This window comes from Balearica regulorum, chromosome 23, assembly GCF_011004875.1.
Source record: "Balearica regulorum gibbericeps isolate bBalReg1 chromosome 23, bBalReg1.pri, whole genome shotgun sequence".
Taxonomy (NCBI): Eukaryota; Metazoa; Chordata; class Aves; order Gruiformes; family Gruidae; genus Balearica; species Balearica regulorum.
In genome coordinates, this window is record NC_046206.1 from 752695 (window position 1) to 894350 (window position 141656).

At 51.0% G+C, this 141656-nt stretch overlaps 1 protein-coding gene across 4 annotated transcripts; it reads left to right on the forward strand.

Annotated features, from left to right (window-relative positions):
- Positions 1 to 2361: 2361 nt before the first annotated feature.
- Positions 2362 to 109086, forward strand: NECTIN1 (nectin cell adhesion molecule 1). Of its 4 annotated transcripts, none has more exons than XM_075774788.1 (9): positions 2362 to 3162; positions 49734 to 50084; positions 50770 to 51072; positions 51496 to 51613; positions 55819 to 55970; positions 88886 to 89033; positions 91048 to 91135; positions 91630 to 91740; positions 106429 to 109086. In XM_075774788.1, exons 1-9 carry the CDS (start codon positions 3081 to 3083, stop codon positions 106654 to 106656), a joined length of 1581 nt encoding a protein of 526 aa, XP_075630903.1. In that variant the 5' UTR covers positions 2362 to 3080; the 3' UTR covers positions 106657 to 109086. The 4 variants fall into 4 exon arrangements, with proteins under 4 accessions (XP_075630903.1, XP_075630904.1, XP_075630906.1 ...); XM_075774789.1 differs by having other exon boundaries at positions 2363 to 3162; positions 104936 to 106544; XM_075774791.1 differs by lacking the exon at positions 106429 to 109086 and adding an exon at positions 97307 to 97462 and having other exon boundaries at positions 2363 to 3162.
- Positions 109087 to 141656: the final 32570 nt, after the last annotated feature.

Genomic DNA, 141656 nt, shown 5'->3' on the forward strand with positions numbered 1-141656 from the left:
AGCCAGAACTGTGCCAAATGTGATGGGTTTTGCTTTGCACAGGATCATGAAAATAATACATTTTGGCTCAATAAGTTAGGCCTGATGCACCAGGGCTAATGGTCGACTGCTGCTGCTGCTGCTGGATTTACATTTTTGTCTCAAATGTTTGAGTTGTGTGATTTGGGAGGCCGAGGCCCCAGGCTCTATCAAATCTCCCCACATTCTTGAAGGGAAATCTTAATCACACCCCAGACGTAGCACTGAAATGTCACCTTGCTTAGATCAAGCTACGACTGAGCTTTTCTGTGATTGATTTCAGATTTGAGTTTGCAACAAGGAGGAATGGGGAGAGGTCACGTGTCTGCCATGTCCATTCCGTGCCACCTGCAAGCCCCCAGGAACAGCGTTCCCCTTCCTGGCCCTCACAGTGAACAGCTCAGGCAATTTCAGTGTTTGCCAAACCATCGCTGCTCCCCACGGCCCAGCAGTGCACCAAAGGGTTGCCAAGGGTGAGAGCAGACCTGCCTGGCGTACGGCATAGTCACACCTTTGGCTATTCTCTTTCCTCGCACAGAGGAAAACCTCTAGCTGCTGGGCCCGTGAAGGAAACCCTGAATGTGTGAAGTGAGGGTAACCACCCCGAGACGTCTTTGCCCGGGTTTGCAGAGAGCTGAACACAAGAGTGCTGAGCTAGCCTGCCCCACGCATCTCAGCAGAGGCTAGCTCAGGTGCCGGTGGCAATACATTAAAAGGGAGACGGGAGACTATCACACCGTGAAAAATGTAAGTTGGAACATTGTGTAAGGTGGGGGACCCGATCACAACTTAGGGAGACCTGCCCAGGGGAGCAATGCCTCATTGGAGGTATCTCTTTAATGGAGATGGGACAAGAAATAATGAGATTTTATGGATTAAAGGTGAAACTATCCAGATAAACACTCCAAGGGCAGGAAAACCAACCACTGAAACGACTGTTGCAAGGATGCCAGGAGCTCTCCATCGCTTGCCTGTCCACAAGAACAGAGGCTTGCGCTCCTGAGCTCCGGCCTGCAACTTTACAGAGGAGGCGGGATGCCAAAATCATCGGGGCAAGTTCAGCAGCCTTTGCTCCGCAAGCAGGACATCCAGAGGAATCCCAGTGGTCTTAAAGTCTGTGAATCTATTAATTAAACCTCATTACTACGTAATAACTTTTGTTATTTTGGAACAAACCTTGTATCTAGCTAATCCGCTTTGTTACAGAGCTGCCCATCCTTCCTTCGAAGAGGAATTAACTTCTAAAGGAATTAAAAGGAGGAGGAGACTGCTGAAGGGGTCCTTAGAGGTATCTTTTTATAGCTGCTGGCTGCCCCCCCCTTCCCTTCTCCACTATGTGTGGTATCCTTCCCCACTGATTCTGTCCTTTTCTGCTTGCCAGGCATTGATTTGTTCCTGTGTTGTTCTAATGGAGCTTGAAATCAACATGACTTTGTTGTTGGTTGTTGTCATTGTTGTTCACATCTTTGTTTGGAGTTCAGCATCCTTGCTGAGGCCAGGGCAGCTCAGGAGCCGGCATTAGCAGGCTAAATACCTCCTTAGCAAAAGGTCCACAAAGGCTGTGTCTGTGTCCACATAATAAGGGCCGTTACAAAGCAGAGCAAACCAGTGCCTCCCTCCTCCAGCGCATCAGCCCTTGTGCCGATCCCGAGTCCCCCCGCTTATCAGCGCACACAGAACGTGCCCAGGACAAGCTCCCTCTTTCAGTAGGCCCCGTGAAAACGTTGCGTATCACTCAGGATCTACACGCAAAAGCATTTATGAGCGTAAATCCGGATTCCGTATGACAGCGATGTCTATTGCACAGGCCGGTCATGTCAGGTATTTTTATATGTGGTACCGACAGCCGGGTAGGTAGGCTGCTGTCTGCCAGCAGCCGCGGCCCAGGCGTTCCACCATCTCTAAGGGAACCCAGAAAACAAGCCCCAAGTCCGCGAAACCTGGGTGCTGAGGCACAGCCGACGTGCACCTTAGGAGACCCACAGAGAGGCGCCCCGGGCTCCCAGATCGTCCCCCGCAAGGACGCCGGACGCCCGCCGAACAAAAGACAGCTGCCGACAGCAGCCAGCCGGAGGGGAGAAGAGGCGAGGGGCGAGGCTGGGGCACCCCGGCCACCCGCGCCCCTCCCCGAGCCGAGGCGGGCAGCCCCCCGGAGCCAGGCGCAGCCCCGGCGAGCGGCGATCCCCGCCGTGGCGGGGCGGCTGCCCGAGAGCGGCCCGCGGCGGCGCCGAGGGGGCGGGCGGGCGGGCTGCGGGGCAGGCAAAGAGTTAACGCTGCGCCCTCCTTCCGCTGTGCACTGACATCACGCAGGAGAGGGCGAGCGCCGCCGCCGCCCCGCCCGGGAGTGTGTGTGCGTGTGCGTGTGCGTGTGCGTGTGCGAGCGGGCGGCCGTGCCTTTGCAGCCCGGGCAGCCCGCGCCCCCCGCCCCGCGGCCGGCCCGGCCCCGCGCCCCCCGCCCGGCCATGGAGCGCCGCAGCCGGCCCGCCGCCGCCGCCTGAGCGCCGCCTGAGCAACGCCGGGCTCCCGGCGCCCCGGGAAGCGGAGGGCAGGCAGCGGGCGGGGGCTGCCGAGCCCCGCCGCCGGAGCCACGGGACCGCCGCGCTGCGAGCGGCGGCAGCAGCAGCCCGCGGAGGGCTCTCCCTCGCTTTTCTCTATTTGTTTTTCCTCCCCCCCCTCCCCGTTTCTTTTTTTTCTCCTTTTTTTTAAGTGTGTTTTTCCCCTCCCCTTCTCACTCGCCCAGCTCTGCGGACGTGCTCGCTCCCGGAGGAGAGCACCGGCGCTGCCCCGACGCCCGCGGAGAGGGGCCCCGCGCCCTGCCGACTCCCAGGGCCCCTGTGGATGGGCGAAGCTCTCCTCCGGCCGCCCGTCCTCCCGCCGGCTTGCCTGCTGGGCGCAGCACCTCTTTGTCCTCCCGCACCTACATTTTTAAATTTTTTTTTTAATTTTTTTTTTTTTTTTTTTTTTTTTTTTAAGCAGACCTGAACATCACCGGGGGCGGGGAGGGTGGGGGGCCCAGCGACGCTGCCAGACCGACCCCTGCCCATTTCTTCTAAGGAACTCTCATGGCTTCACAGCTGCAGACAAGTTGCCGTGCATCTTGGTGGACTATCGGAGTTTGCATCCTGGCGGCCGCGCTCCTACCAGGTGAGCCGCTGCCGGCCGGCCCCCCCAGGAGGCGGTGGGCTCCCCCGGGGCGCTGCGGGGCTCGGGGTAGCCCCGGAGGAGGGCTGCGGGGTGCCCAGGGGAAAAGGGGCGCGGGAAGTGCTGCGGAGCGGCGGCGAAGGATGGGCTCGGCTTTTTGGGGTGCGCGCCCGGCTCTGGAGCAGGTGTGGAAGCATCTGCGTGAGGGGGGGAGAGAGTCGGGGCCGGTTTCGTCTCTGGCTTGGAGAGGAACAACACGATCGTTTGTTTTGGAAGCAGCTGCAGGCAGTGGGCTCCGGAGTCCTGGGAGCTGAGGCGGTTTGTTTGCTTTTTGGATCGAGCAACGTCTAGCGAGGCATAGCAGCCAGGCTTCCCGGGGAAGGGAGCCACAGGGCTGGGTAATGAGCACAGATGTTTCGGAAGGAGAGATGGAAGGTTTCAGCTGTCTAGCATCCCCGAAATCCCCACTCCCCTCAACACACACGCTTCTCACGGGCTCTTTTGCGGAGAGGCTGGACTGTTCCCAGGCTCCAGACCTTCCTTTCGCTGCTTTTGCACTTGGGTGCCTGCTGGCATCTGATCCATCCCTTTGGTTCTGATCCACCCCTGGAAAGGAGGAGAGATGGGCAAAGATTTGGATCGACTTCTCCCCGGCTCGTTCGACCTACCCTGGCGGCTGCAGAACAGCCTGTGTGTCCCCACCTCAGGGCTTGGTCCTGCCCTGGGCTCTAGCACAGTTCTTAGAAGCGGAAGAGTGACCCACTTTGTGAAGTGCCCTGGGGGGGACTGTTTTATTCTGCTCCAGTGCAGAATGGGTTAATGCCATCCTGGAGGGCTTTCCACAGTCGGCCGTCTCGGAGACACGGAAGGGGGACCAGCAGTCTGGGTTTACAGCGCTTGTGAGGAACTGGGAAATGCAAATAGAACCGATTTTTGCCTTTTTGAGACTAGGTTCCTGGTGGCTGGGTCTGGAGTGCGTGGCAGTGGGCACATGTGCCACCCCCGGGCTTGTGTCCAGCCTTCTGCAGGGGTAAGAGGCAGCCCGTGCCTGCAGAAGGAGTGGGATCTGCAGCTGGAGGGAAGTTGCGGTGAAGGCAGGGTGGAATTTGCCTCTGCTCCTCCTCTCCTTGGGCTGGGGCAGCATCCTAGAAGAGCAGCCAGGCTGGCTGGGCTGTGACTCTGAGATGTGGCCGCAGTTAGCAAGGTCTGGGCCAAAGGACCGGCCATCAGAGCAAATGCCAGGGCCCAGGGTTCGCTGGTGCTAGCAGAGACGGAGATGATAACATCCAGGGCATGGGAGATCAGCAGAGCACAGTGACTGGGTGGTCCAGCTAAAACGGATGGGGACAGAGGTGAAATGGGAGGGGGTGGTGGTCTAGAAACCAGGGAGACTGTGAGAGGGAAAAGGTTAACAGAGTGATGAGAAACCAGGTCTGGGTATATCTCTGTATTCCCAGGACAAAGGGATCTGCTGTGCATTGCAAAAAGAGGTGACGGAAGGGACAGCCTCGGGCTCCCTGCACTCCTCTGTGCTTCCAGGCAGGTGCCTGGCTGAGCTCTGGCTCCTCACGAGGAGTCTCAGAACTTTCCATGCCATTCTTCACCTGGTCTTCCCTCCTTCTCATCCCTTTACTGGGCAGCCCCATGCAGGAAACCCTCCCCACAACCCCTGGGAAAGACACTGGAGGTGGAGTAATGCTGTGGTGACTGTGCTGGGTAAACCAGAAAGGGTTTATGCTCCCCCAGTCCCTCTAGGAATTGCTTTCACCAAGGAGACACACAGACAGTGACCCTGGGGCAGCCTGGCATCTCACCTTCCCCCGTCAAGAGAGACTTTTTTCCCCACTTATTGTGTTTTTGGCTGTTCTTGAGGCTTTGCTGCCAGCAGTCAGGCAATCTCCTCTCCTGCCACTCTGCAGTAGCCCGGTAGTTTGTCTTGCACTGTCCCGCTGACAGCTCTGCCAGGATAAGCCGGTGGTGCATTTCGTGGTGCCTTGCCAAGCAAGGGGTACGGCCAGCTCTGCAATGTTCCGGGAAGATAATCCTTCCCGACCCGTTCGTGATCACCGAGTACCCTGAAGCCTGTGTGGGCGAGACTCTCGGCTGGACCAGTTTAGCGGTGGATGCACCACATTTGCAGGAATGACTGATCCTATATTGCGTATTCATTCATTCACTCGTTTCGTTCATTTGTGCGCTTTTTTGTACTGTGGATGCGTCCCAGAGCCGCAGGGAAGGCCCAGCACAATACGGTGCTGGGTGCTGTGCGAAGCCACAGCAGTAGGGACCGACAGTCCTGGCTAAACCACAAGCCTGAGTGCCGTACTGAGGCAGGTAGTTCCTCAAGTTCGCAGTGCATTGTGCCAGCATCAGCTGAGGGGATAGGTGTAACAAGCCATACGTAAGCTTTGAATGCAGACAAGCTTGCTTATGAAGGAGAAGGGGCGAGGGGAACTTAGGCTCCTTTATTATAAGTGATTTAGAAGCTGCGCACTTTGTTGGAAAATGTGGTTTGGTACCTAGCACCCAAGAAGGACGAGAGGAAGGCAGGAGACGCTGGAGAACCTTCACGCTCATCTGATCAATGCCGTTTCATTTTGTTCCCATCCACGTATACTCCCTTCCCCTTCTGACAATGTTAGCTTTTTTTTCTGATAAGGAAATAAAAGTTTCCTGCTGTAAAAGCTGTAAGGAGTCCCTTATAAAAATCTGCTTTACAAATTGTCTTTAATGTGATCGGCTCAATCGTCCAGAACGGATTCAATTCGGGGTTCCTGCAGCTTTCCGTGAGAATCTGCCTGCCTGTCCATTTGGAACCATTAACCAGGTATCAACTCAGGCTACGGCATCAGGGCTTCAAGATATCGATATGAACAGGGCTTATTGAAAAGCCGTGGGGTCCTGGGGAGGAGAGATCCTAGGCGGCTGATCTTCAGGGGTTAGGAACACTTGCAGTTAAATTTATGCTTTACAAGTCTTTAACAGTCTGTCTGTTTATCCCTGCCATGAAAGTCGGTACAGCTCGAGATGCAGCCACGCAGAGCAGAGGCATTCATCTCATGCTTGGTCCTGCATCTGCAGATCTGGGCCTCTGTTTCCAAATGCTCCCCTCTGTCTGGGGACAAATTCCTGTCTGCTATCACTGGGCTACCTCTTGGGCTCCGAGTCTTTCTTTGCAAAGTGCTTTGAGATCCTCAGCAGGGGAGAGCTGGAGACGCGTTTGAAGCTTTGACACAGGGTTTTTCCATCACGGCGCTTGACAGCGGTATTGACTGAGCTGTAGTGACCTGGAGGCCTTAGGTCAAACCTAGCTGCAGCCGGAGGGAGGGGTCCTTTTTGGGGAGGTACGACACCTCTCCGGAGTGCTGGAAGTAGTCAAAGCGGGTCACTGCAGGGTCTGGTCCATCTCGTGCTCTACAGAGCTGCTTTAATATCGCAAAGCAGCTTCCAAAAGACAAAGAGTTGCCGGAGTTTTGTTCGGCCTTCGGTTTGAGTTCTTAGTTGTTATTTTTTCTTTCCCCTACCTATCTCCTCCCAAAACTTAGAAACAACAGCATCAAGCTGTTTCAGGAAGCAAAAGTGTGTCTTTTGCTTATATTTTCTCCTTAAACCTCGCTCGTTGCAGTGGAACCGACCTGTCGAGTTTTAACCCGGTGTGAATCGATGAGCTCACGTATGTGTCGGTGCGGGTGAGGCGGCGGGCCGTACTGAGAGCCAGCTCAGCCCACAAGCAGGAGGGTGTCTGCCCCGTGGCCAGAGCCAGGGGACGACCGTGGTTAATGCTGTTTGCTCTCTGAACCGGCAGCGTTAATCAAGCAAGAGCTCCCAGCCCGGCGCACATGGAACCATTTGCAAAGAGACGTACAGAAAAGCAGGGGCATTACCGCATCCAGCAACGCATCTAGCGCGAGGCAAACGCGCGCAGTTAACTGGTGGCTGACAAGATGCCGATGCTGGCGGAGCCTGGCGCATCTCTCCTCACATCGCCCCTCCTCCGGGCTGCAACTGTACCGGCCACAAAGCCGAGTTTACAGGGAGGCACCAGAAGGATCCTTTGGGCACCGCTCACACCTCAGCTGAATCACGAAGGAAACCAGAAGAGCCGGTTGTCGTGACCTGCTTCCCAGGCCTGTGTTTCCACCGGCATCCCTTGCCCTCTGCTAGCGCCGCTAAGGCTGGGGACAGCGGGAGCAGCCCATCATGCGGCGGAGGGAGAGCAGCGAGTGGCCACCACTAGCCAAGGGAAGGCTCTTTCCCACCTCTGGTGCCCTGGGGCGTTACACAGCACCAGCAGCAGACAGGCGTGTGGGGGAGACGGTGGGGCAGCACCAGGAGAAAACGATTTTTTGGAAGAGCAGAAGTCAGGCTGCCTGTGAATGCTGCGGGGATGAGCTGGTAAGTCCTCAGATGGACGATAAGTTGATAAGTCCTCAGATGGATGGCTACAGTCCTCAGGGCCGCTGGGAAAAGGTTTGCGTCTTGCAGTTTCGTTGCTCGAGGTCGCGATGGCTCTTGCTTAGTCCTTTTCGCAGGCCAGCAAGGCGTATCGGTGCAAAAAGCAGAAACAAATGAGAGAGGGACAAAGGTACTCCAATCTGAGCAAGCCCTAGAGATCATCTTGTTTTTCAAATACGTCAGATTAAATCAGGGCAGCTCTGATGCAGGGTGAGTTGGTGCCGCCAGCCGCTGGAGCTGGGACCCAGTTTGCATTTGAGACACCTATTGTGTTAATTACCAGAGCACCGCCATCCCAGCACAGAGAATTCAGAGCGCTGCAGTGAGGGTTCCCGAACCCACATTATTGTTTCAGGTGAAAATTTGTTTAACTAAGGAGTGAAACCTCTCATCGTACATCCCCTTGCTTTCCTCCCGGCTGCTGTTGGGTCGCAGATTTCTCCCCTTCTCTGGGGCTGATGCAGCCGTTCACGCAGGCTGGCATCATAAAAGCTGCGGCAGCTCTCTGCTCTGCAGCAATCCCAAGGCAGTTGAACAGCAGCTACTGGGCATGAGAAGGGGAGAGACCGCTTCAGTCCCTTGCTGTTTTCCCAGCCCAGGAGGACAGGGGGTCCCAGGCCAGGGAGGCTGCTCGTGCCCTGCATGGCACAGGTCTGCAGTGGCTGGGGGCACAGGGAATCTGGCCAGCAGTCTCTCGTCCTTTCAGCATCTCTATGGGGTGCTGGGGATGGATAGGAGGAACTGACCCGACTGGATGAACCATCTCTTCTCTATTCCCCCACCATAAAGCTGTCCCTGCAGGAGGTCTGTAATCCTCCTTTGACATTATTTGGTGTGATGCAGGAGGAAAGCCTTTCTAGGCACTATCCACCCAACTCTGCTTCTCTCCTTCATTCTGCTCCAGGCCTCCCTCACTGGCTCTGAGCCAGTCCGGTTGGAGATTGGTGTACAACACCGCTCTCCATCTTCATTCGACCTACAGGTGGGCAAGGGGGGAAGAGCTTAAGGAGAAGCAGGATCTGTGTGACTCCTCCCTGAAAGAAAACACAGGGATGGGGTTTTCCGTTCCCCGTCCCAGCCTATTTGCCTTTCTAACTGCAGGAAATAGCAAAGTGCCTCCATCTGCTCCCGACCATGCAGGGATGCTGCAGAAGGACCTGCAAATCACATCACTGCCTCGAAGCAGCGGCAGGTACCAGATGGACCACCTGGCTATGAGACAGCAGGTGCTCCCAAGGCTGGTTAGTCAAGAGGACTCTGCCTCCATCTCTCTTCTCAGCAGTTCTCTCTCTACCTGGGAAAACCCAATAACCAGACTGATTTTGAATCTATTTTTCCTTTCCTATGGAAGACCCGTTCCTCCCCCTCCCCGTGCTAGAGCGAGGCATCCGGAGGCATGGGCAGGCGTGACAGAGGGTCCATGCAGCTCGCAGCCAGTGGCTAGCATCCAGCCTTTCTGCTCTGGTGACAGGCGAGAGCAGTTCCCAGCACAAAGGCCCGTCTGTGCGGGAGACGAGGGGGCTGGAGCAGAGTGCCATGTGGCCACCTGAGAGCAAAACCAGCCTTGTTCTCTGTGTGAGGCTGAAGACATGGGATCAGAACAGGCCGCTGCAGAGGAGGGTCTGTAGCCACATCGTGCGGATCTAGGGGGCCGCTGGATTCCAGCTGGCCTTGCAGGTATCTACCTTTTGCACTGAGGATACCACACGTGGCAAAATCAGGTTTCATTTCTTATCCCCTGGCAAGATGGGGATACTGCTTGAGAAGCTGATGCCCTGGACTGAGGGGGAGACTGCTTGAGAAGCTTTTCACTGACCATTTTCACTGTCCCCAGGAACAGCCCAAGGGGGCAGTCTGGGGGCAGAGTTCTGGCTATGGACTCAGGGTCTAATGTTAATGGGTAGAAGAGGCTGGTGGGACTCAAGAGCTCGAGCAGAGGCCTATAATTAGAGGCTTCTGTGCTGAGTGTCCTAACAAAGCCAGGGGTTACAAACAGTCCATGACGGGAAGAAATCATAGACCTAGGGGAGAGTTTAACGTGATGAACAAGGTTTACTTGGAGACACATAGAGAGATCGGGATAGTTCAGGAGAAAGGTCAGAGTTTCCGTCACTGTCTTCTCCAGGTTTCTGTGTAGAGCAGCTTGATACATGACGGTTACGGTGGCCTGTTCGAGGCACTGTGGCACTCAGGGCAGGGGAGAGCGGCGAGGGAGGAATGAACCCTGCCACGTCCTTGAACAGCCCAAACAAATGAGCTAGCTGAGCTCAGAGTCTGGGGACAGGAGAGTTATCAGCACACTGTGAAGTCATAACTCACCCCTCACACAGACCCATGGCCGTGACGGAGAGGCCCCCTGTCCTGAAACATCTCCTCACCCTCCCCCAGGGCTGGGAGCAGAAATAAAGAGACTGTCCCGGTGTCTTGGCGTGCTGCAGCCCTAGCTTTCCTAACCAACTGCTGGAGCTACCGCCGCTGCACCAGAGAGTGACAAGTGCTGCATGCCCGGCAAAGTGAACGCTAGGGCGGCCGGGAGAAGGGTGCGCATTGCTGCCGGCACGTTAAACATCCATACGAAGCCCACGGTCTGGAGTACACTGGTTTCACTGGACAATTCCGCTGCACCGAGCTAGGTCTACTTTTTTCTCAGGGAGAGGCATCTAATAGGCTTTACTCTTTGACTTCTCCTGGGCTAGATCCTGAGACCCCTTGTAGGTAAGCCTAGAGTCACATTCCCACCAGGGCAGTTGTGCCAATGGCCTTCTAGCCAAAACTAGAGGAAATGTTAAGGACGGATGATCAAAGTCGGTTTAGGGGCTGTAAGTACACAGAAGGAAAAGATCACCCCTGTTCCAAAGAGGTTGCAGCGCACGCTATTTCCTTGCTGCTCTTGCCTATGTCACCTTACTCACTTAGCCAAGGCCTGTGTCATTTGAGAAGCGATGTTGTTGTAAGGGCTGGAATAGAAGGCAGCAACCAGTGATTTGGTGGTGTACAGTGGAGATAACTGCACAAGCTGTTCGTTACTAGGCCTGTTCACGCTCTTCCCCTCGTCGGCTGCACCGGCCCAGTGGCTAGGGACCGAGCTGCAGGAAGGGGTATCTTCTGGGTGCGGGGGGGAACCAACACTGTGCCCATTTATGGTCATTAAGGATCAGGGATGTGTTGCATAGCAGCATCCTTGCCATGCTGTAATTTGTATCAGCTGCCAGTTTCTATTGGATACGGGACCCCTCTTGGCTCTACAGGCAGTGCTGCTGGGTGCTGTTAGTCTGTGCATTGCACCCCACAGCTGGACACGCTGCAGCTCTGTATATTTTACTCGGGAAGGATGAGTTCATTTTTGTGTACCAAGGGGCTGAGACCTAGGTGGTAGGTGCTGAAGAATGGGCAGTCTCAGACCAGCCCAGGATCCAAATCTACAGGACACCTACCGTCATGACTTCAAAGCCAAGTGCTGTGCTTGTGTCACATTAGTAAAGCACATGGTGTCTTACGAAAGGCTTTTAAAAAGGCTTCTTCCTTTTCTCTTCAAGGTCATGGTTATGAAAGACACGCATGCGCACCAACACGCAAATCAGCACGCGTGTACCGGAGTGCCACTTCTGTCCTGGTGTTTGCCCCTGCGCAGGCACATCTACCGGCTGCCAGCATTCCCCTTTCCTCGGGCCTGCATTGGGTTTCTGCTGCCTCCTGGGAGAAGCAGGGAGAGGAGAGCGGTGAGAGGGGACCTGCTATTGCTGGTGGCACCTGCGGCAGCCCCGCTTGCTGCCCAGTCCGGGTGGCGCGCAGGCGGGGATGTGAGACCTAGACCCGTAGGGCAGCAGCAATGGCCTCCTTGCTGCGGGGCACGAGGGCTGGGGCAGCCTCTGAGCCGCTGCCGCGCGCTGAAACGGGGTAGAGGGCTCGTGGGGGAACAGGGAGAGGCCGGGGGCTCTGTGGGTGCAACTTCTGTGAAGAGACTTTGCCTAGTGATGGGGCTGAGCTTGCCAACCGTATGTCATATGCTTGGGTTCAGCAGGAACCCAGAGAAAGTGGGGGAGGGCTTACTGGGATCTCCTTGGGGAGGGAGTGATTGCAGTGTGCTCTGATCTTTAGAGGCGGCTCGTTTGAGGATTTGCTTGATGTTCTGATGCCTAATGGGTGTGCTCATGTATCCCTTTGATACAAGCTGAATAGGAGCCTTTTGGGAGGATGACAGCAGTCCTGGTAAGGGGTGGGAGGGATGGGAAGGAGAGAGGCTTGCACAGAGCGCAGCTTGTAAAAGGGGGAATGTTCTCAGTGCCCGAGGACCCTGGAGGGGATGAGGAGCAGGACTGAGTTTGGCAGGAGGAAGGCTGCAGCGGTGGCAGAGGAAGGAGGCAGCGCTCCGGCAGTTTATCTTTGGGTCCCGAGAGCAAGGCTGAGAACTCTCCCCTTGTTACACCTCCTGTTGCCGTGCAGCGTCCTTCAACCTGTGATCAGTCAGCCGTTGACAAGATTTCCTAAATGACTGCCAAAGAAGGAGCCCAGCTCACTCCCCACCCCCCGCATGGAGGAACAATAAAGCATGAGAAAGGCAATTTGGCCTGGCTATCCTGCACAAGCCTAGGCACGGGTTTCCCTGCCACGCAGAACGTCTGGGGCACGCTGCACCACGTGAGGCTCTGCCCTGGCTCCAAGTCCAGGGCCACGTCCTTCAGCCCAGTCCCTTCCCTGCTGTGTTTGGTTACGTGCTCGGGCTCCTGGCCCCACAAACCAGACTGCTGTGTCCCGTGAGGGTGCTGCTGCGTAGGGCCATGTCGTCTCATCTCCTATGGGACATTATCCCAGACAGCAAGTAAGCGGGGACGGTGCAGAAGTCACCCCTCAGCACTCAGAGGAGCTGCTTTGCATTTGCTACTGATTCAGATGGGAACTGAACTAGCAATTTGCCGGTGAAAGAACCTTTATCCCCTGACTCCCCCCCAGTCCTTCTGGGAGTTTGATTTCTCAGTTTACAACAGAAGGATGGTGGTAGGAATGAATTCTCTGGGGCTAATATTTCCAGCTATCGCGCTAGAGAAGGAAAATTCTTTCTTTCTTTCTTGGCATAGCAGGAACAGACTTTCAAAAATGTATCCTGATTTTTAAATACCCTTTTCGCCTGTGGTGTAAATACTAAAACGTGGGTTTTTCCTCTCCCCTCTCTCCCGGAGTTTAAAAATATCGTTAGCCTGGGGAGGTGCATCTTTCAGTGAGATTTATAACGGCTGCTCTCAAGTGATGTGGAAAATGAGCTTCCCTCTGCCCCATCCAGCCTGGCACCTTCCAAGAATTTATTAATTCCTTTATTTGCGTGAGCCTAAGAATACTTAGAGGCTGCATCTCCGCCCAAGCACTCTAATTATTTAAGTTTTGTTTATGGCCAGTCTCTGGGGAGCTGAGTAGGTCCAGGCTGCCAATCCTTCCCTCGTCTGGGTAATTCAGCCCTGCATTACTGCTGTTTGATAACGATCAACAAATCACAGATGCTGCATCTATTGCCCGCTATGTATCACCCCAGCTCGGTAAATTGGCCGAGCCTTCGGAGGCGTTGTGAGAAAGACATGTGTGGCCTCTTGCTGGCAGGGCTGCTGCACATAGGCAGGAAACAGCGAGCAAGATGTAGGCAAGGGTTTGTGAGTCAGCGCAGCTGGGAGCTTGCTGGGCCAGGGACTTTTGCACAGGACCTAGCATGGCAGGGATCCTGACCTAGCTGAAGCATTTAGGTGCTGTCTCAGCTTCGCTTGTACTAGGGCTGAGCAAGAAGCCGGCAGATTCCTACGTGAGCACAAAGCTTTGGCTCAGTCCTGTCCAGCGCCCCGAGTCCTGGTCAGTGCCCCGTGGCATGCCCATGCCGAGCTGCCGCATTGCTTATCCCGTGAGCCCCTGCTCACTTTTGTCTCTGGCAGCTGGTGGGAAGCCCCTGGTAGGCAGGAGCCGGGGATGTCAGGAGGCAGCGAGGAGGAAGCACCCTTCCCGTGCCCCTGGGCTCGGTCAGTGCAGGCCCTGCGTGGCTGGGGATGGAGGCTCCTCCCTCAGCACAGCCAGGCGAGGGTTTGGGCTCTGCTGCCGCCCAGTACTCGCTCCACGATCAAGCTGCGGCTGCCTCTGGTCGTAGCCTGGCTCTCCACCTCCTTCCCGCAGCACCTGCTCCGCCAGCACCCCTTGGTCTCCCTGCCGTGCCCAGCCAGGTCCCTGAGGCTGACTCTCCCATTAACCTGGTCGGCCTAAGGCAGGCCAGAGTTTCGGCAGCGAGGGGCTCTTTTCCCAGCCCTGTGCCAAAGCTTCCCAGCCCCAGTCAGATCCACAGGAATCTGTAGTCTCTGGAGGCTGCGTGGTTGCCAGCGTCTCTGCTCCCGTCACGCTCCATGATAAAGAGAGAGCGAGAGAGATTTTGATTACATTATGACAAGCAACAGAGAGCTGGAGTGAAAGCTGCAGTCTGCCTATTGTAATTCCAATTAGCAGGGGTAACGTGGCCAAAGCCTGACAGCTGTATTGATCCAAACTTTGTATGGGGAGAACCTATAATGCAGTTTTCAAAGGTCCCTGGGGCATGGGGCCGAGCACATGTACAGCTGTGGGGCAGGAGAAGAGAAGAAAGGTCTGTTTATAATGGCGAACATGAACAGGCAACTGCACCTCACCATCTGAAATGCCAGAGCCAGCTTGGTAGCTAAGCTCTCTCTAGCGCTGGATTTGCCTCAAGACCTGTGCTGCAAAATCGCCTTGAATCCCTTAGGACTTCTTTCTACCTGCATGATGAAGCAGGTCTTCTTGGCGTGCATGTGGAATGAGTTTGTCCAGACTCGGTTTCTTCTCTAGACAGCATGTACCCAAGTAAAAGAAACCAGCAGTGATCTCCCTGCTGGGGAACAAAAGCCCAGGGCTGCACGGGAAGGGGGGAGGAAAGAGGAAGGGGGAGTTTCCCTCTTGCACTTCAAGGCAACTCCTCAAGGTCAGAGCTGAGGCACGCTGGCAGAGACTGTGGGCAGGCTGTTTGTGCAGATGCTGTCTCAGCTGTACCCTTTCTGTGGCTAAGGGGAGGGCTCCAGTTTGCAGTTTTGCTGGTATTGATCTGAGACTTTTCACTGGCTCTAAACTCCCTTTGGAAATAAAAGGCTAAAATCATTCTTTTTAGGTGTATAGGTATTTTCTTGTATTCTCGACACCCCAACTTGCTGCCATGCCTGTGGAGTACCTTACGGTACCTCACTGGAAATGGGAATATCTGCTGCCTCACACTGACTTCTACCAGGTGTGAATCAGCTTTTACTTAAAGGGAAAGAATGGCCTGGAGGTGATGGCAAAGGCAGGCTGAGCTCAGAAGGGCTGGCATCATTTCTTGGCTTTGCCACAAGCTCCCTGGAATATCCTCGGCTAGCTCACTTCACCTCTGTGTGCCTTTCCTTGTCCAAAGCTGCCGTTAGCAGTCCCTCTCTTCTCTGCTCACGTTGCCCTGTGTCTGCGGGGCGCCTTGCACAACTGATCTTGCCGACGTTACTCTATACAAGCAGAAGACCATTTGCAAAGCACAGGGAAAGATGACTCCCCTTTTTGTGGTCATTCTTCATAGCAGCCAGGAGCCGGCAGCTCCTTGCCCAATGATTTTAGAAGATGAGAAATTGTTTTGCGTAGATCAATGTACAAATATTCTGTCAGTGCAAACACCGGACCCAGTTTCTTACTGCTCTCTGTGATGTGTGGGTTGAAATCATGGAAGTGGGTGAGCGTGGTCCATTGGCTTCCCTGCCTGGTTTAATTCAAAGGCCTCTGGATTTCTTGCTCCACTAGTTTTGCATTTGGGTCACTTCTGGTTTCCAGTCACTATCTGGCGGGGGGGGGGCATTGCAGGTAGCTGAGAGGTGCGGGCTGGACAGCCCTTCCAGCCCAGGGCAGCTCCCACCCACACCCTGGCTCTTTGCTGGACAATGCACTGGGCAGGACAGGTGACAGGGGTTCACGCTGTGCCCTGTCTTTGGTGGATTTGCTGCAAATGCTGAGTCAGGAAGGATGGCTGCATGCTGGGGACACTAATGTAAGTCTTCAGATACCTGCAACGTGTTTTGCTTTTGCCACTAATTTCCTAGGTGGCTGTGAGCAAGTTCCGTAACACCCGAGTTGCCCCACCGTGGGATGCAGATAACAGAAATACCCTGCCTGTGCCATGGACAAGCACTTGAAAAGCTCTGTGGTCCTTCCGGAGAGGGGGCAGGTAGCAATGCAAACCCAGGCCCTGTGAGCCATCCAACTTGTTTCACGTGTGAGCCATCACATGGTTCTGATTATAGTTGCCTCAGACAGCAGATGGATTTAAACAAGTGTCTATGCTATAAAAGCTTTCTAGTCTATCTCCTGGGTAGATTACGATTTTAGCCATATGCAAGAGTCTCTGGTATTCCAAGGCTGGGGGGGAACTTCCCTAGGAAGACGTGTACCACGACAAGCCACTTCTTTTTGTCCCCAAAGGAGCTGCAAGATGCATTGAAGGAAGGAAAGGAGGTTCATATCCGAGCTCCCTGGAAGCTTGGAGCTGGGACACTGCAGCTGAGTATAAAAGCAAGGAAGCAGCAGGCCTAGCAACCGCATCCCCCTCCCTACCCCTCCCGCCCCGACAAACCAGGCTGGGAGTGTTTCAGACTGGATGAGTTATTACAAAATCCTGGTCAGAAGAGAGCGAGAAATGGAGGGTTTAAAGTTCGATAATTGTTAATTATTACCCCAGCTTCCCATGGGACTTTCTGGGAAAAAGACATGCCTCTCTCTTGCAAAGGTGTTTTGTGGAACATTAGTCTCTGTCCTGGCCACGCTGAGTCCTTCCCTCTGCCTTCTTTCTGCCTCCAGTGGGATTAATAAAGAGCTGCTGGAGAACTTCTTATCTAGCAGCTGAACGATGTTTGTAATACAGGGAGGGGAGGCAGCTTTCATCCGGGAAGGAGAGCAGAGGGAAGAAAAAGGACGGGCTGTCGGGGCAGGGGGAGGGCGTGGGCCAGGCTGGGCTGTGCTGGCACATGGGAAGCGGGCACGGCTGCTCCCGCGCCCGACCTGTTCTGCAGAGAAAAGATGTGGCTTTCCAGGGCTAGTCAGGCTGGGGAAGAAAGGGCTGAACCCAGACACCAGCAGAAAAACAAAAATCTGGGAACCCCCTCTGAAGGAGAAGCAGCAAGAAAAGGGGTGCCGCGGACAACCCCGTCCACACCGCGAGGCTTCGCAGCCTCCCACGAGCTGCCGCCCTGGCACAGGTCACCTCCCTGGCAGGGCGTTGCTGCCCAGCAGCTCCTGCTCCCCTTCTCTCACCAGCAAAAGTGGCCGCATCCAAGCTGGCACGAGTGCTCTTGCCGGGCGGGAGCCCGGAGGCGAAGGGCCACACCTGAGAGGCAGGACGGGCTCTGGCTCTTCTCACGGGTGTGGGCTGGGAGCCGGTTGGGCCGGGCTGGGCCCCCGAGGCCGGTATCTCTGTGAGCGTGCCAGGGCCACGGGAAAGGGAGCAGCCTGGTGCGGGAGGGCTGGCGCGGGGAGAAGCGGTTGCTCTTAGGCAGGAGGGGGTTTGGCTCCCTGCAGCGCTCTGTGCAGCCTCCCAACAACGCTCATCTCACCGTGGGACCGCCCGCCCTCTGTCCCTCTGGCCTCTTCTGGCCCTCGAGCCCTGAAGAACACTGCTTCCCAGGTGGGATGAACGCTCCCCGGGACTCTGGGCAAGAAAAGCAGCTGTCTGGCCCCCACAGATCTGGGGACAGGGCTGCAAAACTCAGCGTCTGGAGCTAAGGAAGTTGTGATAATGGTGGTAACAGCTCCAAAACCGGCTCTGGAGAGTTAATGTTGCTTTGGGTTTTTCAGGAGAAAATGGACCTGAGCAGTTGAGACAGCCTGTGCTAGGAGCTAAAGTTTCTAAAGAAAAAGACACTTATTTTTTCTTTTTTGCAACCATGTTCTTTGGCATCTTTAGCCTGTGTTTCCCCATAGAGAGTCCGTTGCCTTTGCAGGCCCAGACAGCTTTGTAGGCTTTGAAGTGTAGTTTCATGCTTGTTGCTTTCCCCCAAAATGCAACCATTTATGAGGCTGACCACACCAAGCTGTATCGGGTTTGAAGTTCACTCTGCAAATCTGATGAGGAGAGGCCTCTGCCCCTGAGAAACACCCTCTTCTCTCTGGGTGCCTGGGACATGCCTGGCTGCTTCCCTCAAATACTCTTGAGGAGTCATGGGTATCTCCAGGATGGCTTAGATGTTGTTTGTCTGCTCCAAAGCCCCACACCACAGCCCCACGTGGACAGGCTTGGCAGTTAATCCTCAGGGAGATTAATGGCTGAGTTTTTATCTTCACCCACCCCAGTCCTCATCCCCCGTCTGCTCAGATGAATCCGTCTGGGAGACCCAGCAAGGCTGTGCCAGCTGAGCCCTGTGTCCACTCGCTTCACAGATGAAAAAGGTCTGGCCCCCGCGCTCGCCTGCTGTGCAGTCCCCGAGGTTTGCTAAAGGTGATGCTCCGGGGAGATGCTCCGGATGTCTGAGAAAACGTGGCTCTTCCCATAGCCAGGGAAGTCCGGGTCACGGGATGGCGGGTCTCAAGAGGGCTCGTGCCCCTTGGTAGGGGAGCACGCGTGTCCCTCCCTCCTGCGAGGCCACCCCGAAGGCGGCAGCAACTCCACGAATGTCCCACCATGGCCAGAGATGCGAGAGAGGAGTGCGGGGGGGGGGGGGTGACCTCCCTGTCCCCCCAGGTGTGTGGCTGGGGCCTGCTCCTGCCCTGCCCCGCGCCCCTGCGCCGCTCCCCCTCGAACTGGGACCATCTGTGCCTGTCGGCCTGTCGCCATGGCGACGGGGTGGCTTGAGATGGGGTTTCACCAGCGGCGGCTGGGGACGCTGGGAAAAAAATGCAGGCAGCGAAAAGTCTTCCTTTTTTTTCCTGGGCGGAAATGAAGGGGAGAGGGAGGGATCCTGCCAGCGGAGGCTGCGTCCCTTCCTTCTTCCCGATGCCCGCGCACAGCTGTCCTGTCCCCAGGCTCCTCCTGCTCGCCCCCCTTTCCCTCCCCACCTCTCCCTTCCCCTCCAGTTTGAGTCTCCTGTGCGTGCACGCAGCAGCAAGATGGGCCGTGGCTGTGCAGGTGTGCGCTGGGAGGTGTCCTGCCTCTGCCGGCATGGCGGCAGGCAGTGAGCCCACAGGGTGCTGCAAGCAGGGGCTGCGGTGCCTCCCTGAGCAGCTGCATTGGGCTCTGCCTCTTCCCCCAGCCCCGGCGCTGTTCCCGTCTAGCACCCATTGCCAGCACGGGTGCTGCTGGAGCACGCTCACTGACCCAGGGGAGAAGCTGTAGTCACCACAGCAGCGGCCGTCTCCCCACATGCTGTCTGGGCTGGTGGCTCTCGGCCGGCGGCAGCTCAAGCTGAAGCCACCTGTGCAGCGCGGAGCACAAGGACGTTCAGGACGTCTGCTGCTGGGTGGCTTGTGCTCGTGCTCAGCCCAGACAGTGGGAGCAAGAATTTGCTGGGCCGTGGTCGGGCCCCTCCTCTCCCAATGCAAAACTTGTGGTTGCATGGGAACATGGTGGCTGGTGGGCAAGTGTGGGCTAGCAAACAGGCTGAGAGCTGCTGTTGGCAGCGTAGGCACGACCTGGCCTCCTGCTCTGCCTCTGCACCAGCTGAGCCCAGGCTCTGCAAGGAAGCCGGGCAGATCCCCTCGCCCTGCCCGTGTGTGCAACCAAGAGGAGGCCGAGGCGGTTTGGCTGTTGGTTTTAATGCAAAGAGTCACTCGTCAGACCAGGTTACTCCCAGTCTTTCTCACTAAATCAGCCTGGAACGGAGAGACAGCCTGGTGGAAATGGTGCCCTGCTGTTTGTGTACGTATGCCTGCATGTCTGTATATTTCAAGTGGAAATGGCTTTAAAAAAGAAAACAAAAGAGGAAACAATAAATATCTGCTTGCAGACAGTAAGATCTGGGCTAATCTGTGACAGATGAAACTGAAATGAACGCAAAGTGACAGATTGACAGAAAGACAGACATGTTTTTGTGCTAGTTTAGCATCCTGATAGAAACAGAAGATAATTCAGGTTGCAAAGGACCTCAGGAGGTCACCTGCCTACCTAGCGAAGCGGACGGGTGTGCTAAACACCCTCTGTCGAGAACTCGATACCCCTTCACCTCGCGGCAGACGCGCTAGGAGGCTGCTCTCGGTGCTGGGGCTTTGCAGGGCCGTGGCAGACAGGAGCTGTGAGCCCGAGCCCGGGGCGGTTCCTGCACGCTGGTTGCAAACTGATAGTAATGGGGCTGTGAGCAGCGTGGGCCCTGAGAGAGGCAGGGGTCAACAGGCAGCGCGTAAACCAGTAGCAAGCTGGGGGAAGCCTAAACACAGAGCTCCTTCTGGGTACGATACTTGCTGGAAAGGCAGCCTGGGGTTTTCGATGATGAGGCTTTTTGTTTGTTTCTACTAAATCTAGGGAAGCGGGATCGATGAAGCGAGTTATCACTGTATACCTTTGTGTTGGAGTCCCGCTGTGCTGGCTGCAGTCCCGGACGGGAGATTTTCCGATCTGTGGCTTCACCCCCGCACCGGCCGTGTCTCAGGACGTGTCCGCACCCAGAGCAGTAAGGCAATAGGAGGCATTTGGGGTGAGGGCCGAGTCTGCTGCCTTGAAGATTCAAATCTTGGTTTCCCAGTGAGAGCTGTGGGAAACAGAGTATCAGACCTGAGGCTTCCCTGACCTGTTCTGGGAGCCGAGAGGAGAAACCAGGGGATCGGTGTGGCCCCTGTGAGTGCAGAGCTGGCTTAAAGTCACCTTTCCCTTCCCGTTGTATCCCAGATCGGCGTGCAGCCGGACTGAATGTCACCTGTTCCCTTGTGACTAGCGATTTACAAGCACTCATCCTGCTGCTTGTTTGCAGAGCAAATGCCCTTTTCCTGTTGGCTCTGCCCTCCCTGCAGTGGGGAATCAGCATATTCTCGTCTTGAAGCTTCTCCCAGATTTATGAGCTTGCTCTTCACCTTGAGAATAAGGCTCCCTTGCCCTGAGAAAGCTTTGAAACCCAAAACACCAATTGCTGACTTAAACAAACACCGTTGATCCTCCAGCAAGTAAAATTCCTTTCTTTTTCCTTTTCAGGACACACGTTGTTGAGATTTTGTTGTTGTCCTCTCTGTATTTCTCTTTTTCTCTGGAGACATGAGTCCCAAACGGTTCTGTGCAAAATCAATGTGATTTGAAAAGAACTCATCGATAACACTTATGGGGGATATTGCCGCCTTTCCAGAGATCAACAAAAACCCCACAAAGAACTCCTCTCGGTTTCCTCTCCCCTTGAAACGCAAGGTTCTTTAATTGGCTTTTAATCTGGGGAAGACAAGAGCTGTTTGCATTGAATTGGTAATAGGGGATAATATCTTACCCTGAGTGATGGGTTATTTGATCTCTGTGCGTCAGAAACCTGAGCGTATGTCTGTGAAATCAGGCGGGGGGGGAATACCAGGGCTGGCTCAGGGCCCAAATAGGAGCACAGCTGCTTTTTTATTTTCAATAATAATTAGAAATAAGATGGGGAACAATCACCTTTTGTCCTGTTGCTCCAGGGCATCAAATGATACTAGGAACCCCGGGGAAAAGCCTTCAAAGACACGCATGGGGCGTACAAGGGCTGTGAACACTACCTAGCCACTTAATGGGACAAAGTGGAGCCAGTGCTGCAGGCTGCCCCACCTCAGCCTAGCTTTATCGAGGCCTCGAAGGCTGCAAATACCTGCCCGAGCAGATGCAGGGCAAGGAGGGCAGCTCCGCTCCCGGCAGCCCTTCAGCGCTTGCTCAACTCTAAGCACGTGAGGAGCCTGACACAGAGGCAGCTGCATGAGTGCTTCAGGCCATGGGACAGCGCCGGACAGCTGCTGGGGGTGCAGCGGCGAGCTGACCCGCACGCCCGCTGCCCACCGTCACGCCGCTGGTCGGTGCGTGCCGGGCGGTTTGGAAATGACCCCATGCCCATGCTACAGCCCTTCTGTCTGGGAGGAGGAGGAGGAGGAGGAAAGGTGAAGGCTGTACCGTCCAGAGAAATGTGTGACCATTTTTTTAAAAGAGACAAACCTCTGTCACGGTGTGATCAGGGGTTTAACAGGGCTGCAAGAAAACGAGCAGTTTTGGCATGGGGACATAGTTTTCACCTTGGTTCCCACCAGTGCCCTCCACTCGTGCCCTGGCTGTCACTGCACAGGGCCAAGCATTGCAGCCACAGCAGCCTCATTGACCTCTGCGGCTGCAGGCTCACGGTGCTGGCCCAGCACCGCTCAGAGCAGCGGTCCCACCATGGGGTCTGCCTCTTGCACACACTCGCCTCCTCCTGCGTCTCTCAGTGCCATTGTTGGGCCTCTGCTGGCCCCAGTCTGGGCTTTGGAAAGGGGATGAAAGGGGGATAAATCAGGCAGTCACCAGTTTACTCTCCCACAGTGGTATTAGCTCTGCAGGCATCGCAGCAGTTTCGTAGTGAGATCCGAAGTGAAGATCATTGACGTCATTAGCCTATGGACTGGGGCTGTAGTCAGTCCACTCATGCGGTGCAGGGAGGAGCGGTAGGTGCTGGGAGGCATGTGGCCTCGGAGGGCGATGCACCGACAGCGCTGGGTCCCTGAGCGCTGAGCCCAGTGAAACGTGCTCTTAAATGCCTCCTGGCTTCAGGCTGATTCAAACACACATGGGAAACTTGTTGATGTGCACGACACCGTTTGTTCCTGGCTGGTTTTGTTTGTTTTGTTTTGTTTCTTGCTGCAGCTGCCTTTGGAGCAATAAATAGCTGTGGATCTTGCTTGTGGTCTGTGCAAAGTAGTTAATATTTAATCAGAGGTCTGAAGCTGGATTTGTTTGGTTGGCAAAACATAAAAATTGCTTTTTCTGTTTTTAGAGCTAGGTGGATAGGGCCAGACTTTCCAAAAAGCTCATGGTCAGCTTTTAATTAATCCATTATTTTAAGATTGTGGCACATTGGTCAGTGACAGGTTTTCTAAACACCACAGCTCCCAGCAAACCACCTTAATAAATGCCAAAGCATCTGAAAGGACTGGCACCCAGCATGCCCCTGGAGAGAAGTATTATTTATAGAAAAAGTCCTTCTGCCATGCGCTAGCAAAGTGTTATCTGGATCCACTGCCTCGTCTCCTCTTCCTTCTTGTGGTTCTCCTCCAGGTCTGTTCACATGGTTGGATTCTGCTGCCCAGGATACAGGTAGCCGGTGAGAGGGATATCCCTCCCGCAGAAGGATTTAGATTTCTTAGGAAGTCTTCCCTCTGGCTTTGCTGGTGTTAGGGATCCAGAGCTTTTACAACTGTTAGTGTAGAAACCGTGCTGCAAACTCCTCAGGGAGAAGGGTTGAGCTTTGATTTCCCCCATTAGCAATTCTTGCTGCCGGCAGAAACGTTTCCAGCAGGTACGTATGGTTGGAGTCCGTGGCCAGGCTATCTGGAGCATTGCTCCACTTTTCCCCTTCTGACTCCTCCAGGCCAAAGAGAACAGAAGAGGTGCACAGGCTTTTGAGGGGGCTATTGCCAAGCCGGAGGGTGGCAGCTGTAACATTTAGAGAGAAGCATTCGGGAATGCTCCTTGTCCAAAGCCTTGAACCTACTGGAGTAGCAGAGGCAGGATACCGCTCACCAGCTGGTCTGCAGCAGCCTGCCTCTCCTGGTTCCCGTGGAGTTTTTATTGCCCCTTTTGTCCTTTCATTTGGGAAAGACACTGGCACACCAGCCTTAGAAATTTGCCATTCCCCCTCTTCACCTCAAAGTACACAGTCTCTTTCCGGGGAGAGCTGAGTGACCCCTGCCCGAGCTGAGAGCCAGCCAGACCCCACAGCACTGTGTTAGCAGAGAGCTCAATCCCTGCTTGAGGGATCCTGTTGCTCTGCAGAGTGCACCTCCCGAGTTGGATCCCAATTGCTCCCATTCGCAACATTTCCACGTTGACTTTGGATTGCTGTAGGAATTTGGCAATCCATGGAGTTCTCCAGTGTATTTTGCAGTGCCAGGTCTTTGGATTATTATCCCTTCAGACTAAGCAGGGGTATGGCCACTATTTAGCCAGCTGGTGTTTTCATTGTGTAAGGAGGGCATTGCTTATGTGTGAGAAGGACCAAGCACCAGCATGTCAGCTCTATTGCCTGATGATCAGAACATCACGCCTGCTAAAACCCCGCGGCTGGGTCATCGAGTCCAGCAGTCCACCTCCGGGGACTAGTGCCTTGTCAGGTCTTGTTTCTGAGGGTGCAGGCTTTTGTGTGCTGGCCTGTCGGTGGACAGTTATACAAAGGATAGAGACCTTGGTTCTGACCCTGATGATCAAAACACTCTCTGCTGGGGCTGTAGCACAGGGCTGACTGAAGGGCAGCTACCTTTGTGAGCTGCCTGGGGGACAGATCTCTGCCAATCTCACCTTGCACCGCCACGTTTGTCAGTGTCCACGTGGTGTTCAGTGCAGGATCCAGCCCGCAGCCCTTTCTGCACAAGCGCAAGGGGATGCAAGGGTTGCAGGATGGGGTTAATGCTCTGCCAAGGCATCCTTTGTTCTGGGCAGGCTGCTGAGGTTTGGAAATGGAGTGCTAAGAGCTGAACACCACAAAATATATACGTCCGCACTTTATGATGCTGATTTTCAGTTTCAACAGCTGTTCCATTTGGAACGGATGAACATGCACTCCGGCTTAGTAGGAGTCAATTAAAAATAAACCGAGGGAGAAGGATTGGTGTTGGAGCCCAGCGACGCTCATCGGACATAAAAGTTGCATCCTTTCAAGCCTGGATTTTCGCTCCAATTTGCCACAGGCGGCAGGATCTCACTCGGAGCTCTCATTAGCATAGAAATGCTGTTGGTTGCTCTGAATTCCTGGCCCCGTCGCTTTGTTCCTGCTCATGGCAGGAGCAGTGATACAACCGCCTCCCAGCCCCTCCGTCCCCTCCCCCTGCACACCCGGGGCCGGTGCACAGCTGGGCCGGGAGTGGCTGGTCCAGCCGCTGCGCTCCCCTTCCCCCTGATGCTCTTTGTGCCAGAGGCCGGATCCAGGGGCGGTGGATCGCCTTCGCCTCCCGCCGTGTGACACTGCTGACCGGAGCGGGGAGGGGGGCTGTGGTGCCCGGCTACCCCGAGCGGATTAGACAGCAGACAGCAGACATCTGCAGGGAGCGGGGAGGGGGCAGGGAAGGGCTGCTGTCTTTTGTTGTTGCTTTTTTACCTTATGCGGCCAGAACACGGCCATCGGTTGTGGCCATCCTTGGGGTTTTTTCCCGCTGCTTCCCCCGAAGCGAGGAGGAAGGGAAACTGGCTTAGCCCTGCATCTGCACAGGCGAACATCCTGCTGTCTCAGGTGCACAGGAGAGGACCGCTTTGAGCAGGAGAGTTTGATTATAGAAGGGACTCCTGTAATGTCCCTGCTCTTATTCCTGGTCTGACCATGTATTTTTTGGCAGGAAACCTCACATCCTTCTGTCTGTGTTTTTGCCAGCAAGACATCGCAAGCAAGGTAGGGAAGTACAGGGTCATTCAGGGGCTGTAAGATGGGGTGTGTGCCTTCCTAATGGAAAAGACCTGATGGCCCACAGAAGGATCTTAGGTTTCCTCCCCTCCCTATTACTGCTACATGGATGCTCCACTTGAGCCTGTCTCTTTGCTGAGGTGGGAAACATGGACAGGTCCTTGCAGCATCAAACTGTCAGTGTCTCCTCCCCTGCAACAAATACATCTGGGTTACCACCGCTTCTGTCTCATAGACTGCCCGTTCAGGAGGGCAGGGAGAGGGTGGGAGAGAGAAGAGGCCAGGCATCATTTTACAAAGGCTGGCTTGAGCATTGGGCCAAAATGCATCATCTTTAAGTGATGAGTCAGAAATCTGATCCACAGGCAGGGTCAGTTTTCACCGAGGGGTAGTTTGCAAAGGGAGAAGAACAAAGGCAAGTGCTTTGTTTAGAAATTTGGGCAAGAAGTAGTACTGCCAAGGAGGCTCTGGGGGAGGAGGAGAGAGGTTCAGCTGATGTTCCCCTTTGTGGCTTGTCATTTGGGCTGTCCAGGGTAAGACCCATTAAGGAGGCCAGCAATTTGTAAGTCATTTCTGAAAAGAATAGGCTCTCATGAAATGGGGTCTCCAGCTAGGCAGCCCCTTTAGAAAACGTAGGCCAAGGTCCCCTGAACAAGTGCTTTGAGCAGTTGTTGGGTAAGTCGCGGAATGAGCAGAACCCTCTCTCTAGTCCACGTCAGTGAGAAAGGCTTGATTTCACTGGTGAAAGGGTCCTGCAAGACCTTGCTTTGCCATGGAATGGGAATAAGGAGCTAATCATCCAGACTCCTTCATGTCCAAGGAAATAAACAGACACTTTCAGGGTAAGATTCATCCAGCCCAATGTGGATATCTTATGCACACTGGGTGAATTATGCGGCAGAAATTTCTCTTCATTGACTCCGCAGTTAGTGCAGACAGCCAGCTAAGATGAAGATGTCTGCACTGTGCGGCATGAGCTGTGTTTTTCCACGAGGGGGGCTGCTTGTTGTGCAGGCAGAGTTTCTACTCCTCTCACCTTTCTGTCACTGCAACTTTAGGAGCTGTTTCAGTAGCTTGGCATCATTTTCTGGCGATGCTAAACAGCTTTACAGAGTGGAAGACGGCCACTTTCTTGGAGCCTCCTTCTCCCCTTCCCTGTCTCTCTCAATCATTCCTTGTGCCTTCCAACATTTTTTAGTAGACTGTGTGGCAGGACGAGAAAACACAGGGATGGGAAATTAAATCTGGAGAATAAATGAGAGATTTATTAATTTATTAATATGACAGAACTAATTACTGTCTCTCCAGGATTCATCTTCTTGCCTGGGTTCCCACATGCCAGTGACTTGGTCCCAAGAGATGCATTAGTGTGACAGCGAGTCTGAGAAGAGCCTCCTGAGGGGAATGAAGAGCAAAATGTGCAGCCTGGACAGGCAGGGCATGGTGGCATCCCGGCACTGAGCCTGGGTGTGCACAGAAAGCTGAGGGTGAGACAGGGCAGGAATAACTGGACAGAAGCTAAGCCGTTGTCTCCCTTTCGGCTGCTTGTGCTCCCTGGGGGTAATCCCTCTGGGGCAAAAGCAGTGGTGTTGCAGAGGTGAACCCAAGCCGAGGCTGCAAACTGCTGTCCGTACTGCAGGAGTTACTCTCCATTCATCTAAAGGAGGAGTTGCCTCTGAAAGCTGAAGTCTCGTGAGTGCATCTGGCAACAGCTTATGTGGTACTTTCAGCTGCTGGGAGGCCTTGCACTCCTGCTTGCACGTCTGCCCCTGTTAACGTGTGATTTAACACAAGTATGGGCAGAATCCTGCAGTCCTGCGGGATGCTAGAACATGCTGATGAATCCCCTGGCTTCGGCCTCTGGCATTATCAATGAAAAAGCCATTTGTCCTCAATGTGTGTGTTGAAAAATTCTTGGTTCATTTTATTCTTCATCACCTTCAGCGTGTGAAGGCCTGGGACTCTATTTAAAATCTATTTGAACAACAGTCCAAAGGTTTCACAGTGTCTTGGTGAGGTTTCGTAGGCCGTGTATGCAGTCAGTGACTTCTCTGCATCCCTCAAGATCTTTTGCTCTGTTTCTGCCTCTTTGTGAAAAACAAAGGCAGCGGATCGAGATCAGTTTTCAAACAAGCTCACTGCATGCTGCATACTTGGGCTTTATCCTTCCTCGGCAAGCAGTAGCAAACAAGGACGGTGTGGGCTCTTTGCTGAACTGTGGCTAGAAACTACCATCGTGGTGCTTCCAGCTGCTGGACGTCTTTGCATTCATGTTTATTAAGTGCAGATGTTTCAAGGCGGGGTCGCAGGGAAAAGTTTCTGCAGTGATACAGGGTCAAGTGAGCCTCCTCAGCTCTCCCCTTCCCACACACCTGGCTCCCTGTACGCCATTGCTGAGTTTTGCTGCTCTAGATTTGTCAGGTCGCTCTTTCTGGCAGAGAAGAGCAATGCTGTTGTGTGCAGAGGTGCCAGAAGGGCAGAACAAAAGACAGCATGGAGAGCGGGAGAAAAGAAAAAGAAAGAGATAGTGTAAGTCAGGTGCATTTGTGCATGTTTCTGAGCCTGCCGCTCTGCTTCCCCTTCCTCCCGGGAAGACAGAGCCGAGAGACGGAGGGGGAGCTCCACAGCCAGCTCTTTGCCGGCCGCCCTTGACACGTGAGAGGGAAATCACCGTGCTGGCAGGGACCCCACGGCAAGCAGTTCCAGCGCAGCCTCCCCCACATGCCATCCCCAGGAGAAGGCATGGATGCTGCCAGCAGGCCCTGGCACCACAGCTACGCTGAGCGGCTCCAAAGAAAGCCCCAGGCTTTCCTTGGTGCAATGCAGCCCTGGCTGAGAGCGTGCTGAAGCTCAGGACCCTGCCTCTGGAAGGCCAGCTCTGGCTCCCAGAAACGGCCGGAGGGGAGCTGGAGCTCTGCTGCTTGGTACATCAGAGCTAAGCTGCGACACAGGTTGAAGTCAGCAAACAGAGGAGCCCGGCACCTCCTCCTTTTGCGCCAGGATCTCCTGGCTCTGCGAATGCTGATACTACCCAGTATCTCCTTCACTGCAGACATCTGTTTGCAGGAGGCAGTGGTCTGGTGACAATGGGACAATTTTAAATGCCTGTGTGTGATCACAGCTATGGTTGTCAGAGGGGGGTGCTCACCAAGCCACCCTGCACAGCAGTCTGCATCCCAACAGGACAGTGTGAGCTGTAGGAGCTTTTTGAAGTCTCTCCTTCGTGGTATGTAAAATAACTCAGCTGCTAGCAGGCAGAAGGAGTTGAGCCCCACTTCTGCAGATACTGGACCTAGGTCCCGCCTTTCAGCCGAAAGAAAGTGGTTGGTGTTAGCAGCAGGAAAGAATGGACAGTAAGTAACATGCCTTGAAGGGACAGTTCCTCCCTGGTGTGGTGAGCCATGATCAGCTCCTGCCCTGAAGCCCAAGGGCTGAAATGCCGTCTGTGTTCTCCTCCGGAGCTGTGGCTGAGGGCCTCACCGGTGGCCTGCCTTGAGGGGCAGGAGGAACACCACCCCACCTGCCCTTGTGGGAGGGCACCCTAGAAAGAGGCTGGGGCACAGCTCTTATGGCAGAAGCCACTTCCAGCCTCACTCTTCCCTCCTTCGCCGGGCTGGGAAGCAGGAGGGCAGAGCAGGCTGCGCGAGCAGGACGCTAGGACCTGCCAGGGGAGCATCCCTGGGTAGGGCAGCGCTTGGTTTATGGGAGCTCAGGGGATGAGGTGGACATGGCCAGCGGGGACAATGTGCTATTTGCATTGTGCCCAGAGCGAAAGGGGAAGCCTACCTGTGAGTGCAACGTGCCTGTGATCGTAACTGTTGGCCAGCTCCCCCTGCATCTGTCAAACCAGCCCCTTGTTTGGTTGAGGGGTGCCTCCTGTGGAGAGGATCCTCTCCGCACGTGATCCACACCAGGCATGGGTCCTGTGGGGCAAAACAGGCCCACCAGGCACCCCGGGGGCTTTGCCACCAGGGCGGTTGGTACAGATGAAGATGCCATGCCTCCTGCCATGCTCCAGCCCAAGGCAGCTTCTGCACGAACGAGGTCAGGCCAGGAGCGCTGGCCCTGCTCTCCTCCTGCTCTGCCCAGCTGCTTCGTGCTGAGCTGTGTCTCTAGGAAGGTTTCTCATTTATGGGCTGGGTTTCTCTTTTGGCTGCTTTGTTTACAGGGGAATAAATGACACAATCAGGCAGCCTGATCTTATGTGTTGGGAGGGAGGAGAGGATTGATTCAGATCTTCATTGCTGCTGCAATCAGCTTAGCCGTTCCCAGGATGAGAGTCTGTAGAGATCAGCCTTGGTAGGGAGACCGAGACGCTGCTCTGCCTGCAGGGAGGGGAGTTTTTGTGCAAGCATGACCGACCCCAGTGTCATGCTGCTGCTGTAGCCAGATCGCTTTCCCGGTCTTCCAGCCCTCTCCTTTCTTCCCACTGCAGTGCCGTGCTTCTCAAGGGCCATCACTGTGGACAGACACAAGCCAGCTCATAACATCCTCCCCTCCTGTTCTCTGTGCATTTGTGCTGGCTTGCTCCTTGTCCCATGTTTCTGGGTGACATCCCTTCCTATACAGCTCCTGGTGCTCTGCCTCTCCCCATATCTCACATCTAATGCTCTTATTTGCTCATTTGTGCTGTGGTTGGAGGGGTAAAGCAGAGGGAACAGGCACACTGCCTGCCCACCTGCACCTGCCAGCACCTGAACGCACACGGCTGACGAGCTGCCGTGGTAGCCGTAGCCGAACGTGAGATGAAGAAGGCAGGTAGGGAGCGAGCGTGGGAGAAAAGGGCCTGAGTATGAAATATTCCAAGTGGGGAAAATTGGCATGTTTGCTAATGCTATAAAGGAGGAGGCAGCCTTTTCTCAAGCCCTGGGGCAGATAGGGAGGCAATAAAGGAGAAAAAAACCCACTAGAAATGAGAGCTGCCAAGCTGAGGGCCCAAGCAAGCTGAAACCTGCCTGGTGAGGAGGCTTGTTCCAGAGTGGGAAGGGGCAGATTCCCAGTCAGGACTGGCTCTGCACAGTCCCTTTCTCATGATAGTGGAGCCCAAGGTTTCCAGTAAAAACTGGGCTTTCAGTAACTGGAGGGGAACTCTGCCCCCAACCCTTAACCTTGACTTCAGGCTGCTCCAAGCTTGAGGAAGCCTGCGAACCCAGTTTATGTCCAGTTTGAAACGCAAGTCCAACCCAAGAGTTTCTGTCTGCAGGTCACAACTCACAGAGCTTAGCTGGGTCCCATCTGAAGCCACGCTAGGGCTAATTTACAATGACAGTATAAAAGCAGGCTCATTCTAGCACCACGCCAGGACCTTTCACTTGTGCTCAACCATGGAGAGCCCACCAGAATAGGAATGAGAGAGGAAACCTTTTTAGTGGATCCTGCTGCGACAGCTGGATTTTTCCTCTACGGAGGACTCATGCAGTCGCTGAATATCACCCCACCCCCAGGCTCCACTGACCCTTCCCCTGGTTCATATGCAATATTCGCATCTGTCCTCCATCCTCGCACCAGGGCAGCTGCATTTGCCCTTCCCACCTCACTGAGGCTGGAGAAGGGGAGTGCAATGGTTTTTCTGCACTAAGCCATCCCTTGTCATTAGGGCTGGGAGCCAGAGTACGTTCCTCAACAAGCCGGCACAGACCGCCCCCCGACATGCACACCTCTCCCTGCTTTGCACATCCCTGCATTGATGATGGCCCTTGCCTGATAGGTCCCAAGCGACAGGGACTGATCCCATGGCCCTTCTGCTTTCCCGCTGATCTTTCTAACTAAAGCAGCATTTCTGGGGCAAGTCAGAGCAGGCAGCCCAGTTTCTGGTTGGACAGGCTTTTTTGTGCTCTGGGAGAAACGGAGAGGTTGGCTGCAGGCCTCAGCTGGGATGGGAGTTGCACGGTTGTGGCCTGGGAGAGGGGATGTGTTGCAACTTGCTGCCCATCGCTCCCCCTCTTCCTGGTTCCCTCTCAGGGTTTTGAACTTTGGAAATGTCTGCCTGCAGAAAGGGGTGTGAAATGGTGCCAGAGGGAAGCAAAGAAGGAAAAAGGGGAACTGCAGAAACAGGTGATTCTGTCTTACGGGAGTAAACTTGCTGGAGCCTGAGCACTGAGCGCCTGTTGAGGCTGTACAGTTCGGAGGCATAGGAAAGACCAGCCATCCCCCATGAGCTGATGCTCCAGACTCTGGAATTAAATGGCTTGCAGTCTCCTGTCCCCCCCGGGAAATGCCGCCCCAGTGGTGTACCACTCTGGTAGCTGAGGCAGGGCCATGTGAATTCAGGAAGGTCCTCTGAGCTCCCAGGGCCCACACAGAGCTGGATCTCTGCCTTTGGGGTCTAGGCTCCAGTGGTGGACGCCAGCCTCCCCCCTGCCTTGTGGCTGTACTTGCTGAGAGCTCTGTGCAACTTCAAGCCATTTCATAGATAGCTGGACATTTGATGGATAGCTTGCAAGAAAGGCAGAGGAGTATCATGGGTCACCTTGAACAAGTGGCTGAGGGACCTGGTTTCCCTCCATCGTATGAATCAGCCATGAGAGAGGGCAGTGCTTGCATATGATGAGAAGGAATAGCATTGTTTCCCTTTCCCTGCTTCCCTCTCTTCTATTCAGTTCCTTCTCCATTTTAAATGTTTGGAGTTTTTTCCCAAACCCTTTCTCTTTCCATCCCTCTCCTCTCTCTACTATCTTTTTGTCTTTCTGTTTCAACCCCCTTCCTATGTGTCTGCAGGATGCCTCTGCCCAGACACAACAGATGCTGAAGGGCAAGACTGGAACTACTCTAGATGCAATCTCTATTTTGCTCAAGGATCATTAATTACCTTGATGATTAAATACAATTAAAGATTCGTAAGACCTTTCTGATATCAGAGCCTTTAGCAAGGGCAGCTTTTAGGAACCTTCAGCAACAGTAAAACAAAAGCAGGAGATAGACCAGTAAATCAGGGAATCCCAATTAAAATCCGTGCTTAGCTCATTAACCTAATTACACATTGTGTCGTGCTAGCCTCGGCTCCACTGAGGGGGAAGAGAGGCAGCAGTGGGGGCAGGCTGGTTACCCGTGTGTTAACTGTACTAGGTTGTTTATGTTAGATCTCTATTGTCTCTTTGGCTGAGAAAATGGCCTTTGTAGGGGATTTCTAGCTGGGCTGTGGAAGTTCAGAAGCATTTGTGCCAAGCCCTGAAAGGCGGCGTGTGTGCATGTAATACAGCATGTATTTCCTCTTCCCCAAAACGTCCTTTCCACACTTACTCTGTAACCCGCTTGTCAGATGGCAGCTCCAGTGCTGGGCAGGAACCTTCCCACACCCAATTCACCCTCATCCCTTACTCTTGGGGAGGCTCCGGTAGAGCTGGTGGAAGGGGGAGAGCTCCTGAATGGGATGATAATGGAGACCTTTCACTGAGAAAGGGGAACAGGGAAGGGGTCGGTGCTGAGCATGGAGAATTCTTCAGCTGAGGCAGGCTCCTTTGCTGCAGAGTCAAGGCTGAAGCACGCCAGACCTCCATGACGTGCGGGTTGCTCTGCACAGAGCCATCTGCTGTAGTTATCCGCCGTGGCACCAGACTTCCCTGTCCTTTCTCTCCTTCCCCTTTCTCCCAGCACGGACACCAGGTTGCACAAAGGCCTCCCCTTTGCCCATCCTGAGGTCTGGGTCTGAGAGCCTGCTCCCAAAGCCTGGCACAGCCTAGCAGGCAGAGGTACCCCCCACCCCCTCCGGAGCTTATGCCACTTTTTGGGGCGGGAGGAAGAAGGCATGGTGTCTTGGGAGCACGTCTGTCCCACTGAGAAGGGGAAGAGAATGGGAACATTTGCAAGCCCTGTCTCTGCTGAATCCAGGTGACTCATGGATTTGTGGCTTTTCCACATGAAAGTCTGAGGGTTGGATCCTGTGGTGTGCAGCTGCGTTCGGCGTGCTGTGCTGCCTACGTGTCTGTGTTCAAAGGCACGGGGAGGAGGCAGCAGGCCCCAGCATGTCCTGCCCATAACCAGTCGAATTTGGAAAAGCAAGTCAGAGCTCGAAGAGGTCAGGGTGCGGCTTCCCACATGGCAGGGCAAGGGAAGCGGGAGCTTACTGGGGACCCCACGTCCCGTGGGACCCAGCTGTGACTTTCCTAGTACCTGCAGACACAGAGGGAAGGGAAGGAGGCAGGGAGCCAAGAAGGCACACTCTTCTCAGCAGAGCAGCTCCACGTGGAGTCTACGCAGCAGAGCCATTGTAAGCTGGTAGGGCACAGGTTTACCCTGGGGAACACCACTGGATTCCCGGGATTGGCAGGGCTTGAACTGCCCTACCGAGTGCTTGGGAAGGAGGCAGGGGAAGAGCAGAGAGGGCAGTTAGGCATGTGCAAGAGTTTCGATGGAGGCACAGCACAGCTCGCCAAGCAGTATGTCACATACGGACTATTTGATCTCCTGATGGGGAATGCTGCCATAGCCTCAGGGGACTTCACAGAGGGCCAGGGCGACCCAGCTGGCAGGCAAATGGCCATCCCTGCACTGGGAAGAGCTGCTGTTCAGCACTGGCTCCTGTCTTAGTCTCTTGGGAAAGATCTGTTCCTTCCTACCCCTCTGCCCACATATAAACACACCCAAACACCATTCTCTTTCACAGGAGTGTGCTGTGGGCATGTGACGGATACGAGGGGACCAGAAGCCATGGGGAACTCCTGGGAGCTGGGTAGGTCTAGGTAGGCTGGGGACAGATGGACTCGGATAGGCAAATGGAGCCCAGAGATGCAAGCATCGTGACAGAGCGAGTCCCTTTGCACAGCTCAGTCCCACGTCCTCGTTGAGTCTTAGGCTGAACCATGGTGAGGGTGTTTGGCCTGGCACCAGTTTACTTGAGGACAGTGTGTATGAGAACAGCTGTTCAAAAACTTCCACAGCAGGTGCCAACCTGAACCGAGACTGCAGAGGCAGCCAGGAGTCATAAAGGTGATCAGAATCCTTTGAACTTCAAGAAAACAACAAATAGAAAACAGGTTGGGAAGTTCAGGATGTGGCTTGCTTTTTTTTTTTTTTCTTTTTTCTGATTAATTTGTCCGTACTTTGGAAAGAAAAAAAAAAAAAACAAACCCGCTCTCTTAACAAGCTGCATATCAGTTTTGTGGGGTTATTGTGCTAAATCTAAGTCCGCTGCCCAGCAATGGCTGTTTGCGGGCGTGACACATCCCGGAGGACACACTGATCTCCTGAAGCTCTAGGGCTCTGAGAAAGTGGGATCTGCCTCTCTGCAATGATAGGAATGGAAAAGCAACAACTTTAAACCCTGCTGAAGTCACGGTTCCTGGGATTTTGCAGGGCATGTTGTAATCCAGATGGGAGGTTTGCAGTTGCACTGCTCTGGGATCACAGGCGTTGCCCCAAACCAAACAACGGACTCTAGGGTGCAGGAAAGAAGTTATCCCCATTGCCATAAAACTGTAGGGCAGCTCTCACAGAAGAATTTAATCTAGCAGAAGATCAGCAGGCAGCCTTCCTGAGATATCCCAGCCCCACTGGGACAGCAGGGCTTGCTTTACACATTGACCGCTCTTTGGCTGGTGCTCTGCTTCCAGGTAATTAAAATGGCTTAACCCTGCAGCCCAAACAGCTGCCTGCAGATAACTTGTCTTTATGCCCAAGGGACCCTTGCCTCATTGTCTGCTCCAGAGAACCCCTTAACTGCAAGGTATGTTTGGAGGATGCAAGGATTTCATTACACAGTAAGAGAGTGAAGGCAGAAACTCAAATACCTTTTTCTGGGATCAGTCAGGGCAACAGAAAGAAAGGGGGCATGAGAGAAGAGAAGAAATGGGATGTGAAAGAGCAGAGAATTTGTAGATCTTACAATGGGAGAATTTGGAGGCTATTTCTCAGTTATGCCAAGTATATCTGGAGTATTCCCAGAGCAAACAGTGCAATTACTTTAGATTCACACTATGCCAGTGAGTTGTCAGGCCTGAGGTTCAAACTCCCAAAGGGTCCTGTGCAGACTTGCATATAAGCTGTTATGCTTTCCTAAGGGATACAGAAGCTCTGAGAGAAGAGGCCGCCACAATAACTTTTCTGAGGACAACTGTAAACTTCCTCTTCCTCTTGGGCCTCCTGTTGCTTCCCTGTTTGAGTTCCTTCATTTGAGGAGATCCACAGCAAAAACCCCCAGTCCTTTCTTAATGCTTGTTGAGCTTGTATAAGGGTTGAAAATAGCCTTGGGGATAAGACTGGGCTGTCCTTTCAGGTTGCCTTCAGCCCTGGAAAGAGGCAGTTATTTTCCATTTCAGGGGTGTTATTTCTTTGCGATGGGATCTCTCCTGAGGCAGGTGTGTCTCCCCCTAAAAGCAGTCTCCTCATTTCCCTTTGGGGCACATCATTCTTATCCTCTTGTGCTCTGTTTCCTCCATCTCATTGCCCGTGTGTTTTGCTGGGTCTGGGCACAGGGTGGCTTCAGATGCAGAACCCATCACCTTTGCATTCTTGCATGGGTGATTCTAGTGTGGACTGATCTGCTCGCCACATTATTGATCTGTTGAGAGTTCAAGTCCAAAGACCTATTTCCTATGACTGTGACAGATTTGGTGCCGTGACAGCATCAGAAACAGGAGATTCTCAAGTCTGGTGCCTTTCTAGAACTAGGAAGAAACTTAGCTTTTGGTTTAATTAATGATTCTTTTGTTTCATCCAACTTGCGGGTATACTGGCAAGGCACCAGTCTGTGTCTTGCAGCAGTATTCCCCTTACTTAGATCAACCAGACTGCTTAGCACAAGGCGATACTATTTTCCGGTGCCTGAGCTTACTTTCAACGAGCGAGTTAATCTATTTGTGCGTGGCACTGTGCTGTGCCAGGAGGACATCTCCTGCTCTGCTGTGTTCCCACAAGGCGCCAACATGCCTTAAAAATGGTGTTCTTTCTGCCCACCTTTGCCTCCTCTCAGTTTCTACAGACAAGCCTGTGTTGCCAGACACAGCCCTTGAGACCTCTACTCTTAACTGAAGATTGACCCTTTGAACTCTTTAACCCCCACACTAAGAGGAGTTAATGACATTTATCTACATACTTATCTTTTTTTTTCCGCTGCCTACTCTGTTACTCCCCACACTGAAGTATCTGGGTACCTTACTGCCAGTAACGGTTTGTGGCATCCAGATGACTCTTTTTCCATGATAGGAGAATTACTGTTCAAACAAATTAAGAAGCTCCCTTTAATATCTTTTTCCTGGTTTCTTTTTCCTTTCTTTTTTTTTTTTTTTTTTTTTTTTTTTTGCATTCATTTAATATCCATGTAGTTATTTCTGGAAGTCTTTCTCTACTCTGGTCATTTTTTACAAAATTGGAGATGGACTTTTTGTCCTCTTTTCTCTTGCTGTTAGCTATTTATATCCTTCCATCCATCTTCTTAGGTAGTCAAGCATCCAGCTGTGTTATATCTGTCACCTTGGTACCTAAGCAACAAGTAAAGATGTTTCTTAACAGCTGTTAGCTCAAGCAATGGCTGCTCTAGAGCAGGGGTGGCGATCAAGTGACACTCGAGCTGCTGTGCAGCTTGTGAGCAATTCAAGCCCAGCTGCCATGCCCAGAAGTGGTGAAGCACCAAGGGGAGCCCTGGTCAGGCTTGCCTCATCTTTCTGTGGAGCACTGGGACCCCAGGGGAGGTGTTCTTGTCTCCTAGGGATCCATTCTGCACAGCTCCTCCTTCCCTTGCTCCCTCATTTGTATGATGGTCCTCAGCTGTTCTGGGACCTGGCATGGTAGGTCAAGAAAGTCCATCATACCTGACCTACTAGTCTCCCTTCTTCTGCCTCCGGTGTTTTGGCTCCAGAGCCATTTCCCCCATCCTCGGGTGCTTCCCTGACGGGGGACAAGGGCGGCTTCTGTGGGAGCGCTGGCCGCGCAGTGCTGTGGTATTGGGGAGCGTCCGTCCTCGGTCCAGCCCTCAGGGGAGGCGGCAGAAGAGGCTTGCTGCTGTGCGAAGTGGCAGGGTGCTGTCCTGAGGAGGGTAGGGGAGCCGGATGCGGGCTGATGTGGGGGCACCGCTGAGCAGGAGCTCGCGCTTGGCGAGCCAGAGGCTCTCCGCAGCGTGTGGAAGAGCAGCTGCTGCGCGCGGTAGCCAAGCGCTCGCTGACTATGCAGCCAGGTGCTGAGAGATCTTGCCCAGTTGTTTTCAGCTTTTCAAGGGGAAAATATAAAAGTTCTGATGGAAACCTGAAGGACCCTTTCTTTTCTTCATTTTTCCTCCCACCAGGGGAGCTGGCTGACATTTTTTGGGTAGAGTTTGCCTTTAAAAATGTACAACGTTCTGCAGGAACTGTGTCCGTATTGTCGTGTCTGCTAAAATATGTAATAGTCTGGTTTGTGTTATCTCTCCTTCTTTTTTTTCCCCCTAATCTGAAAAGAACACGAGTTCTCTTAAATCGCCTCCCATGTAGTTGTTAGCAAGTGGGAAGTCACAAACAGCAGACGGAGGAGGAGGTGGGCACACCAGGCAGGTGGAGGGTGGGAGAAAATCCGTCTGTCGGGAAGGAGGAAGAGACAGGGAGTCCAGAGGGACAGGCGCTGGAGCAGTCCCATCCCGGGCGACAGCACGCGGCTGTGCGGGTTGGCCCGAGGCCCCCGAGAACTCCTAACCCAGGGACGGGGTGGGATGAGACTCCTGTAGAATGAGTCCAGATGGACTGGAGCTCAGAGTGGGCTGTGGAAAATGAAGGTGGGGAGATTCACAGGCAGGCGGGAGGTGCTTTCTCTTTGGGTGTGAGAGCTGCTGGAAAGGTCAGCTGTGGAGATGACTAAAACACAGAATGGGCTTGCAAATGGGGATATTGGGCGTTTCAGAATGAGGTTTCCTTCTGCTTTGAAACAAACTGGCATTGGAAAATTTCCGTGGAAATGAAATTTCAAAAGAAATCTTTGGTTTGGCTTAATCCAAAATGTCCCATTGGATTACAACCAAAGCATTTCATTCTCTTTGCAGTTCTGGTCAGTGTTTTACCATATACCATTTAAAAGAAATGAGAGTCCAAAAGGAGAAGTGAGAAAAACTAAAACCACGAAAGAGGAAACATTCTGTTCCAAGGTTAGCACAGACCATTTCAACCCTATGAAGGGCTTTTTTTTTTAATTGAATTTTGTCAAAATCAGCACGTTCCAGTGGATAGTTTTGACTTGGACTAAATGGCGCTTTCCATCAGAAAAACATGCCGTGTTGGAAAATTTTCCACTAGCTCTAGTTTTTTTTTCACATGCTTTCCATTTTTGTGGCATTTTTGTCAGTCCCTGGTTTGAACTAGGACGAAGCACACAGAAGTCCCAAGAGAGCAGCTGACCTCCTGGTCTTTGAAGACCAGGATGACTCACTGGAGCTCTCCCCAGTGACACAGAGGAAAATACGACTTCCCTGCTGAGCAGTCTGCTGTTCTCGTCCACATAGCCAGCCTTTTGAACCCAGCTTATTGCTATGTAAGAAGGAAACAGGGAGCCTAGTGCTGATGCAGTTTCAACAAAAGTCAATGAAATAACTATGAAAGTCAATGAAATATGTCAATTAAGGCCAACTGAGCTATTTAACCCTCAATCTCTGGGCCTAGTTTCTCCGGCATGAGGCTGGAAATGGGATGTTGACTCCCAGCTTGCTCCGTCCTGTCGACTGTTAATACATCTTTATGGGGAACGGATTGCTTTTTGGTTCTGGCTTGTCTCTCATGAACCTAGACTTCGGGAACAGTTAGGTTTAGAGCAAATATGTGATTCAAGCCTGCCATAGGGATTTAGGCCTAGTAGCTACCCGCAGCTGCTGTCACAGTTGTTGGTATCCCAGCCTTCCTGCTCAGCCATCCCCCGATTGGGGCAACAAGTGAAACATGCTGAGAGAGGCACCAAACAGCAGCAACCCGGTGTAGATGCTTGCTGTTGCATCCATCAGACTCTGGGTGATGCGTGGCTGAAATGCCTCCTGGGATCTGTGTGAAGGGACATCTTTGTACCTGGGCATAAGAGGCCCAGTGAGTCACTCAGCACTGCGTGTCGTTCCACCTCCTGAGCGACATTTCTCATCGAATTCCCCTGAGTGTTATATCACAACCCAGCTCCTCCCTGGGGCTACCTGGAAGCACAAAGCCACCTTGTTTGAGGAGGGGATAATAAGGCGTGGAGAAGCCCTTAGTTTCTCTTCCTGGAAGTTTGCTTGCCACCCTCGTCGCACTGCAATCACTAAGTATATACAGCTCCTAAGTCTAAGTCCCCACTTACCCCTGTCTGCCCCACCGGAAAGAGCAAGCTTTGCTCCCGTTGAGAGGTGTCCAGTGAGAAATGCTGTGTGGTCCCTATTTTGTAAACTCCTCTCTGTAGGACAAATCATCATCTTTCTGCAGAAGTCCCTTTGAATTCCTGCTCCTTCTGACTTGCCCTCTGCTCTGGGCTCAATGCTATCTGTCTTTACAGTGCAGTGAGCCCTTGCTGACTGCCCTCACTCTTCTGGGCAGGTAAGAGTGGATATCACCGTGTCGGTCTTCCTTACCATCCCCAGAAAAGCCAAGCCATTGCCAGACAAGGCAGGGAGCGTGACCCCCTGTGGGAGGCCTCCGTGCCAGGCTCTGACCCTCACTCATTGCCTTCCTCCTCCCCCTTCAGATGTTCACGATTGGGGCTAGCACAGGCCGCCTGTAATGGGTGGTCTTGTCACTTGTTTACAGTCCTGAGCCTTACAAGCTCAGCAGGCTCCTCTGAGCCCCCGCCTGTGCAGCCGTTTTGAAGCTCAGCAATCATTCCCGAGACAGCCTGGATGGAGGCTGTGACCTTAATAGATACGAGAGCTGCATCTCCATCCAGCATGGAGTCAATCTCTCTGCCAGCCGCCCTCCGCTCAACCCCACCAGCTGCCACGAGGCCTGGAGTAAAAGGGACTCCCATGCACCCAAATCTGCCCTATTCAGGTCTCTCTCCTCCATGAGGTGGCATTGCTACTGAGCTGTAGCAGGCCATGCCAGATCTAAACGGGGCTAGGAGGATCACAGCAGCCACTGATCTGGCAAGAGAGATGGAGTGCAAGCCAGCTCCTCGGAGCAGTCGGGACTGGAACTGTGGAGCTGGCTTTGCTCAGAGGTTGAAAGGGACGCTCACTGTCAGGCCCAGCCTCATGATTTCTGCCACGCTCTTAACACCAAATGTCATAGATTTGGTTGCAGACAGTTTGCTCGTTGTTGAGAAAAACATGAGCCACATTTTGGGAACCTTTAGTCTAGCTGTTGACATGGATAATGTTTAGGTTTGCTTCCAGGCTCTGTCAACAGAATAGGTTTTCCACTTCATCTCCCTATGCCTCGGTTTCCTCAGCCATAAAAATGAGGGTGACCTTTTCTATTTGCCTGAGTGATGGGTGGAACTGTGAGGCCTTACCACAAATGCCTCCATACCTGCTTCTTTAGGTGAGAATTGTCACCTTAATATGCAGATACCCACATCTAAACCAAGCCATTCAAGTGAGATTGCCAGTGATTGCCTAGGTGGCCTTGGGCACATCTCTTTGTCATTCACCACCTCTGATTTCCCCATCCCTGAAAGCAGGGGTAATAATACTTTCCTGCCTCTCAGGGTGTTGGAGGATTAATTAGTTACTGTTTGAAAAGCCTTTTGAAGATGCAAAGCTTTCCATAAATATGCAGACTTATTCCTACAGATGGGGCCCAGGTAGGACTGAAGCTTGATGTCCGTCACTCTGCAGTGATCATAAATCCAGGATGAGGTGAAATTTGTAAAATTAGTTCCCTGCACAGGGACTTGATGATAAGAAAGCTGAGCACCAGCAGGCTGGAAATCAGGCAGGGCACTGAGTTTTGGTTATACGTACACACTGTTCTTCACAGCCTGTTGTTCATCGGCAGGAATCGTTAAACAACTCGGATGAAGTTGGGAGGTCTGAGTCTCTTCCACTTTCCTTCAGAAATATCTCTAGGGCAAGATAAAACATATTACAAGAGAAATCACAGGCAGTCGGCCAGTGAAGAGTGTCTGTCCATTGCATCTGTCGGGGGCCATGTTTGCATTCATGTTGTTTGCAAAGATTTTTTCCTAGTTGTCAGCTCCGACACGTCATGAGCCACCAGAACATATATCACATTTTTCTGGTCACAAAAAATTCTGTTTCTATCTTCAGACAAATTATAGTAGAACAGAGCGTGGCATTCTCACTTGCAGTAGTAGAAAACATTTCTCTTTAACATAAGGAGATAGTGAAATATCAGCAATGCGTTATATACCGAGAGGGAGGAAAGACAAGAGGAAAGCAAGACCATGGTCAGAAAGCTGTAATCGGTTAGCATGCATTTAAACTATAGGAAAGTAAGAGTTTTGATCTTCTCCACAAAAACTGCAGGCCTGGCCAATACCAGCATGGTTTGGCAGGTGTGCATTTTTCACCATGTCTTGGACAGAAGACCAGCGTTTGTATCTTTTGGTAATTTCCTGTGACCCGGCATCTACCCCTCTGATAAAAGAGGCTTGATTTGAGTGAAGATAGAGAGAATCAGGGGGTGGCGAGGCTGGTGGGGGCAGTCACATTAGGGCTGCCAGCTATTAACCCCGGTGCTGAAGTCACGCCTGAGTCAGCAGAGTTTCGGCTTTGTCGCGTTCCCATTGTGGAGGCGAGTGAGTCATCACCGTCCGAGCCCTGAGAGCTCCCTGGGCTGTCAGCCCAGGGAGGGAAGGAAGGATCTGATGTTCTCTCTTTCTGTGCCATCAAGTTTATTTTTGTTTTTATTAAATCTCTTCAGTCTCAAGTTCCTTCATTTCGGAAATGAGACTCTCTGGGTTACTATCTTGATCCCCTCTTCACAGCTCTTCATTAAATGCCTCCTCCTTAGCACCTGGAGAGCTCTAATGGTGAGAATATTTAGCCCTGAACTAGGGCTCCTTGATCAACATCCACGGTGACGCGGAAGTCCAAGAAAGAGGCAAGGCAGAGAAAATAGTCATGCACATTTGGGGACTAAGCCCATCAAGATAAGGTCTCAGGACAGTCTCAGCTTAATTAGCTTTCCGCTGCTCAATGCTTCAGCTTCTTTCCCCTCCTCCACACTTGATTTTCCAGCTGTGCTGTTCTTTTCTGCCCTTGCTTCCCCACCCAACCACCAAATAAGCATTGGCTCTGAACATGGTCCCCTTTCTCAATCTTCCCTCTTGTTTACAAGTCAGAGTTGGTAAGCAAGAAGACCCTGGCTTTTTCCTTGCTGGCAGGCAATGAGATGACTCTTGAGAGAAGGGTCTTTGATATGTTGTTCTTTATCCACCCTTGTCTTTGCCTGGCCAGCTGCCTGCTTTTTCTAGTGCCAAATTATGATCCTAGACATGTTCACTGGTGCCTTCCAGAGGAACTAGTGGCTAGGGATGGGAAGAGGCAAGCGAGTGGTCTGGGGTGTGGTGATGATGTTGGAGAAACACAAGAGGGGTGGGCAAGTTTGTAAGGCTAAAATAGCGGGAGGGCAAGTCAGAGAAAAAAGCATCGTACACCAAGTTGAGAGGCAATCCTCTCCCAGCTTATGGAGACGGGTAGCAGGGGCAGAAAGGAGATGTGACTTAGCTATAAGTTGTGCAAGGCCACAGGGGGAAAGGAGATGAGAGTCTTCTGAAGCCAGGCACTGGACAGGTATGAGTAAGAGCACACAGTGGGAAAAGAGCTGAGGAAGGAGCTGGAGTAAAGTCCAGAGCAAAAGGCCTGGAGGGGAGAGGCTGCATCGACAGGAAAGTGGGCCAAGTACTGAGCACTGGTGCACGTCAGGTAGAGGCAAGGGGCAGTTTGGTTTGCTGCTCAGGTGTGTGGGAACTGGCAGCTCTTGCAGAAGGATTAGCTGACATGCTTACGGGGCGAGGCCGGGCAACAGGAGCTGGCTCCTCTGCGGTGACTGAGGAGCCTTTGTGCTTTGTTGCTGAGCATGGGGTTTCATAGCTTTATTGCAGGAAAGGCCTTTCCCAGTGCTGCGTCAGCTCTTTCAGCAGGAGCCCTGCTCTGCCAGCCTTCCTGCTTTTGCCATGGGGCACGTTCCTCTCCCCTTGACTTGGTGGGGGGTGAGGCAAAGCAGCTGTGTGAAAGTCAGGAAAGGTACAGCAAAGAGTGAAAGCTGGGAGCAAAGGTAGGCATGGTTATTCTCTTCCCACTCCTGGTTTGCCACCCTTTTCCTAGAGAACTAAAAAGTTGGCTGCAGCTGAGGCTGTTTGCAAGGTTGAAGCACAGATGGCAAGATCTAGTGGTCTTGTCTAGTGTTCATCTCTGCTTTTCGCTGTCTGCCTGATCTGTGGCTGGTCTCACCCTGGTGTCTGCTTTTCTTTCATCTATTTCTATGAAGAACACCTAGCACAAACATGACCTTGCTCTCGTTTAGGGCCTTTGTGTGAATCCCAGTGGTGGCTCAATGAATAGACTTCCCAAACCTTAACAGAGAACAAGTGGAGCATCGATGGATCAGGCCCTTTTCATTCAAGTGGATCCTGAGGCTGCTTTGTGCTCTATTTATCTAAAGAGGAAATACTGCATAGGCAGGAGAAGGCAACCCTGCTTTATCCCAAAGGCATATCCACTCTCCTGTCCCAGCAGACAGCCAATGAAGTGCTGGCTAGAGACCTCAGTCAATACAAGGTATTGACTGGTCCGCAGATAATAACATCTCTGCTGTTGCTACTGTGTGCTGGTTCTGGATATGAACCAGTGACCTAGAGCAAAAGGCCCTGTGTTTCCCGTTTGCAAGCCAAAGCCAAGCCTGTTCTTTCTTTTTTGAGAGGGATTTGGATGAGAGCCAGATGGGCCATTGTACACACTGCCATGTCCCGTCAGCTCCCGTACAGCTCCCAGCTCTCAGCTGGGAGAAGGGACGCTTGGGCTTGCAGTTTCTCTTGCTGTGCCCCCACCCAATCACAATGTTATCTCAGGCCTTTCACTTTCATGTGCAGCTATGATCTTGCCACACCTCTTACTCTCTCATCTTCTTTCTAAGGCCCCCTCCCCTTGTGTTGGAAACTCAGTCTTCCTCTTCTAATTCCTCTGGCATCGAAGCTCCACACTGAAGTGGGGCAGAACTGAATCGGTGCATGACAGAGAGACCTCCAGTGAAAGTCTGCCGCTGCAGGAAGTGCATGTTGGTGAGTCACTGGAGACCACTCCTTCACTGCAGTCCGCTGCAAGCCATTGACTAAGTGGGGTGAGGCAGGTGCTGTGCTCTTTTGGAAGAGTAGCAGAGTACTGATTTGAATGCCTGGCAATCAATACAAAGTCTCTCTGGAAAGAGGGAAGGTATTAACCCCAACATCTTGGCCAAGTGCCAGCTCAAACCTTCGGTTCTTGCCACCTGAAATTCCCTTGCTGGGATTTAGGAATCTTCTTTTCCATTTCCCACCCTGCCTACCACACCTGTGGCATTCCTTTGGGTTGTTGGAGCTGGTTGTGTTCTGCCCCACAAGGGCTGCATTTCAGACCTTGACTTCCACTTAAAAACAGGGAAGATTTGAGAGATTAATTCAGAAGTACCAGCAGAAAAATTTATAAATGCCACCAGCTAGAAAGTTTTGAGCTCCTATTCCATCCCATTTTTCCCCTCATGGAACGTTCTTGGAGATCTCTTCCAAAGTCTCTGTGAGGCATACGAGACCACGTACAGGACATCATTGCCCATAGTCAAGGTGCAGCGCAAGGGGCTGTCTCAAAGTCAGGTGCTTTGTGAAGGGTCTTTTGTAGGTTGCAGCATGATGCATTGTTTTGTCCTTTTGATGCATTGTTTTGTCCTTTTGTAAGCTACTGTGACCTTGTCCACATCCCCTTCAGTTTAGTTCTAAAAGTGATGCAAAAACTATTAGGACTGATGCCTCTGACATTTGCATCAGCCATGATATTGCCACACCAAAGGGTGGCTCATCACACTTCTGCCAAGGGCTGTTTCAATGCCCTTGGGGTGAGATAAGTATCAGGGAACAGGAGGGAGAGAAATTGGTGAGAAGCTCAGCAGAGGCAAGGTTGTGCAAAGCAGTGTGGAGTTCACATGGTTCTTGACAAAGAGGCATTGATTGGAAGCTCGCTGTTGTGACAGAGCTCACTAGTGCCCGGAGATCATTTCCAGAGCTTTCTATACGGGGGAGCAAGAACCAGATTTGCAAGTGTGGGAGCCTCAATGTAACAGCACCTCCCAGGCTTTTAGACGAGAGGGTTTTCAGGTTCGAGAGCCACCAGCTGCCACTGGTGCTCCCTAGTCTGCTCCCTCCCCAGCGCCCCTCACACCCAGGGAGTCCAGACCTTCCTTCCCAGCCCACTGCCTGTGCCGCAGGGCATCGTGAGTTCTGCGTAGTGCCCCCAAGGCCTTGCATGACCTAGTAAATATCTGGGTTTGGGATCGTGGGGAAAGGCTTCAACACAAACCACTTCAGAGGCCAAGGTGGAGGAGTAGGATCTCAGAGGCCTCCACTAATGAGGTCTTGGCACCAACATGTCTTTGGCACGCAGCTGGGCCTTTTTTACTGCTTTTGGTCCTCACAAAAAATAACACCAAAAAACTAATGAGTAAAACGCAACTCGGCAAGCTTCAACCTATACAGCTAATCCTTCCTCGTGTGCTGGCTGTCCTCTGGGAGGTGTCAGAGTGGATTGGTGGGCACTGGGAGTTCTGGCATAGGAACTGCAAATGGCAGGATGTATCCCAAGCCTTTTCTCTGCCATACCGACCACACACATCATTCAGCAAAGAAAAAACAAGGCGAAGCCCAGCACTGCACATGCACACACACATCCTGCTTAATATGTTCAAGCCTCTCCAGAGCCTGATTAGTGATTTTATTTTCTCCTCCTCTCCTGGCCTTGCACGCTCATTGCCGTCAATTATCTATGCATTTGCCCTGATGAATTATTGAGTGTGTAACAGGGTGAGGGAAGACCCCCATCCCATCCTTGCAAACAAATGCTCCCCAGAGCATGACAGCAGCCAGTTTGTCCTCTGGCTTCTGATTTAGGATGAGGAGCATGGGAAAGCTGATCCAGCAACCTGCAAAACCCCTTTACTCCATCTGTTCCCCTTCCTCACGGTTCGTGATGGGGTGTGGGTGCTATTGCTGTGGTATGGAGCAGAGCAATGGGTGCATTATTTTCCTGATGAGAGGCTTGGAGGAGCGGAACATAAAGAGTTTACCCTGTCTTGCAAAAGAGCCATGAGTTAGTCACCTGGAAAGGAAGCACGATTTCCGCACAATGTTTGGGGTTTTTTGGGGTAGTTTTTGTTTGGTTTGTTTTGTTATTTCTTCTGCTGTTTTTTTTCCCCTTTTCCCCTGAAGCCTCTAGAAAGTTTGGAATGTGTTTTTGTTAGAGCTGCTACAGGTAGAGGCCTGAATCCCAGCATTGGCAGCGTTTTGTTGTTGGCAAGCAGTCCTCAACTGGCACCGGCTTTTTCCCTAGCCAAAAGTATGACTCTTTGCAGCTGGGCAGAGGAGGGTTCTGCAGGACAGTTCTGGGGTTTGGTTCAGGGTCAGGTTTGTCAGCACCTAAGTCTGCTTTTTCTCCAGTTTGTGTCCAAGTACGGTCTGCACTGATGCATGGATCCCATGGCAGGTGTAGGGTAGAAGAGGGAGGGTAGAACTGAGAACTGTTACTACCACTCAAGGTCAAGAAAAATCACTGGATTTTTAAAAGGGTCATTCATTAATTTGCAGAGAAATCATAGTGTAAAGAAAGGGCATAGTAACGATGAAGTGAGGGATTGGATTGGTCTCTCTCTTGTGATATATACCAAATTCTCTGCCAGGTTGGCTAACAATATCTTTATTTAAGGGGCACGTCTTAGGTGCCCATCCTTGGGCAGTGGTGGCCTTCAGCCTGGCATAGTCTCCTGCGTGCCATGCTCCTTGTCCACATACCTCACTAGGGAGAGACCGGGCTGTCCTCCCAGCTGCCCCGCAAGGGTGACTCCGAGGAGAAGCCGGTGGCTTTCCGTCCTCTCCTCTCCTCTCCTCTCCTCTCCTCTCCTCTCCTCTCCTCTCCTCTCCTCTCCTCTCCTCTCCTCTCCTCTCCTCTCCTCTCCTCTCCTCTCCTCTCCTCTCCCCTCCCCTCTGGGGTTCGCTCATCTCTCGCTTTTCTGGCACTGCGAGGAGGCACTGGGCCACGACTTGCTGCTGTCGTGAACGGGCCCTCTTTTATTGGGATGTGGAAAGCCTGGTTCAAAGGGAACCGCTGAGGCCTGTGGGGGTCAGGGAGCTTGTGTGGGAGCAGAGCCAGCTGTGCCATCGCCCCAGCCCCGGGCAGGCTCTGCTTGGGGGCATGGGCCCTTCATGAAAGAGGTGGGGACCGGTGCTGATGAATCCGCTCTCCTCCAGCCTTGGGAGAACGAGGGAGTGCTGAGCACACCTACAGCCAGGCAGCCGTGAGATGGGCGGCAGGTTGTTCCCAGGGCCTTTGCTACGTGATTGCTTTTGCTCTCCGGCAAGCTCCCACACGCTTTGCGAGGCTCTAAAGACTTCAGAGCCAGACTGCTTGGCAAAGCTGTTGCTCACCTCTGCAGGTGTGGGCAATTCTGCAAGAGGCGCTCTCACCTCCGGGGTAGAAGGAGCAGCATATGCTGCAAACCATGTTGGAGACATCACCCCCCTCCCCATCCACCCATTTTTTCCTCAAGTCCCAGCATAGCGTTATCTAAACCCAGCCCTGCTCTGCACCCGGTGCCCACATTTCATCAGGAAGGCTGCGGGGTCCCACAGGGCACGGGACAGACTGGTGTCAGAAAAGTCTTGTCACTGTGTCTTGCTGCCTGGACATCCTTCTCCAGCAGGCCAGTGCCTCTGATTGGCATGGAGAAACGTGGTCCAGCTGTGATTTTATCAGAGCAGGAACATCCCTTTCCTCTGGTTTCTGGAGGGACGTGCATGGCAAAAATGGCCCTGGCTACACTGGGAGGGGGAATGAGCAACCCTGCCGGCTCAGCTGACGGCCTCTGAGGACTGGATGGCTTCATGCATGCAGGCACATGAGGGCACCAGTGCTTTGCTGTGGCTGTGAGCAGTGCTGAAGAACATTCCTCGGCATCCAGCCGCAATGCTAGGGTGTGGGGCAAACCGGCGCTTGACTCAGGGAAGGGGGCAAGTTCACACAAAGCTCTAGAGACTTGAGTTTCGGTCTTAACTGCTGATGACTGTGGTCAGCTGATGGCGTCTCATGGTTGGGCTGGATTGTTGAGGCTTGTCCTCAGGGTCATAGGCTTGACGTGGAGGGAAGGAGAAGGAGAGAAAGAAGAGGCTTAGATGAGATGTGGGGACTGAGATCAGGCTGAGTACAGCAGGCATGGAGTGAGAGGAGGGTGCCCAGAGGATGGTAGAGGTGGTGTTTGTGATTGAGAAGACTTCTGTCTGCCTGCACTTGTGTGTATGTGAAGCCGCAGGAAGGAGACTCTTGCTCAGGTTCACGTGTAGAAGTCACAGGGCACATCTGCCAGGGGTCTGTGGACGCTAAGACTGAGGAGTTCGTTTTGGCCTTGCACGAGGAGCCCGTTCATCCTCTGGAAGCACAGCGTGAGGGAGACGTTTCAGAAATGCTCTGTCCTCCCCTCAGTTAGAAGATGCTGTCCTGTTTCTCTTGCTATGCATTTTTTTTTCTTTCCCCAGCCTCTCTCTTTCATTACCCTTTCATGTTCCTCACTCTTTGTACATCTTTCTTTTCTTATTACCTCTTTCTTTCCTTTACTCTCAGTCTCCCAGAATACATCCAATTTCAGATTCTGCCAGAAGCAGTGAGCAAAACCTGCTTTTCTTGTTCTTACCACCTTGCTTCTCTATTGTATTTATCATATAAATACTGGATGTATAATTACCAGAGCATTATCTCTAAACATACAGATTAGGGAAAGACACAGTGGCAGCCGAAGATTAATTTCAGGGTCAGTCTGGTGGGAGACATTTTTCTGCAGCTGTCAGGAGAGGAATCAACAGAGACAGAATAGCAGTCATGAACACCAGCCACCACTTTTCCTAAGCACCTTTCATCGTTACTCCACAGAGTCAAGATGGAAGGTTCCTAAATGCAGCCACTTGTGGGGTTAAAACAAGGCCCCGGAAACAATCTAGATCATGCAGGTAGATGATGCAAGGTGTATGGGCACGGCTATAAATCTATTCTTATATGGGAACTATTGCTTCTCTGAAATCAGGGCTGAGTCTTTGCAGCTCATTTAATTACTGATGTATTTCCAGTAGGATTAAATGGATGTCTGAGTGTGTGTTAGCATATGTTAGGATATGCTATGCTGATAAATATCTGTGCCTTTGTATGCCTCCAGATAGGCATGTTCTGTATATTTACAATAACTGATTTAGTGTCATACAAAGTTGAAGACAAAAGGAAGGAGAGTATTATTGATCCAGCCTTGTGCCTTTTGGGGATCGTGAACCCTAGGTTTGCTGCAGAGCATTAGGGCTGGTCATAGTGAAGAGCGAACACCAGCTGTGGGAGAGAATGAATCTGCAGGTGGATGCAGGTAGTTGCAGAAGGTACTGAGTGACTGTAGCCATAGACTGTTCCTGCATCAGCCATGCCAAGAAGCAAATGGAATAAATAAAGGAGTTCATGGGCCTGATGTCCAAGAATCATTCTTTTTCTCTCTTTCTCTGTCTGAGAAGTACACATATTCATGTCTTTCCACTTTATTGCAGGGCTGCAAGCTCAGACTGTCTTAGTCAATGACACAGTCTCGGGGTTTATCGGGACAGACGTGGTCCTGCACTGCAGCTTCACCAATCCACTCCCCAATGTGAAGATCACACAGGTCACGTGGCAGAAAGCCACCAACGGCTCCAAGCAGAATGTGGCCATCTACAACCCTGCCATGGGGGTCTCCATCCTCTCTCCATACAAAGAGCGGGTGACTTTCCGGAATCCTTCCTTCAAAGATGGCACCATTCAGCTCTCTCGGCTAGAGCTGGAAGATGAGGGAGTTTACATCTGTGAGTTTGCTACCTTCCCAACTGGCAACCGGGAAAGTCAACTGAACCTCACTGTGCTGGGTAAGATACTGGACAAGCTTTGTAGTGTGAACCATTGCCTCCAGTTAAACAGATCTGGAGGAACCTGAGACTCATGTCCTAGGAACTCAGGGTGAAGGCAAATCTTGGGTGTAAATTTTACCTATGATGATCTTTCAAGTTGACTGTAAAGAGCAGGGAACCCTGGGTAGGTGGTTCACTGGACTACCTCAGGAACACCTCTTCCTCTTTCCAGGCCTCAGTTCCCCTATCTCGTAGTGACCTGTTCCCTAAGGGAGTGGTCAGTTTTAATGAGCTGGTGGCTGTCAAGTGAACAGAGAGAAAAGGCAACAGAGAGACCCTAAGCACAAGCAGAGCTTGTCCATGGAGCGTAGGGTTGTGAGTGAATAGACCCCACCCAAGGTCTGCATGATTCATTTGCTCTCCAATTTTGGTTTCTCATTCTAATGTAGGGTTGAAAACCTATGGCAGGAAAGGACTGACTTTCCATTGTGAATCTGTGCATCTAAGGGCACCTCAAATTCTTTCCCCAGAGTAGGTTGCTGGCAATTTGCAGCAGCTCTGGATTCCCCACAAGGTCTGTCACAGGCTCAGTGGTGCTAGATGTCTCTTGGGTTGTAGTAGAGAGGATAGCACTGCTTTTCTAACCATCCTTTTGTACCCTTTTCTTCTCCTCCTCCTCCTCCTTTTTTGCAATTTCTTGCAGCCAAGCCCACAAATCGGATGGAGGGCACCAAGCGGCCACTTATCGCTAAGTCTGGCAGGACAGAAAAGATCTTGGTAGCTACCTGTACCTCCTCTAACGGAAAGCCCCCCAGCACTGTCACCTGGGACACCAAGCTCAAAGGGGAAGCGGAGTTTCAGGAGATCCGGAATAGCAATGGCACTATCACAGTGATCAGCCGGTATCGGCTGGTGCCGAGCCGCGAGGCCCACCGGCAACAGCTCATGTGTGTGGTCAATTACCAGCTGGACCGCTTCACCGACAGCATGACCCTCAATGTGCAGTGTAAGTGAGCGTGGGCAGGGCTGGAGAGCAACGCTCTGTCGTCAGGCCCTGGGGTGGGTGATAAAGTGTGGCAAAAGAGGATTTTTCTGAAGGGAAGATGTTGGTCTGATGGAAGGGTTGAAGTGGGGAACTGCTCTCTTTTTCTGGAGAGTGAAAAACTGAAGTGATCCCTTGGAATGATCATATGCTTTCCCTTTTTCATACCTTCTTTCTCTCTCTGTTTCTGCTGTGTCTCTTTGTTCTTCCCCTTCTCTCTCTCCTTCATTCACCCTCTCTCATATTCCTTGTCCCACCTTGCAATGTCTCTCCTTCTCCCATCCCTGCCTCCTCATCTCTTCCTATTTCATTTTCTCCCCCTTCCTTTTCCATAACGCTTTCCTCTCCTTTTCCATCTTTTTTCCTATCTTTTTCGTCCCTCTGCAGATGAGCCAGAAGTCACTATTGAGGGCTTTGATGGCAACTGGTTTCTCAACCGGAAGGATGTGAAGCTGATATGCAAATCTGATGCCAACCCCCCAGCTCACACCTATGAATGGAAGCTGTAAGTGCCTACAGTGCTTCTGCTCTCAGCAGCACGTACGATCTTTGAACAGGGCCAAGGAGCCTCCGTACAAACCTCAGTCACCCTCTGGGAAATCAGGGCCCGGTCCCATTACTGTCAGTAGTGTCACTCCAAAGTAAAACCCGTGCATGTGAGGAGAGAGTTGGACACTTGTAGTTGCTGGAGTTGTGCTCCTGCAGAATGCTTGGAGCTGATTCTGGTTCCCTGGCACAGGTCTGCCAGGAGGCCTTCGTTGCACAGGGACTGCAACTTATTTCTTTATTTGCAAACCAGGGAAGCTGCTGTCTTCAGCCTTGGCCTTTCTGGCTCAGCACTTCCTGCGCTGGCCATCCTCTGAAGCTGAGTTTGTCAGATCCAAAACAAGGCTTGCTGCTTTGCCAGCCCTGCCGAGAGGGCAGCCTGTGGTTTTGAGGCAGGCAGTGCAGTGTTTGAAGCAACTAGGGCAAGAGACTTGTTTTGGGTGGATGGGCTTTATCGGAAGTTTCATGTGGCCTATGGCCCCAGCTGACACAGCTGGGACTAGCATTTTACTTGAACCACCAGCCATCTCACCTTGTGATAGACAGAGCTTATCCCCTGTCTTTCAGCTGGGTCTTCGCCCAGCATCTTCCAGCTGAGACTCAGGAGGGAAGGGCAGTAAGGATCACACGCACCCTCTCTCCACCGGGCCAGGATGGAGCTTGCTGCCAGCTCAGTGCAGCCGTGGTATCCGGGGTAACTTCGTATTCCTGTTCCACTGGAATAATATTCTACCCTGGTGACACGTGAGGGAGGCAGCTGAGATATGACAAGGTCAGTAATTTGCCCAGCACCGCTAAGTGCTTCGATACCAGAGCTGGAAAAGGACCCAGGATTTCCCTTCCGTAAAGGGGCACAAGTAGCACAAAATTAATCTGCACACAAAAAAACCTTTCCCTGGAATCAGCCCCAGCTATAAGCAGGAGCTCCCCTTCAGAGGACTCATCCCCACGTGACTGACGTTAAACAGAAGCAATTCCTTGTCCTCCAGGGTTTCAGCTTTTGGCTGAACACACTAAAGGGACTGAAAAGTGAGCAAGGGGTATCTGGGCAGTCAGGTGGGAATTGATGCAATCCGCGGTGGTTCTCTCTCCCTCTCTTTCTTTTCTATAAACACTCATGTAGCTTTAAAAAGGAAAGATCAAATGGATCCGTTCTTCTTTTCAGCTGGCATTTGTCATCAGGAAAGAAGCTCTCAAAATGGCTTTGCAAGGAGCTGGGCATATTCTCTCTCATTTTGATTCCCAGATCAAACTGTTCACAGTGAAAGTCTGAAGAGGATTGTTTTTCTTGCCTTTTTTCTAGTTCTCGTCCTCAGCTCTCTCCCTCTGTTGGTTCTGCCAGTTCAAGTTAAGCTCCAAGGGGGCTCTCTGGGTTCCTCACAACATTGCCAGGAAAGCGTTCGAGGCAAAGATGCCCCTCGTGGCACTCAAGGCAGAAGAGATGCCAGTTTAGGCTATCTGTGTGTAGCAGGGCTGGCAAATGGAGCTGAAGCGAGCCTTGTGAGATGGAGCTGGGGACAGGAGGCAGATTTTCTCTCTGCTTTTGGGCAATTCATTTCATCCCTTTGTTCTGCTATTGCTCACATGCGGAGCTGAAGTCTGAGCACTTGCTGAGCTCCTGGGCATCACGCTCTCTGTGGCAGGAGCTCTGTTGCTGTGTACAGACACAGCCACCAGCACAAGCGGCCCCGATCTCTGTTGGGGCAGTCTGCTCCCGCCGTGACAGTGATGCTGAAGGCAGGCTGAGAGATGAAGCACGGGGTAACCAGGTGCCGAAAGTCTCAGCCAGGTGATGTTTCTGTAGCCCAGGGCGGGAAAGAGGGTTAGTTACCAACTAGACTCAAACACAACAGGGGATGCAGGTGTCAGGGCTGAGCATGGCGCTGCATGACTGAGTCTGAATACGACGTGTCGTTTGCACACCTGGTTTACACACTGCGCTGGTAATAAATTCAGCTCTGGCAGAAATGATTCTTGGGCACAGCACATCTTTGAGCCGGGCACTGAGTTGGTCCCTATGTGCTTGTGTGATTGATGATTTTTTAATTATTTTTTTTTTAACACTGGAAAGAGTTGTTTTCCTATGGATTCTCTGTGAGCTATGTGTACGTCCATTTTTCTATCTTTAGCCTGAAAGGGTTTCTTGACTTACAGAGAGGCTGGGAGCATCAATACTTTGCTTTGAGAAGGAACCGTGGGGAGAAAAATGGAGAGAGAGAAAGCATAGAATTAAAGAGTGCACGTTTCTAAGCCCGATGGCGCCTCAGTCCAATTCCCCAGCCTCTCCCTTTTTGCACACTTGGGTGGACAGTTAGGACTGATTATAGGATTATTGACCTGAGGGAGGATGGAAAGGAAAGATGGAGTGCAGCCGAAGGTAAGGAGAATGGCGGCAGAAGAAGATGAAAGTAGGGAGTGAGAGAGAGCAAGTGAGACTGCAGGAGGCAGAGGTGGAAAGGGAGGAGGAAGAAAAAGCTGGGGCGCAGAATTGCCCCCTGGCTCTTTCAGCCCAGACTCCTGCTCTCCCACTCTTGGCTCCAGCTGCCTGTGAGCTGGGCCCTGCGAGGAAGAGGCAGACCACGCAGATGGGATGAAAGCCTGATAAATAACTGTACTGCGGCCAACCACCTAGGCACGTGGCGCGTGCGTGTATAGGGAGGTAAGGAATGGGAATAAGTTCTATGGCCATCCCCTTCCTTCCCACAGTGCCACCTTGGTAATATCAAACTGATTCCTCATTTCTTTGGCCGGGCAGCCAGAGAAACAGCCGCCAGCATCTTTGGTTTATCCATGTGCTCATGTGTGCTGCCTCCCCTTCCTGGGGGCCGGGAAGCAATTACTGCTGATGATGTTTTGCTCCTGCCTGGAATGTAAAAAGCAGCCATGCTTTCCTCTCCTCTTATTTGGATGGTGATGTGCAACAGTCAGGGGAGCTGTCAGAGGACGCGATAGCCGCCTTTAGCATCCCACAGCCCTGTTTTTAGATGGGCCCTTGTCTTTGTAGACTCAGGGCCCTATAGGCAGAGGCCCAACATTAGGCTGTTCTATTCTTCCATCAGCTTTGGGATCAGTGGCTTGATGTAGCTGGGAAAGACTGATGTGTTTGCTATACTTGCGTGCCTATGTGTATAAGTAGACATGCAAAATATGTGCATGTGCACTTAGACACTTCTTTACAAACCTAATTATAGCCCCATTATTCCCTTTTGTTTCTTACAAATTGCTGACAATATGTGCACATTTTTGTTGGGAGGAGGGGAAAGAATTACTTGAGTAATTTTTAATTGCCTAAGAGAAGTAATTACTTTACTTTGCTTCAGTAATTAAGAATAACCAGGCCACGTGTGTCTCTTTCTAGCACACAGGGTTTTTAAAAATTTTTATCTGCCTTTGTTCATATATTCTGTGTATCGCTAGACTTAGTTTTGTATTATTCCAGTTTCACACTGATCTGACTATTCTGACATGAGAGGTCGTAGATGGCAGGGCTCTAAATCAGCACGGCTTTCCTCGAGCTTCAGTTGCAATTAACACTGGCTGATCAGCTGCCCAGGAGAGGTACGTGGGCAGGAAATTGGAGTAAAGCAGGGTCAGGTTGGTGTCCCATTCCTGTGTTTTCCATCAAGTGGAAAGTCAGAGATGGAGGAATACTCTGAAGATGAGCTTGCCAGAGGTGAACCACCCAAAACAAAAGAGTGAGCTGGCCGTCTTACCCTAAGCTTGCACCTACTCGGGGATTGTGCTGGAAAATGAACCACTTTAAGGCTCTGAGTCTGCTTTCTGGATAGGGGAGAACATAGACTGAAAGCGCTCCACATCCCGTTAGCCAAATCCAAGGAACTGTACGTGACCCAAATATGTCCGATCTCCCTTGTAATCACAGAGAAGGAAAAAAACCCCAACAATCCATGTAGAGAACCTGATTCCCATCGTGCAATGGATTTACCCTGGAGACACTCTGCTGACTCTTTCCCGTAGTGCTGCTGTTTGAGGGTTTGGTTTCAAGGCTGACCACATTAATGGGTATTTTCCAGCCAGCACTACTGGGTTCTGGACCTGCCCAAGGGCAAGCGCAGAACCAACACGTCAGTGTCACCTCTGTGATACTGCTTGACCCTACTGAGTATCATGTCTAGGGTGAACCGTGATCTTTGTTTCCCCTAGGCCAAATGGGACTCTGCCAGGGAGTGTGGAAATCCAGAACAACACCATCTACTTTAAAGGGCCTGTCTCCTACAGCGTGGCTGGCACCTACATCTGTGAGGCCTCCAACGCCATCGGTACACGGTCGGGCTTGGTGGAAGTCAATGTCACAGGTAGGAAAACACTTGGTGTGCTTTGAAAGATAGAAGAGGAGGAGGTGGGGAGGGGAGAGCGTGAGCTGCTGACAACTACCAGTTACATCTCCTTAATGTCTCTCTTAATCGCCAGTGTCTCCTTCTGGGGGGGGGGAGTTTCACGGTGCAAAGGGAGCAGTGAAGTTCTTTGCTTTGCACTGGTTTTGCACTGGTTTGGCTTGGATTTTCTCCTTTCCTCTTGTTGTCTTTCCTTTCTTACACCAAGATACATTCAATTCGTTTCCCCCTTATCTTCTGCTTTGGATTCAGAGAGATCAGTGGACATGTTAAAAGCAAAGACATGTCAGGGAGATATTTGTTAGAAGGTAGAAGAAGGAGTAGGATGAGGCTATAGACTGCCACTGAGGCAGTAAAGCGTGAGATATGGATGAGTCATTTGTTCAGGATGACATTTGGTGTTTCTGATGTTAGGCAATTCTCATGATTTTTCATTTGCGCTCCTTCCAATGCCATGCTGGTCTGGGCACTTGCTCACCTGGCTGCCACAGATTACCGAGAGGCTGTGAGCACTTGGGTAGCTTTGTCGGGGCTCCAGCAAGGAATAACATCACAGGATGCAGACAATGGGGAGTGATGATATGTGATGTCATATGGGACAGGAGGAGTTTGACAAGTTGCAAATCAGTGTAACCACAGGAGTGAGGAAAAGATGTGGATATGCTTAGGTAGCGTCAGGGAGAGAAAGTGGTATCAGGAAACAGGTTCAACAGAAGAAATAACATACGGTGATTTCAGAGAGACAAAATGATATTGCAGGGCATCACCGAAGGGTAAAAGTGGCTGTTGGTGCTTTGAGAGCAGGGAAGGGAAGCTTACCCCGTTCCTTTGGGGTAAAAGAGGCGATTCGTTTTATCGGTGGGTAAATGACAGGCAGTGACCAGCAGTTGTGGGTCTCACGAGAGAGATGGAAGTACCTCTTGCAGCAGTTGAGTCGGAGCGCTGCCACACTGCAACGAGCTCTGGGGTCTCAGGGGACAGAGGAGGGGGTGCCCAGAGGAGGAAGCAGCGCTGCCTGCCTGGGAGATGTGCCTGGCAGCTGGGGCAACTCGCCGAGGCTCCCCTCTGGCCCCCCTTAGAGCTGGACGGGCAGTGAGGCGTACTGGGGGCTCCCCAAGGGGTGGGAAATACGGGACAGGTTCCTGAGGTTGTTAGCCCTTCCTGCTGTCCAGCCTGACGGAAGTCACAGCAGCTGCTGTTCTGATAGCCGGCCACCTCTCTGAGCCACCCCAGGCCTGGGAGAGGTGTCTAACCTGGGAGTGATGAAACGGGCTTCTCAGAAGGGCTGAGCTCCAGCCTCCTCCACTCGCTCCCTGCAGCGGTAAGTGCTGAGCAAGCGTAAAGACGCGGCCCGGGCAGCTGACCTCCTGAAATTAGCAACAGCACTGTGTTTGGCACCCTCACCACCTCGGTTCCCCTCTTCTGTTACATGGGTAAACCAGGCTAATCTTCCTCTATCCAGGTGCTTGGAGGTCAATGGATGGGATGTGCTAATTAGATGCTAATTACTGAGTATTTATTTATGATCATTATCACTGCAGCAGGCCTTTAATTCACACCTCCTGTCCTGGATCCTTGCCTGCTGAGTTGTTCCCAGTGTATACTTTTCTCTGGGGGATTTTTCATTTGCCAGTGAAAGGCACCAGCGTAACAAAGCTCGTTGTTCAGGAGGGACGTGGCGCAGCACCCGCCCTGCCCGGCTCTACCCAACCACCCGAAGCCAGGAGAAGGTCATGGCCAAAATCCATTCAGCCGCTGGCCATCTTATGGGAGTTACCAGCAAAGGCACTGTGTTTCTGGGACGGTGCAGGCAACTGCCTGGTACAAACTGAGCAGACTCGCTTCCCATCAGCAACAGAAAACCATCCCACGCAGTAACTAGCACCTTGGGTCACATTTGAAACAGTGATCAGAGGGAAGAAGCCTCTGAGCTCAGTCCCCAGTCACAGAGAAGGGGGTGGGACAGGTATTGCAGAAGACTTAGAGAGGAACAGGCTGTCCTCACCATGTCTCGTTTTCCATTTCTGCATAACCTGTACGTCCATTTCTTGCTGTCATTCTGTCTCTCCGACCACCCTGCATCTCTTGCGCTGTCAGGACACATGTTCCCAAACACCAGATACAGCCCTCTCTTCATGTTTCCTGCTGCCACCTGCCAGCGTTTTCTCTGTCTCAGGGCCACGACAGCAGCGCAGGCTGGGGCTGCACCGACTCGCCTGCTTGGGCACGGGCTCCTCTAGCAACGAGGGTCTGCGGGTTCCCCCTCTGGGCTTCGGTAGCTGTGTCCCTTCCTGGCATTTTTTTGAGGAGACTGGTAGGGCATCATTCTCGTGCTCAATCAGCGCCATGCTGGCAAGGGAAACGAGGACTGGCAGGATTTCTGGGGAATGACTTTGGGTTGGTGTCTGCCTGCCTGTAATCTCCATTTATTCCCAAAGGTCCGAATTGTGGGGTTGAGGTTAAATGAGAGGGAAGGAGGGGCGCACCAGCAGCTGCCCCGCCAAGGAGGGATTAGCAGCCAAGCCGTTAGACCAGGGCTCCACCACGTAAAAAAACCCGCTTTTAATAATTCATGGGATCTGAATATGTTTATCCAGCTCTCCCTGAGGACCGATTAGGCCAGTGCTGGGGAGGGCTCAGCCGTTCTCGCTCGGCTATTACAGGTACATTTGTTTGGGTCTTGCAGGCAATTTAGGGATTGTCAGTGGACCACGAAACCTCTTTCAAGAGCTGCGTGCAATAAATGGAGTTCAATCTAGTGAGCAGCCAGCCTTGGGAGAAAAAAAAGCCAGAAGGCTGATGCGGAGAAAACCCTGCAGCCACTTTTCCCCTCCCATCTGCCCTGGGTAGAGACGTCCCTCCTCCTGCCACCCAGCATCCTTCCTCCCAGCCCCGGCCCCGGGAGAGGAGGAGTGCAGGGCTAGTTCAGCCCTCTCATGGGGAGGGCGATTTGTTCAGGTGGAGAAGGCTGAACATTGCTATTAGAGTTATAGCGCATTAAAGAGATTGATAAGTGGAAATTTAATATTTTATTCCTGCAATCTGTTCCTATAATAGCTTCTCCTGCCTTGCAGGACCTCTGTCAGTCGCAGCCAAGCCATGTAGTGTGACATGTAACTATTTATTACAGGCGGTTGGGTGACATAATAAAAGGCTGTGGCTATAGAGCGCTTGGGCCTGCACGCGTGTCCCTGCATGCCTGCACACGGGTGCGGTGGGCCGGCACAGAGAGGTGGTCGTGTACATACACACGTATGTGTGACCCTGAGCTGCATCCCGGCACACAAATAGGCCTCCCAAATCTGCATGCCTGCAGAGGGACGCCCCGCTGCACAGTCACGTGTGCATGCAGGGCGCGAAAGCATCAGGGCATTAGCATGTGTGAATATGCATGTATTTATGGCGACGTGCTTGGCTGTATGTGCCTGTGTGCAGCAGGGCGTATACATACCCTGGCCCTTGCGCACACCTGTGTGCGTGTACATTTGTGTGTGTATGCAGGGGGATGTTCAGGCACTTATGATGTACTGGCTTCAGCCAGAGGAAGCACAAGGAAAAAGACGTTAAAACATTTCATCTCCCCGTGGGCCTTCAAGCGCCAGCCAAACATCAAAGCCGAACGAGACTCGTGGTGCTAGAGCTGGGGGAGCAGGGAGACCAGAGCCTGTGCTGAGGCAGTGACCGCCCCGCCTGTTTCCCGAGGCCGAGGAAGGGGTCTTTTCCTCCAGGATACCGCAGGCTCCCCCGGTCGTTTGCTTGGCATAGCCCCACCTCCGCACCCCCGTACTTCCAGGAGACGGGACGCGATGTGCAGGGAGGAAGGGGCTGTGAGGGCTCTGTGCCGACCCCTGCCCAGCGCCGTGCCAGTCCCTGGGCAGGTGGCTTTGCAGCCCTGGCCTCGGATGTGCTACAGGCTGTGGGGAGGAGGAGGAGAGCCTGGCAGCGCTGACGGCCTCCCCGTTTGCTTGGCTTGCAGCAGGGAGTTACTTACACACCACTAGCGATCTCGTCCCAGCAAGGTCACTGCAAACAGCCCGTGGGGCTCGCTGGAACCCTCTGCCATGCAGCAGCAGGCCTTTGCTACAGGCTCCGAGCGCAAGAGAAAGCCCGTTCTGGGAAGCGTTAAATGCCGAGCGCAGAGCAGGTGCACCCAAAGCCCAGCCGCCGGCAAGGACCGTACCATGCTGCACCAGCCACGTGCTTCTGGCTGCTGTAGGTGGGAGGACATAGGGCAGGGGGCTAAAGAGGAGCAAGCCGGGGGGCTCTGTCTGATGCTAATCTTCTGGATAGCAGGTAGGAGTGTCTGCTGCATCCTGTCTGATGGCATCTGTGCCAACGGCCCCCGCAGGAGCAGCACTTGATTGATGAGCGATAGGTGACCCGACAGAGAGATTAAAACCTAAGACACGTTTGGCATCTGGCCTAAAAGTTGTCACGCTCTGAAATGCCAGTGGCAGCTGCTAAACTTCTGGATTAGTTGCCAGTGGTTTTTCTACCCCCACCGCCTCCTCTCCCCCCGGACCCTGCTGTGCACGAGGAGAGCAGAAATCCCTGGTAGGGAGAGGAAAGGCAGGATCCCTCGAAGCTAGAGATGGGGCGTGCATAGAGGTGCAAGGGCTGTTGTGAAGGAAGAAGGACAGCAGTGCTACGGTCTTCTCAAATGGCAGCCCTGTCCGGGCTGAAGCAGGTCCGTACGGAAGTATCTCCGTATCTTCACCCATGTACACCTCTGTAACAGAGCGGGTCAAAGTCCTAGGATAATTTGGCATGGGCTGTACTGGCAGGGAAATTTTGCCATCAGCAATCTGTCTCTTAAAAAAACCCCCACGCCTTACCACTGTGTTTGCTGAGGCCATCTGGGAACTGGGAAGCTCCATGAGCCCATTGACTTTAAGGTTCCTGCCGCTCGCCCTGGCTAGAGCCACCCAAAGGCCCCTCTGCTTCCTCTTGCAGCAGGTGTTTGATTTTGCAAGGCAGAAGGAAATCCAGGGCTTTCCCTTGGAGGAGCTTCACGCAAGGAGCAGCTTGGGCTGACGCATGTCCAAAAGGTGATTGCTCATGGAGTTTGACATTTTCCTCAATGCCCAAGGCTACAGTGAGAACCTCAGCTGGTGCTGGGTTTTCCTTGGCCCTTACGATTGAAGGGAAAAGGATGGAAATGTGACTTCAAGAAAAAATGTGTCCACAGGAAGTAGTATCTTTTAAAATATCTAAGCAGTGTGATGAGCAGAAGGGCTTTTGAAAGCTGGTTTCCTGTGGATCTGCATATCACAGAAGAATTGGTGAATAAAAAAATTTTGCTTTTTCTGATCTGGGCCCTTCCTGCCCTTGGGAGCAGCCTCTCGTCCCCGTGGGTTCTCTGATGTCTAATGAGGTTTAGCTCCCACCTCTGCCAGGGATCCCCCTCCAGCTTTCTCCAAGAGCTTTGTGATAGGGATAATTTTGGCTCATTCTTCTTCTGTCAGATACCATTGAAATTGGCCAGCAGGTTCAAAAAGCATTAGATAAGGGATTGATGGACAGGCAGGATGATTTGCATACGTCTCATTTGTATTTGAACCCGGCCATTAAAAGAAAGATGTGATTTGTACAAGGTATATTTTTGAAGCCACTCTTGTGATGGGGAAGGCCTGGTTTGTCTCTGCAGTGGCAGCACTGCTGTGCTCCTGGGTGCAGCAGGAGGAAGGCAGGAGCCGGGGCAGGGAGATGCTTGAGCCCTCTGCCTTGCATGGAGGGATCAAAGAGAACCCGCGGGCTCGGCCGGGTGCCAGAGCGAAGCCCAGGGCGACCGCCCGTCTCCCTGTGCTCCCAGCTGCCGCCCCAGAGGTCCGGCTCCTGGCACAGGGACAGGAAGCTGGGCTGAATGCAACAGCTGGCAGAGCCGGGCAGCGGGCAGATAGTGTTGCTGCTTTAATTCCTATTCATACAGCACTCCCTCTTTTTATGAGGGCTGGGGGGTAGAAGAGGGGGGGAGGCTTTTTATGCTGGCATTAAAGCCTAGCTTGTTCCCCCTCCCTCCGCTTTGCAGTCTCCTGTTTCTCCAGTCCGCTTTTCACAGCGGCTTTAATTCTCTCCAGACTCTTCCTAATGGATTTTTCACATGGGGCCCCCAGCACGCTCAGGCATCGCACCAGTTTCCAGAAATTTCACGCACCCCTCGAACACAAAAAGGGGGGATCCTTTTCCCACACTTTCCCCTCTCTCCCCAGACTGCAGTTCTGCTCTCCTTTGCGCCCCAGACACGAAACTCGGTGGGCAGAGGGGTAAATCCCCCTTTGCGGGGCCGCCGGCAGTGGAGACGGGCGCAGCGACACCCGCTGAGAACCGGACCTGTCCCGAGCCGTTAATGAACCTGGCCGTGGAAGGCCGTGGCACCGCGGCAGGAGGCTGTGCCCGGCACCTGCGGGGCGCGGGGGGGTCCCCGCCAGGGCCCGGCCCTGGGCCTGGGCTGGAGGAGCCCGAAAGCCAAGGGAGCCAGCGGCGGGGGAGCCGGGCTGGGCGCAGGGTGGGCCGCTGCTCCCCGCCCAGCACCTGCCCTTGCGAAGGGCACCTTGTGGCAAGGCAGAGGCCCGCCAGGGCAGAGCCCTGCCCGGGGACCCCCCCCCCCCCCCGTTCCCGGCTCGGCTCGCCGCTCGCCGCGGCCCAGCGGCCCCGCAGAGGGGCTCCGGCAGTGCCCCCCCGCTCCGGAGCCAGCGGCGGTCTGTACCGCCATCCAGCGGCGGTGGCAGGCGTGTGCCCGCCCCGCTCCGGAGCAGCCCGGCCCCCGCCGATCTGGGTCACTCACGCCCCGTTTCTGCCCGCCCCCCCGCAGCCGGGGCTCAGCCCCGTTCCCCCGCCGCATCCCCAGAGCCGCTCGCTTTTCCAGGCTCCGGGGGAGCGCGGTGGGTGGACGAGGGGGGGAGGAAACTATGTGGGTAGGGAGGGGATGGTTTCGGCTGCTGGCTTGCGATCTTCCCATCTTTCTTCTCCCTCTCTTCCCACAGTTTGGTTTTGTTTTCTCTGGCATGGGAAATGGGCCGCTGCGAGGAGGATGGGGATGGGATCTGAGCAGAAAATAGTTCCTTCACTGAACAACGTGTGAAATCCAAAACAGCGGCGTGTTAGTTTTCGTGTCCGTGGCGTTGGCGGTGGCAGGGGGGTGGCATGTGGGCGAGTGCTATCTCGGGGGCGGGCAGCACAAAGGGCAGGAAAAAAATAATATATATGAGAAAGGTAAGCAAAACATTCCCCATTTCACTTCATGCGTCCAAGCTGGGCTGTTAATGAGGCTTTTAATAGAAAAGTGGGCCAAGCTCCTTTTGAAATTGTGCAGACTTCCCTTCTCCGATCTGCCCGTTTTCCAGAGCTGGGAGGCAGAGGGGATCAGCATGCCTCAAGGGACCCTGCACCCGGCGTGCACACCACGCCTGGGTCTTTGCAAGGTGGGCTATTGGGACCCGTGGTCCCGTGCACAAAATCAGCCTTGCGGTGGGGAAAAGCGAGGTGGGAAGAGGCTTCAGACTGGAGCTGTGGGTGAGGGAAAATCAAAGATAGAGCCCCTGGGGTCTGAGCCAGTTTGCTGGTCTTTCCTTGCACCCACCTCAAGCTCCAGGTGGACCCCTGCTTTGTCCACGGTTTTGGGAATTGGGCTCCACAAGGTTGCAGAGGCTGTGATGGCAAGGAGCAGGCCTGGGGAAGTGGTGTGGGCAGGGGTGGCAAGAGCTGTGTGGACACTTGTGTGGTTGAAGCTGAGCCCTCAGCAGCCACGACTACCAGGGGGTGGACGTGACATTTCTTGCTGTCTCTGCAGAGCGGTTTTGCATTAACGAGACGGCCGTGACAAGTCCTCTGTTGATGCAATATGTGGTTTTGGCTTTCCAGAACCCCATCCCAGCTCCCGATGCTGAAATGCATGCCCTCGCTCCTGCTCCGAAGGCTGTCTTTGGAAAGAGATGCTGGCTCCCGCCTGCACAGCGTCTTGCTCCTCGTTCTGGCTGCAGCAGGGAGCCCCCCCATCTGCCTGTTCCCTAGCCCGTTCTGCCCAGTGGGCTGCTCTGTGAGCGGTTTCAGGCTCATGAGGCTTTGCTCAAGGCAAGTCAGCACTGCAGAAACCAAGATGCTGTTGTTGGGATGATGTCTCAGGAAAGGCAGGAAGGAAACAGCTCTCAGGCACAAGCAAAACGTTTATGCCGCAAGGATCAGGCCAGCAACTGCTCAAATTCAGTACCCTTGCCTAAAATCTGCAGCTGTTTCAGGAGCTGCCTCTACCCGGGAGAAGCTCTTTTCTCTGCTCTTCCTTAGCGGCTGGGCTAAGCTGCGCTACAGGGAAACCTGCTCCCTGCTCAGCTCCTGCTCGTTCAGGGCTTCCTGCCCTAACGCAGAAAGGTGCCTGCTAGCAGCAGGCAGTCCCGCAGGCGCGTGAAGAGGGGGCAGGAATCAGACTCTGCCTCGTATCCCTTTTGAACTTGCTGCCTTTGAGCCGCTCCGCGTCGCCCTGTCCTGGCTGCTCTGGGATGGTGTGCTGAGATTTCTAGCTGGTCTGCACCTCTCCTTGGCTGCCGGGGTGAAAAGTGAGGGCCCGGAGGCTCCCGAGCAGCAGTAATGGCTTGCCTCTACGAGCAGGGCTGGCAGACAGGCCTTGGGGGTGGAAGGAGCGGTGAAAGGGTCTGAGCCTGGTGTGCAAGGGCAGGGCTGCCAGGGGGCATTCACCAGGTGCCTGCTGTCTTGAGTTGAGAGGCAGGTGAAGGACTGAGACAGCCACGGGGTGCGTAATGTCTCGTGGCCACGGATGCTCAACAGGCAGTTTGCGAAGCTGAGTTTGGCCAGGGGCTGTAACTGTGCCCAGGGAGTGTTGGGAAGGTTGGTTTAAGGCCTGGATCAAACTTCATCTGTGCCGAAGCGTAGGTGTTGAACTGCATGAAAGAGAAGAGAGCTTCTTTCTCATTTCTTTTCTTTTTCGAGTTATTTATTTTTTTGAATAGGTCAGGGTAACTGTAGAAGCAAGACTACAATAAGTAGTGGCACTACGCTGGCCACAGTTACAGCAGAAGAAAAAGAAACAGTGGGAGGTCTGTGTCCCTGCGCTGCAGAGCCCAGCTGGGTCAGCAGTGGTTCAGGAGCCAGCCGTGACCCTGAGCAGCACCGTGCAGCCGCAGATCACCAGTGGGGTGGGGGAGAGGGGGGATCACAAGGTGCCGCTGCCTTCTGGCCCGACCTAGGCTGGTTAGGGTCAGGCTGGGCTGGGATGCCAAGGAGGGGGATGCAAAGCTGGCAGGTCCACCGTGGCATCTACAGGAGCAGTCGTGGCAGCTCGGTGCCCACCATTGGATGGGGTTTGGGTCGTGCTCCCCGGCGGGAGCACCCTGGGGCTGACAGTATGCTCTGGCAAACTGGACCTGAAATGTCACCCAATAAAACAGAAGGCGGCTGGACTCAAGGCGTTGGGCTTGTGGGATCAGAGCACATCTGGAGAAACCGGGTGGGGTGGGGAGGGAAACACTGCTTCCGGCCTGTTGGGTTCCTGCATGAGGCTTGGCGAGCTTAGCACGGCACGCTGCATTCCCCTTGCTAAGGCAGAGCTCCTGTGCGCTGATCCCCTGTGAAGATGCACCCTTTTCCCCTTTCCCTAGTTTTTCCCTTCCCTGTTCCTTACCCTCATCTTCCCACCCCTCCACCCCCCAAAAATGGCAGTGAAAGCATGGAGGGAGGGCGCGTTTCCGCATGGTTTGACACTGTTCCCCCTTCCATCTGTCTTTTCCTACCCAGAATTTCCCTACACCCCGTCTCCAATCGATGATCGCAAATCCATGGTGCAGCCGAACATCCCCACACCCATCCCCACACCGGTGATTGGGGGCATAGTGGGAGGAGTCTCGCTGGTCCTGGTGGTGGCCGTGGTGCTCTTTGTGGTACTCCTGCGCCGGCGTCACACCTTCAAGGGTGACTACAGCACAAAGAAGCACGTGTACGGCAATGGCTACAGCAAGGCTGGCATCCCGCAGCATCACCCCCCCATGGCCCAAAACCTCCAGTACCCCGACGACTCGGACGACGAGAAGAAGCCGGGCCCGCTGGGCGGCAGCACCTACGAAGATGAGGACGAGGATGCAGGAGGTGAGCGCAAGCTGGGTGTCCCCAACAAATACGAGGAGGATGCTAAGCGGCCTTACTTCACAGTAGATGAAGGGGAGGCGCACCCCGAACCTTATGACGAAAGGACACTCGGCTTCCAGTACGACCCCGAGCAGCTCGACATAGCGGAGAACATGGTCTCACAGAACGATGGATCTTTTATTTCCAAAAAGGAGTGGTATGTGTAGCTCGGCACCCCATTGCTACACACACACACACACACACACACACACACAAGTGATGCCCTCCCACTCCCCCCGCATCCCTGCCGAGCGGAGCCAAGCGGAGCCGAGTGTGCCGCGGCCGCTCGCACACACACTGCACGCGCGCTCACCCCCCGCACATGCACACGCAGCCCTGGCCAGCCCCGGGTGCTCGGCAGAGACTTTGGATGCTTCCAGCACTGGCAGGAGGGGCGGGCTGGGGCGAGCGGGGAGGGAGGGCAGCTTTGCTTACAAATCATTTTTGGGGCATATGGGAGGTGGGAGGTTGGGTAATTATTTTCTCGGTTTTGGTTTTGCTTTTTAATTTCTCTTGACGACTTTTGTCCCCTTCTGTGGTGTTTGTATTGGTCGGTGGCTTAGGTGTTACTATTTGCTTTAACGACTTGTTGCCCAGCCTGTATATTACACTATTTGTGTCTTCATGTCTCAGAGTGCCCTTCAGCCCCACTTCCCCCGCCAAGGTTCCTTCTCCCACTTCTGCACCCCTGAAACACTGGAATTTGTTTGTATGTTGTCTTCTTTGTTTTTTTTTAACCTTGGGAGGGGGTCAAGCGGGCTGTCCGTAGAAGGACAGAGGCCAGGAAAGCTTATGGCAATGGAAACATAGGTGCCATTATCAGGTGAACTGATTTTTTTTTTTTCCCCTAATCACTTTCTTTTCAGTAGGGTCTGGGTAGTGTTGCCATTGCCCACTGCAGCCTGGGGAGATCCGCTCCCAGTTTTTAATGACTCAGTAAAAGGAAAGTGAGAAGAGAGGGGGGAGAAAAAGCCCTAGAACAAACCCCAGGTGCAGGGGCTGATAGCAGGGCAGGGAACCAGAGCTGCCATTTTCCTCCGACAATTTATTACTTCCTGGCTTTTCATTTTCTGTCTTTGACTGTTCTTTTAAAAGAAAGAAGAGGAGTATTTATTGCTGACATTTTTTCCCCTGCGATGGCTCAGAGAAACGCCGGCTCTTTTTGTTCTTGTTGCTGTTGTTGTTGCTAGTACCAGCCACAGAGCAGTTAACTCTGGCACAAGGGTTGTGCACAGCGTGTCACGCACACACTTTGCTGCCATTGCCTGGGGAAGGGGACCAGCCGATACCACTTTGCTTCTCCCACAGAATCACTGCCTTCAGCTCTGGTCTGCAGAGCATGGCAGGGCAGATCTCCCAGGGTACCATCCAGTGGCTTTGCAGGCTGCAGTACAGGATCAGGCCCCTAAGGTTTATTATACCACTAAGACTTAATTGTCATGTGTTTACACTTTTTTTTTGGGGGGGGGGGGGGATGTCAGAGCATGGGGGTGCTTCTGTCAAACTCTCCTAGCAACAACCCCAGCCCTTAGATAGATCGCTTAGTCTGCATTGATTGCCACTTTCTCAATATCACCTCTCTGTCCTAAGCAAAGGCTCGGTAGACAGGGCAGGAGTGCGCGAGCCTGGGGTATCGATCTCGTCCTCCTTCCCTTGAGCCACTGCGTTGTGATGGGGAGGCTTGGATTGCTGCTATCGCTGCGCTCTCGGTAAATGGGATTCCAGACTTCAGGGCCCTCTGTCTGACACTGACCATATCCAAACTAGATTCACTGGGTTGGGGCTTATTTTTCTTCTTGTGGGTTGGTTGGTTTTGGTTGGTTTTTTTTTTTTTAATTTGATGTATAAATAAATCTTTTGTTTGAAAAGAAATCCCCAGTTTTCTGAGCTGTATTATCATGCACATCTAAAAATAGCAGGACTAATTCTCCTCCTGCCTTACCCGCTGGGTTTTGTTCCGTGGCATCCAGCGGTTATCCTGCTACAAAAGGGAGGGTGGCGAGTCAGACCCACGCAGATGAGTCAAGGTCAGATCTCTGATCCAGCCAGCCTCCAATGCTTTCCCTTACCTTGTGGTGCTTGGTCCAGACAACGTGAAGCTGAGCCTGAGCCGTCCACAGTTTGTAGCTTGCTCTTATTGCGTTAGTGGTGTAGGGGAGTGGGAAATCCGATTGTTAGGCTGTAATCTTTCTGCTGTTCCTGCCAGCCCTCCCTGCTTCCTGGCTTCTGGCAGAAAAGCCAACTGCCACAGGAAGGCTGCTTTCTGTCCGCTTGAAGCAGGGCAGACAGAGATTCCCTTGGGATCTCTCGGGCTAAACCTTAAAAAATACGGCTAAACCTTCCTGTGTCCGTCCAGTGCAACCACGAGCACCCTGCTACCAAGCAGCCTCCCAGTAAAGGAAATGAAATCTCTAACATCTCCCTGATTACTAGTAGGGGCTGATTATTAGGAGTGGTCGGTCGTAAACCGGCAGAGGGAATGACTTCCCTCCAGTGCCTTGGGATAACAACATACACAGGGCTTTAATTCCCCAAAGTCTGAACCCTGCAATCTGGATCAGGACAGAGCAGCATTGCCGAGCACTGTGCCTTAGACGTGGCCTACTGTAACGGAACGTGGGGGATGCTGCAGAGCCTGCACAGTTTGTGGTTCGGAGATAATTCTCAAATGAATAATCCTTTAGATCTGAATTTAACAACTGGGCTCTAAAAAGGGTTGTGACAACGTCTCCACCACCAAACTCCGGGTGGTCCTTGACCAAGCGCAGAGTGGAAATCGGTGGCACAGACCCTCCTCTGCAAATTTCCCCGGCACAGGTACATGCTGCGAGGAGATGGATTTGGAAGAAAACAACCTTTTATAAAATCTGCAGGGTCCAGTAGCGATTCTTTCATTTTCCGCATTAGTCACAGGCAGAGGCCACTGATCTGCTCTGGCAAATTCACATTGCACTGACTCCACAGCACTGCAAAGCGCTAGCCAAGAGGGAAGTTGTGCCTCAAGACCAAAGGTACAGAGCCCTGCAAGCAGAGCAGATGGGCCTGGGGCTAAATGGGACAGTGTGACTGTTCCTCAGTTAAGGTACGGCCTGCGGGAAATATGAACAGGAGTCCTAAGAAATAAGCTTTTGGTAGACTTGCATTTAGAGGTGTCATTTTTTGACATGTAGTCTCCTTGGCTTATTCACTGCCCATTCACACGGTGTCCATGTAGTTACCTGAATGGGGGCTCAAAAAACCAGTGAGAAAACAGAGCAAGAAACGAAGATAACAAAGCAACATGGTATTTCCAAGCTAGAGCCTATATACAGTTCCCTTTCTGCTACATCACACTTTTTGCTTCCCAATACTGCACCGGCACAAGTCTAGGAAAGAGCTCAGCCACTTAGCTCAACAGTGTGGTTCAGAAGAGGGGTCAAATGATTATTTTTTACCCAGAAACTCGGCAAGCCTGGAGTGGAAGATTCTTAGACAGTATCGCCTGGCACAGCAGTGAGGTACCCTGCAAGTTCAAGGTTTAGTAGTGCACTCCCCTCATCCTTGGGCCCTTCACCATCACTCCATTGGTGCAATTATCCCCCCAGCCATAGACAAATGCCACCTCTGTGCAGTGATTTGCTTCTTACCATCCCTTGCAAGGTCACCTAATTGGCCAAGAGACTCTTGGGGTGCTAATTAGCCAAGTGATTAGCCATTAATCCATAGCAAGGTAGGAGAAAAAAGAAGCATGGGGGAAAAAAAAAATCAGATTGATGTTTCATCTGAGAGCCATTTTGATCCAGTAGTAGCATCACTCCCTTCTCTAGGTTAAATGGCTCTGAGGGGACCCTGGAAGTTAATTAGATCAGGTTTTCCACCAGCATCAGGAGGAAAGTGGTACCTCGCTCTTCCTGAATGTGAGGGTGGGCTCGGCAGAGATGCCAAATTGAAGACCACGTGCATCCTGCTTCCTGGGAGGTGCTGCAGGGGAGCGGAGGTGCTGGAGACTGCGCAGTACTCACCCTGCAGGGGCAATCTGCCTGGTGGCCCCGAGGGCCTCCTGGTGCCTGGGCTGCAAGAGGAGGCAGAGGGGCAATCTGTTCTTTCCCTGGGGGACGGTGTCACTTGTCCCTTTGTGCCTCAGTTTCTCGCAATGGGCCAGATTCTAGCAGGCTGGGGTGGAGCTGCTGATTTTAAGTGGTGATGCACTTTTCACAGCTGTGTAGATGCGCTCTCAGGCTGGGCCGCCTCTCCCTCTGAGGGATCCCCCAGCTGCCCCAAGTGAAAAATCCCCTGCTTCTCCGCCCCTCTTTCATCAGAGGTGCTAAGGAGGTGTGAAACGTCCCAGCAGGAGCCAGCAAAGAGCAAGCAGAAGCTTCCAGTTGGGAGATGGAAGCTGTTTGTTGTGGCGGAGGATGGGGACCTCCAGGCTAGCCCTCTGGTCAGGGTGAAGCACGTCGTCCCCATCCTCTCTGAGTTCCCAGCAGTGCTGTGGGCACAGCGTTGGCCGTCTCTCCGCCTAGGTGCTAGGGAGCTGCTGCTCTCCAGGAAATGCCCCGGTTTACACCGGACCTGAACTGCTGTGTCGCATTGGTTGCACCCAGTTGGCTTTCCGCCTGGGAAGAGCCGTTGCACTGCTTGGGGACTGGGTGCTGGCAAAGTGCCTCGGAGGCATGGCCAGTCGCTGTACCTCCATTTAAAGGGATCGTTGTCCAGATCCCTTTGCTGGGTTCTTGCCAGCGAAGAGACGTATCAGTGTGGTGCTTTTCCCTTCCCAAACCCTGATCCTGGATGGCAACTTGAGGCAAAACTTGTGGTACGTCAAGATAAAGATGGGCGCGTGGGAAAGCCGAACAGGTAGATGAGAGGGAGGTCAATCCGAGCCCTGCGGTACGTCGCTCTGCGTCTCAACACCGTCTCAGCAAAGAAAACGCGGGTGAATTTGGGCCAAACCTGCAGCTCCTTCCCTGTGTGCATTCAGGGAGCCGTACTGAAGTAGACGCATCTGTGTCACAACCCAAAATGAGCCTGTAGTTTATGGACAAAGACACCCCAGCTGTTCTCCTGCTGGGGCTTATCTCTAGGATTATTCATTGCAATTCACCCCAGTGATGTTATTTTCCCTTATTTAATTACCAGATTTTTCTCCCCCTGTTGTTAAATCATTTTCATTCAGCCAGGGGAAAAAAAAAAACCAAAAACCAACAAAAAAACAAACCCTGAAGATTTCGTAGTAAAAAAAAATCAAACAAACGGAAATGGCAGCACCAAATTGATTGCAAAGGCATAAGGGACAAAGGGAGCCATTTTCCTGATGTTGAGGCAAAAAAGAAACACAACAACTGTTCAGCAGAAATCACTGAGGGTTAGAGAGAGATTCAAAAGATTGATCTTCAAGCAATTAGAGAAGGGAATGCAATTAGAAAGGGGGCTGCCGCTCTCCTTTGCTGTTTTTCTTTCCCATACACAAGCGCACGCGTGTGCGCATACACACACACGCACACACACAGATTTTCGGCGTTTCAGGCACCGGTCATTCTGCTCAAAGAGCGGAGGGGAAAACCCTGTTGCCCAGCTCAGTGTGGGAGACGGGCCATCGTATGGTGCCTGCACAAAGCTCAGAGGTTTCGTAGCGTGCAAACGAGGGGGTATCCCGGGCCCATGGTGTCCTGCAAGGAGAAGCAGTGGGGCACGCTGTAGCCTTTTGCCAGGGGGTTAAAATTCACTGTAAGGTTCCCCCGTTCACAAGCGCTTCTCTCGTAGCACCGAAGTTTTCGGGTCTGTGTTTGCTCCGCTGGGCTGTGGGCAGCGGGCTCCGGTGAGGAGAGGAGGCACAGCCAGCGTCCTGCGCGCTGACGCGTGTCCTTCATTCCGCGTGGCTTACAGCAGCGCTTTACCCTCCCCTAGCCTGCAGCTTCGTCCCCCCGCTCTTTCCCTCCTCTTTGTATTTGATACAACTTGCCGAAACTTCTTGAGAGAGGCAGGGGAAGCCATGGGGCGGGGAGGGTGCGGAGGCCTCGGGTCCAGCTGCCACCCCGGCCTCTCCCCAGGGGCTGCAGCATGGGGTGGGGGGGCCAAGGGCTGGCCCTGGCCGAGGGGCCGGGGTGCCGGAGCGGGGCACGCTGCCTTCTGCAACGGGCCGAAGGGAAGGATTCGGTCCAGCAGCAAGGGAAGGAAACCGAGCCTTAGGAAGGGGGGCGAGTTTGTACTCGGGAGCAGTGTGACTGTCCAGGTGTAATGTACTTAGGGGTGAACGTAACAAGCATGTGGAGTCAGATCCTCCGCTAGCATATGCTGGTATTGGTGGAGGTACTGTCATTGAGGATCTGGTTTTTCTTTTCTTTTGCCTTTCTTTTTTTAAAACGTGATTCCTTAACTCCAGTGATTTTATCTCTCTTCTTCTCCTTCCTCTTGCTGTAATTATCATTGTGGAATAAAGACTACGGACAGACAAACAACCCCAAGCCCCCTTTTTTTTTTGTAATCTGTGTTGTAAGTGCTTTTGTAAAAAATACAAATTAAAAATAATGATAATGTAATGGACTTTTATGATTTTTGTTTGTTTTTTTTTGTTTTCCATCCTTTGTAACAATTTGTTTGTTTGGGGTCCGGGGGGGGGGGCATTTTCATGATTATAGTTTGTGTGGGCAGGGTGTTGCATCACCCTTCCTTTTACTTGTATAAAAAACAATAGTGGCTCAGCTGTGGACAAAAATGTACTTTTTTATAAATAAAGAATTTTAAAAAAAGATACGTTCTCCTTTTTTTTGTGCATCTGTGACTGCGTCATTCTGCAACCTGTGACTGGTAGCTGTATGGAGAGTCACGGTAGCAGAAATGGCATCTGCTTTCCAACTACCTGGGTCTGTTCCCATGATGTGCAGTATTTTCTAATGGGAGCTGCTTGCAGATGAAGGCTGAAGGCTAAGGGTTAAGAGATCTGCAAGACAGCGAGTGGCCTGGAGAAGGTGGGCTGGGAATGACTGGTTTGGCCACTGACATAGGTGGTACGGTGTGAAATTCTTGGACAGCAGATTGAGGATAGACAAAAGGAGGTGGGAGTGTTTCCCCTTATCAACGTAAACAGTTAAATTCCCTGTCAAAGGATGCTGCTGATGCCAAAAGTTAACCTGTGCTAAAAATGTGACTAGAAAAGCCTGGGGAAGAAAAATCCATCCAAAGCTATTAAAAATTATGACACCGTCTCTAGCTTAGGAAGTTCTGAAGTTGCTGTGAGCTATAGCAGATGGGACAGGCTATTGGAAAAATGTCAATACACGCTTGCTCTCTTCTTATATTTTCTCTAGGCATCTGTAATTAGCTGCAGTCAGGGCCAGACTACTGGCCTGGGCCAACCTTTGATCTGACACAGTAGGATGTTCCTGTAGTGCAATGCTTGGCTACCATGACGATCGTGCATCAAAACCATCTAAATGCTGTAGGGATGCTAAGGGTCCATCGCGAGGCAAGATCAGTGAAACTACATCCCTGCCTCGCCGTCACTGAGCTCTGCATTGGGAAGAACAGTTTGCCTTTCCCCTTTCCACCAGCTTCCTGACTGTGAATATGTGCTACAAAGAAAGCCTTGTTCCCAAAGATCAAGGCAGAGAACTCTGCAAGACCCAGACTTTCGCAAGGGAGGGAGAGACAGAGCAAGGAAGAGATCAGAGAAGATGGCGCATGCTCTTCCCTGCGCTGATCTCAACAGGCACTTTGGCACGGCTCTGGCCTAGAGAGCGGAATACTCCCTCGGAGGGGATTTTTGCGCCCAGCTTCAGCACGTGGATGATCTGCTGGAGATCTGAACCAAAACTCAGCCCTCCAGAGAGAGAGCGGGAGAGGGATCCTGACCCAAATCTGAACTTGAACTGGTCTCCATTGGACGGAGAGGGAAGCGTTCAGGATTTGGCTGGAAAGGAGTGGTTTGGTGCAGACTGTTCTTTCCCCGGTCAGCAGCAAAGCAGGCGTGGGGCATGCGCCAGAGCAGCAGGAGGCTCTTTGATACGGGGCTCGATGATCAGTGCATTGTGTGCTGCTTGGCAGACAGGCTCCCTCCAAACCCCGTGCCACGAACAGACTTCGGAATCATTCTGCTGAAAAAGGAATGTGCCGGGTACCTCACTTTGGAAGGGCTTAAAAATCGCCTTGGGGAGGCTTTCCTCAGATGCAAAGGGAGGAAAAGCCAGGAACGCTCTTGTTATCAGGCTTCACGTGGCCAAGGGAGTTGTGACCGCTATCCAGGCTGTATCTGTATGTCCACATTTTTCACTCCTCTCATTTTCCCCTTTCTGCCAGCTCCTCTTAGCAATGACAGATGTTGGAAGCGTAGCTTTGCTTCAGCTGCAGCTATTCGGATCAGTAGCCCTAGGAGCGACCATGACAGCGATGCAGAGGGGCAGCATCCTACAGAACTGGATCCCCAGCAGCTGGCTCAGCCACGTCAGCCAAATTTGGGGGTGGGGAGAAAGGGGAGAAAGAAAAGGAGCTCTGGGGAGCTGGGATGGGGGTCTAGGATGGAAAGAAGGATAGGAGGGGCTGTCTTTGCCCATGGTCCTGCTGGGATGAGCCCCTGGGAAACGCTGCGCTGATTTCCCAGGCCATGTCTTACAGTTAAGCGATGATGGATAAAACCCATTGCATGGGGCCTCTTCTCAGCAGCTCAGGTTGCAGAGCGCTGAACACAGCAGGAACTGACTCCCATGCAGTGCCCCTAAGTATTGTGTTTCTCTGGAACAAAACAGAAACACGTTGGGAGCGGGAATGCCAGCAATGCATGTGGCCCATGGAAAAATGGCAGCGTGGCTTGGATCTCTTCTCAAAGCCACATCTCTGCAGGCGAGCGCTGCTGGCCCCCAAAAGCAGCTTCAGAGCCCTGACAATCAGCAGAGGTGCCAGCAGAGAGCCAGGGGAGGAGCTGGATCAGGGCAGGAGGAGACGAACAAGAGGCTCACGCTTGCTCTTAGGCTGTGTGCCCACTGGTGATGAGCATGGTCTGGCAGCAGCGAGCCAGTCTAGACCAGTGCAAACACCATGAGATTCACCTCCCTGGAACTGGGACATACACGCAGAGTTCAGGGCTGAAATGTCCATGATGAAGATACAGAGCCAGGTTCCCGGTTGGTGCAAGCACAACCAACTTTTCTGACTGCAATGGAGTTACGCTTATTTCCACCTGCACACACGAACGTGGCCTAAGCAGGATTTGCAGTGAGAGAGAGTGAGATACAGTCCGGCGTAATCAGTGAACTATCAGGCCACCTGCCCGATATCCTTGGGCACCTGGGAAGGAGATGTCCCTCCCATGCTGGGATTAATGCCTGGCACAACACTCGAAACCAGATGGATCTCCCAGGGATCCACATTCATGGCAGACTCAGAACTGGAAGTGCAAGAGCCAAAGGGCTCCAACAGACAGAGAAAAAGGTGGTGTAACTGGGAGATGTTAAACCAGGCTGGCTGTGAAGGGGTGGGAGCTCAAGGGCCACTGGAGACAGGTCAGACCACAGAGCATCAGTCCAGAAATACGTGACTCTCAATGCAAAATTGATTGTGAGGTAAGAGGCAATCCGTGCTCGAGTTCAAGTTGGAGCCCTCAAGGTCACACATACCATTAAGTCTCCCAGAGCTGGTGCTGGAAAAATTGAACTTAGAGAAACGTGCCGGTTTAGAACAGTGCTGGGTGAATTACTTGTAGTAACAAATATATTTGATTAGTTTTTTGTCATGGTTTCAGATTATTTGCAATCTTGAGTTTGATTTGTATGAACATATTTGTTAGAGGAAATTGCTTTATGCAAATGTTTTCCAGCTGGGGGACCTGTGACACCGAGAAGTGCTGTTGAGCCTCAAATGCCCTCAGTGGTGCCTGGCAGAAGGCGAGGGGGGCTGGTTCACCCCTCCTCCAAAGAAGGCATTTCGCAGCCCTCCCAGACATGTTTAGATGCAGGTTCTCTCTTTTACAGTATTTGTAGAACAAGGAACAGCCCGTAAGAAAAAAAAAACCTGGATGTGTGTTGGACTCCTAAAATTTTACATACTCGCTAGCAGAAATCAGAGAGTCAGGCGTGGCAAAGCCAGGGCACAGCACGATAAATGTGTACGTGTTTAAAATGTAGGTTAAAAATGTTGTATCACCCCCCCAGGGGCTGAATTATTGAAAGGCAGTAGTTTATGGATACCGGCCATTGGAGTCGCTCCCTTAGCCTCAGCAGTTGAGGTGGATGTTGTGGCCTCATCTGACGAAGCCCAGCACATGGTGGGTTAGAGACTCTTCCTCCTCTGTAGATCTCTCAACTGCTGAACCAAACCCAGATCCTTGTAGGAAACAGGCAGAGTTTTTTGTTGGAACTGTGCGGAATTTGGGGAAGAAAATGGTTTGCATGCGACGAGGCACTAACTGCTCTTTCTGCCTCTTTGCAGAAAACACTGTCCTGTAGTTTGCCAGTGCACTCAGGAGGAGCAGTTCAGTGCTCCCTAGATCCCGGGAGACGAATATTGATCAAATCTTAAGAGATAAAGGGAGCACCCTTTGAGGCGCTGTGAGAGGAGGGGGTTTCCCTTTTTTGTTCGTGCCTTTTGCTAGCCTTGCGCCAGAGTCCCTGGTATATCTGGGGCTTTGCGAAGCGAACGCTTTCCTCCACCCACCTGCCTGTGAACCGCTGCTAGCCCCGTGGAGAGAAGGTACCCGAATGTTTCCATTTCTCCCTTATCTCTCTGTTCCTCTCAAACTCCTGCCAGCCTGTTTATCTCACAGTTTTGAAAAGAAAATTGCCAACCTCACACCTGTCAGGTTTAACTGATTGCCTGTCGCTTGGAGGGAGGGAGTCCGTCCGTATGGCCCTGGCTGCACAGGCTCTGCTCACCAGGGGAAATGTCTCCATCCCTTGAGGAACGAAACGCTTCATTTCCCATCTCCCGGCCTCATCTCATTGTCCCGATGTAGCTCCCAGCCCTTTCAATTACGGCTTTACGATAATAATGAACAGTAGCTTTCTTCTGGCACACAGTTTTGTCCACCCAAGGAGCTGATCCCATCACGAAACGCTCATCCCCCGAGGTCCATCGTTTCCCCGCTGTGCAAAAGAGTGCCCTTCCCCAGGGGGGTGATACAGAGAAGTGAAATGACTTCAGCAAAGGCATGCAGGGAACCAGGGAGAAGGCTCAGGGGTGAACTTGGGAGATCTAAATCCTCATTTTGCTTATCAGAGCACACTTCTGCCTATGGGTTATACACAAACACAGGCTCACTGTCGACATCCCCAGCAGGTGCCTTTCCCCGGGTCTGGTGCATATCCCTTCCTCTGCCCACCCTGAATCTGCACAATCTGGAAGGGACTGAATTCTGGCTGTGCCCTTCCCAGTGGCTTAGCCAAGGAAGAGGTAGGAGTAGGAGCAACAAGTAGGAGGGCCACCCAGTCCAGCTGCTGCCAGCTGTGCGAGGTCCACAGCTGTTGATATGAATGCTGCAGCTGTCTGGGATTATGAATGGATACCAAAGCGGGAATGCCGAGCCTAAATGGCTCGAGTAAACACTGCAGAGCAGTCCAGAAATAATGGCGTGGGGGCTTTCTAATAGGGAGGAATCATAATGAACTAGAAATTAGTTACTTAAATGGTCACTTCCTGGGGTTTCGTTGATGTCCGATTAACTTAACTTTTAATTTGCATAAGCAATAAATGTTTAATTATGTTATTAATATATTTGAGTTGAAGAGCTTATGGGGTTTTATAATTGGCATTTAACTAGATAGTTCCAGCATATTAACTAATGTTTTATAGCTCCATGCGAGGTTTCCCAATTATAACTGACCTAAAAATTTGCTTGGAGGACCTGCCTTGAAAGCGTTAGCTGAACAGAATAGGGGGAGGTGAAGAGGAGGATGTGTGGAGCCCATCCCCACGTGGAGAAATGTGAGCAGCCGGCTCTGCACCCTCCGCAGAGGCTTTGAGACCCCTCTCCCCTCCCTAGGATGCTCTTTCCTTAAGGCCCACAACCTTCCCTGTGTCAGCGTTCAGCTGACTGCCAAGCCAAAAAGGCTGACACACAGCGGGGGATTAGGATGGGGAGAAAGAGACTTAGAGATGGGGAAGGCTTGCCCATGGGTTACAGCATGACCTTGTGACTGGTCAGCTCTGGCAGCCTCTGGGACTGTGTGTTCAACTCCCAGCCCTTGCTCGTTCCCCTGCTCCTCTGCTGCACGTGGGCACCAGTTTCTTTCTCGCCAGGGAGGTGTTAAGGAGCATCCTTTAAGGTCCAGTTTCAATAGATCTACTGAAAAGCTATATACTTGGGCATCTTCTGCATTCTTCCCTTCCGGGTCCTCTTCCTTTTACAAATACGGGTGCTTCAGCAGGGATACAGAATATTGCAATGGCTGAATTACAGTGTCCTGAGTCTATTAATGGGCTTCTTTACAAACCCACCAACCTCTGTCTCATCCAGAGACTGCTGAGGCACTGAGGTCATCACTGTCTCCACACGCCCTATGAAGGCATCGAGTAGCATCAGGCCCGCCACCTCTCCTTGCGGACTCAGAAACGCGCCCGCTGACAGCGATTCCCTCTTGACAACTCCTTCTGAGACGTGTCAGTCAGCCATTCTTAATCTATTTTCTATTCCGTCTCTACACTTACTTTGATGAGGTGACTGGTTTAGTAGGCAAAAAATGACATTGTGTTTGACTGACAAGACCCATTTCCCACGAACCATGTAGACTGGCATCGATTATATTCCTGCCTCTTAATTCTTTACTAACTGGAATCTGTGTTAGCTTTTTCTGGTGCCAGAAAATCACCACGTATTCAAGTCATTCTCTGTGTCCTCTTCCAGTCTGCTAGAATTTAACCTTCTAGAATTTAACCATTTCAACAAATAGTAAAAACTAACAGCAGTGAGCTAAGGATCTCCTCAGCTAAGTCTTTCGACCTATTTGCTTATAATAAGTGGAGTATCCAAGGAGATGGTGTCCAGCAAGCTCCTCAGCCTTGTCATCCTCGAACACGCAGGAATTGTTTTGTCATCTCAGAAGCCACAAACAAATGTCTGTTGGTCTCCAGAGACAGATCATGAATAGTTATTCAAATCTTCTGCCTTTTCTGAATCATTGCCACCCTCTTGACCATATCCATCTGGTGAAGTGCCTGTAGGGCCTTGCAGAGATTTTGTTTATTCCTGCTGTATTCCCCAGAGTAACCTTAGCTTTTGTATCAATCGCCTGCCCTTCACAGCTTCTCTTTCACAGTGACTGATCTCTCTCTTTCCAGCTTCTCCGTTTGATCTAAACTGGAGATGGGGGAAGCTCCCCATCTGCAAGCTAACAAATACCTGGCTGAACAAGGTTACGTGGCTAAATACTGGTGGTCACATGCTAAGGCAGAGCCTGTCCCACAGAGCTTACACGACATTTGAGAGTCTTTCATTGCCATTAACAGGAGGCAGACATCAGGAAAAGGGTCAGGAACAGAAAGTCTGAGTTGCCTTCTGCGTCATCGTCCCCCTCCTGGAGCAGGATCGGACGTGCTGCAGGTGCTCTCGCTAAGTCAGTGCAGGCACAGCGGCCACCCTGGCGTGGGAGAGGTGGATCCCACCCTCGGCGCTGTCAGGCGGGAGGATGTGTGTGACGAGCGGGAGAGGAGGCAGCGGCACTAGAGTCCAGGTCAGAGCCACATGAGCATCCGACGGCTTAATTCTTGCACATCACTCCCGAATGGCTGGCAGCTCCCTCCCTGCTCCAGGAGGCTGAAGAGTCGTTCTTTTGTCTGGACTGCAGCGGGTCTCAAGGGTATCTGGGGAGCTCTAGGAGAGGAGAGAGGGGAAGGAGGCGTGTGAAGAGGCACAGCAGCCTCGAGCACTCCTTGCTGCTGCTGCAGTTGTCTGCCAGGCACGCAAGGGCCCGAACGGGTCAGGGTGCAGGTTACCAGGGGAGACCCGTAGCCTTGATCACCTTTCCACTTGCGCAACCGGTCACGCACTTTTGGCCAGATGGCAGAGAAGCAGAGGAGTTCCTCCTCGCCCTGCCACACACAGCCTGTGTCTGCACCTAAGTCCCAGCATTCTCTCTGCATCGATGCAAACAGGGAGCTGATCTCAGCCTTCGGGGACATCCAAGTTACAGCTGCCCTGTGCTGTAAGCACTCCGGATGCAACAGGACACAAATACGTCCCAGGGCACATGGCCAAGCAGAGTAAGACATTCCCAGGAGTGCTGCTGAAGATTGTTGAGCAAATTAACTCTATTAACAGAAATGATAAGAGTCTGAGCTGCAATCCCTGTACCTTCTATCTGACAGAATTCATCTGGTGTCTGCTTGTAATAGCACGACCTTAATGGACTCATCAAGGGAGCAAGGCTGTATCTCCGGCTAAACGTGGATTTGGGACCACGCTGTGCTCTGGGCAGCCTAGAGCAGGCTGCTAAGATCAAGAGACACGCTCTGGCGTAATGGGGCTCAGGATCTGGCCCCTTCATCCCTCCAAGAGAGGCAATTTCAAGTGTCATCACCTCCTCGAAACTGTACAGCAGAAAAAATAAATTACCAAAGGGATTTGATTGTTCATTACTCTGCTGAGCTGCAAGGAAATGAAGCAGAACTAAGATTAAGGGCTAGGAGGCAGAGGAAATGTCAGATAACATTTCCTATCTTCTTCAGAGCCCATTTCCCCCAAAACAGGCTGGGGCACTCTCCATAGAACTGAACCGAGCTGTGAAGCCCCCGGTTCTAGGAAAGCAGGGGTGTCGGTGGAGTTGGCCAAACGGGGTGGAGAGAGGGCAGGGGAAGGTTTCTGCTGGATTTGGATAGATGGGTTAGAGGCAACAAGGTCACGTCTGGCCCCTCTTTGCTGGAGCCACTGAGTGGCACGGAGAGACAGGGAGATCCCAGAATCTGGGCTTAACACAGATGTTCCTTGGCCGTGCGTGAAAACGCGGGGAACGTAGCATGCGTGTGCGCAGAGGGGCTCACTTTCTATGGGCGGACACTGCTGCATATAGCCGCTTGCTGTTGCACTCCCCGAACAAATGGCTCGCTCTCTTGCACAGTAATGACTTTTCTAAGCTCTGTCCCTTCACACAGGAAAAGGTTTCCTTCCTAAGCTGTCAGACCGCGTTTCCAGGTGCTGTTTAACAACTGCCACGCTTTGCTCCAGGAATGGAAGGAAAAACAGCCCAGAAAGAGGTATCTGCAGGGGAGCTCCCACTACAACAGCTACTCTGCAGAACTCAGTCCCCATCTCTGCTGGATCCCATGGGGTTAACAGACTGTTCCTATTGCCGTTATCCAAACCCCATCCTCGTTAGTGGCCAGTGGGAAGCATTGCAAGGGAAGGTCACTAGGGGTTAAAGCCGCATTCCAGACATGCTTTTGCTGCCAGGAGCTACTTAACCAGATGCTGCTTAACCAAGGATGACTCTGCTGCTTCCCATGCAGGAGAGGAAAAGGGAGAAAGCTGGTCATTACCGGAGAGAGCCGAGATGCCTCCACCCTTGGTGAATGGCAAAGCAATTGCTTTTGCTGGAATGTGTGTAAAATCTCCACTAACACCAAGCACATCCATGTGTCCACTTGCAGTTGGGCATGCTCTTCAAAGCAGGCACCCCAGGGAGGGCTGGATCTGCACACCACACTGCCAAGTTCTCCCCAAACCTCATCAGAGACAGGCGAGTGGTTTGCAAAGCCTTCAAGTGCCAGTTGGGCTAGTAAAAATTACAGAGAAAAGCAAAGCGGGCAGGGATCTTAAAGAGATGTTGTGATTAGTACCTAGACAGTGGGGTGCTCATGCTCTGAATGCACTCAGGACCCCGGGGATACTCAGGTGTCTGATCTTCAACAGAGAGGAATCAGATGGGGGATATGTCAGGTCACTCATAGAGGGGCTTGGCAGTCGTGAGGGATTCCCACTTGTGGGAGGGAGAGGAAGGACAATGCAGAGAGCGGTCGGGAGCATTTGCTTCTTTAACTACCCTTGGCGACACTGGTTTTGGCCCCGCTCAAAACGTGCAACATAACCGAGACCCTCCCAGCACCCGCTTGCTCGGACCAGCTGCAGGGAGGTGCAGCAGCCCAGTGTGGGAGGAGCGCTCCCCCCTCGCCGGGGCCCTGTGGACCCCGCCTGGGCAGCGGGGGATTTCCAGGGGAATGAGGCCGAAGCCCAGTGCGGCGGCAGCGTCGGGCTTGCAGCCATGGCTTGGCGCTCGTGTGTGTGGCGGCTAATTGTATAAATGAGAGTTGCACCAATGAGCACCCTGGCGGGAGCGGCTGTGACAGCTTTTAAAATTCCTTCTGACTTATATCAGGGCATAGAGGCAGAAGAGCATCTCTGACTTCATTTTGTTGTTTAACCTTTGGCTGGCTGGCTGGATCTCCAGCTCCTGAAATGACACAAAACCAGAAGCACCTTCTCTCGCTAGCAAGATTGGTCCTGAGCTCCTTCTGTAGCTGGAGGAGTCTCTGGGAGGCAGGGATGGGGAGGGCTGCTGGATCAGCTCTGCTCTTACTATGCGTTTGTCACCAAGTGAAGCCCAGACACTCCTCTCGCTCAGAAAACTCTGCCAGCCACCTTTGCTAACCAAATGGCTCCTCTTCCCCATGCTGAGGTCCAGCTCCCCCCTCTTTCTCCCACCACGTGTCACCGGATGAGCAGCACTTGGTAACAGAGCCAGTTCTGGACACTGCAGGGGTTAAGTGGTGCTGCAAATCGCAAGCTGACCATCAAACATTGATTTGTGCTTGCACAGGGACAGATTCTCCTCACTGGGAAGTGTTTTCACAAGTGGTTTTTGCAGCCCGGTCGCCTCCACCTGCAGTTAGGCGAGGATCTGAGCTAGAGCAAGGGCTGAGCAGGGCTGAGGCGGGAGGAGACCGAGACGTTGTGTTCCCCTTCTCTCCACTTCAGAGCAGGAAAATAGGAAGGGGCATGAAGATTTTGGACCCAGCTCCGATGGATGAAGGAAACGCTGCTGCTGAGGGGGTAGGACGGCACTTCAACCTCACGCACGAATGGTCCAGTGCCACTGGTTCAGCTTTCCAAGCAGCGTCTTTCCTTTCTTAATCCCTTTTCTCCTCGGGATGCTTAGCTGTCCCTGCAAGGGATTCGCTTCATATACACAGTGAAGGGAACTGCTGCCAGAGAAATCTACCCCACCTCTCCTCCCTCAGGCTTAAGATCCCTTTAAAATCTCCAGTGACTTGCATGCCCTGCTGTTTATCCTACCCTTTTGCCATCAGCCCTACAAGCTCCAGTCTCTGGCTCTCCTGGGAACAGCATTTCATTAACCCTTTGCAAACACAAGGCATCGTGAGGCTCTGAACCGGCTTGTGCCTGGGGGTGTGTACGCTATTGGAGCATGTCTCAAATTAGCCAATCCTGCTCTTGTCTTTAAAAACTGAACTTCAGATGTATTTGTTCTGCCAAGCTTTTCAACTCAGTTTAATTTAGCTCTGTGAACTTGCCGTGTCTCAGGCTCCCTGGAATGTGTCAGGTGGAGTGTATTATAAATATGCATCATCTGATCTCATTGTCTTGCTCAAAGGTTCAGCAGGCAGAAAGAGTCCAGCAAACGCTAACTGCTTGCACTGGGTCAGGGTGACAATCCAGGTCACAGACAAGCTTACTTGGAGCTGGCACTGTACCAGGATGGGCTGCCTTAGACGTGCAGGCTGTGTGTGCCTATGAACAGGGATGCAATTGAGCACCAAGGTAACATTAACTCTAGCAAGGCTGGCAGCAGAAAGAAAGAAGAATCACGGTTCCTTCCCATTGATTTGCAACGTGTCTGCGAGCAAGGCAGCACATCGCTGAGTGCCTTGGCTAGCCAGCCATGAAATAGATGGGGATTTGTTTTGTGTGGGGAGGTGAGAAATGGAAAGGGAACCCTACTTTGCAATTGGTTACAGATGCAGGCAGATCTTTGAGCAAATGGCTCATCAGAGGCGTTGTATGCTGTTATGCCGGTTTTCTGCAAAGCACCGAGTGATCAGGTTGAAGTTAGGAGGCGGCAAAGACAGGAGAAGAGCGTGCAGCTCTGTTTGAGCAAACTAGCTTCACTTGGAGCTGCAGTAAATCGGGCCCAGAGACTGCCTCAGCTTCCAGATTCACCTGCGGGATGGGGGCTAGTGCATCAGCAATTATGGCTCTCCCTGGGGCAGCTGAATACATGGCAGACAGTCAGGACAGAAAGAAGACAGTACCGGTGTGTGACCCAGCCCTCACACCCAAATGAAGCCTGCCTGCCTGCCAGCACCTCTGTCCCACCCCACAGCTGTCTGTGCAATTCTTGCAGGACCCCATTCCACAGATCTGCTCCTCCCCACCTGCTCAGGCTGGATGTCATTGTGCATATACTGCAGCAAGCGCAGAATTATCTGGCTGGTCCCAGTTTTTCATAAAAAGTCAGTCCCAGACAGGCACAGACCCTGGGTGGGGCTGTAACATCTCCCGCTCTCACGTTCTGATCCCAAGAACAGCCAGACTGCTTCATGATGCAAATGTCCCAGCCACAGAAGTAGCTTTAAGAGAAAAGACCTTACTTCCAAAAGCGTGACAGATGCTGTCTCCTCTTCCCTTTCCTTTTGCAAAGTCCTCCACATCACTCCCCCCATACCAAGAGGAAGCTCTGGCATACCCTTCTTGGGAAGCTTCCCAGCTTATCCGTCTTTGCCTCACTTCAGGTTCCCTTTGGGAACATCTCTCTTGCTCTCCTGCAAGCTGGTTCTCCAAAGCCTTCATTGTTCCTCTGTTATTACTTACTATTGCACTCTGCAGCTGCGCCATTTCACCCCGTGGGCACAGCGCGTGTGGACAGCTCTGTCCTTTGTCCTTTGCAGTGCTGCCATGGCTGTTTGCACAGACGAGGCAGTAAATCTGAGCCACGGCTCTGTCCAGAGAGAGTCATCAGCCCTGCGGCTGTTTGGGCAGGGGGGTTTTCATAGCCACTGCTATGAGACTGTGTGTCAGTTGTGCACTGTGACTGTGCCTGATGCATCTCTCCAGGATGGACGTTCTTGTCTAGTGAACGTTCTCCACTTATTTGGGAGATGTGAACAACTGACAGCACTGGACTGCTAGATGTGATTTCACTGAACATTGGGACTGGTGAATTACAGTATTAGCCCCTCACAAAATGTTTTACATGATCTAGCTGGTGGAAAGATCTTCATTGGTTACTGGTTACTTTTGGAAACCCAGAGATCCACACCACCAGGTGACCTGGAAGGATGCTTTACGGAAAGATAACCACTTTTCTTCCTTTCCTGTGTCTGCTTCCATCTCCAGAAGAGCTGTGGGAGAACAAAGTAATGAACAAAACTGCTCTGAAACAGACTGGGGGTGGGGTGTCCTTCTTTTCTCCTTAATTGTAATACTGTGAATTAATTCCGTTTCCAGCAGGAACAAGGAGTTCCCAGCAGCCCTTAGACATCCAGATAAGGCTGAGTTGTTCGTTCAGCCCCTTTGGGTTCTCTGGTACCTGCCTCACTGCCAAGTGCTTCACACAAACTTTTTGGAGAGTTTTAAATTATTCGAGCGTGACACAGAGCAAGGGGTTTTGCATTCTTAATTGGCAAAGCCTTTTCCCACTCCAGTCTGGAGGCCCCTGAGCTGTCCTGCCAATTTATTCTGATCCTGGTTCACGAGCCTTGCAAACATCTTCCCAGGGCTGCCCAAAAGCCCTGGCGATGTAACTGAATCCTCGTCTGCCAGTTCTTATCATCTTCTCCTGAGGCTTTCGCCATGCCCTCCTGTTTGACTTACAACACCCCTTCTCCCAGCCACCCTGCCCTCCAGAAAAGCCCTGTCGGTGCCTCCGACTTTACCTGTTAAAGAGGCAATGCACACAGAGGAGGGAAGGAAACAAACTGGGTTGCAGGTGGGCCCTTCAGACAGTACTAGCCACAGCTCTTCCCCAGGAAGGAGGGACTGAGAGAATAAACAGCTGCAGATGAAAGAAGGTTTTAAAAAGGAAGGGAAAAAAAAAAAAGGAAAAAAGAAAGAGGGAAGTGCCAGCAGAAAAGAAGGTGTCTCTACCTTTTCCCATTTTCTTCTCCTCTCTTCTGCACCTTCTCGCTCTCTCAGGACCTTCGTCTCTCATTTATCTTCCTTGCCTCCCGGTGTTTCCTCTTATTGTCAGCAATTACCCCTGTTGCCTTTCACAGCTCCCTAGCTGGACTCCTGCAAAGACGCGACCAACGCTTTTGCAGGATGGCTCAGCCTACCCTCAAGAGAGAGACCTGCACACGTAGAGGCAGGGCTTGCTGTCGTAGGATTTTGTCATTGTTTGGTACTTGCCACTCTGTGGAAGCACCACACGGCTCTGTCTTAGGCAGCTGAGATGGGGACCAACACCAAGATGGGTGTTCACACCATAGTGTTGAGAGCTTGGCAAGAAGGAAGTACTCTGGTAGACACCGTAAACATCTGCATTTCTCTTTGTGCTCCTCTGTTCTTCCCCTCTCGTCACCTCCTTAATGTCTTTACCCAGTGCCCTATATTTACCCCTCTCTCTTCTGCAAACTGATGGCTGCATTTTCCCCCTCTTTAAATTTTCCTGGCCCCTTTCTGCTATTACACAGCCTTGTTCGAGCTCCTAGAGATTCACTTTAGCTTGCTTTATTTATTTATTTCCCTCTCCCTCTTTCTCCCTCCACCCCCTTCCCCCACACACATACACACACCTACAGATTTACGACGGTAGCAGGAGGCTGATGTTCTCTGCTCGCTACCTGCCATCCAGAGAGCCATTAGGGACCAATTCATCACCGAAATGCCCCAGCCAAAGTGACTGGAAGATTCTTTACAGTCACCGTCCCTGCCACAATCTCGAATGCTGTCCGGGGGTTTGGATGGCAACGTGTCAGCTGTCTGCCTGAGCATGGCTGTAAGTGAGCTGTCTCAAGGCAGAAATATTATTTACAAGATAATACGGCTTACGGAGAAGGGAAGAGAAAGAAAAGTGACTGCCACTGCCGAGGACGGTGGGGAGCGGAGCCTCACATTCTGATGACGACAGTGTCCTGCCACTCGACACATAGCTCTGAGCTCTTAATTAAGGGACAGGGGAAGGTGGGGTGCGGGGTGCTGAACAATGGAGGCTCTGGGGTGTCCTTGTGAGGCAAGAGAAAAGCAGGTTTGAATGGAAGTCTTCAGGAGAGGGGTGGGGGATCGGTGTCAAGAGAATTTCCAGGGCGAATTCTTCATTGGTAGCAATGGCTCAGCATGGTGCTGGGAGTTCAAGTGTTTTGTACTGACACAGTAAACACACCAGTTCTCTGCTGTGCAATTTGTTGGTATTGCCCAGAGAGGGGATTTCCCTGGGAAATGTTTATACACCTCAGTTCACTCCTGGATGACAGCAGCAAATCTGAAAGGTGAAGAAGGCTGGCTGTGAGGTGAGATCTGGGAATAGGCTGTTGGCAACGTTTCAGCGCAGTCAGTTCTGCAATTGCATCTGATATGTGGGATTTCAGGGAGCCCAGACTTTGAGCTAAGCAAGTGCTGAATCCATGGATGTGAGGTGGGAGTGAGTGGCAGATTTTCACCCTGAAAAGTCCTCTATAAGTTGTCCTATGTGGTTTGGGAATGTGTGCATACATTTTATAACCATGCACACATGTAAAGTGGGTATAATTTTCAGGTCTTGGGGATGGGTAGTTTAGTGGAGATACTGGCTATCACTATGATCCCCGAAGCCATAATCATTGCAGAATAAGGTCCATATAGTCCAGTATCTAGTCTCTAAGAGCAACCAGTAGCCAGTGCATTAAGCAAAGTACAAAAATTAGGTGTGACAGACCAGTTCTAGAAAGCACCTTGTTTCCTCATCCCTGTCTTGCTGCCGTCCCCTGAACTTCTTTTCCTTCTCCTCCTCCTCCTCCTTCCTCCATTCCAATTATCTCCTCCTTTCATCACTGCCGGAGCTGTAAGTACAAAGTACCAATTAGCTAGTTTTCAAGTTTAATTAGGTTGGAAGGTAGAGCAAATTAAATCCTTTTATCATACGTTTCAAAGCGCTTTCCCATCAGGCCCATGGGATAGGTTTCCTTTGAATGAGGTCCACACTAGTCACCAAGGAGCTGGCCCAAGTCACGTAGCTCTCCAGCCATGGGGCACACAGGAGATGAAATGCAAGAAACAATATATCTGCCCCTTGCCCTTAAATCCTACACTCAGGACATCTCTTTCACAAGGTTTGGGGGTGCACATACCTCTGCTCCAGCCCAATAAGGAGCATTGGTCCTTAGCTTTTCTAAGGGCTACATTAATAGCAAAGCTCTCCTTCATTTCAACAGCACCAGGAATTCAGTAAAGACAGTGTGAGAAAGCCGTGCAGAACACTTTCAAGGTAGTTAAATAATATCAAGTAGAAGGTCAACATGAGTCCCCCTGCACCACATGGGGTGGCTGCTTGGAAGCACCTTTATGCCCTAAACCCTTCTTTCTTCGAGGACAGAACAAAGGCACAGAAAGGGATCCAGGAATAACCACCTGATTTAATGGGAAATTGTAGGATAGAGCAAGGAAGCGGTTAGCCTTTAGAGGCACAGTGGGCTGCAATTGTAGCCACAGATTTCTGTTCCTCCTGAGCTCTGACAACTGTATTTCAGTATGACCTGTCTCCCCCCACGTGGCTGCCAGCACATGGCTACCGGAGACAGTTTCAGAGCGTGCTGGCATCTTTGCTCCCAGCGCCCCTGGTCCTACTGGTCTTTGCGCCTTACTGGTTGTGTTGTCTGATGCTCTAACCCTCTCTGCTGTGCTTCCCTGTGTGTTGCAGATAAGCCACTACCTCAGAGTACCCCAGGAGGCATTATTGGGATCGTGGGAGGAGTCATTGCAGCAGCTCTCATCCTCGGCGTGGCTGTCACCGTAATTATTGTCTACAGGCGGCAACAGAAGAACCGCACCGAAGCAGACAATGACCTGTAAGTAGCCCGTGCTCGCAGAAGTACAGCACGCTGACGGTACAGGTCCTATTGGATGGGGCAGCAGAGAGAGAGCACCGCTGGCCCTTCCGCTACCTGCACACAAGAAAAGCCGGGCAGCAAACATTTTTCCAGCCATTTCTTCCTGTCTGCCACCCTCTTGCTCACTCCTCTGACTCTCTTCCCTTCTTTGCCCCCGCCCCCAGTGCTTTCCATCCTGCCCTCTCCTATTTTTGAACTCTTATCACAAGCCTTAAGTGGAAGCTGAAGCACAATGAAGCACAGCTCACCCAGATGCTGTTTTTCCTTGGACACAGTGCAGCTGCTCAGTGCCGTTCTCACCCCCCAGTGGTAGAAGGATCCTATTCTTCCTTTTTCAAAGAGGCTTCAGGCTCCTGAATTAGACTGAATCACATTCTGTCATCAGAGAAGGGTCTCTGACAGACCCTGAGCACCTTTAAACATATCCCTAAGACCCCGGAAAGGATTCACATCCGCTCAGCATTCCACTTTTGTACATATGGTGCCAGCCTGAAGACGAGAACTCTGGCAACATGACTAGGGAGAGGAGATGCCCCAGGGACTCCTCCTTGACAGGTACTTGCTTTGCCCTACACTGTGCAGCGCAGATCCCAGGCAGGGAATTTGGTGGGGTGGAGTTCAGTCTACGCAGCATGAACTGAGCCCTCTTCAGAAATGTTTACCCTAGCCTCTTCCTGAAAAGCTCTACCTCGTCACTGCCTTCGCACGAGCGCACCCCCCTTCCTTCCCACCTCATAGGGAAGGCAAGGAAAGCCCAAAGGCTAGAAGTTGCTTTTATCTTCCACAACCCTCCACCTCATTGTTGTTGCTTCTTGGCCACATTTTGTGCTCCATTTAATCCCATTTGAGAGAGGGCATTGGAGGATAGCAGGAGAGGGAGGGAAGAGAACTGGGGAAAGCAGGAAGAGAAAGGCAGGCACGCAAACAAAAAAAGAGCACCACAAGGTGAAATTGCATCAACAGCATCGGCTCTATGATAGTGATGCATTCAGACAATTCACTTCCCACAATGGCCCTCCGGGCAGGCACAGGGAAGAGCCACTTTAGCCGAGAACAGAAACACAAAGGTGCCCTAGTCTGCAGAGGTGCTGCCTCTATTGTGGAGTCCCTCCAAAGCCAATAGCACTATCCTTTCTTTAGAGCCGTATAAAGTCGAAGTTTTGCAGAGCCTTGGGGACCCGTTTTACCCTCCTCCTCACCCATACGCTCTTGGTCCCACGCTGGAATCCATTGGGTTGCCGAGGAAAGTCGCTCATCTCTATCAGAAGATCTGGTGAAGTTTATACAGAGAGAAGGGAGGGGGAGCCAGCTAATTAGTGGATCAGAGTTTTAATAAGTTTTGTAAAAGGATTAGACACATCTGTGCACATGAACAGAATATGCAGAGAGAGTCTCTAGGCTGGGATTATAATGGCTGCCAAGCCTTATGATCTGGGGCAAAAGCCGATCCCCTGACGGGGGGTCAGGGATAAACGTCCCTGCGTGGCATAGTGTGTCTACGAGGAAGATTCAGACTCCTACTGGGAAGCCTGTGGCAGGCGCTACCGTTCCAGATAAGCTCCCGAACTGGGGCTGACGTTAGATTTGCAGTGACCACTGCCAGACAGTTTCTGGTACCCTGTAGCTAGAAAATAAGCCACCTCCCGTGGGATCATTTGGAGCCATTCCAAAACAGTGCTGGGAAACAGGTATCCCAGCTGCACCCTCGGGATCTGCAATCCGACATGGCGATTTGCTTGGAATTAGGAACAGAATGCTAGGAGGGAGCTTATTTCCGTTAACAATTCTAATTGGGGTGAGAAAGAGGGCACAGGAGGGTTACTGAGAATAATCTATATGATTATATTGGCAGTTCAGTGACAAACACAATCAAATCTTTGGAACATGCAGGATCCGGCTTGTTACAGCACGTCAAAGCAAGCAGACCCCTTTTCTCTTGCTCTCTAATCAGCAACCACTTCTTTATCCGCAGAATTGACTTGCCTCCATCCCACAAACCTGCCCCTCCACCAAAGAGGAAACAGGAGATGAAAAGCCACCTGACTGCAGAAGACATCCAGGTATGTCTCCCCAGCCCAGATGCAAGTTCCTTCCTCTGGCAGGGAAAACCAATTATAAGCACTGTCTGCAGTTCGTAAATTTTGGAAAATCGCGTTTGCAAAAGCAAAGAAGCCTTTGGCCTAAGTTTGAAGGGCAGCAAGTAAGGGCTTGTCTGCCCAGAATTCTCAAAAATTGGCGCTAATTGAAAGCTGCGATTTGGATCCTGCCTATTCCCTTTTGTGGGAATTGACTTCTAAATGAAACGGGCTCTTAGGTGTGAGGACTTTTGAGCTTTTCCAGCATTTTGAATGTCATGAGTGGTAGTGAGGGGTGCGAGAATGAAAGAAAGAGCACAGGAGGCAAATAACATGGTAGAAGCAAGGGAGAAGGTAAGATGGACTGTCCTTCACGGTGATAGCTTGTGCTGGTGTCACCTGAAGCAGATGTTGCCCCAAGCTGTGATAGAAGGATAGTACTTGCTTTCCTCATCCCTCTTCTCTCTCCTCTTTTACAGGTTGTTCACTTAGACAACATGAAACATGAGGAGGAAATCCAGAAACTCCCTTTGCAGACTCCGTACTATGACATGGCAGCCACCGAGCCCTCTCCCTACACTGACAAACTGGTAAGGAGATCAGGGTGCTAATAGTGCTGCCTGGCTTCATCCTCGCCCCCAGCCTCACCACCTTTCACACAGGATCTCTCACTCTAAAAAATGAAAGACCCTCAGCATCCACGGGGGTGAACAAGCAGCCTCCACAGGCCAGGAGCATCCTCTCCTGGAGGAAGGCAACCTCCACGCTCTAATCTCAGCCCATCTCTCAAATACCACTGAGCCTTATTCAGCACGTGCCCCTTTTGCCCTTAGTTTCCATAGGTCCTAGAGCTGTACCTTTATGGGTCCTTCCTCAGTAAAACACCCTGCCTATTCCAAATCTTCCTCAGAGGACTATTATCGCAACCTGTGGTAGTCTCATCTTTAGCTACATATGACAGCTAAGCCTACAAGCCAGCTACCCACCCCAGTCACTCTTCACCTCCTGCAACTGATCCCCTGTTAGGGTTTGCAGCTGAAGGAAGCAGCTCTTGAGCAGCGTGTGCTGCAGTGAGAGCTTCACAAAGCAATTATCTGCAGGGCAGAGCGTGCCAGTGTTTGACTCTCAATTGACAACAAGGTCTTTAAACCCCCTTTTTTTGTGTGTGGATTTGTTCAGCCTCAGATAGGGAGATGCTAATGTGAGGCAGCAGCAGCAGAGAGATTAAGGGTCAGCGAGAGATGTTAGCAGCCATGCGGGAAAGGCTGGTTTTCAAGGACTGAGGCTGAAGGAGAAAACGTTAGATTCAAAGGGCAAAGGCATAGGAAAGAGAAAACAGGTAGGATTAGGGCCCTCCCTTGATGAGAAAACAGAAAACCTTCCTCCTCCCAGGCCTTGGACAATATCCCTTCCCTCCCTCGCTGCATGGCATGGGGCTGCTCCCCCCCCATCCTCCACGGGAGACACAAGATCCCCACGTGAACGCTGCAGGTCCCTCTCAAACTCTTCCTCCACGAGGGGTGGTTCAGACCACTGCACACCAAGCCTGGTGCTTCTTGATCTCAGCTATGTGAACCCATTTCTTTGAGAAAGCAGTATAAATATCAGGCCACACTAGAGTAATATTTTATGAACATAACTAATTATAACCCTCCCTCCGGTTCATCCCGGTAGGACCCTTTAATGCATTTTCCTGTGCAGATAATAGAAGGACAGGGCCCGGTGACCTTTAGCTAGCAGAAGTCTGCAGTGAGACAGATGCTGAGGGCATTGGAAATAAAGAGACACAGTTCTGTGCTGAGCTGTGGTGATGTGATCCTATTTACTTCATCCTATCTGAACATGGCTGATGTCCCTAAAGAAAAAACTTGCCTTCGGAGCCCTCTCTCAGTCCTGGGGCTTGTCTCCAGCTCTTTCTAATCCTTGCTGAGCGGTAGCTGAGTTTTAAATGAAGCACAGGATGCTAGAGCCAGACGGGCTGCTCTGTGGAGAGCATCTGAGACCTGAATTTCAGGCAAGCAGGAGAATGGAGGAGCTCATTTTGGGAAATAACAAGCAGTCAGTTAATTAAGTGGCAGAGTTAGTGATGTGAGATGGGGTCTGATGGGAAGCTGCTCCGTAACCATGGGAACTGAGTTTGCTGCTCTCAATTCTGGTCCGAGAAGATGCATTTCTGTGTCCCACACTTGGCACTTGCTGCTCCTTCCCCGTGGTTTTAGCCAAGAGGTGATGGACTGTGGAGCCCTCGCTTCATCTAGCCCGTGAAGCAACTCCCTTTGCAGTAGGGATGCGGTATCCAGGTAGCTCAACCACTGCTGCCACAGCTGTGCCTGCTCTGTGGATTGGACAGCTGTGAATTGGATTTGTCCTCTGCTCAGCTTGGCTGGCAGCCCCTGTAAACGGTATCAGGCTCCCCCATCACGCACACGCACCATGCTTTGGCTTTTTGCCCCGGGAACAAGATGAGGCTTGCTCCCATTTCTTGCTAAATCTCTGTCTCCTTTGGGCAGGCAGCAGGCTATTCAAGTTCGTGACTGGTAAGGGGAAGGAGGGCGTCACTTTGCTGCCAAGCAGTGCTGGTTTTGCTGGATTCTTCCCAGATAACACAGGCAGTATGTGCTGCCACAGCCAGGTGCGCATCACGTTGCCTAGCCGTGATTTGAAGGGAGCCAGCTTTTACCCTCCTGCTGCAAGACCACTCGCAGGCATCCCTTTTTTTCACCCCAAAGCGTTGCAGAGGCCTCCTGTTCACGTCGCACACATGCACTTCCCTGCAGAGGAGATGCTGAGGAGCGTCTGGCCGGGATAGCGCTTGTATAGAAACCTCCAGGGAATAGCAGCAGGGATAGTGGTGGTTACCAAAACCAGCGCACTCAGCTCAGGCCCGCTCGCCACGCTCCGACAGCACGCTAAGGGACCGACCAAGGCAAGCTACGCTTGCGCAGTCCTTCATCTGAGAGGTGGGTCAGTTGGAGGATGAGGAGGGAAGCACGTTTCCTTCAGCTTCACGGGGTCTCTGCCAACCTCGCTTTGATGCAATCCCCCTCCAGATGCAGATGTAGGCAGCTGCTCTGTTGTATAGGTGCTTCCGGGATCCTTTAGAGGGGAAAGCATAACAGAAAGGCAGGATATTCTTGTTCTGCTTGCACTTCATTTGGAGATTTGACTTGGGAGGGTAGTGAAGATGATGAGAGTTGAAGGGAAGGGATTCTGCAGGAAAATGGGGCGGGTGCATTCAGCTTTCAATTAATTGTGCAAAACCTCGTAATGTGGGATAAACTAGATTCATCACAAGGCAGCATGAAAGCCACTGCCTGGGGTTGACAATTTCACAGCACTGGAACGGGAGGCAGCAAGTGATTAGAGACGGCAAAGAGCGAGGGAGGGGGAAATGGGAGGTGCCAGGAGGAAAGAAAAGAGGCAGGTGGAGGAGGAACCCACAAAGAGGGTGCGCAGGTCTGCGTGTGCGGACGTGTGCCGATGCGTGCTGGCAGGGGACCAGGTGAAGGGGAGAGGCTGGGGCACGTCTGCAGGAGCAGGATACCTGCAGAAGGGAGCAGGGGGGGCCCTGTGTCCGAGGCTACAAATGAATACGTATGTCGGTATGTTGCAAACTCTGGGAAAGACAACACGAAGCCAACAGCGCAGAAATATGCAAGGACAGCGTGGTGGACAACTAAGGGTACAGAAGTGGGCATGGGCGTCATGGACCTGCCTGCAGCATTTGTCTTGGAGCTTTTGTGGCGCAAAATCTTTGGTTTATGCGAGGATATCGAAGGAGGAGTGAATGGGATGAAAAGGTGAGCGTGTGTTTCGGATAACACCTGCAAAGCCTACACATGTCCGAGAGCGCCAGCACCCACGCGCGTCAGCGTGCAGAGTAACGTGTGTGGGTAAAAGCGCAGGCGTGCTCTGTGTGCACGTGGCACCGCCTGCGTGTCAGGTAGATGCTGTGTGTTTGTGTGTGAGGGAGTATGAGCAGGAGAGGTGAAGGTACGAGTGCATGTAGGAGCAGAAGTATGATTAGTTGTGTGTCAGCAATACCCATTTGCACACGTAGAAGAGAAAGTTTCATTGCTGCAGACAGCAAAATAATTCCTTTCAGTTTACAGGGCAATTACCAGGGTGCCGATGCTGATGATTTACACAGAGCGCTTGCGTGTGGCAGTGCTAGACCTTGTATACAAGTCACATTATTGATATTGTAATAAATTTTGCTCCAAACAAGCAGCTGGGTGCAGGAGCAAGCCCGAGAATGGCAGAAAGCAGGGGAAGTGCACAGAGAAAACACCTCCAGTGGGAGGGAACCCTATTTTGGACAGGAGTGAGGCAAAGTAGACAGGACAGAAACGAGGAGGTAAAGACTTGGCCTGCCTTTCTCTGGAAGAGAGATATCTCTAGAGGAGATACTGAGATACAAAGTTCAGGGTGAAAGAATTCTTCAGGGCGTAGGTTTAGGTTAGAGACTGCAGCTGGCATTACTAATTTTCCTGAACGTCCACAGACAGTCTGGGTCCAGACACGAAGCAGAGAGGCCATAGGATACACACCTTGCACACCAACAACTTGCCGCTGCCATCCGGTCACGTCCCCAAGGGCAGGACAGAGCGTGACCTCAAGCCTCCTGGTCCTCCAGCATCCAGCTTCGCTCAGCACCACAGGGGAACCGGACACTGTTTGGTAGCCGTGTTCCCCTTTACTCTCATCTCTGCGGCTGGGGGACACTAGCAGGGAGCCAAACCCTGCCACAGATCAGCACAGCAGTCAGAGATAATCGCTCACTCAGTAACCCCTTCCAGCAACAGGCACTGAACCAGCTCATTACAGGGCTATAAACTTCAGAAAATGCCACAGCTGGTGCGTGGCTGAGGACACTTCCAAACAAAGAGAAGAAAAACATTTTCAAATTAAACACCTTTTGCGTAATTGCCATGTGATGCAGCCATTTTGGAAAGGGGATAGAGCGATTGGAAAGCTATTTCATTTGGAAGAGACAGCCCTCTCCTCTCAGAGAGGCTTAGCAGATGCTTGGCTAATGCTGGCACAGAGACCAGGCCCAAAAACGAGTATGAAAGAAACTCCCCGCAGGGCGAGTAGCCAGGGTACCCCTTCACACCTTAGCTAGTGACACCAGCGCTCCTCCTGGTGACGCATTTTCCCCACTGAGCAATAAGGTTTCCAGGCCATCTTGCATTCCCGGGTTATCTGACCATTATTATTTGCAAAGCACGGAAGATGTCCGGGTAAGAATGATGAGACAAATTGGATAATATTCCATTCATGCAGTTCTTGCTGATAAGCCTGCTTAGTAAGGGAATACCCATAAATATTTTCATGCCAAAGAAGGATGCTTTTAGCATCTATTAGACATTACTATAATGACAAAATCATGCTGCATAGTTAATCTGCAGCAGCACACTGTGCAGCCAAGCCTCGTGTTAAAGTGTAGAATGTAAGAAGACTGTAGCCCCCATGCTAGGGCAAGACAAGAGTATTGGCTAAGCAGTGTCATTTCCCTATGGTAACGTGTCTGCTGCAAACTTGCCCTTGGAGCTATGGCTTTGAAGCCGCTCTCTCCAGGTATCTCCTTCCTGACACCCAAAATTCGAGCCTTCCCCGTGATTTTCACTCATGCCCCCAACCCTGCATTTGCCTCCAGTGTGCTGCAACAAACTCCAAATTCCTGGGTCAGAACCGACAGCTCGGGTATCCAATAAGGTTTGAATTCACTGAGCCACCCCGGCTAAGAAAAATGCTGATCCCAGAGGGCTCGATGGGAAGATCAGAGCAGCGAGATGCTGCTGGGAGCAGCCCCAGTAGAAGGAGCAGATGGGGCAGTTGCTGGGAGTGCTGCGTCACTCAGCTCAATGGTGGATTCGGGGAGCAATGCCATTGGGACCTTTGCTTTGATTTGGGATTTTACCTGACTGATGGTTCATTACCTCCCTACCTCCCTCTTTTTAACTGTTTTTTCTTCCTCCCCCCCTCACCCTTTTCTTCTTTCTCCCTCCACCCTTCACACACTCCCTCTCCCGTCTCATTCACTCGCTCCCCACCTTCGGCACGGTTCTTGTGTTCTCACTCCCCCGCCTCCCCACTTCGACCCCAATTCCTCCCTCCTGTGTCCCCACCGCCTTGCCGCTCTCTTCTCTCCAGAACCCCGGCAACAAGGACTGTGATGTCCACTATGCAGAGCTGGACACTTCCGCTCTGGCCTCGTCACCCAGTCCTCGGACCTCCATCCATGCTGGCGGAGACCTAGTCGAGTATGCAACCATCCAGCCCAACTTACGCTAGCGCATGTCACTCTAGGCCCTTTCCCCTCAGATTCTGGCCTCAAGGTACACGATCGCACTCTGCCTTCCTCACTGCACCCCTCCAAAGTCAGTGCTCCCCGCCGCATCTCCTCCCCTTCCCGTGGAGTGGCCCCCATGCATCCAGTCCATCCTCCCGCCCTCCACCTCCTGCACGCTGCCCACGATGGCTGCTCTCTCTGCTACCCTTATTTCTGGGGGTGCCGACAGGAATGCCTTTGCCTTGTCTTGCCTTCTGTGCATGCTCGTTGCAGTGTTTTCCTTTGCTTTCTACAGTGAGGCGAGGCATGTGGGAGGGGGGAAAGGGTTAATGGCTTTGTTTCGGAACAGGGGCCTGCCCCCCCCCTGCAGTCAGTGTGGCTGGAGACACAGGGAGAAAAGAGGTGGGTTTGAAGGGTACAGCTCTCAGTGTGGGATTTGGTTTGGGGACTGTTTGTAAGGCTGAGCAGCACAAAGCAAAGCAGCAATACTAGGACGTGCAGAAGCTGAAGCCAAAGGCCTCGCAGAGATGTTAAGAGGGCCTTTCCAAGCTAGTCAGTACAAGAAGCGGAGGGAAAGAAAAGGGGACTGACTGAAAGAAAAAAAAAAGTTTGTGTGCATGGAAGCAACTATAGATAAGATGGAGCATATGTGCATGTGTGAAAGAACAAGGTGGGAGAGTATGTGAGACAATATGGGAACATGTAAAGGTTCCTGCATCCGAAAGAGTCAGTGAATAAGAGACAGTCAGAAAGGGACTGCATATGCAAGGATAAAAGAGCTTGCATTGTGTGAGGTTGGTGCAGACAGCATGTTTGGGTGTGTGAGAGACAGGGAGAAAGCGCTCTCCTCAAATTTAGAGGCCAGACCTGACTGTTTCCCTGTTCTCATGCTTTATTAACCACTTCGTTTAAGCATCACCAAGCTCAGGTCCTGTGGCAGGGACTGATTAGGACTCAGCTTGCATTTAAACCTACAAGTAGTTGACCTGGACCATCTCTAGCTACCAGTGACCCTTTGAAATGGAACCATCTTTGCAGTGGAAAGAGGTGTCTTCAGCTCTCCTTACATTCCCTTACCCTATAATCATGCCCTTTTCTCGGGTATTAAAGCCACCAGGTCCCTATCTGAAAGGGAGGTAACTCTCCTTTCCCACCCCATGGGAGATTTGCTGAGAGTTGTCGGCCAAGGAAATGCCACTGGCAGTCCCCTCCTTGGCTATGACTCTCTCCCACTCCGGTGTAGCCCCCAAGTCGTGGCGAGTGCAGCTTCTGCCTTACCCCTTCCCCTTCATTTTGCTGCCTTTTAAATGGGAGGAAGGGGCTGTGGGTTTAATGGAGCTACAGCCCCACAGGGGTAACTCCATGAAGAGGTGCAGAGAAGGGCATGGAGACAAGAAAGCAAAGGGAGAGGTGAGGTGCTTTGCAGCTCACTGAATCCCTCCCACGTCACCCAGAGTAGATCAGAGGAAGCACACAGAGCAGCAGTAGCTCAGAGCTGGAGAGGAGTGGTTTGAAGAAGAAGATAGAGGGCAAGGGAACTGGATCCTTGGGAAGGAGGTGAATAGCTCCATGCAGGAGGATAAGCAGGAAAAAAAAATGGCATTTTTAAAGAGCCCTGCTGGACAGTCCTGTTGATGTAGTGCCTCCTTGCAGACTAGGAACATCCGTGCTAAGAGGTGGGTTAAGGTGGAGCATAAACACCTGGGTGGAAACTGTGCAATGGGTTAGTTCTGTCTGCCTTTATCCCTGTGGTCCCTGGTTTTCCTGTGTTGGAAGCAGCCCTGTAGTTCCCTTGCTGTAGCAAAAGCCTTCCTAGGTAAGTGTCTGCAGCAGGCCTGGCCCGGACCAGAACGGTAACCTCTCTCTCTTGCGGTGTCTCACCCACCCCTGCTCCCAGAATGAGGATCAAGGTCTTCGTAGACGTAACGAGCGAGAGTGGACAGTAAGTTTTGGATTGGTTTGGTTTTTCTTTTCTCCATTTCATTGTGGGGTCTGTGGCTGGAGAGAGGTGCTGATCAGCTCCCAGGCACCTGCCCGCCACCAACAGGCAGCAGCACTGCCAGCCTCCAGCACACAGAGAGGATGGAAACGCCAGCCCAGATGAAGATGTGGTTGAAAACAGCCACCTTCCCTTATGCCTTCACCTCCAATTCCCAACAGTTTCTTGGGCTGCACTGGAGGGCCGCTCCCACTGTACAAACAAGGCAAGTGCTCCCTAATCCATCTTGGGAGGTCTCACCTTGTCCTCCCTGGGGTAGGGGATTTTATTGTCAGCAAAAGGACAGTAATCCTCCAAATCCAAATTTGGAAATCCTCCCAGTTTCTCTGAAGTAAAAATAAAGCCAGTCATATGGTGCTTTGAAGGTGTAATCTCACCGCCACAAAATCCACCCTGATCTGTGGTGTGCCTTACCAGGGGACTTTTTTTTTTTTTAATGCTTTTTAAAATTATTTCCTCCCCCTTCACCTCCCCACATTTCTGCTCTCAGGTTTCTTTGGGAATTTCTTGTCCCTATTATAGCAAGAATAGCTCAAAACCATGAGATTTGCACCAAGATCCCAGCAAATTAATGACCAGGGTTCAAGATTCCCAGCTCTGCTTTCTGAATGCCCCTATAGAACCATTAAACCAGTACCAGTTACAGATTTGGTGCAGACTGAGCTGTGGATATTGGAGAACCATCAAATGTAGCAGTCTTGACTCAGTTCCCAGTTGCCACATTTCCTTGCTATCAACACCAAGGTTGCCTGAACACCCCCCCCCCCCAGGTCAATAGCCCTGTTTCCAATTTTCAGGAGAAATAAAGCAAATAACTAAGGTGGCTTCTTATTAGTTTCCCCATTGGTAAATGAGGGTAACAGCCCTGTTCTGACACCGGAAGGGTAGAGAGAAGGACCTAGGAGAGAACCGGCATGCAGGGGAATGTTTACAATTAATAATGGTCTAAGATGCTATAGGGACACAGAACAAGTACCTACTATAGACAGAGAGAGAAAGAGTTAAGAGCATACTGCAAGAAGAAATGCAACTTTATGAGCGAGTTTTCTGTATAAGTAATACTTGCATGTGACTGCGGGTGCATCCCTCATCACAGGTCCTCATCCTGTATTTTGGGAATTTCAGCCTTCCTCATGCTCAACCTTTTCTTTTCCTGAACCCACTTGCCCTCAGTCTTGTCCTCACAAAAGTCCACCGCTCCTAAGAGCAAGCTCAGGGCCCCAGGGCCACAGGTTCCCACCCATCCCTGATACGTTAATCTTTGTTCTTTACTCAGGACAGTGATTATTCCAGGAATTCCCTCAGATAAGGAGTCAGAGAGCAGGAGCACGCCAGGAAATACCTAAAGTTTGTGGCCATACTTGGAAGTTGAAAAGCAGTTCAAAAAAGCTGAACAGGGAGTTTAGAAATAGGGAGAAGAGGATGTGAGGCTCCCAACACCAGAATGAAATGTTCTTATTTTTGATTCCCTTTATATTTGCTATCTTCCAACACCTACATCCTCTCCGCTGATCGGGCCACACTATGACAACAGCCCTCTGTTGCTGTCACTCAACAAAACTGCATCTTTCTATCCATTGGCAGTGCTGCATCCCAAAATTCAAACCCAGCTGATGGAGAGGGTCAGGGCAGTGGCAGCCCAAAGTCTGAACAGTTTTGAACAGCAGGGACTTTTCCCAGCCAGGAAACAGGCGAGCACATCCCATACGTGCACGAACGTGCAACTGTGTTTGCCTTGAGTTTGGTCAAGCAGAGAAAACCAGCCTACTTCTATTTGTGAGCCATGCTGGAAGACTAAAGACAAGTTTAAACTGCATGAGAGGTTATTAACTGGCTCTTGCGCTTTTGAGCAATAGCGGAAACCACAGTCCTCTGTAGCAGTATCTGTCCAACTCTCACATGCAACAGAGTCTTCAGGTTTTCCAGAGAAAAATATAGCAGAGGGATTCTCAGGACCCTGAGAAGGAGTTTTTCACTTTTAAACCATTAAGAATTCATTATTTAGGGATGATTAAAAGTATAGGATATGGTCAGATCAGAGGAGAAGCTTTCTGCAGCACACCTAGTTTTACCAAAGAGATGATCTGTAAATAGAAGAAAAGCTGGAGACAGGTGTATAGGGGATGGAGAAGGGTTGCAAGTAATGGCAGAAATGAAAGTTCTGTGATTCAATCAAATAAAGACTGTTTAAAGGTAATCTGCCAGGCTGTCTGAAACAGATAAATTGCTGACATCCCCTTTAATCAAGCTCTTGAAAATAAAACTGAGAGGGGAGGATGTAACCCAGATAATGAAGAGTTGTATGGAGTCATGCTGGAAACAAAGGCAAGTGCGAGAAGTCAAGTGGGGGAAGGTGGCAGAATTGTGTGCCAGTTCAATTTAATTAGCTCATTATCCCTAATTTAATTTCAAACTTTGTTAAAGATAAATTAGATTTGGGAAAAGTCACAGTGGGACTGGAGAGGGAAGTCAAAGGGCACTGGCTGCTAAATATGTTAAAAACCACCAGGCTGATTTTGTTCTCTTCCCTTTCACTACTTAGAAATGAGATCAGGGAACAAAGCAGGAAAGCAGGAGCAACGTGACTTCTGGCTTCACATACTGAAGAAAGGTGAAAGGAGACAGGGAAGTCTCTTCCTTTGAGCCCGACACTGGCATTCTCCAGCTGCCCTGCTCTGGCCCTGCTCCCACCTGTGAAGAGTGAGCACAAAACACTGGCCAGAAAGGAAAGGAGAGCTTGTTCGTATTATGCAGGCCAAATAGAATGCTGGCATATTGCATTTATTTTCTCTAGCCCTACTTCACAGATGCTTGTTTCATGCCCACACTAACTGATAGATCAACAAAAAGAAATAGGCTTTGCTGACCCAGTATATTGTCAATAGGCAGCCCACAAAATAACATCTCGTGACCTCTTCTGCTTCTTTCAGTGCTAGATGCCAACAAGCTGCTCAATTTATACAAGATGACTATTTGTTAACTGAGAATCCCTTTCCTATTAGGCCTTTTGCATACACATATTAGTATGAAGTCCTATGCTTTTCTGTTGCGTACTCAAAAAGCATATAAACCTACCCTTCCATTTAATTTATAATAAATTGCTAGCCTTGCTAAGAGACCCTCATGCCTGCTATGTCTTACTAAATTTCAATCGTTGAGACAACTTCCCTTTCAGATTAGCTTTATCCAGAAAGTTGAGCTATCAGTTAATGACTTACCTCTATAAAACAGAAGAGCATGGCTAATACTTTTTCCCCCCCTTGCAGATACGGCAGTGTTTGAGATTTCTGGAGAGTGGATGAATACAGAGAGAGGACTTTGCACATTCTCTGCTGACTAACACTCTCCCTAGCTGTTAGCCCTTCTTTATCCCTTTTTATCAGCTGGTGCAATCAGAAGAATAGCAATCAGCTGTTCTTTGTTCCCTGCTTCCCTTCCGGTGTGGATCACTGTTTATGCTATAGTATTTGTATGAAAATAACTGTCTCTAGGCTTGAAGTATGTGTTGCCACAGCCTGCTCAGTTTTCTAGCCACAGGGTTGTGTGTGGTAGGGTGTAAAACTGAGCCTTGAATTCTGTGGAGTCCTAAACTTTCTGTGTAAATATGGCTCCCACCTGGGAATGGGAGAGCTATAAGTCAGGGCTGCCTAAAGCAGCTAGGAAGAGATTGTAGGGCTTAAGGCAGAGTTAGTGAAGCTTCCTCACGTCCCCTGGCTTGGGTTCCTCCAGTGAAACAGCTGTAATGCTGCGCAGCACCTCTCCACTTTTCACTTTGCAAATAAAAGCCTAAAGTGGACCAAAACCTCATGAGGTAGCTGTGGGAACGGCCCACCTAAATTTCAGATACCAATGCAGCAATTCTAAATAGAAAGGGCCTAGAGCCTATTATTCTTTGCTAGCCGGCCAGGTCAAGATCACTAACTTTTAGAAGCTTAAGCAGTGGGATATACCGTTTTGCCAAGGAAAGGGAAATGAAAATCAGATTGACCTTAACATTTGCTGGTGCTCAGACAAACTTTCCATCCTCTAGTGGCCTTCATTGCCCTTAACGAGGTTGCTCCTGAAATTGCCTTAAGACTCTGCAGCCCTCCAACTTGCTTGTTGCCTTTTCTAGCAGACTGAATCATCAATAAATTATTGTCAACACTTTGTTTTCTATATGATTTTTTTAAGCATCCTGGTGAAATATTTATCCAGGAACTGGCAGTAGACAAGCAGAGTAGATTGTTCTGTTCCTTCAGGCATTTTCTCCTGAGGGTCAAGTCCTTGTCCTTTCCACTAAACCAACTGTTTCTGGTATTTTGAAAGATAACAAGGAAGAACTCAAGGGCAAGTTACTTGCTTCAGCCAGCCCCAGTTCAAACCACAGGCATAAAAGGTGATTGCCAGTGCATTTGCTCTCTCATAGAGATTAGCCCTTGGTGACAGCCCATGAGTGTGGCTTGATTTTAAAGACCAAAAGCACTGTCCTCGCTAGATGTCCCTCCTGCTTGGGTCATCTTGCAGGGCTTCAAACCAGAGGAAAGGGTCTGTGAGCAGGGAGGAATCCTTCCCATCTGCTGCCACCCTCTGGGGAGCCACAGTCCTGGGCTGTGGGAAAGCTCTGCTCTCCTCTGAGCTTATACCAGCATCCCCCCCAGGCACACCAGGAGAACAGGGGGTCCCTGTCTTCCTGTTGCTGCTGTTTGCTTGAAACTTTCTGGGAGAAAAAGGATCTCCTGCGATTTTTGCATTCGAAAAAGCAGTGTTTCTTGAGTATTACTTGCCACAGCTCTGCAAAATTATTCCAATAGAAATCAAAGCACTTTGGACTCTGAGGGGTTTTAATTTCATTTGGCACTTAAAGAGGAAGAATCAGATTTTGCAAAGCGTCCATAAGAAAACACTCCATCAGAGGGAAGATCATGGGACCACAGAGCAGTCTCGATCTTGCGAGTGCTTTATATTCCCTGTAGTGGATTTGACTTATGAAACTGGCCCCAAGGCTTTCTGCGGAACTGCTCACACAGGCAAAGCTTAGCACATGCACTCCTCTCTAGTAGGTAAACATTAGACACAAAACCCTATTTTGCCTGCAAAGTCCCTGGTCAGACACATATGCCCTTTAAATAAAAGAGCGTGAGCCTGGATTAGATTAATGATGCGTACAAGCGCTGCTTTTTCAAAACACAGGTGTGGAAGAGTTAGGAAGACTGAAAATAAACTGTCCTTTCTTGGCTGGCTGCTTATTTTCTCCAGAGAGGCAGAGCATTTGCAGACAAGGGGCAAACCATATTCATCAGCAATATGGATATTTCAGGAAGTGACACAAAAAATTTTAAATGTGAGGATTTATCACCTGGGTTTCTGTTTTTCTGAAGCAGTAAGCAGAACTATTTAATTTTCCATCCTGCTTGTTACATGCGTGTCTCAGCAAGGAGCTGAAGAGTTGTATGTTTTATGGCCAACGATCCCAGAGTTTTCACCCGTTGACTTTTGTCTCTACTTACAGAACTTTGGAAAGTGTCACTCAGAGATATCGAATGCGAGTGATTACCTGACCCGCTGTTACTCACATGAAGATCGATATCTGGAGAAGATCCCTCATGTCTATACCCCCTTGTCAGATCTCCCACAAGATCTTTATCCTCATCATTCTGACATCTCCTTCTGCTGCCCACCTCCCGGTTCCCGGGCTCCTTACATCTGTCCTAAGGAACAGTATGTTTAAAATGTCAACACAGCAAAATTAAGAAGAAGCTATTGTTTTTCACTTCTCCTGACCCTGTCGCTCAACAACCAAGGCCTTTTAGATCCCCCCTTTGCCATCGCTTATTTTATTGAATGATTTTTTAATTTTGGTGCAATCGTAAATGACATGATTAGGTTAAGTGTCTGCCTGGCTTGCTAATGCTCAAGGGAACACTCTGCCTTTGCCTACGTCTCATTCAGTACTTGCATCTTTCTTTACTCATCCTGGCCCTCCTGTATCAAGCTGGCTCTGTGTGTGCATGTCTACGTGGGTGACAGTTGCCCTGTGTTGGATGGGATGTGCCCGACCTGATTAAATGTCCATAGGTTCCCTTGTGTCAATCTCTACACTGTTTGCACCAGATGAGCCGGGTGTGGATCCTTCACAGCCCTCGATCTAGCTTGTGTGAAGTTTTACAGCACAGCACTGCTCAAAGCTGAGGCAGTTTTTTTCCTCCTTTGGAGAAATTTGTTTCCCCTTGGCGGTGGGGATAGGAAATCCCTGTTGTGAAGAGCTAAACAGCCAAGACTGCTGAACCAAATAAGATGCTTATAATGAAAGATGCTCAAAACCAACCCAAGAATAGAGAAAAGGGCTTGCGCTAGGGGTTTTGTTTCTGTCCTTTTCCCCCTCCTGCTCCCACTCCCAATCTCTTGGATTGACTCTTTTAAATCCAGACAGCATGGGGACATATTTTGAAGCCAACACATTTGGAGAAAGCATCCTTTAAATAACCATCTTATAACCTGAAACCCAAAGGGGAAAAAAATTAGAAAGGAAAACGTTCTCTCTAATTTTCCTTTTCAAAGCCTAATGTGACCCCCCACTAGCTTTCCGCCCCTCTCTTCCTTGCATCTGTTGATTGGAATTTTAAAATGAACTCAGGCAGAATATAAAGAATAAATCATGATTTCAGGTAATCTTCTTGCTCTTAATGAAGGATAAAAGCCAACAGAGGAATCTGGCCTTTTAACTTTTTTAAAAGCATCTGAGTTATGGGACCTCAAATGTTTTGATATTGGAATGTGTGTGGGTGTGTAAATCCAAACGTGTACATTCCTGTGACCACAAAGTGTTTTAGAGAAGGGAATTTATCTCCACATCACATTTGTGTTCACTTGTATTAGAGGAAAAATAAATATATCTATACACTTAAATGTATATAAAAGCAAAGAAGCGGAAGAGGAGAAAAAAGAATGAACATCCTGTATAAGAGCTTGGTTTCAAGGATAACTTTGGTCTGTTTCACCCAGGTATGGCATAGAAGAGATGACGGCTGGGACGTCATGAAGGGGATATGCCTTCTTGGCGAATGGGCATTTACTTTCCTTTGTCTTGGGTTGGGTATTTGGCATTCTGCAAACATTGCACACTTACTTAACATCTCTTTGGAAACCATGAGGATGTTTGAGCAAAGTGCATGTGGGAGGGAGAGATGGGGACCACACCATTATCCTGCTGCCCAGACACCAAACAAGTAGTTTCAGTGCTACTTGTACAAATAAGAAGTGAAACTGCCATCAAGATGAAAGTCTCCCCATAAGAGGAGGTATGAACACCATCTTGGACGCTACCAGCCCAGCTCCTGCCATGCCACATGGACTGAGGCACCATTTTATTTTTGTGTATCTGAATCTAAACAGCTATAGTTGTTCTATGCACTTTCTGTGTTCCCATCACCTAGAGTAGCCTCAAGACTCACCCTGCCTGTCCCTCTCCTTCCACAGAGAAGCACATCATCTGTGTTCACACTACCTCGTGGATTCCCTGCAGGCTAGTAAATAGATCTGTATATAAGAGAGAAGTTTATACTTCAGTTAGTTAGGCAATATAGCACTGTGTGAGGACGACGCCACACGCATGGATCCCCCTGGGCCCTTGCACGGCATACAACACACCCTTGGAGAACCAACTCTTCCCACTCCTCTTGCCCTGCTTCCCCGGTGCATGTTGCCACTTTGTGCTTTGTGGAGACAGCATGGTAGCTGGTCACAAGAGCAAGATTTTATCTCTGGTGGGAAATCCCTGCACAATGTGGGGAGGCGGTTTCCTTCTGGGAGGTGGTTTCTCACTAGATTGACAGGTTGTTGTATCAGCTAGGTGACCTGGCTCTGCTTGACTGGGTGAAGTGTGGATGAAAGGGCACTTGGCCAGTACCTCTAACAGGCATAGCAGCTTTCCTACGTGCTAGTACATGGAGCGCTCTCATTCCCGGATGATCAGAGAACTATACAGACATAGGCTTAGGCATTAATCACAAGTTTTCCAATGCCATCCTTTTGGTCTTGACTGATGGAACCCTTTTTGGAGGCATTTGGATTCACATTTCCTCTGCCAGTCTCCAGAGAATTCAGCCAGCCATTTCCTTACACCAACGGACTCAACTGCCACGTGTCTTGATTCAGATAATATATGTCGCTCTCTTGTTTTCTTCTCAACATACCTTGCGGTACTTTCTGGTTACCACAGAGCTGGAAATTGGGTGCGCTCTGAACTGAAGCCACAGCCAACACATTCACCCCAGCAAGGGAACCATGCTTCGGAGTCTGCCAAATCTGCTTTCGGTCACCCTGTGTGGAAAGGTGACAAGGTGCTTGAAAACCCAGAGGTCTCTGACATCCTGGAATCAACCCAGCACCACTGACTATGGAGAGAAAGCAAGCAAAAGTCCGTTACACACTTCCCTATTTGCATGCTTGTAATAGCAGGATGCTGCCTGCGCAGCCGCAATTAAAGTGGATTGGATCGGGAGCCTTTGCCTGATGCAGTTTCAGACAGGTCTAAGAATTTAAACGAGAAGTGGAATATGGTCAGGTCTTCGGATACATAAGGAAACAAGCTAGACAAAATGGTGGTTTGTACGAGAAGACAGAGAACATGTTGCAGGTGGTTTTCTCTGCTGCCTGTGGCTGGAGGGATGATGCTTTGATGAGGAAGGGGAAGGCAGAGATGCAGACTGCAGCATTACACAGAAACTCCAGTTGCCTTGTGCAGCTTTGAATTTGAGCTGCCCACAGAAGACCGCCACAAAGGGTTTTATGGTGCTTTTCAGCACAGTGAAAGGATTTCAATCCTCCTTAGAAAGGAGAAAAGTAAGAAAAGCCTAAATTCAAAGCAGTAGTTTCACTTAGGCCAGCACATATATTAAGCTTAGGAATGTCTTGGTTTTCTTTGCCTCTTAACATTCTCTCTTCTCCTTAAGAACAGGGTTCGTCTCAAAAAATGGCAAAAGAGAGTTTCCACACACCACCAAATTCCTTTGTACCCTAGGAAAAGGGGGGAAACCCCTGAAGAAAAACCCTGAAGGAAAGAGGTAGTGAAGTTCAAGTCCGTTGTTTCGGTTTCACAAAGCTGCATTTAGAAATGGTTCCGATTCAGGGCTGTTATTCCTCCCTGCCGTTCCGTACAGCTGCACAATGTTTGCCTGATGGGTATTTCCCAACTTTGCTGCACCCGCTGCCACGGGTTTAACCCCGGCTTTGCTCCATGATAAGGCTACCCACGTCTGCAGTGACCTTGCAGGCGTGGAAATCCTGCTGCAGCAGTGCTAACGAGAGGTGTTGCCTTCCTGCCATGGTGCAGATTGATTATAAAAGAGCCCTTCTCCAGGACAAGAGCCATCCGGTAACATTGTTGGGGGCAGATTGCTGAACAAGTTGAACAGGAAGCCGGTGGAGTGTGATCATGCATCCAGTGGGCTAGCAGTATATGGGAGGAACTGGTGTTTTATTTCTGTGTCTTACTGGTGTGATACATGAAACCATTCTTCCTGTTACTGGGGTGAAATGTCATAATTTCTGTTCCATATGTTGGTGGCACTGACACGAGAACTCTTGCAGATGGAAAAGACTGATCACGGAACTTAAATAAAAGTGAACTGAAGAGTTTTAACAACTCTCATAGCTGTGAAACTTGTGTGAGGTGCTTGATCTCTTCCTTTCTCCCAGTGCTGACTTCTTCCTGAGCTGTTCACTACATCCATCATCCCTTGCACATTCACATCGCTAAATTTACACACACACACACACGCGCACTTCTGCCTTCGCCCTGGGACCCAGGAGTTACTGGCTGAGTTCTGCCCGTTGGCAAGGCTGTTCCCAGGACTAGATTCACCTGCCTTTCACGTTACATCCTTGACTGTCTGCAGCACTGGTGGGGACGTGGCACTTAAAAGGTAAACAGAGGAGCAGTGCTCAGGTGACCTGCAAGGCAATGCCTGGTGCACATTACTGCTATAGCTCTGCTCTCGGAACAATGCAAACTTAATTATGATGCCTAAGTGCTCTATGAGAGATGCCTCTTTCAGTTCATTCATTTTACTGTTACCTTTTTGGAAAGCCTCCTCCCAGCCTCCCCGTGCGAGTTAATGGAGCGGATTCGGAGCCACAAACAGCCGGTCCTCGGGGCCAGCAGCTCTTTAGGGAAGGTACAGGTGAAATCATCCCCAGGGCCCCCTCCTCTCTAGCCCACTTCTCTTGCAAGAGCCCTGATTTCCTTCTGCAGGCAAGCGGCACTTCTGGTTCCATACGCAGGTAAACATTGAACATTGTTTTAAGACAACAAACGCGTTGCAGCTGCCTTCGCTGTACTCTGGTGTGCTGCATGGGAACTGCCAGAGTCCAGAGACCCCTCCTCCGCTCCATCCATAATGCAGGGGGGAAGGAGACTGCTCCATCGCTGCTCCTGCTTAATTACACACTCCGCTAGCACCCACGAATAATGGCGTAACGAGCAGGCACGTGCTGATGTCCCGGATATTTCCTCACCAGCAGCACACGGTGATCAAGTGTACCTCGGTCTGGGACAGGACCAGGCCCTGCACCAGCCGGCGGAAGGCACTCCCTGGTTAACCTGGGATTAGCAATAGCTGGATTCACATGAGAAACAAGCAACAGAATAAAAACCTGTCTTTAAATGCGGTCCTCTGGTTAAATAAGAGAGAAGCAGGCTGTCTGATAAGAGGGTGGGGGTGAGGAGGGGAAAGCGCTCCTGTCTGGGGAGAATTCCTCCGTGGCCCCACGACCACAGGCAGCACCCCAGGGACAGGAGAGCAAGGTGCTGGCGGCACAGCCCCAGGCCGGCCGCACGCCTCCACAGTCCCTGGGGCCAACAGGATCATGGCTTCCTGGCTGGACTCCTGCCTCTCCCCATTCCAGGCACTTCTTGCTTGAAGCGGAGGCCACACCGGCTGCACAGGGTGTTAGGTGCCAGCCCGGCAATCCTGCTCCCGTGGCTGAACCGGCAGGTCTGCCGTTGTGCCTGCCTGCCCTGGTGAGCGTGCCGCCATCCCGCGGACTGTGAGCGCGCATGCACTCGTGGAGAACGGGGCGTCACTGCAGTCCAGCTGAACATGAAGCTTGTGCTTACTTAGGAGACAAAATCAGACAGATATGATCAATACGCCATTAGAGAATTTTTAGCACAAGCCACTAACATTGAGAATGAAAAATCCCCAGGATATTTTTTAATAAAAAAGCTCCACTGCACAAGGATAGATCCTCTGCATATGGATAAAAACCTTTTGGAACAATTTAGCCACAGATCTAGGCTAGCAAATGGCAGAGGGCTGGGTGGGGGGTCATGAAGGAAGGGTAAAAGGGTCTCTGTCTTGCAGTCAGTGGGTTGAATGCAGCCTGCGTTAGCAGCAGCCATAGCTGGTCATTACTGGGTAGGCATTTATTGGATTGCATGAGATAAGCTGTCGTGACCACATATTGCTGAAAACTCCAGAGTTTCTCTTGGTTCTTTCTCAGAATGGTTCAAGAAGGGCCACAACTTGTCCTCAGGGACAACGTGGCCCAGGATAGCATGCAGATTCAAGCACTAGCGCAGGATGGTGAAAGCAGACTGCTAGCAATGCTATCCTTGCTTTGCACAAAACCAGACAAGTTTATACCGTACTTATGGAACCTGGCATCTCCCCCCAGGACTGTATTTACTTTCTGAATAGGGAAGAAGAACCTGGATTTACCTCCTGCGTGGCAGTTTGTAACACAGGTGCCATCTGCACGGAGGCTCCCACCGATGCCCAGCTAGAGCTTTGCTCATCTGAGTTGAAAGGCACACAAACACCCAGGCTAGCATCAGAGACACTTTGCACAGAGAAGGTAGAAAAGTTGCTCACTCAGAGGTGCTGCAAAACACATCCATTCCTGCTTGTCTGTAGTTCCCCACAGCTATCAGATGTGCAAGCAGGGTCAGCGCTTAAGATGAGTTTTGAGGTCTCTTTCTCCAGTGCTGAATGTACTATGATCAGTGCCTCGCAGAACAAGAGTACCTCCTGCTGGGTTGCTTTATGTGCATATAGAAATTTACATATGAATATATATATATGTATAAAACTAAAATATCAGTATTACTGCCTCTTGGACTGAACTAAATATATAAGACGTATCAAAATACTTATATAGCTGACGACTTGCTGGTTTATCCTTGGAGCTAGTCGCCTTTATAAATAGCTTTTCATATAGCAGCAAAAAATAGGCGCTGTGGAGGGCAGACGATATACCACAAATATGGAGTGGAGTGGGGGAGCTGCAAATTAAAGGACAGAACAGGAAAGAGCTGCATTAAAGATTCCACATCTCTGCTGCAACCAGGGATGGCTGATCTCTTTTTTGCTGTAGAATCATGCTCTATTTTCTTTCCCTTTATGGCAGATGGGAGGTGAGGTTTTAAAGCCTGCCAAGAATGCATCCAGCCCTGTTCCTCTGGGTGAACAGCACCATAGATGGAATGAGCCTTCTCCAAGCATCCTCCCACTCCCAGATCCTCCCCTCCCCCTTGTAATCCAGGCTCGAGTACCATCATTTTCATATCAGTACTAATTACATTAATTATTCTCCTCAGTATAAAACTCATTAAGCTGGAATTTATGGTTCATTAACTTAGAGCCAGAGTTCTTCCTCAGTGCGGTGGTGTGGGGCCAGGATTATTTCTGTCCTGGCTGGGGGCAGGTTCTAATCTGTGTCCCTTGGCCACGCTCAGCATTGCCTATTAAAGTGTGAACAAAGTTGCGTGTGCTCGTACAGGGGTATCACACCGGGCAGGGAAGACGTTTCTGAACCACTGGAGGACTGGAAAGGGCAACAGCCCCAGTGTGAAACGCTTTCGGGGAAGCTCAGGTGTGACTAGCAGAGTCAGAGCGGCCAAGGAACGCTTGCAGGCAGGCTACACGCCAGGGTGGATCAGGACTGAAAACGACCTGTTGGGTGGTATGGAAAAAGCTTGGTACTAGTGCTTGGGGAGATCTGGCTTCAGGTCTGGTATGGTAAAGAGTTGCTGGGAGCCTGCGGAAGCCACTCGGCACGGGACAGAGAGGATTTACGCTGCCTGACCTAAGGCAGCCTGGCTGGACGCAGTCAGAAGTGAGATGCTCCTCTGGAAAGACGGCACACCTACTTTGAGGGCAAACTCTTAACATGCCGTGCACCGGACAGGCCACCCTGGCTTATGCATTTGGGGCGAGAGTAATGGTATCCCAGTGGTCTCTCCTCCACGTTAGCTCTCCACATGCCTCTTCTCTGGGCGGAGGGCTAAGCCAGCTGTAGAGTCCCGCCTAACCTCTGCACGGACTCCCCGTGACTCAGTGCAAGCTGTGATGAGTACTCCCACTCTCCCGGGGGGGTAATGGTACGAGAGGAGCCCTTGCTGTCAACATCTCTCCCAGGGACACTCTCTAACAAACGAGCACTGTCCTTGTCTTCTTCTGAAGAGTTGTCAGGAGCGGTCTTTCACTGGGCCTGATCTTGGAGTGTAAAAGCAGTCCTGGGAATGGGAGGGAAGGAAGAAAGATAAGAACCTGCATGTCCCCTGCCTAGGACATGCGGTCCGGCCCAGCATGTTTCAGACAGGCTTCCCAAGCTCCCAGCCTTGAGCATAGGCTCCCACAGGAGACGGAAGTGACCGGCCGGCTGACCTCCTAATGGACCCGACTGACAGAGAATCCATTTCCTGAGCGCAGTGCCTCCTTCACACTGCGCAGGTTTCTACCACGCTCCCTAATTACTGTAATTAAGCAGTCATGCTGAGTGATGTTACACAGAGAGTTCAGAGTCATTACAGGCCTGCAGAAGATTAAACCAGCCCCGACTTCAGTGTCTGAGCTCTTCTTGGTGACGGTGATGATGAAGATTAGAGTAGGAGACAGAGCTTTACGACACGGGGTCATGCCGTTTGTCATGGCTGTCAGGTCTGCCCTTGTCAAATGTAGCCAGCGCAGGAGGGGACACAGCACTGCTATCCTGACCGTTCCCAGGGACCTCTGCATTCCTCTGCCTCCCAGAGATGGACGACTGTCCCGAACAGTATTCCTGAAGCTCTGGAAGGGAAAGATCATTGTGACTGGCAGAGACGAAAATGATGCTTGATGCCTACATGCCTGCTTTGTCATTTGTCAAGCACGAGAATAAACATGCAGTTGGATTTGTGCAAGTGAAAAGTCCTGTGGAGCAGAGGGGAGCTCAGTTTCAGATTATTCCCTTGGTATCCAGCACTTTCTTTCTCTTCTGGTCCCCTGCAGCTAGGAGGCCTGAGGTTAGTCTGTAACCATGTATGTCAATACCATGGTGATACGGAGTTTAAGTCTGTTTCCCTAAGGTTTCATACAGCAGCCTGATTAGCTGAGCAGTGTCCTTCCCTAAGGTGCGTGCTGACAATAGCAGAAGACTACACTGGAGACAACTTTTTTAATCCCACAGCTGTACTCCCTCCCTCTTCAACCTTTTTTTCCCTTGAGGGCACTCAGTGTCTTGCAGACCTACTTCTGTTCACACAGGTAGTGAGACACAATGTGTGCAAGAGACGATGGCTCAGTTTATATACCTTTGGCATCTGATTAATTTCTTTGTGAATGTGAAAATCGATACTGTTTATAGAATCTAGAAAGGCACTTCAATCAGTCAGTGTCCTTGTTAAGTTCGTTTCGGGCTGCCAAAAGATCCTTTCAGGAGGTGATTCTATGAGCTGAAGAAGGAAAATAATGATCCCCATTTCTCTAATGAACTCTGAGAAGTCTCTAGGCTTCTCCCCCCAACCCCACTAGAGGGAAAGTGTTTCTTGGTAATCAACTTCATGGGATGGACTGGCTTTTCTTGGAATTTTGCCTGGCTAGTCAAATTCTGGTGCTTGGTTTTGCTCCAGTTAAGATCAAAGTGTCCTCTTATACATGCAAGAACATGTATTTCTTCAGCGGATGTTAAATGATTTCAGTTCTACTTGTCCTTGCAAATTTTGTGGGCATAACAATAAAAGCCAAGTCTGGTCTGTCCCAGAGCATCAGAGCTCCACATTTTTTTGCAGTTTCCTATGCCTCTAATTTTATCTCTAGCAAGTGTCTTCAAAACAGTGTTTGATCTCTGCATCCTGCTCGTTCTGCCTGCGCTAGGAACAAGTCCAGCCCTGTGGTCAGCTGGTCCAGCGATAGTTTCTTTCCATCTGGGGGTGTTCCAGGGGCTTGCACAGCTGTTGACTGCTTTCCCATCTCCATCTGTTTATCTACTCAATGAGTCATCAGTTCAGTCTGCAATTTCCAGTATGGCTCTTGCAATGTAGTTACATGGCAACACCACCCAGAGCTGTTGAACGAGGGAGTTTAGCAGACCAGGAGATCCAGGCTGAGGTCTCCAATTTGCAACCGCTCTTTTTTCAGTGTTCACCTTCTAAAACCCACAAAATTGTTACTAGTATTCCATCCCTGCTTATTGACAATAAACCAGCTGGAGTGTGATTGCTTGTTATATCTCAAAGTCTACCAATAAATGTCACTGTTAAGCTGGCCATTTTCCAGTTGTCAGGGTCTCAGTACCAGAAAACCTTTATTTTTCTTTTCCTTAAAAAAAAAAAAAAAGACCCTAATCCTTTAAAATTAAGATTGGATTTTACCTTTTCCTCTCTTTCCTCTACGGTCTAAACAGATGGGTGTTGGCTAGGGCAAATACAAGCCACACTTTTTACAACTGTTTCTGGTGTTCTGTTTGTTTTCTACCCCGTGGCTTAAACTGATGTGTAGTGCATTCCTCTGGATTTACACCCATTCCGAACTGGCTCCTTACGTTCTAGGAGGGTATTCAGTCACACAAAAAGAGCTCAACTGCACCTTGCCGGGTGTTTCAGGGCTTTTCTGAATACTTTCAGCTCTCCCATAGCTGTACAGAGTAGCAATGCTGCCTGGGCTAAGCCACGCCATCCGTCTCTCGGAGGGTAACAGCCTCCCAGATTAGGCATAGCACCAGGGCAAGGAGCCCGATCCGGCTTCGCAGTCCCCCTTCATGAAGGAGCAGTCCCCGAAAAGAGGCAGCTGATCCTCCTCTGTGCTAGTTTGAAAGACCTGACTTGTCTTTTCATCACTGGCAAGGAGAGAGCCCCAGGAGCACTCACTTGTCACCTGCTGATCCCCAGGGAAAAGCAGGGCAGTCCGCGTAACTCCGCGTCAAGCCCAAGGGTAGGGCAAACCCAAAGGAACAGGACTCTATCTGTGGCACTCGCATTTGAGTATCTCATGGGGAGGAATTTATTTCTCTGCAGGGTATAAAAGACAGCAAAGAAACTTCATGGTAAATCCAGAGTTCAAATGAATTCTTTTTCTGTTTGGGGTTTTTTTCCCTCCCTTTTTCGAGACCAATTTTCTTTTAAAAAAAAATAAAAATGCTACGAATACAGTCACAGAACTCCACAGAATTTTTAGGGTTTTTTTGAGCACTGGATTCTTCTGTTCCTGTTAGCTCTGCTAATTACCCTTTTAGCTTGCTTTTGCTCTATTTTCACAGATCTCTTGGTTTATTTATATCTACCTATCTATAATGATTTCAGAACCATTACTCACAGCAGCACCAGGAAACATTACATTTCCCAATTTACAATTGCAATTATGGTATCCGTCAGAAACAAATGCAGCTGCCTTTAATTTTAAGCAATATTTTGATCATCATAATTAAAAAAAGAACTTATGGCATTGCACACATTAGAGAAAATAATATAATTTCCTGGCTGCCTTAAAAGGCATGCAAAGTACTGGTCGCTGGACGAGAGATTAGGGGGACAATTAACCCTTTTGGTGGCTTTTACCACTCTTCAGGACACATTGAAAGCCTTAATGATATTGTTTTTAAGAGTTAACTTCACTATAAAATTTAATATGTGAGTTCTTTGTCCTTCAACTTTTTTTTCTCCTACTTTTCTCTTTCTGAAATTGCTAGTTATTAAAGTATTTGTGTGCAAACAAGAACATTTTCCTGTCACCGTTCATTTCAGCTTGCATGTTTGAATGTGTGGGGACAGATGAAATCCAGTTGGTGATATTATAATCATTCCCACAATTGCATATTATAAACTCAATAACAAACTGTGGCAGATCCTGGGTCTTGTGTGTCTCATTGTGCGTTACAAGAAAGAGTATATGCAGCACGAGTTTGGATTAATGACACAAAGGCATCTTTTGAGGGAAGCAAGGATTCAGATGAACAGCCACAGAACATCCTTTTCATGAAAGCTGGGGCTCATTCAATTAGTTTTAATGTGCTGTCTTAGTCATGAAAGGTGAAAGTTTGACTTCTTGTTGTCTTAATGGCAGGAGATTAATCTACGCATGACTTTTCTTGTGGTATTATTTGCCTGCTGCTTTGCACTCCCCTCTCAGGACTCATCTTGGGTAACTGCTCAGCCCAGCGCAGACATGCCACACACCCCTGAACCTTTGAAAAATCCTGGTCGACTTGATTTCTGCCCTTGGAGTACTGCCTGATTGACTAACACCAGAGGCTGAAGCTTTATCGCTATCAGGATAGCCAGAGGAGAGAGCAGATTCAGACAGCAGCCCTCCTTCCACAGCCCACAGCTCAGGCTGTCCTACCACTTAGAGGCACCTTCCCCTCCGCCGGGTGGTAGAGCTGCACTGTTTGATCTCACCATTGCCCCTCCAGCCCCTGCACAAGTACGGAACTGGAGCAGACAGTCAAGCTGCAGCCCAGCGCTCCGTCTCCAAGCTGTCGGCACTGAGTATGCTGGGTCTCACTCTCTGTTTGCACCTACTCGTTGGGTTCTAGGGAATGGCTCTAGATTTACACTTACACCGAAGGAAGATGCAGTCCGACCTAGCTTTCTCCACAAGGTGCAGGCTGATGCATACGACATACCACGCAGCGTGCAAACTTGTAGACAAGGATGAAATCTGAGCTTCTCTCTTCACTGACTCCCCCTGCTCTGGAGACCTCCTGGTACTTGTAATGTGCTCGTGTCTCCAGAATTCTGTGGAGCTGTGCCTCCACAACGCTCCTTTAACCACTGGATGCCTTTCTCAGCTGGGAGCTTGTTCTCCAGTAGTGAAATGTTAATAATAGGCACATAGGAATTGCCAAATTTGATCAAGCCTGGCGTTCATCCAACTTACTATCTTTTCTGAGACTATGCCTATGTCATGCCAAGAAAAATAAACTAGCTGGCCTTAATGTACAAAGCTGCAGTTAAACCTTGTATTAACTGCGACTTCAGCATGATACTGAATAGACTGACCCATTGCACTGGCCTCCGGAGTGGAGGAGAGGAAGAGAGGTGTGCCCACAGCCCCGCCGTTAGAGGACAGACTTTAACTGTCGCGTTCAATCGTCGGTTGTATGGTGACAGTCTCTGCAGGTCCTGCCTGGCTGGGTGCTGTAGCAGGTAGGAAGTGTCCCTGTTCTGAAACTCATATAGCCTCACTAGACACAATGCTGGGAGAAGGGAAGAGTTCCGAGCCTGGCCAAACGGGCCACGTGATCACATCGTAGTGGCATGGAACGGGACCTGCCTTTGCATCTCCTCTGTTCCAGCCTAAACCTCCAGCGCCAGAGCATTTGATCACGGTGTCTTTTGTGAGACAAAAGCGTGAATGTGTTCATAAGCACCAGCAGTGCAGTCAGAGCAAAACAAAGCAAAGAGCACGAAGTGGTGCCCAGGGGGAACAGAGCTAACGACCAGAGGGGTATAACAGAGCAGATGGCATTGAGCAGATGTCCATTGGTGTCTGCTGAGGTTTATATCCCCTCCGAAGGACCTGCGCGGCCGAGCGAGACTGGCCAGAAGGACGAGAGCACTCCTTACGTGGTCCTGGCCAGCGGACATAGCGCTAACGGGCCTTGCGCCTTGCCTGCAAACGCACTCCTGGCATGCTGCTCTGCTCCCAAACCACCCACAGCAGCCTGCCTTTTGTTCCGTGCAAACAACTCTTCTCCTGCATTGGCAAAACAAACACACAGACTGCGACTGCACGGAAGATGACGGGTGCTTGAGTATCACGTCGGATAAACTGGGGGAGAGCAGACTGATACTAAACTAAATGATCTCATCAGAATTCCCTCCACTGTGCTTCCTATTTCTGCCAGGGTCTGAAATCTGATAACTCATCTGACCACAGATTTCCATCAGGTGCAAGATGATTTTGAGATAATTTGATATCTGTCAGTAACAGGTCAGGAAGACAAGAGCCTTTTCTTCTTTTTTTTATTTTTTTTTTTGCCTTTAAGCACAAGCACATATAGCTACAATGTGGAAAGAGACAATCCTATTTCAAACAGAAAACATAAGCATGAGAGAGGAAGGACTGACTTCTTTTATGAATTTTCCTTCAGGCTGGCACCTCATATTACTGGCCACTGTGATCACATTCTTAATTTCAACCTCAAAAGGTCACTTCAGTTAAAGAAAATCAAGCCGTAGTCAGTTCTCTGCACATCAGTGCTTGGAGCACGGAGCAATAATCACTCCCTGATCAGAACTTGTTTGCCATTATCTGCCTGGTGCTGGTCTATGATATATGAAGCAATTTTGGCTGCGACAGTTCTGTTCTATGTGCATGCAGCTCCTTCCTGGTAAAAACTATACAGGATTGGGTTTTTTTTTCTTTGTGCTTTCTTTTTTCCTTACCAAGGAGCAATATTTTAAACTAAAAGGAGTTTTCAAACTGTAGTCACCATCATTCATCTTTAGAGTCTCGGGGTACGAACAATCTCTTCATTAGACGCTGAATTTTTCTCCATTACAGCACTATCTGAATGCATTTATTCGGTCATTTATTAGAAGTCACTTGATGGGGCGCAGGGAAGGAGAGAACTAAATTAAAGCAAAAGGGTTGTGTGTGTATGCACGCTTGTATATTGTAAGTGGAGAAGTCTATAAAAATATCCAAACTTAATAACAACCATAACTCTGTAACTCAGACAAATAACGCAGTGGAAACATTCCCCTTGCTGGAATGATAGGGAGGGAGGTAAAGGGAAAACAGAGGGCTGCCATCAAACCTCCTCTGCCCGTGGTGAGAGCCGGCAGACTTGAGGTGGTGCTGGGGAAGAGCGATTTCTCTCTCAATGTGGCGATCAGCATCAAATGCTTTGTTCACAGACAGCACCGGCGGCTGCTCTGTCTGGCTACGGGCACGGTTGTCTTACTGGCTGTACTTTGTTTTGAAAGATCTGCAGGAAGACAGGATTGAAGTGTAACAGGGACAGACAGGCTTGATCATGCGAGCCGGTGCTTTTAGGATTCCCTAGGCCTGTCCTGCGCTTTATGTTTTAGTAATGCCTCAGGGCCGGCTGATCAGAGGCTGATTGTATAAATTCAGCACCCATTCATGGCACACGTCAAGATCATATGCATATGTAATGGGCAGACTAGACACCTCAGCTGGCCTTTCACCAAGTAATCATGAGCGTGCGAGTTAAATCCCCTCCTGAATCTAAGGGAGCAGAAGTGGCTCACTAATGCAAGAAAATAAAACACGTGAGATCCTGCATGGTGATGTGAGGCACTATCATCAGATGTATGTTGGGAATTTCAGGCTGATCCTTTACGGACAGGTCTTGCTTTTTTCTTTTCTCAGAAGCCAGAGGCAGAGCAATCCTCTTGGCTGGGTGAGCTCGCTTTACAGATCAGAACGTGGTAAAGATGGAAAAGATGACCTTGTTGTCTCACAGCATAGGCACACGCAATATGCCAAACATGCATTGTCCCTTCTGCACCGTACTCACCTCCTCCAAGCCTAGTTTTCACCCACACTTCCTTCCCAGGCCTTTTGCTCCTTATATTTCTTGTCTTGGATATAGCCTCATGCAAGCGATGCCCATTTCTCCCCGTTGGATGAATTCAGCACTGTGCTGATAGAGCTGTACTCTAAAAAAAGAGATCACACCCGGGGCTGTGTTTGACTAGACTAAGACCACTGCCTTTCTTCCCAGCATTGTCCATGGAGCATGTCTGATGAGACAAAAAGCCTCTCCCCCATTTCTGTGCATGTTGCACCATCATTCCCAAGTTAGTTCGACTAAGATGCCTAGGATGCTGTTAATTTCAGGGATATAGCTGTTTCTGCATTTATTTTGTTTTCCCTTTTTCACTTTTATTAAAAAAGACAAGCCTTTCCTGCATATTCCAGAAGGCTGGAATCTCAGAGGAGACTTGTAAAAAACTAAACCAAAAAAGGGACTATTTCCATCCAAATACTCTTAAAAATTTAACAAAACAATGCAACAGCTCATAGCTCAACAGGAGCATTTAGTCTTTTGTGCTTAATTTCCATTGTGAATCTTTCCCTCAGAAGTGTACTCATGTAGCAACTGCACGGTGAAAATGCCAGACTGAAAAACAAATGCACGCAGGCATTTGGCCTATCCAAAAGATACCAGGACATAAAGCAGGATTATGATCCCAAGTGCAATAAAAAGAGATAAAAAATTCAGAAGAGATCAAAGTAATTTCAGAACCAAATTAAACATTTACATGGGAATCATGCGTTATAAATGGAAACACAGCAAATGGTATTAGCCCATATTATTGACAACTTGTCTAAGGCCGGATATGTCTCTGAAACTTATTTAGGTGTTAGGTGCATCTGGGAGCTAAAGCAGGGGCAGGTAGAATAGGAAAACTGAGCTGTGTAGGTCACCTCAGGCCCCCAGTAAATTGGGAATGGAGTCTCACTAAGTAACTGAATAGTTGGGAGTGGCAGGTTGCAACTGAATCAGTATTTGTAGTTATTCGTTTAGTCGGTCTTCAGGTGAGTAGCCATGAGAAGGGCCTGCATGGCCTAGAGCTTGACAGGCGCTGGGTCAGGGAGATTTTTAGCTCTTCCTCGCTTGAAATCCTTTGTGTGATAACCGCTCGAATTGGGGAATTGCCTCAGAGCTAAAGCTGTTGGACTCAGAGGTGCCACGCCGGAGAGGGGGAGCCACGGCCCGGACTAGGAGAAAACAACATGATTTCATGGTGTAAATTAAGGAAACAGCTGTTCAAATTACATGGGTGAACAAAGCGTAAGCAGTTGGAGATGAAAATAGTAATATAGCTGTCCTTTGGCCCTTCCTTCAGGATCTCAAAGCAAATGCAAGGGCAGGCATTCTCCATCTTAGAGGGGACAAACTAACGCACAGAGGGAAAGAAAGAGCTCGACCCTGAACCAATCGCCGAGGTAAAGGAGGAACCTGGAGTCCTGCCTCTGTGTGGAAAGAGGAAAAGAAGGCAAAATGAACACAGAGGAAAGAAACCAGGCACCCAAGTGAGAAGAAACAAACGTCCTTGGAGGAACTTTCCCAAGAGCGGCTCTGTGCTGAGGTCGTTGCTAGTCTAAGGAGAGCGGAAGGGCTGAGGGTCTGTTGCTGGGGGTTTAAGAGGTCCTCAGCACGTTGCTCGCTTCGGGCTGCAGTATCCATGCATAGAAAGGGCCTGCTGAAAATTGATGGATGGGGGGGTCTGCTGGCAGTCGGAGCTGAGCCTGTAAAACAAAGCCCTTTGACAAAGTCTTTAATTAGATTCAGTGCCTTATCGCCAGTACGGACTCTCGAGATATTTCCCCACTCGAGTTAGAAACAGCCCCAGATGAGAGACAAAGGGAAAAAAAAATAAATCTCAACCCCAAACCAAGTTGCAATCAATTCTAATTTGCCTGGGACGTGATACATTTTTTGTCTCACCTGACACAGGCTCAGAGAAGCAATTTTTTAATGTCACAGCTCATGACCTCCGCCTCTCCTGTCTGCTCTCGAGATTCTTCCCTGCCCAGGCCAGGAAACGAGGCTGCCGATGATGAAGGTGTAGCAGCCCTTGGGAGACGGTTTCAGTTTAATGCCCAGCATGTTCAGCTTTGGATATTCTATTGAAATAGATGGAATTTGTTAAGCTGATGAGGGAAGGCTGCAGTAGAGAAACACAATAGCAGAGTGGGATTAGGCCTAGAGTAAGTGTCTGTACTTTGGAGGATTAATGAGAAAACTGCAATGGATTTTACATGGTGAAAAGGATTCACTGAAGGCTTTAGGTGAAATGCAATTAGTCCCACTCATGGTCTCCAAGCCCTCAAGCAGCAGAAGAGACTGGAACTTGCCCATCACATGTAACAACCAGGTCCCCTCCAGCTGCTCTCCTTTATGGAAAATTCCAGTGCAACGCTGCTGGCCATTTATTGCCATTTACTATGGCAACCCACACTCTCTCTCTGGGCAGCATCTCTCCTAACGGGTCATGGGAAACTGCCAGGAGGTACCTCTGGTCCAGCCAGCTATTGATCTCTCTGCTGACTGTCAGCTGGACTCCTCTTTTTTCTCAGGCCAGCAGGACCGCGTAGGTAGGGCCCTTGCTTGGAGCCAGCAAGAGAACAAGGGCCTTCAGCAGCACTGGCCTGATCCACACTAGAAGAATCCCAGGAGTGAAAGGATCTCCTCCCCATCTCTATTGCCTACCATGGACTACGAGTTCCCTTGAGCGGCTTGGCTTTCCTACCGGCATGGGACAAGTCTAAGGAAGCAAACTCTGTGTCCTCACAGAGGCCGGGGACTCAGGAGTCCCCTGAGGAGAAATATTGGCCTCAGAAATTCCAGATGCTCAAAATACTTGCAGGAGAAAAGGCTAGGAAGGACAGACACTGAAATGAAGAGGGAAAGGGAAGAAGGAGCAAGAGTTCTTTAACACATCAATTTTTCAGGGGAAAGGTAGATGGAGTAAATAAGCGTGTGGACAGATGAAATCTTCCCAGGGTCACACTGACGCGTGAGAGTTACTGGAGAAGGGCTTCCCAGCTCCCTGAGTGAAGGGAGAGCCCAAGAAAAGAGGGGTCATTGAAGCTAGAGCATTTACCCTGCAGATAGCTGATGCTCCTGGATACATAGAAGAGGCCGTTAGGAGCAGTCTAGGCTGGCTCGTGCCTCCTGTGTGTTGCCTTCCAGTCCATCATTCTTTCTAATTAGGCACCTCTGACACACAATTAATCCTATTTGCCTTCAGGGTTTTTTATCTTTCCTTCTGCTTTTATCAGACAGGGAATTAGACCCTGTTAGTATGTAAAGTGCATTGCATGGACCTGGCTTTTCGGGGGGATTTGGAGACTTTTAAGAAGGCAGTGTCTAACCCACGATCTTAAAAGTTTCTTATGAGTAATTAATTTCTTTCTCTTCTCTTCTTTTTCTAATCACAGTGCTCATTTTGCCTATGCTCATACAAGCAAAAAAGGCAAAGATATGAGAGTGGGACAGAACTCAATTCAATGCTGCGACGTTCGGTTAATCCCAGCTTTCAGTCTGCTCTCCTCAGCTCATGTCAGCCGTGATCAGCAGCTATCTCAGTTCCACTGTCCCTGCCCTGAGTCCACCCCCCATCCCAGGCAGGTCCATCCCATAGACCTGCTAGTGCAGCCCCGGCCTCTGGGACAATCCCGCAGCAGGTCCGGCTTCAGCTCTTCCTCTCCTCCCAACAAATACCCTCTTGCTTTAATCTTCCCCATTCACTCCCTCAGCACTGATGTCCACTCCAAACTGCCTCTCCTGAGTCCCACTCTTGCTGTCCTGGGTATGTGCCAGTGAAGGCAGCCCGGAGGAGCCACCTTGTGAACCTTCAGCTGTGTCTCTGGCTTGTCTTGTGCTCTCTCTAGTCAAAATGCAACGTGACAGCTGATGCCTCTCATCACTGGGAAGTTAATAAAATAATGTTAATGAAATACCCACTCCACTTAATGAGTTGCAAGTGCAGGCAGCAGTGGCCGCCACACCAACTATTTATCACTGTCAAGGTCCCCTGCAGCCTAAAACCAATTCCAGACCCAAATGAAGAAGGTTTGGCTCTACCCAGAGTGTAATCTGCCTGTCATTTCTAATACATATTCCCTTGCGTTAAGTGATGAATTGCAGGGGCTGCCAAGGCTGAAGGGTTATGAACCACTGAGAAATTAAGTTCTCCATGTCCTGCACAGCTCACTTCAGTCAGTGATGGTCCACATAACATACTACTCCTCTCTTGACTCTTGCTCTGTTAAGAGACCACAGAGCTGCACTGTCAGGCCACCACTTCTCTACCAGGAAAGGAGGTGAGGACTGGGACTTGCGGTTGCCTCAGGCTTTTCTGCCCTTTTTCACATCCTGAAAGGATTAGCCTTACCAACTTACAAGTGAGAGAAGGAAAAAAGGAAAAAAACCAGCGCTGGTCCTGAAGTCATGGCATGAGCTTTTTGGCAATGAGACAGGGTTAAATCTCACTCCTTCCTGGGATTTCCCCGCGAGGTGCCTTCCTTATAGCTGAGAAAGAAGGGAAGTCTTTCTGCACTAAGGCAAGGTAAAGATGAACCACAGAGAAGCTCTAGTGACCACTGAACTCAGTACTTCTTCCCATGGACTAGGTCAGAGGCAGAATAAAGCCTCGATGCAGCCTAGTGCCCTTATTCTAGGAATACTTCCCCTTCTCTTGGACAGTAAGTTCCCTCCCAAGCAAATGCACCCTTCCTGGCCCTTTTCTCCATCAGCCTAACAGATCTTCAAATAAATGTGCAACCATGCCTTCAGCCATGTTTTTTGTCGTTCATATTGGGAACAGGGAACACAGGGGGTTAACAAGTGTTATACACTTATTTAGGAAATGGAGAAGCAGGAAAATGTCACACTGCTCACCCTCCCTGTTACCGTGTTCAGCAAGAGCTGTCTTTCCCAACAGCCCTGTTCCCAGCCCTCCTCACAGCCACCCTGGAGATCATGCCTGTTAGTCCCTCTTTGTACCGATATTTGTTTGATTCCTGTAAAACAATGGTTAACAAGACACTTCTGACTTAGCAGGTACTGCAGAAAGCTCACCTTCTTCACAAGCTTCCTAGGCTGCCTTTTACATATCAAACTGAAATGTAATTATCTTCACGGTGGAGGGTGTAAATCAGGATGTGTGTCAAGACAATTTCCTTCAGGGTTTTATTTTATTGCATAATAATATTTGACACAGGGCTTAAAGGTGCTGTTACCTGCCTAATCGCGTGAAACAATTTCATGTGCAAACAGCTGGTAAGTGTGAAAACTACCGTAAACCAGCTCCAGGGAATTCTCTGCTTCCCTTCTCTAGAAATCCTTCTTGGAAAATGCCGCCTGGCCCTGAAGGTTCCCCATCAGAGAAACCAGGCTGGGAGAAACTGCTTCGCCCTCCCAGTGCCATGCCCTCACATGGAGAAACCAGTCTGTCTTCACACGGCGGGTGCAGTGCCTGGGTGCTCCATGCCTCCCCACCTTCCCCCCTGGTGTGCAGGGGGAAGCAGGAAGTCAGAGCCTCTGTCTGTGTGAAGCCCCTCAGGCCAGAAAAGATGAAGTTAATTTGGCTGACGGAGTGCATTCTCTAGGAGAGGGAACCATCTGTAACCAGGGATGTTTCTCCAGCCTAATCTCTCACAGTCAAGTAATCTGGGAGGAGGCTTTGAGGGTGAATACACCAAATTCTCCCTCTGTGCTGGCTCTCAAGTCAGGTCTCTTCAAAGCATCCCCTGAACCAGGGTCTGCCCTTAAAGAAGGCGGCAAGCAGTTTTGAGCAGGAGACCGCAATCAGCCCGTTGCTGGTTCCCCGGAGTCACGCTCGCTGCCCACCAGCAGCCCAAGCAGGACTGACGGCAGCAAAGATTTCAGGGCACGCTTGGGATGGCGTTACACCGATACCTAACACTTTTGGCTGCCACCCTGCTCAGGTACAGATTTTTGCATTCAGTCTTTCTCGACATCCAGCTTCTGGGTTTGGTGCTTCGAGTCCCCTTGCACTACGCACACAGACATGCACACACGCACACAGAGGTACCCTTTGTCCTGCAACGGCACCGAACAGCCTGGGGAGGGGATACAGAGCTCCTGAGGGCTGCAGGGGCACATGCAGGCAGCCCACGGGGGCGTGTGCGAAACCGCTGGGTGCTAGGAGTCCAGCTGAGCAGCTGGGCTGAGCTGCTCCATTCACATCTGAAGTCCCGCGGAGCTGAGGCTCTCAGTCCTTATTTACCAACCCTGCCTGGGCGCACGCTTCCCATGGAGATGAATCAAATCCAGATGTGAAACTAATATGCATAAATTAAAGGGGGTGGCTGTTATGCAGGGGTGAAGTGGGCAAAGACACGCAAAGCTGAGCCCCCCCCCCCTCCCCTCCTGCCTTTCACACAAGGTGCGCTTCGGAAGGCACGGAAACACCGCTTTGTGCCTCTGCTGCGGCAAAGCCATGTGTACGGGAGAAAAGCAAATGGAGTGCAGAGCAGAAAGGGAAGACTTGAGCAGCCCTCCTTTGCTTCTTAGCACAAATGGAGGCCTCAAAATCTGCTTTAGGGAGAGGGCGAGATGGCAATCTTGGAACAATAGTGGTTATTTGTAAGGCTTTTTTTTGTGCATTGCAGATCATAGCCAAGAGGCATCTGCCTGAGGTCTGAATTAGTCAGAATGGGGTTGGGAGGGGAGGTGGGCAGCTACTTGAAATCACCAGTCTCCAAGTCACTGTTTTTTTCTCCTCAGGGTAGCTGGCATTGTCAATGACGGTTTAACCTACTTACAATAATAATCCCTGTAATAAAGGCATTTTTAAAAATCTTGTAGCCCGAATGACTGCGTGGAGGGGTATGGGAGCTGCTGTGCAGGAAGGCTCTCTGTGTGGCTTGCTAGTGAAGCGTGGTGAGCCAGCTCGATGCTGTGATTTCTTTAATACACTCCCAGACCACTACCCCCCCCAAAGGCAAGAGAATTCCTTCCCAGGAAGGGAGTTGGCAGGGACTGTCCCTTCCCCCCCCCAGAAAAGATCTCCTTCCTGTGGATTAAAGCTTTTCACATCTGGAGCGATATTGGATCATGTAGGTTTCTGATGCATTCTGAAAAATCAAATGCCTCTAATCCTGCCCACCATCTGGCCCAAACCCCTCGCCACCTGGTAGGTTCCCTTTTGCACACCCAGCAATCGCTGTGCCAAGATATGTGCCCTGGTGTCGCAGGGACTGCAGCTGAGCAGAACAAGGTGTCGGAGGCAGGAGCTTCAGGTGCCAAGGCAGGCAGATGTGGTCGCCAAGGTGTTGCACCAGGCCTCGGGACCCCTGGGGCCAGCTGCTCTGCAAGTTCATCGGCCTGACCCCAAGGCAAACGTCTGAGGCGGGCAGAGATTCCTGAGCAAGCAGAAACCATTCGGACGCTGGGACCAGTTGCATCGACACAGCAGCAGCGCTAAGCCCTCTGGACAGCTACGCTGCTTTGAGACCAAAGCTGTATGAACATACGGGTGGCTGAAGACCTCGAGAAGGTTTCTCCCAGTGCCATCCCGAGTAGAAAGAGCAAAGCCTGCAAGTCCCCCAGCTGTCTGAACTGCACGGAGATCCTTTAGAGGCCATGGATAGGGCTGGCCTTGCTATTTATCTGTGTTTTGTTTCTACTCCTCAATACAAAGCCCTTTTCTTTCCCCCCTCCCTTTGCTTTCAAGTCTTTCGAGACTTTTCCTTCTGCAGAGCATGAATGTCCAGCAGCCTGTAGCTCACCGTCACACTTCCTAACTCCCCTTAATGAGGTGCAGACCTCACTGTTTCTCTGACTCCGGCTTTGATAGGGTCTTGGCTGAATCCTTCCCTGCTCACCCACTTGAGGATATGTGGCTGCTGAACTCAGCTCCGTGCGGTGGCCGGCACGTTGGCTGGCCAGGCGAGGAGGCGTCAGAACAAGTGGGCTGGAACCCGCTCTCTCAGAGCTTTTCCCCAGGCTCTGGGTAACGTGGGAGACAAGAGCTTTTTGTGTATTTACCAGATATCTGCTTACTGAGTCACTGAGAACAGCGCGACATGAGCTGTACTGGATGCGCACTGAACAGCAGGACAGAAAGGCAGGGCTGGCAGTGGATAGCACAGACAGACAGCAAGATTGTGCAGGGCTCTAGGTAGGTAGTCAGGGGAAGGACTGCGGTCCGTATCGTTTCATCCATGTGCATGCTTACATGAGCTCCCTGTGCCTTGGCATTAACAGGGGTTTTGATGGTGCTTCCTGGGTCTCACATATAGACTTCTCCCAGGGCTTGCCTCCGTTGGCAGGGAGACCCGAAAGCACTAAGGTGAAGTTGCCGTTTCCTGTAAGTGATATTGTTGCTGAATGGATTTACCCCCCTATGTCTGGGTACCTGGTTCTGGGGACTTTGCACACAGTGAGTTGAGAAGGACAGGGCTCTCACAGAAGCCATGAGGCTGTGAGGAAAATCTCCTTCATCCACGTGTGCTCAGTGAAACTGTTACGTACAAAACCATTGGGAAGGCAACAGGCTGTGGACTGGGGCACCAGACAGATGAGGTCCCCTCAGCCCAGAGACAATAATGGCAGCCCAGGGGCTCTGCCTGCTCTCCTCCCCAGACAGATCATTTCCATACCGAGTAGTGTTATTCACGAGGGTGCCTGGGGGCCCCAGTACTGCTCAGAGACTTTTATAGAGCTGCAAATCCCAGCTGCTCCAACCAGGGAATAAACAGCTGTGAGCGAGAAAGAGATTTACCAGTGCTGGGGCTGTGGAGCAACAGTTTGCAGAGCTTCCATGGGATTAATGGAGAGGAAGGTGACAAGGTGACTGCATCTGCACGGATGAGTCCTGGGAGGGAATGAGAACCTTCCTTTAACATCCTGTGGCTTGTTGTGATTATTTGTTCTTCCACCACGAAGAGAGGCAGGAAGGAGGGCTGAGGTGCAGGCTGGAAAATGCTCGCAGACACGAGCGATGATTTAGAGCTCATGCCCTGAGCTGGACGTACTGTATTGGGCAGCCGGCTTGGTCAGAGAGCTGAGCTAGGTTTAGCCGACTGCTGCCTTCTCACAGGCTTCCAGAGGAATGACCGGACACTTGTCACTGCCCTGACTGCGGAGCAGGATGGTCCAGCAGGTAACACAGGACCTGGCAGACAGGGTCTTGGTGTGTGGTACCCACGTGGGATGGAGGATGACCTACTGGTTTGAACAGGAGAGGAGAAGCCTTCGTCTCCATCACTGGTGAGGGATGCTGAAGTACAAAGCAATTGTTTTCTTACTCTGGAGGGCCACTGAGGAAGAGGTTTGTTTACAGGCTGCCTGGGTGGGAAACAGTAGCTCTGGGCCGGTCCAGCTAATGGTGTCAGTCCCGTACGCAGGGGAGAGAAGGGAGGGCAGCGTGCGGCATGCGTGCATGATAAGCAGGTGCTTTGTGAACACTACGGAGCCTGCTCAGGCTAGTGCGGGGGGGTTATTCTAAACCGTCCATGAAACGTAGCTTGAAAATTGCACTTGCTATTGCTACCTCAGCAGCTACAATCAAAGCTGAAGAAAAATGCAGCTCAGAGAGCTGTGAGAAGCAGCTAAAAATAAGGCAGGTCAAAAGGGAAAACGAGGGAGAGCAGAGCTGAGCAGCACAGCGGCTGCTTCGGCAACAGAGCAGGGCAGCGTGCCCCTGCTGCCAGGGAGGGGGTGAGGAGGTGTAAAGTGGCTCCCCAGGTCTGGGGAGCTGGAGGAGGCTAATCCCCTCCCTGAGCCATCGTCTCAGCATTAAAGGGAAGGAGAGTTATTATCAAGTGCAATAATAAGAGGCAAGAGCAAATATGCCTTTACTTGCATGGCGAGAGAACAATTTGGGGGATCCTGTTAATCCTGCGCAGATCGTATTAACACCAATAAAAAATTTAGACGGTCCTCTCTGTAAAAAAGTCAACATTTATTAAGTGCTGTAGTACAAGCAGCTGGACCTCATCATTGTCTTTTTGCCTGGGATTTTGGAGGGGAGAGGAGTGGTGTTTGCTTTTCATGTTATTTTGCAGACATGATTGTGTCAAAAAAGGATGAGATATGGTGACCCTAGAAATGTCTAGACCAGTGAAGGGATCTTCCACATGCTTTTGTCACCTGAACTTCTTGCAGCCAGGAGGTTTTATATCCAGACTGAGCTCTCAGATTTGCCACATGTCTCTCCTCACTCCCTTTCTTTTCTTCCCGGTCAGTATAGCTGCTGTGTGCACTGCTGAGCTGCCGTGCACGCAGGGTCTGTCTCCTCTCTTGGTCTGTACTGAGGAGGTCCTACCTCTGCCTCCTGGCTGCACTGTGCCAAACTGAGTGTCTGTGGGAAGGGCCAAGGAAAATGAACGGCCTCAGAGACAAACTCCCTGGCCTTGCATCCCCAGGGAGGGTTGTCAGGTTCAGATCTGAAGCCAGCTGCTGTAAGATGGTTGCAGGATGAATTACTCCCAGCTCTGCCCTCAGTCTGGAGAGAGAGATAACAGACCGGTTTTATACCGTGGACCACACGGCCTGCCTTTCCGTCTTTTGCATCCCTAGATTCCTTCTACTTATACAAACGCATTGGCTGCCGGGCAGATCTGAGGTATTACAAAAAGAGTACCCTAAAGAAATCCAGCAAAGTCTTTGCTATCTCCGACTCACAGCAGAACCAGATACGAAGCTGAAGGAGCATCTATCAACGCGCACGGGGCCCAAAGCATTCCGCCAAAGAGCCGTGCACTGCTGAGCATCTCACAAGCAGCAGCCATGGTCATAGCTACCCTCTACTGAGACTTAGCTACGGTGAAGTAAAACATCTGTGGCGAAGCAAGAATGTTGTGTGTCTTTCGCTCACTTTCCACAGGCTGGGCTACAGCCTTCTCTTCATAGGATGGCCCAACCAACAGCATACAGCTACAAGGACTTCTGAAAAATACAGCTGGAGTAGATGTGGTGGTCATATAGCCCAGCACCTATGGGGTGCAGATATGATGGATGTTGCTGATCTTCCTGTGCAACACTGAATTGCCTTTTTAGATGGGAGTTATCAATTTTGCTGCCATAGCAACCCCAAAAGTCACCTAGAGGACAGCCTGTCTGGGAAAGCAGAGATGGTTTATGTATGAGATTAGGGGGATTCAGGGTTTCTGGGACTGTGGGCCCAGGCTGGAGGGTGTGAGGCCCGGGGACCATAGCAGGGGCAGGCTGGCTTTCCCCAGGCAGTGGGGACTACCCGTGCCACTGACCCCAAGGCTCCTTCCTCACCAGAACAGAGTAATCAGCCCCGAAAATGTGTGCTGATGTTTCATGTCACAACCTAGCTGCTTCCTCAACATCTTTTCTACATGCCTCCCTCTTGCACAAACCTATATCGAATTTAATAACACTGAGGCCCACTATCCCTTTGTCAAATTTGGCTGAAGCCTGTCAAAGGGTTCAAGAGCTGTAGGAGGCTATAGAAAAGCAATTGCCTTTTCTCACGCATACCATATGTGGTGTGATCTCATAAGCTCCTTTTCCTTAGAAAACCAGGCTAAAACTGATACGCTTCAACCATTTCAATTCTTTTCTGTAAATGTTTTCAAAACCAGAAGTTTAGCAAAACTGCCCTTTTCAATGCAAAGGGCTTCAATTTAGCTAAATTGTTATTTTCCCACCAATGATTTCACTGAAAAATTTCCAGACAGCTGTATTCGGCAGCTCAGAGAAACCAGTTTCCTTCCTTTGTTCTAACATTCATACCCAATACTGTACATTTGAAGCATGTTTCCGTATGTCCCTAAGCTGATGTTGGCTGCTGAGTGTTTAAGTGTATTCATTTTATTGAAAGACATTGTCAAACCTGCGTCTGTGTTTGCATCTAGGATTCTAGCTCTGAAAAGCACATTTTCTTTTCAGTCTGACCCACTGAACACTGATTGCAAGCAACGATCTCTTCTGCTTTCCCATCATCTCCGCGACGCCCTCCTTTTTGTTTGGAGTTTATGGTCACTGACTCTGGATTGTGTCATTATTTGTCTTTGTTCCATGTTTTAACCTTTGTTAGAGACTCAGCCATTGTGCAATTTCTGTTCAGTGACCTATAATACCCTAATTTAGTTGGCATTTTGATCTTGGATTCCTGGCGAACAATCCATCATATGCAATGCTTCTTTCCCTTTCTGTTTTCATCACTTCCTCACTCTTTCATTCCCTCCTACCTTTACAAACGTCTCCTGTGTGGTTCCTTACCCTCTTCACACTCCACTTTCCCTCTCTTTAGGTTGTCTTTCACCCGTTCTTTCTCTCTCTCTCTCTCTTTCTTTCTTTCTTTCAAATCAGCTTCCCCTTCCAGCCCTGCTTCTCTCTCGATCCCTGCACCATGTCATGTCACCGAGAGGCATCTGTTCAGCCTCTCAGGATGAGTCCGATAAGGAAACTGCTCTTCTGCTGAGGCTGGAAATTTTGCCAGAGCAAGAAATGTTGGTAAATGAGATAACGGCCATAAAAACAAGCTCTGGGGAGTAAAGCCCATCCAGCTGCTGAGGACCAGCAGCAAGTGCACGCATGTGGTCTTCACCGTCACAAGAGGGAGTTGCTCCTGCTCGTTTGCCTTTTGTTACCGGAGACTGATGCAAAGGAGACGGACTAAGCAGCATTGTGGGCAGCTCCTGGCACCAGAGGCTTTCTCTGGCTTGCCACTTGATAGCAGTAAAGGGAGGAACCTGTGTAGTGCATCACACCTTTCCAAGCAGGTTTCAGGATCCTCTCCCAGCAGAGTCTGGAGGGAGCAAACTCAGCCTTGCTGTGCTCAGCTAGTGTTCCTCTCAGAGTGCCCCTCAGGACAAAGAGCTGGAGCCCTTCACTTCCTCGCCTGCCTTTCCCAGGATCCCCAGTGGCTGAGATCAGCTGTGATGTTCGACAGCCATGACAACATCCGAGCAGTGCTGTTTTGGAGTCTGAATGCTGAGGGCAGAATTTCTCCCAGTTTGCCTCCCCCCGTCCCCATTGGCTTTGATTCGCTCTCTGATGTATTCCTCTGTCAGGAGACCCCAGCTGGGAGCTGCTCACAGGAGAACATGCTCACGTTTCCTCTGGCTGTGGGGACACGAATACTGCAAGGCCTGGGAGACAGCAGCTGAACCAGGAGGGCTGTCTCTGCTAATTTCCCTCTGTGACACAATGCCTAACAACAGCAGGCTCCTTGTCTCCGGTGCAGACAAGTCACAAAACGCTGGTCTTGCTCAGGCAGCACGGAAAACACCTTAACCATAGGACAGCATCAGGTCAAGGTGGGGAGATGGACGGAAACTCAGCGCCTTGCTTTTTCAGTCTGGCAAAAGCAAGAGGAACCAGCGTTGTTCATCTTCTGCAACATGGCCTGAGAGCTGGTGGTGTAATTGCTTGAGATAATTAGTTTATGGAAGAGGTAAAACAGGTACCTAAGTTAGAAATGGGTGGAGTCCTCTGATCATGATAGCTGTCCACTCGTCTTTGTATGGTTAGGGCCGTGCTCGCCAATCCTAACGGGACAGCACCCCTGCCCATGCCCATGCAGGGTTTGCCATGTCTCAGCTGGTTGGCAGCCCCCTGTCTGTGCAGCCCTCTTGTTCCTCCCCTACTTGCATGCAGGCAGTCCGTTAAAAGAACAAGCCTGGGGAGTCACGCTCAGCTGCGGCGTAAGCCCGGGAATGCTTACACCACCAGCACGTGCACACTGGGCGGACAGGCACACGCAGAAAAAGAGCCGGTGGCTCTTTTGGCAGTTCCTGAATCTCTCCTTTTCTATCACCATGGTGGCATTGTAATGAGAACATGAAAGAGGAAGATAACACTGAAAGGAGGAAAATAAGGCCTGCTTTTCTCTTTCTCTCTCTCTCCTGTTTAGAACGAAAGGCACACCGTGGCACGCAGGCCTATCAGATCTGTCAGCATGACAACTGGCGATGGGAGGGAAGGGGGAAATACTATTGTACGCACCATTCTGCTTGGCGGACTCCTCTCGCTGGCTCGAGGAAGGAGATAGAAAACAGAGGGAAAACAAGATGCGGGGGTTCGACGGGGAGCCAGAGACATTTGTTATCAAAATGGAAATGCACCTCTCTGTTGATGAAGGTGTATCTGCTTCCCATTGTCTCCCGTGCCAGCCATCCTTTGATGGCTCCGTGTTTGCGCACCGGCTATGAAATTGCTTTAGAAGACAAAGGGAGTGTGTGCTCATTGGTAATGAAAGGAGGTGAGGGCTACGTTTCTCTAACCCAGGCTCACCACATGAGTGCAATTTCCCCGGGAGCAGCTGTCAAAGGCTTGCAGAGAAAATTGGAAGGCTGAGACTGGACGGGGGGCAATGATGAACAGGGAGAGTTACTGCTCTTTTGCAGGGCTAATGTGGCCATCTGGTCTGATTTAACGGGTCTGCTCCAGTCCAAATGTTTTGAAGCCCTCTGGGCCACTCATTCCCTCCTCCCCATTACACTGGCTTCCATTAGCAGTGCGGACAGGGTGAGGGCCACACCGCTGCCTGCCCCATAGTGCCATGCTAGGCCACTGTCCAGGCACTGAGATGGGACCTTCCCTGGCTGGGGAATGGAGGGGAGGAATCCATAGCTGGAAGAGCCCGAGGGCTGCACATCTCTCCCCTTTCTACTCACCCTACTGATCACCAGTGATCTTAGCTGGGGAATGCACCAGGGACAGAGATGCGTGTAAAGCAGCATCAAAAGTGCAGGGATAACACCCTCGGGAAACATGCCAGGCAGCGTAAGGCCACCCAGCAAAGCCATCAAAGTTTTAGTGCACGAAGCACGGAACCCTCATGGCCAAGCTCAGACAGACGCTCCATCGGGCAGCAGCAACACTGCGCTGTTATCCAGCTGCTGCACGGTCCACTTCCCCAGCACTGCCGCACACCCATCCTTACAGCTCACTGTGCCAAAATGCGGTTTGCACCTGGACTGCTCCCTATTTACCCGCTTCTCACACGCAGTTTCTTGCACACATCTCCAAGCCCACCTGTGTCGCATGATGCTCGCCCTGCCCCTACTCCTTCCCCTGCCTGTCCTGCCTTTCCACCTCCGTTCTGCTCTGCCCTCAGGCACAACCTGGGACCAGGTGTCTCTGTGTGTGCAAATACTGTATCATCGCACACATGCACACTTGCTCATTAACTAATAGCAGCCTTAATAGGAATGTGTTTCTTTCTTCACCTCTCCTTCCTCGGATGGAAAGTTTAATCGCACAGTCATGCTCAGCCAGCCTCGCTCCTTTATCTGTGCAATAAAGAACTGGTTTATGGCAGATAGATGCCTCAGACCGAGCTGACAATTTCACACAGGGGCTTATCAGCGCTCACACATGGTGTAAGGCCGTCGGAAATTAGACGTGGGATTCGCATGTCTAACAAGCGGGGTTAAACGCTTTTTCTTTTCCCCCCTGCTTTTCCCCTCAACTGCTCCTTCTTCTCCCCTCCCTGCTCCTTCTCACTGGTTACACCACTGACAATGGCTTTAAAAGGACAGTCTTGCCTGGCTCCTGGTAAAAGATGTTAATTTATTGTAGTCTGTTCTTTATTTGATTATCGGTTTATTAAAACTGCCCGAGGTGATAGCATTTCTTCTAGAACAAATCCTCTGCTCTCTCCTTAAATCTGTCGCCAGCTCTATCAGCAAGAGAAAGGCAGGTGGCTGTGGCTTGCTGGGGGGAGCATGCCCCCTTTCAGCAAGAGGAGAGGCAGGAGGCTACGGGAGCAGAGCTGGGTTTCAGTGGTGTAGCCAAGCCACCGTCCCATGCCCTCCAACACAAAGGAGCTGTCTGCCAGGAAGGGGTGTCCCTGAAGGCAGATGTAGTTGTCAGATTCTTTTCTGTCTTGGACACACTCAGTTTCCATTTGTCAAGCTCACCTGCACCCCGAAGAGCTCTTCTGTGGTTTGTACCAAGTCCCTGGGGATGCACTCTCTTGCAGCCTGGACTCTCTCAGCCCTGCCTGGCAGTCACCCTCCGCCTTCTGCACAACGAAGGGCCGTTGCACCCCTGTTGCACTCTCCTTTTCTGTAGCTCTTTCAGTCCAATCTCAACGCACCCCCAGCACCACCACCCTGCTCCAAGAAGCCTCTCCTGTATTCTGAGTCCCCTAGAATAGGAGTCCTCCTCGACGCTGCTCTCTCCTTCCCTCTGGCAGCATTTCTTCAGTCCTTAAAATCAAGTGCCCAACACCCAGTCACACTCCCTAATCCAGAATTTCCCTGGAAGTCACCACAGATATACTACTGCTGTCCAACTGCAAGAAAAGATGTGACTGATTTTTCTCAGGCCGTTCACACAGCATCAAAGTCCATTTGTATTCAGCAAGCCAACCCTCCTGTGTTTGCACTCAGGGATGGAGTTACTGCAGCAAACCGTAACTCCTGCTGGAAGCGCTGCCTGGTGCAGCCCCAGCCCTGCTGAAGCTGCATCCAGCCATGCCTCTTCCAGTGCCCGCAAAGCACCGGCCCCCTTCACCCCTCTCGGCAGCTGCAAATGCTTATTCCCTTTCTCCTGATCTGCCCTCCAGCTCAGCCACAAATGTACAGGAATATTTTTACAGTGACAGTAGCTTGTTATAGACTGCAGTGCCTGCCACATAAAAGTCAGCAGCAACATAGAGGAGCGATTAATGATAATGGTTGACATTTTATACAGTGCCTTCCAGTCTAAGCGTTGCAGGGCACTTAGCAGGTTGCATCAAAATACAGCCCCTTGTTTCCTCCAGAGTCAGAAAAATAGCCCCCTGGGGAGTGCAACATGAAAGCTAGGTTAATGGCATGTGGTAAGCGTTGTCCAGAAACCTGGGTGGGCAGGCAGAGGAAAAGGTCGGTTCCCTTCCTTCTGAACTGCAACAGGGCACCCAAATCTTTCAAACAGCTTCACAAATCCTCACTTGCATGTCTAACAACGATCCAGTTCTGGACCTGCAACTTGGGCTCCGTGGGACAGGGCAGAAGAGAGGTGGAAGCCTTCCAAGATCTGCTGAACTCCCTCCTCTTCCCTCTTTGCTGCTCACAGGCCTTTGGAAAAGAAAGCCACCTTCAGCACTGATGACTGTTGCAGAACTAGGTGTGTGTGGCTTGAACTGAGGCAAGCTTCATTCGTCCCGGGGAATCTGCGTATTGCCAAAGCTAACGTCTCCCACGCTCAGTGATGTTTCTGAAATACCTGCATCACAACTGAGGCCCGTCTCAGCTGACCCATAATTTCATTTTCTTCCTTTCTGTCTTAGACATGTACAGCTGGGAGGGACTTCAGGAGGACATGGCATCCCTCCCTTTCATCGAAGCAGAATCACACACATCTAAAAGGTCCTTGCCAGATTGTGGCTAAGCCCACCTTTACAAGCCTCTGAGGGAGGAGATTCAATGGCTCTCCCGGATAACTTGTTCCCACGCCTCACTTCTCTCATAATTAGAAAGCTCTTCCTTATACCTCACCTGAATTGTCTTGTTGCATTTTTTCCTCTCCCGTTCATTACAAATAAATAAGTAATGAACCAAGCAGTTTTCCTGCTCCTCTTGCTCAGTAGGAACTTTTGACATGAGCCATAGGGAATGAGCCCCACCCAGAACTTAATTTTTTGTTCCCAAGCAGGAGGCACTTGAGATTAAGGCTTGAGACCTAGAGAAAATTGATTTGCACAAGTAAGAGGCATTTATGCAATATGCTGATTATACACCGGCACACCAGAATTTGTACCCCCACCATGAATGTGGTGCCTCAGGGCATTAAGCTCACATGTCAGTGTTACAGGCAGAGATGGCTGAATAATTCATCAATAATCCTACAAATTCGGCTTCCAGTCCTGTCTGTGAGCTCTCTGCATGAAGATGTCTCTCCCAGAATCTATTCATTAGGTAAGGTTACTCATAAAAATGGCAGAGGGTCTCTGGGTGTGAAACCCTGGTCCTAGTGGAAGTTTTGAATTTGCTTTGCTTCGCAGCAGGAATTAGTTGCAAAAATTCAGGACTCAAAATGAGAGCCGTTTCGGATTGGGTATGCTGCTCACGTGGCGTAGTGTCTGCCTCCCGAGTAGCCGAACTCAACCCCTGGAATAAGAATATCCCATTTGAGATGTGATACATTAATGTGCCTTAAGATTGCTTAAAGTTCATTTCTCTCAGTCAAACTGATCTATCCATCTATCTCCCTATCTGTATAATTTCATTTCTAGAGCACCCATCACTGCACCATCTAATTATTAATTCGTCCACTAGAATGTTTGCTGCGAGCTCACGTCAAAGGCATGTAGATACAACTGGAGTAAATCAGCTGAAAAATGCAGGTATCATCTGAACTCTGCCAGCCAAGACATTTCCCTCTGTCTAACCCCAGTGTTCCAGGCCCTTTTAAACTCCTGAACAACATTCACAAATCCAGAAAGGGGTGGGGGCCAGGCGGAATGAAAATAAACGAAAGTTTAAATTTGCTCAGGGGTGACAAAGAAGTTCCACGGGACATGGCAAAATCTGATGTAAGGGAGAAAAGCGCGATTATTATCCGTATTGCAGGAGTCTGGGAGCGCCCAGCCAAGTGTCGGGACACTGTGCCTGCGAGCAGCCGGTCAAAAGACAAGAATGGCTCAACAGCGGCTTTCCAGCAGGCGGGGGGCGGCGATAACACCTTGAGACAAGGCACGAAGAAAGGGATAGATCACAGCTTGAGAAACATAAAAGAAACCAGTACAGAGAAGGGATTACTGGGACCGTTTAGGGAATGAGAAACCTTGGAAGAGAAGGGGATGGCGTTTTTGTCTAGCAAAAGGGGGGGGTTGAAAGGGCATCTGATGTTTATGGCTAAAACCAGCAAAGGAAAAAGGAGGAGGGAACTTCAGTCCTCCAGCTAAACAGTAACAACGGCGGCGGGCAAAGAGAGAAAAATGTCTGTGGCTACAGTTAGGCCAGAAAGCAGAAGGAGGTTCTTTGCCATCAGGGCAACCAGACCCACCGGTATCCTTGAGGAGAAGCCATAAGAAAACTGAAGATGCTCTCTGTGCTGGAGAACGCCACGGCCCACAGAGAGGCCCAAACTGGTCATACCTGCCGTAGGCCAGTGCCCTGCGTCCCTGGCCACCCATCGCCCGGACGTGCCAGGGCTCTGCTCGGTTGCACGGGGCCGGCGCTGGCCGGGCAAGCTCCGGCTGACACACACAACCCGCTTCACCCGCCGAGCTGCAGGACGGCTGACCTCTAGCAGAGGGGCAGTAACGGACAACCAGAGAGCATCCAGCACCGGTCTCTTTTACCCAGCAGCACCTAACCGCAGCCTGCGCTTCGCTTCGGCATGCAGACTTCCACGGAAGTGGAAGAAATAAATGCAGATTTCACCGTCAGTTTTCCCATAGACCTTAAACCTTCCCCCACTCAAAGGGAGGGAAAAGCAAAGCACGTCGCTGTCGGCAAACGTCGCATGAATCAGTCACTCTACCCTCATCCTTGTTCCCCGCCGTCCCCACCAGGTGACGGTTCACGTGGGAGGATAAATATAAATAAAGAGAAGGAAGCTGAAGCATTTTGATGACTCATGTAATATTCATTTTGAATTAATTTGTACATGATTCTATAAAAAAGATACATTCCATAAGATTATTTTTGCGAGCTCTAATTTGCTGCTGGCAAGGAGCAGCGTTTGGGTCTTTTACGGGTATTAGTTCCATAGTGTATAGCAGGAGGCAGAGGAAGTTTAATTATGATTCACTGAGCCACATTGTGGGTATGTTTTAAAGCCACTTAATTAGTGTAGAAATATACAGCTGTAATTATCCTGAAATATGGCCTAATTAACCTATGGAAAACCCATACACACTGCTCAGGAAACTTGGAAGCATTAATAGTCTATTAATATACCGGAGCTGACAGCCCATCACGCTCACATTTGGGAACAGGAAGGCAGAACCTCCTCAAGCGTGATCTCCCGTTGAGAATAGCTGCCTGTGGAAGGTAAGGTCTGACCGGCCCCTGTGCTAGGAAGGACCGGGGCAGGTCTGGCGCACCTCCCACCACAACCTCCGTATGTGACCTGGAGTGAAGTTGCTGTGGTCTGACTCTTCTACTGATCACCCCAGCCCCTTTCCTCTGCTCTGTCCTCTTCTTAAATCCTGAAATGCATCTCCCTATGTCCCCTGTCCTACATCCTTCCAACTCACTGCAGCCCTCCCTAGACGTTCGTGGAGGCTCAGGACACACACGGGGTGCCCTCAGCCACTTCGGCCGTGCTCTGTCATTTCCCCCGCTCTGCAACTAGAATCGAATAAATGCTGCAACGGACCGTTCTCTTGTGGATGAATTCCTAGCCCTGGAGCATAAAGTAGATGATCAGGGAGATAGCTAAAGCGTGGCTAAAGTAAAAAAGGTGATGGCACAAGGTCTCGTGTTTATTCCCGGGTGTTAAAGCTGATAAAAACAGGAAGATCCAATTATCACTTCAAAGACACCTTGATATCATAGGGTTTCCCAAACCATCGTGCAGACCCAGGAAATCAGGCTTGCATTTTGCCCTTGTAACATTGCGTGTAGGCGCCTTTACAAAGCGGAACAGCAAATTAATGCCCTGTCCCTCAGCCCCATCACTTTATAGATGAGAAAACAGAGGCACACGCCTGGAAATTAAATTCCCTGACTATGCTTTCCTTATGCCCTGTTCTAAAAATCAGATCATACTGCCTCTTAGCTGGGAAAATATCCCGATTTTAATAGAGCTTCATCTTTCGGGAAGGGGCATTTACTTCCACTTGAGCTAGAGCAGCAGCAGAAAGACGAGCTCTGAATTGGTAGGGAGGGGTGATGGGGGCTGAAAGGAGCAAGACGGAGAGAGAAGACAGGAAGGCAGCAGCTGGTGTGAGGCTCTTCTTTACGCAGGGCACATAACCAAATATTCAAGCAGCGTCTTCGTCCTTTGGTGATCAAAGCAACAGAAATTGAATCCGGCTGTAATCATCCACAGGGTAGTTTGCTTAAAATTCCCCTAATTATGGAAGTGCAGAAAATTACTGCTCCATGATGCACTGAATAGGAAATTGAAGGCTCCCACAACCCAACTACTGCCACTGCAGCTTAAAGAGAAAAGACAAGGGAGGTTCAGAGAAAAGGAGAGACAAAGAAATACAGGTGAAAGTGGCAGGATCTGTGAGCAGGGGACAGGGAAGGGAGGGGAAGACCGAGAAAGAAAGGTCATTGTCTCTCTCCCACTGTCTGGGAGGCCACCAGTTTTGGAGATCTGTGAGCTGAAGAGAGCACGGCGAGAAAAACGGGCTTTGCTAAGCTGGCCCTTCCACTTTGCCAGCAATGCTGCTGTGACATACTTGGCACTGTACCACAAGCAATATTTTATCCAGGTACTATTCTGAGTACCATTCTGTCTGATACACGAGGGTGGGGGATCTCTCTGTATAAATAATCTGAATTATTGCATCCCAGAGTGTTCTTCCAGGGGCAGTTTCTCATGATAGATGACAGCAGGTACCACAGAGGGCTCGGCCACCCGGCTGAGTCGCT

Bases quoted from the DNA above. Each gene is read 5' to 3' on its own strand.
- NECTIN1 (XM_075774788.1), top strand. From the start codon at position 3,081: ATGGCTTCACAGCTGCAGACAAGTTGCCGTGCATCTTGGTGGACTATC. The intron at 51,073-51,495 runs GTAAGTGAGCGT...GTCCCTCTGCAG, and splicing joins CATGACCCTCAATGTGCAGT to ATGAGCCAGAAGTCACTATT. The intron at 91,741-106,428 runs GTAAGGAGATCA...TGTTTCACCCAG, and splicing joins CTCCCTACACTGACAAACTG to GTATGGCATAGAAGAGATGA.